The sequence below is a fragment of the Sus scrofa genome, chromosome 16, assembly GCF_054392235.1.
Source record: "Sus scrofa isolate SSC_HxYL_T2T_F1_AM1 chromosome 16, Sscrofa_HxYL_maternal_Yorkshire_Landrace_v2.0, whole genome shotgun sequence".
NCBI lineage: Eukaryota > Metazoa > Chordata > Mammalia > Artiodactyla > Suidae > Sus > Sus scrofa.
Window position 1 is genome coordinate 73791673 of NC_139398.1, and position 115616 is coordinate 73907288.

At 36.5% G+C, this 115616-nt stretch overlaps 1 protein-coding gene across 1 annotated transcript; it reads right to left on the minus strand.

Annotated features, from left to right (window-relative positions):
• Positions 1 to 3096: 3096 nt before the first annotated feature.
• Positions 3097 to 69679, minus strand: GABRA1 (gamma-aminobutyric acid type A receptor subunit alpha1). The gene is made up of 10 exons (XM_003134089.7): positions 69373 to 69679; positions 66910 to 66998; positions 63439 to 63551; positions 50824 to 50891; positions 43316 to 43536; positions 40970 to 41052; positions 33716 to 33859; positions 23904 to 24056; positions 17721 to 17923; positions 3097 to 5977 (listed from the first exon to the last, which is right to left on the minus strand). The coding sequence occupies exons 2-10, from the start codon at positions 66981 to 66983 to the stop codon at positions 5666 to 5668; spliced, it is 1371 nt and encodes a 456-aa protein (XP_003134137.5). The 5' UTR covers positions 66984 to 66998; positions 69373 to 69679; the 3' UTR covers positions 3097 to 5665.
• Between the last annotated feature and the right edge of the window lie 45937 nt (positions 69680 to 115616).

A 115616-nucleotide genomic window follows, 5' to 3' on the forward strand; every position in this document is an offset into this window, starting at 1 on the left:
CCACAGCAATGCCAGATCTGAGCCGCGTCTGCAACCTACACCACAGCTTACGCGGCGACGACGGATCTTTAACCCACTGAGCAAGGCCAGGGACTGAACCTGCAACCTCCTGGTTCCTAGTCGGATTCGTTAACCACTGAGCCACGATGGGAACTCCAACTCTAGCTTTTTTAGGATGACTTTCCCTTTTGGCAAGAGATGACTAATTTTTTCATGTTTTATCTATTACTTTACATGATTATTTTTCAAAATATAGACCATTAGTAAGAAGATTGTGTAGTTTTTTTTAAAGATGAGTTTTGAAAGTATCTTTATAAATAAGGACATTTTTTCTCTTTTTAAACTCTGGCGAAATCACTTCCCCAGTGTTTTAAGCAAATCAACAGACCTATAATGAATTTTTTCTCTTATAACTACTCAATGGTAAGATCAAAGAAGGCAATAGGCATAAATTAAATTTTGATGAACTATTTTTGATTGCAATTAGTGAGGACATCATCTTTTCTATAATACTATATGCTACATTTTATAGAGAAATACAGGTAAATTATCAACCAATACCAAAAAGGAACTTAATATTTTGCAATCCTGTGGAAACTTTGCCCTCTCTTTAGACCATAAATCTTTTGTTGAAAAATAATGTGACTTTTGAAATAGAGTAAATCAGCATTCTTTCAAGTAGAGTTTTGTTGTTTGCTAACTAATACAGAGAAGGATAACCTTCCCTTTCTCTCTGTGAAATAATCTTAACACCAAATGTAGTGTAGCTGCTCAATTAAATGATTACCAAAGAAATTTGTGGATTTGTATAGACATTCTGAAAAACAGAGTGATCACTAATCAGTTGAATTAGCCAAATTCAACTGGCTGATACATTACATGTGACAGACAGTAGTTTCAAAATTGGAATTAAAAAGAAATTCAAAATCAAGTGTTTGGCTTTTTTTTTTTTGGTAACTTTGTAATATGTAAGGATACATGGCACCAAATAGCTGGAGCTGAGGCTAATATTCATGCACTGTTTTCCATATATATATGTATGTGTGTGTGTGTGTGTGTGTGTGTATGTATATATCATATCCCTGGCAGTAGACTTTGTGACTGAGTTTCATGCGTTTTTATTTTTGAATGAAAGATGTGTCCTCTATCACCTGCAGCCTCCCCAACACTATAAAGTGCCTGATAAATGTTGAATCATCTTTCAAAACCTAGCTCAGCTATCGCTTTCATCTGAAGCTCTCTCTCATACTACCTCCCAAGTATAAACTCCCTAACCCTTGTACATTTATTGGTAGTTGTACATCTTTTTTAGTGTTGTACCTCTAGGTTCATTCACTTAGATTCTTTATAAAATTTTGAGGTTTCCAAGAGCATACTGTCATCTTCATCTCTATAATCTCAGTACCTGCCACAGTAGCTGAAGGATTCTAAGACATCCCAACTATTTAGTCAGTGGCTAAATAGCTAAAAATGCACAGATTGGCATTAAGTCCCAAGGTCACTGTCTTGTGGTGCAGGACCTCCTCAATTCCTCTTATGTTTCAAGTTTTATCTTAGACATTATTAGTTCCTACAGATTCAATGATCTAACCTTATGAAAAGTGGCTAGGTACTCCTATTATGTGTTTCATAGCATCCTCTACTTTAATCACACTATTTTAATTACTATTTGTGCTTAATTCTTTGTCCACCACCCCATTATAACTTTGATTTCCTTAAGGAAAAAGGCCATTAAATATTTATTTTTACATCCCTGTCAACTAGCACAGTTACTACCACAGGGTAGAGACTCAGGAAATGATAGTAGAATCAAATTCACATTCAGAGTCAATTTATTTGACTAACTTGTGGCTGTAGTGTAATCAAGTTAGATGACTTGTTCTTGTTGGTCACAAGAACTGGGTAAATGTTAGAAAACTCCAACAAAGGTCTTAATGAACAGGTATAATTAAATTCAAACAGATGGTCAGTCATAATGCCAAGTCCATTCTTCTTTTGCTTCCTTAGATCATTTTTACCTTGAGCCTTGGCATGGGTGTAGTTTGATAGCCCAAATAATTAGCATTCACTACATTCATTTTTATGAGAGCCAAGAAACCAGTGAATGTGATGGTTCAGCCAGCTTACATGGGCACTTTTATTTGGACTGAATAAGTCATTTGTTTGGAGGATTTAAAAAGTATTAATTTTGCCAAGTCCTGAATCATTTTTTAAGAAGATGCTTCTTTTATTTGCAGAAATATAATTTGCTTCATTTTCACCTGGCTGCCGTCTGACACAGAAGGGTTTTGCCTCATATGGTTTTTTCGGTAGGAACTAGGTCTAGTTTGATTTCTATCACTGAAACGATTTTTCCATTGTCTTTCAAGTGATTACACGTATTTCGTACTTTAATCTGACTTTGTGCTTATAGAAACATTAAGGACTATAATAGCTCTGGAGGAGCTTTTAAAGCTGTAATGTGCAGACTCCTCCTGTAAAACAATTAAACCAGCCTCTTAGGGGTGGATCAGAACAGAAAATCAATGTATTGACACTACATATGGACAAACTACTATCATTTCAGGATTTTGATTCTTTTATATTTTTTATAAATTTCAAGTTTAAGTGCTACTGGTAACACCAGCTAACAGGTGATTAACAATTCCTCTTTTTTGAAAGTGGTTCACGCACTGTGGTGGAGTGGGTTAAGACTCTGACTGCAGCATCTTGGGTTGCAGATTTGCTTGGTGGTCCAGCTCAGTGAACTAAAGTATCTGGCACTGCTGAGCTGTGTGATCCATGGTCCAGCATGGTGAACTAAAGGATCTGGCACTGCTGAGCTGGGGTGTAGGTCACAGCTCTGGCTCAGATTCAGTCCCTGGCCTGGGAACTTACATATGCCATGGGTGTGGCCATAAAATAAAAAAAATAATTAAAGTGGTTCATTTAAAACAATATTTTAGGATCATACTATTGGTACATTTTCAAAAATCTTCTGAGTAGCCTAGCTTCCTGTCAGCACTGGGCACTTTGGGGTTCTCTTACTTGAAGGAGTTTTCAAACAGGGCAATGGGAGGTCACAATGATCATGTGAAAAGAGAGTCAACCAGTCCATTTGGTTATTGAATAATATGAGCTTTATTATTATAATAGAATACAGTAGGACATAAAATTAAGAGCTTTTGCTAAACTCTGTAAAGCAAAACATGCATCTGCCATAAACAACCTCAATTCATGTTAGGTTTTATTGCCACTTCACTGCACTAAGGTGCAATAAACATTCAGTGTCATCTTTTAGAAAATTTTCCTGGGAGTTAACAGGAACTTTCCTCTATAAGAGTGTATCTTTATTTTCAAGGAAGACTTAACTAGTATACATGGTTTAGCAAAGCACTGTAGAAAAGCTACATAGAATAAATTGTCTTTGATAAGTTGTGCAATCAATTTATACAGTAGAATACTGTCCACATATACTAACAAACTAAGAAATGATAGAAATGCAGTCATTGCATAGCAGAAAGCAGACTAGTAAGAAATATTCACATCTAATGAGCAAAATACAGACCAAATGTTAGCCATGAGGAATCTGGAGGATAAAATGCTCTTAATAAACACATTAGATTAACGCCAAAAAATAACAAGATAAACAGCAACACAGAAGTTAGAGCCATATTTTACTTTATTTTCTATACATGATATCTACACATGATACCAAAGAGTAGAATATCCTTGGTTCAGCCTTTATTGGCCTAGCTCATTGAATTTGGGCAGGACCAAATCAAACAATAAAGCACATTTAAAAAGAAAACCAGAGTTTGTTTAGGAAAACACAAACTGCGTATTTTCCTGCATCATTGGATAACAGCTTTTTGAGAAAAACATTGCTCAAAACCTGGGTATGGATCCCAACTATCTTATTTGGTAATGATGATGACAGGTTTATGTCATAGTGTTCTAAATGTGTGTAGACGGTGATATGTAGATTCTGGACATAATTTTAAATATCTCTGAAATTCTATCAGCCAAAAGGCGACTTCAAAAATACCTTCTGCATAAATATTTATCTCTAAAACATCTGGGAAGTAATGAAACAGACTAGAATTTTCATGGGGAGTATTAATGGACCTCTTGTCATTAGAGCCCTTACGTAGTATGCCTACAAATATATTGCTACAGTATAAATGAAATGTAATATTACTCAATAAAAGCTATTTCCTGTACATTCTTTCATGTATTTTTATATTTAATGCTACATATGGTACAACACATTGAAATAGTTGGTATCAGCAAAGATAGCGATAATATACAGTTGATGTTATAGCTCCCACTAATGCTTTTCCATTTTCGTTCTATATTACAAGAGCCTAAAATAGGGAAATGTGGCATTACTTGAGCAGATAGCAACTGATTTACTACTGGATGCTGGACAACAGTTTGAAATTATAAGCTTTCTCTACATAAGTAGATTTTATAGCCATATATCTTAAGTTTCTTCGGATTCCATTAGGTTGTTCTGGTTTTCAATGTAGGCTCTAAAAAGTATTTCCATAGCATTTAACAACATTCTAACAGCTAAGCGCGGTGAGTCCTACACAATATTTTAAGAGCACTACTTTAAAAAAAGTAAAAAATGTACAATCTCATGCTATATTTACATATATAATTTATATATTCTATATTTGTTGAATAGCCATAAATTTCAGTCTAAAGCTTTTAATGTACTGTTATATAAAATAATACATTCAACAATTCTAGAGCTTGCAAAATATTTTTGCCCCTCTAAAAACATCTTCATAATGAAAATCAAGTGATTATTGGATACATGTGCTATCTGGATATAGACAGGGTGGAAAATAAATCTTTTCATATTGTTTTATTTAAGTTTATTTATTTATTTTTAGTTTTTATTGCATGTTAAAATGATCCTCATTGAGTCTGGTGGTAAAAGCTCACATGACAGTAAAGTAGCCTATTTAAAGCCTTTGTCTCCATTGAATGAAATGTGCTCTACAGTGAGGAACTGCACCTTTGCCTATGAAATTTCCAAAGATTTTAAAATAGCATTTAACAACAAAATAGTGCATTAGGCATATTTTTAAAAGGAGAAAGAATGGGGATCTTTAGCTTTGGAAACAGAACATTAAAGCTATACATTGATTTAAAAAAAACAAAACAGAAATGTAAGAAGCACATTGTAGTTTGTGCAATAAAGACAGAATTTTTAAAACTGTTCTTCATTAAACATTTATAATTTATGCTTTTAAACACTTTCACATAAAAATATTTTTATGACATATACAGTATCTTTTTTTTCGAGAATATTTGGAAATATATATATCTACAAATGACCCAGAGTTATAGAGTTAAGTTCGATTTTTTCTTTTACGTTTCCTTACATCTTTGGACCTACTTCTTCCTCCTTTCCTCTCTCTTCCCTTCTGTCTCCTCTGTTGCCATTTTGCTCTCTTGCTCCCTCTCTCAGAATCCTGTCTCTCAGTTGTATGCTCTGTTCTGCTCTGGGCTGCCAGACAGGGGATCTGTTGTTCTTAGATGAATTATGGAAATAAGGAAACCTTTAAATTCTTTAAGACAGAGGCAATAAAGCAGATGGGAATTACTGCACTGAGAAGAGAAAGCAATTCCCAGTGCAGAGGACGGAACAACAGAATGTAAATGACAGGGCCTATTGATGCGGGGTGGGGGCCTTTAGCTGAGGCTCCCTGTTTAAATATGTAGCCCAGTAGACCAAGTTAAAGATTCCAAACAGCAATGGGAAGGCTATTCTTGACAGCCGGTCAATTTTGCTGACACTGTTAAAGGTTTTCTTCGGTTCCGGTGGTTTTGTTTCCGGCTTGACTTCTTTGGGTTCTATGGTTGCACTTTTAGCAATGGTGGCTAAGCCGGGGTCGCCCCTGGCCAAATTAGGTGTGTAGCTGGTTGCTGTAGGAGCATAAGTGTTGTTTTTCTTAATGAGAGGATCCTTCACTTTCTTTGGCTGTAGAAAGAAAGAGGAAACGGATTTTGTTTAATCAATTGTGGGAAGCAAGTTTATAAGTAGCTGAACAAAGTGACCTTTACTTTGGAACTCAAACATGAGCTTCATTTAAAATCTAAATAATGTATTTTGCGACTGGATGAATGAGACACACAAATACTATGTCTCATTATAGCATTGACAAGTTTGTTCTAATGTATAGCATGGTGACCTTGCAGGACATTTGGGCTTGTCCAAAATGTCCATAGGACATTTGGTTCATGCCAAAGGTCCTTGAAATTTGGTTCTATCTAAAATGCCCATGAGCATATTTGGTCCATGCCAAATGGTTTTAGACAGGACCCTTAGGACCAAAGTCCTTTGGTATGGACTGAACGTCATATGGATATTTTAGACAGGACCAAATATGACCACGTGTCAAGGACTTTGGGGCATGGACCAAATGTCCTGTGAATATTTTGGACAGGACGTTATGTCTGCTAACCCGTGGTGATGATATATAATAATACTTTATTATATACTTGGATGTTACTGAGGCTAGAATCTCAAGTGTTTTTACCACAAAAAAGAAATGGTAACTGTGTGACCAAATAGAGAGGGTAGCTAATACTATACTCTCCAATTCACAATACAGAGATGTATCAAATCAACCACACCGTACACTTTAAACACACACAATGTTATGTGTCAATTAGCTCTCAATAAGGCTGGGGAAAAATGCAGGCAAATATTTTCTAGGCTTTTCAATCAAGAAATGGAGTCTATTTCCCCATTTGTTCAATCTAGATGTGCGACTTTGGCAGAGTGATGCTGTGACAGCTTAGGACCCTGTCCTCAAGAAGTCTCAGCTTTTGCCCTCTAGAAGCACGTCACTGCCATGGGTAGAAGCCTGGACCAGACTACTGAGGGACCAGAGATCATGCACAGTGAGAGATCCAGACAGCAGGAGGCCCTCGATCTGTGAGAGAGGCCCTTGTGGATCTTCTCACCCTGATGCAGCCTCTAGTTTACTACAACCATGTGAGAAAGGCCAAGTTATTCTAATAGAAATACCACCTGGTTTTTTTCCCAGTCCCAAATGCTTGGTTGTTTTAGGTCACCAACTTTTGGGATGGTTTGTTTTGCAATGATAAATTGCTGACCCAATGATTATTTGTTCCTTCTCCCCATGCTTCCAGTGGAAAATGACAAAGCAAGATTTGTTAGGCTATCTTGAGTTCAAATCTTGTGCAAGATTATCTGCTCATCAATGCTATCTGTGAAATCATGAATGACTGCAGCATTTCTTAGAGTTCTGTCATACAGACAACTCTAAAATGAAGTATATCATTGTTTAGAGATATGTGTCCTGATACAGTTGCCACTAGTAACTTGTGACTACTAAACATTTGAAATGTGGCCAGTCTAAATTGAGAGGTGCTTAAAGTATAAAGTACACATGGATTTTTGAAGCTGGTATGAAAAATTTAAAGAGAGTGCACTGTGTCTCCTAAATCATGTTAGTATTATTTATATGTAAAGATAATATTTTTAATATAGTGGCTAAAGTATATTATTTAACTTAATTTCACTGGTTTGTACCTTTAAAATAGGGTACTAGAAAAAATTTTTTTATATCTATATACCTATATATATCTCACATTTGTGGCTCATTCATATTCCTGCTGGACAGCACTAGTCTCAAAGAGTGGGTCTTGATCTTTTATGTACACTAAATCACCAGTTACAATTTTTGAAGTGCAGATGTTTTGGGTGGAGTCTCATATTTTGAATCAGAATTCCTAAGGAGTGGAGCCTCAGGAGTGGTTTCTCAGGAAATAAAAACCACACACACACACACACAAAACTATACAAAGAATGTTGATGAGCAGCTAAATTTGACCAGACAGACTCAACAGACTTTGGTCAATTTGTATTTTTATTATTGAGTCAGAATAAAATGTTACTTTCTAGAAGGGCTGATGTTTTTCACAAGGTGCAGTAGTCAGGAATTTTAACAGGTTAATTCCTTTATTATCCAGCTCCATAACCCATCTGCTACTCCACCCCTGCCAAAAATTCTTAAGCATACATTGATTGGGACACTCACGTAAAAAAGTCCAGATTTTTTTTCTAGTATTACATCCTTAAAATTAAGGCCACTTATTCCAAATGTACAGCCATTTTGTAATGAAGGCATATTTGCTTAGGGTTTACGAGGAATGACAGAAATTTCTACCCTTATTTGTACAGAACTAAAGTGGGTAAAAGTAGATTCTCTCTTCAGAGGATCCAAGTGACAAATCAGAAATCCATATGACTTATTTAATAGTTAAACAGACTGAACTTATTTTGTCTACTGCTTAGAAAATAAGAGTTGTAATATTAATGGACACATTGAAAAGCATCTTTAGATAAAGTGTATATGCATTCTGATGTTGAAGAGAGGTGACAGATTATAATCTAAACAAAATTAGTTGAGTGACAGATACTTTATTATATAAACTGAAATGAATAATCTGTAATAGGCAGGGAAAAATTCTTGGGGAAGAGTTTGTAGTATCAGTAGATTTTTTCTCTCCCACTTCCAATTTATCATAATGCCCTGATGCTAAACTTTCTCACCTGGAGTCTTTTATTTATTTATTTATTTTTGCAATATCATGTTGAAAGGCATATTTAGAAATATCTGGTTGGTTTCTCAGGATATAATAGATTTTTTTTTTTCATTTTGGAAAATACTGAGCTCCCCCATATTCTTTAAGAAGGTGGTATTTCTTACTGGCATTTTTAGCAACATGGATGGACCTGGAAACTATCATGCTAAGTGAAGTCAGCCATACAATGAGACACCAACATCAAACGCTTTCACTGACACGTGGAATCTGAAAAAGGGATAGACTGAACTTCTTTGCAGAACAGATGCTGACTCACAGACATTGAAAAACTTATGGTCTCTGGAGGAGACAGTTTGGGGGTGGGGGGATATGCTTGGGCTGTAGGATGGAAATCCTGTGAAATCAGATTGTTATGATCATTATACAACTAAAGATGTGATAAATTCATTTGAGTAATAAAAAAAAAGAAGGTGGTATTTCTTTCAGCAATTTACGGTATGATGATGCATCTTAAGAAAGCTATTGCAGTGCTCAGTGGATAATGTGAGACCCTGTGGGAATTTTCTTTTTATTTTCAAGTTATATCCTGTTAGTAAATTTAACTCTCCTGAAAACATTCAGCTTGTTTCAGAAGAGATATTTTATTTATCCTCTCTGAATGTCAGTGAGACATGGACCATGCTGTGATCATGCTGTAAGACAGTCAAACAGGTAAAATTCTAGGGAAGATTTTTTTACAGAGACATAGATAAATTATAGAAAATATTCTCTTTCTAATTAGAATGACAGATATAGGTATAAATGTATTATTTATTTCTCTCTCTCTCTATATATATAGAAATAAGGTTATACCTACATGTATATATGTACACTGAAGAATATGAACTGTAGATTGATAGTGATTAAATAATCTTATTTAAGACATAGTACTTGAAAGACTAATATAGGGTCAGAAAAAAATAAATAAACTAAACTATGAGCTCACCAATTCTCCACCCAAATCCTATGCTCTCCAGACCAAGTTGAACTCATCTCACAAGGCACTAGTCCCTCACACTAATGAGCTACAGTCAGAAAGACATTGGCCTGAGTTCCCTGGTGGCTTAGCAGTGAAAGATTCAGCATGGCCACTTCTGTGGCTCAGGTTTGATCCCTGGCCGGGGAACTTTCGCATGTCACAGGCATGGCCAAAAAAAAAAAAAAAAAAAAAAAAATCCAAACCAAAAAACAAAACAAAACAAATCAAAACATTGGCCTACTGCAGTGTGCAAAGAAAGGATTAAGATAGCAAAGCAACTTTTTCCAATATCTACAGTTCATTTTTCAGTTGCATATTGCTGATGTTTGGATATCATTAATTCTGGAGAAATTTAGTTGAGTTTTTAGTGACTCTAAGATGTGCTTTTTATTTCCTTTTTAGGGATGCACCTGTGGCATATGGAAGTTCCAGGGCTAGGGGTCAAATCAGAGCTATAGCTGCCAGCCTACGCCATAGCCACAGCAATGCCAGATCCGAGCCATCTCTGCGACCTACACCACAGCTCATGGTAACGCCAGATGCTTAACCCACTGAGCGAGGCCAGAGATCAAACCCGAATCCTCATGGATACAGGTGAGGTTCATAACCCACTGAATCACAGAGGGAACTCCCAAGATGTGCATTTTTAACTCCACATCTAACACTTTGGGCTAGGTCTTGTAATGTGTAGTGTCTTATGATCACTCATCCTCAGGCTTGGTATTCTCTCCTTTGGGGCTGCCCTTCTGTTGTAGGATGAATGGAGACCATCAATGGCTACGGTTAAGTACTGGACAAAAACACTGTCTCCATCCTCTCACTCCCCTTTCCAACTGATAAATGCAGTTCCTTTTGTCTTGTCTCCCACCTCCTGAAACTGACCTGAGGTTTTTGGTTTGAAAATTCAGAGTTTTTACATACATACATACATACATATACACTGGGCAAGGATGTTCAAGGCAAAGTAAATTTTGAGTAGGACCTGGTTCTGGTCCATGTTGGCTGCAATAGTGCATCCTAAACAGAATCTTCTTGGTATTTACTTGTGTAGGAGAGCACTGGGATATTCAACTGATTTATCTGTGGCTAAAAGGTAAATCTCAAAGAGCTTTTACTTGGAAGCATATTTTCTTTCTTACCTATACATACATTAATGGTATATCTTATAACCAGGAACAGTTTAGGTTTTATTAAATATGGTAAATGTTTCCACCACAAAAGATCCTCTTTTCCAGTATATATATGGAGCTGCAGGAAAACCATCATTAAATTGATTTCTTTACTGTAGACCCTCTCAGACATTTCAATATACTATAATTCTGTGATATACTGTACATAATTATTCAAGTGTATATGACCATAGAACTGTACTTTTAGGGACTGACTCAAGACACTAGTATTCTGTATTTGCTGAAAAGTGACTCCTCCTAGATGTCTTAGAATCTCTGTCTCTGACTCTGCCCTTTTATCCACCATGCCAAGGCTTCCTTGCATTGTGACATATTTCCCCTCAAACACAAGAAGTAGAAATATCCTTCTCAAATATGCTTTAAAATCCTTTCTGAAATAGTTTCTAATTAAGAAAACTGATGTTCTGGACTTGAAAATTTTTTACAATGAAGAATTTTTCTGTGAATTCTGTGTGTTATGATTCATAATGCAAACCTCTTATTTCATAAACAAGAAAATATGTTTCCTAGACGGGATTAAGATGGCAGAATAGAAGGACTGGAGCTCAACTTCTCTCCTAAAAACAACAAAATTCACAACTAAAGACTGAGCATTCTTCACCCAAATGGACCAGAAACCCTAAAAAAGATATCCTACTCCAGAAGAAAAAGAGGACACGTCAAGAGGTAGGAGGGGGATTTCATGATATAAACAACCCCATACCTCCTGGGTGGGAAGCTCCACAGACTGGAAACTAACGGGTTCACAGAGACTCACCTACAGGAGTGAGAATTCTGATCCCCACATCAAACTCTCATGTGTGGGGATCTGGCACAGTGAGAAAGAGCCTCTGGAGCATCTGGCATTGAAGGCCAGTGTGGCTTGTGTGCAGGAGCTCCACAGGACTGGGGGAAACAGAGACCCCATTCTTAAAAGGCACACACAGACTTTCATGTGCACTGGGTCCCAGGGCAAAGCAAAGTCTCCAGGGGAATCTGGGTCAAACCTGACTGCAGTTCTTGGAGGACATCCTGGGAAAACAGGTGGCTAGTTGTGAGGGAAGGACATTGGAAGAAAAGCTCTCTCGGGAATATTCCAGCAGCCATGCCTTTCTCTGGCCATTTTGGGAAAATCTGGCTCCACCCATCAGTCAGCTGCTGCTGAGAAGCCCCAGGGCAAACAACAACCCAGGTGGGATCACAGCTCCACCCCTCAGTAAACAGGCTACCTAAAGACCCCTAAGACACACAGCTGCCTCTAATCCCATCCAGACACTAAGCCCCACCCTCCAGAGGGATTAGAATTGGCTCCACCTACCAGTGGGCAGGCATCAGCCCCTCCCAGCAGGAAGCCTACAGCAAGCCCACCATACCGAATTCAGCCACAGGGGGGCAGAGATCAGAAGTAGGAGAGGTTACAAATCTATTATCTGTAAAAAGGTCACCACACCAAAAACCTATAAAAATGAAAAGACAGAGAACAATAACTCAGATGAGGGAGAAAGGAAAAACCCCAGAGAATCAGCTAAGCCATTAGGAGATTCTCAGCCTCCAGGAAAAAGACCTTAGACTGTTGATGCTGAAGATGATGCAAGACGTTGGAAATAAACTGGAGGCAAAGATGGATAACTTACAGCACACACTGACCAAAGAGATACAAGATATAAAACTTAAACAAGAAGAGATGCAAAATACAATAACTGAAATAAAAAATTCACTAGAAGCAGCTAACAGCAGAATACAGGAGGCAGAAGAACGAATAAGTGAGGTGGAGGACAGATTAGTGGAAATTATGGATGCAGAACAGGAAAGAGAAAAAAGACTGAAAAGAAATGAAGAGAGTCTCAGAGAACTCTGGGACAACGTTAAACGCACCAACATCCATATTATAGGGGTGCCAGAAAGAGAAGAGAGAGAGAAGGAGATAGAAAAAATATTCTAAGAGATAATAGACAAAAACTTCCCTAATAAGGGGAAGGAAGTACTCACTCAAATCCAGGAAGCACAACGAGTACCATATAAAATAAACCCAAGGAGGAAACCCTGAGACACATATTAATCAAACTGACCAAAATTAAAGACAAAGAGAAAATCTTGAAAGCAGCTAGGGAAAAGAAACAAATAACATACAAGGGAACCCCAATAAGGTTATTGGCAGATTTTTCAGCAGAAACTCTGCAGGCCAGAAGAGAGTGGCATGGTATACTTAACGTGATGAAAGGAAAAAACCTCCAACCAAGATTACTCTACCCAGCAAGGCTCTCATTCAGATTTGAAGGAGAAATCAAAACCTTCACAGATAAGCAAAAGCTGAGAGAATTCAGCAACACTAAACCAGCCTTACAACAAATACTAAAGGAACTTCTATAGGCAGAAAAGAACAAGAGAAGAAGGAAAGAAAAAAGAGCAACAAAAACAAATCCAAAGCAATTAATAAAATGGCTATAAGAACATACATGTCAATAATTACCTTAAATGTTAGTGGACTAAACACCCCAACCAAAATGCATAGACTGGCTGAATGGATACAAAAACAAGACCCATATATGTGCTGTCTTCAAGAGACCCACTTCACTTCTAGGGACACATACAAATTGAAAGTGAGAGGATGGAAGAAAATATTTCACACAAATGGGGATCAAAAGAAAGCTGGAGTAGCAATAGTCATATCAGACAAAATAGACTTTAAAATGAAGAATATTTTAAGGGACAAAGAAGGTCATTACATAATGATCAAAGGATCAATCCAAGAAGAAGATATAACAATTTTACATATCTATGCACCCAACACAGGTTCACCACAATACATAAGGCAACTGCTAACAACCTTAAAAGGACAAATCAACAATAACACAATCATAGTGGGGGACTTTAACACCCACCTACAGCAATGGACAGATCAACCAGACAGAAAATCAATAAGGAAATACAGGCCCTGAATGATGCATTAGACCAGATGGACTTAATAGATATTTATAGGACATTTCATCCAAAAGCAACAGAATACACATGCTTCTCAAGTGCACATGGAACATTCTCTAAGATTGATCACATCCTGGGGTACAAATCCAACCTCAGCAACTTTAAGGAATCTGAAATCATATCAAGCATATTTTCCGACCACAACACTATATGATTGGAAATCAAAAACAAGAAAAAAACTGCAAAAAATACAAACACGTGGAGACCAAACAACATTCTACTAAAAAACCAATGGATCACTGAAGAATTCAAAGAGGAAATTAAAAAATACCTAGCAGCAAATGACAACGAAGATATGACACTCCAAAACCTATGGGATCAAGCAAAAGCCATTCTAAGAGGAAAGTTTATAGCAATACAAGCCCACCTCAGGAAATAAGAAAAAGCTCAAATAAACAAGCTAACTTTACATCTACGGCAGCTCGAGAGAGAAGAACAGACAAGACCTAAAGTTAGTAGAAGGAAAGAAATCATAAAGATCAGAGCAGAAATCAATGAAATAGAAACAAAGAAAACCATAGAAAAGATCAATGAAACGAAAAGCTGGTTCTTTGAAAAGATCAGCAAAATTGATAAACCCCTAGCCAGACTTATCAAGCAAAAAAGAGAGGACTCAAATCAATAAAATTAGAAATGAAAAAGGAGAAGTAACGACAGACATCGTAGAAATACAAAGGATCATAAGAGACTACTATATGCAACTATACACCAATAAAACAGAAAACCTAGAAGAAATGGACAAATTCTTAGAAAAGTACAATCTTCCAAGACCAAACCAAGATGAAATAGAAAAGATGAATGGAACAATCACAAGAACTGAAATTGAAACTGTGATTAAAAAACTTCCAACAAACAAAAGTCCAGGACCAGATGGCTTCACAGGCGAATTCTATCAAACATTTAGAGAAGAAATAACACCTCTCCTTTGAAACTATTGCAAAAAAATTGCAGAGGAAGGGATACTCCCAAACTCATTCTATGAGGCCACCATCACCCTGATACCAAAGCCAGACAAAGCACAAAAAAAGAAAACTACAGGCCAATTTCACTGATGAACATTGATGCAAAAAGCCTCAACAAAATCCTAGCAAACTGCATCCAACAATACATTAAAAGGATTGTACGTCATGATCAAGTGGGATTTATCCCAGGGATGCAAGAGTTCTTCAATATCCGCAAATCCAAGTGTGATACACCACATTAACAAACTGAAGAATAAAAACCATATGATCCTCTCAATAGACGTGGAAAAAGCCTTTGACAAAATCCAATACCCATTTCTGATAAAAACCCTTCAGAAAGTGAGCATAGCAGGAACCTACCTCAACATGATAAAGGCCATATATGACAAACCCACAGTGAACATCATTCTCAATGGTGAAAAGGTGAAAGAATTCCTGCTGACATCAGGAACAAGACAAGGATGTCTGCTCTCGCCACTACTCTTCAACATAGTTCTGGAAGTCCTAGCCACAGCAATCAGAGAAGTAAAAGAAATAAAAGAATCCAAATTGGAAAGGAAGAAGTAGAACTATCCCTATTTGCATATGATATGATACTATACCTAGAAAATCCTAAAGACTCTACCAGAAAACTGTTAGAGCTCATCCACGAATTTGGCAAAGTTGCAGGATGCAAGATTAATACACATAAATCAATGGCATTTCTATACACTAACAATGAAAGATCAGAAAAGGAAATTAGGGAAGCAATCCCGTTTACCATCCCATTAAAAAGAATAAAATACCCAGGAGTAAACCTACCTAAAGAGACAAAAGACCTGTACTCTGAAAACTGTAAGACACTGATGAAAGAAATCAAAGATGACACAAATAGATGGAAAGACATACCATGCTCATGGATTGGAAGAGTTAATATTATCAAAATGACTATACTACCTAAGGCAATCTACAGATTCAATGCAATCCTTATCAAATTACCAAGGACATTTTTCACAGAACTTGAACAAAATATATTAAAGTTTGTTTGGAAGCCCAAAAGACCCAGACTAGCCAAAGCCTTCCTGAAAAAGAAAAATGGAGCTGGAGGAATCAGGCTCCCGGAATTCAGACTATACTACAAGACAACAGTCATCAAAACCGTATGGTGCTGGCACAAAGACAGAAATATCGGAACAGGATAGAAAACCCAGAATTAAACCCATGCACCTACAGCCAACTAATCTATGAAAAAGGAGACAAGAATATACAATGGAGAAAGGACAGCTTGTTCAATAAGTGGTGCTGGGAAAACTGGACAGCCACATGGAAAAGAATGAAATTAGAACACTCCCTAACACCATACACAAAAATAAACTCCAAATGGATTAAAGACCTAGATAGAAGACCAGACACTATAAAACTCTTGGAGGAAAACAAAGGCCAAACACTCTCTGACATAAATGACAGCAACATCTTCTCAGATCCACCTCTTAGAGTATTGACAATAAAAACAAAAATAAAGAAATGGGACCTAATCAAACCTAAAAGTGTCTGCACAGCAAAGGAAACCCTAATCAAAACCAAAAGACAACCCACAGAATGGGAGAAAATCTTTGCAAGTGAATCTACTGACAAGGGATTAATCTCCAAAATTTATAAATACCTTCTGCAGCTCCATACCAAAAAAACAAATAGCCCCTTCAAAAAATGGGCAGAAGATCTGAACACTCAGTTCTCCAAAGAAGACATACAGATGGCAAAAAAAACATGGAAAGATGTTCAGAATCACTCATTATTAGAGAAATGCAAATCAAAACCACTCTGAGGTGCCACCTTACACCAGCCAGAATGGCCATCATCAAAAAGCCTACAAACAATAAGTGCTAGAGAGGGTGTGGAGAAAAAGGAACCCTAGTACACTGTTGGTGGGATTGTAAATTGGTGCAACCACAGTGGAAAACAGTGTAGAGATTCCTCAGAAAACTATAAATAGAACTACCATTTGATCCAGCAGTCCCACTCCTGGGCATCTATCCAGAGAAAACCACGACTCGCAAAGCACATGTCCTCTGATGTTCACTGCAGCACTATTTTCAGTAGCCAAGACATGGAAACAACCTAAATGCCCATCGACAGAGGAGTGGATCAAGAAAATGTGGTACATATGCAGAATGGAGTATCACTCAGCCATTAAAAAAACAAAATACCGGCATTTTTAGCAACATGGATGGGCCTAGTAATTATCATGCTAAATGAAGTCAGTCATACAATGAGACATGAGCATCAAATGCTTTCACTGACATGTAGAATCTGAAAAAAGGACAGACTTCTTTGCAAAACAGATGCTGACTCACGGACATTGAAAAACTTATTGTCTCTGGAGGAGACAGTGTGGGGGGTGGGGGGATGTGCTTGGGCTGTGGGATGGAAATCCTGTGAAATCAGATTGTTATGATCATTAAACAACTACAGATGTGATAAATTCATTTATCACACAGATATTGATTATAGTTCCTTGTGGTATAAAAAATAAATAATTAATTAATAAAAAAGAAAATGTTTCCTGACCTTTACTTTAGTGAAAATTAGAGACAATGCATTTTGTAAGCTCAATTCCTTAGAGCCATTGAAGTAATACCACTTATGACCAGTATTATAAGACTCAGAAAACAAGCAAAAGACTATGACTTTCAAGTTATAAAAATTATAATAGTGTAATTGCTCCTAATGTTAGGTTTGTTAAAACTGTTCTCACATTAATGGAGATCATGGGAAAGCATATCTGAGTAGAAATGTTTACCTGTGCTTTTCTCTTTTATCTCCTTTCCTCTGCTCTGTATATCTATCTACTGAAATAACTTCTCCCCTGAGCAGCAACAAAATTCTCATGCCACTTAGTCATTTATGACATAAGAAAAAAAAATCTTCTTTACCCTCTCTCTGCATTCCTTATCCATTCCCCTAAGTCCAAACATTCCATTGCATAGGTTTAAAAAGACATATTAGTGATAAGTTACAAGAGATTAAAGCATTTACCTTTTCTGGAACCACACTTTTGCCATCCCATGCATAACCTCTCTTGGTGAAATAGTTTACTGTGGCAAACTCGATCAGAGCTGAGAATACAAAGGCATAGCACACTGCGATAAACCAATCCATTGCAGTTGCATAAGCCACCTTAGGGAGGGAATTTCTGGCACTGATACTCAACGTTGTCATGGTGAGCACCGTTGTTACTCCTATAAAGAAAGAAAGTGAATTTGGAGGTTTGAACTACAAAATGTCATCACTGAGGTCAGCCTACTTGTGCAAAGGAAACACAGAGTGTGTTTTGAGTTCATCCCATTTTGGCTTGGGATGGATGAGTTTCAGTTTAACCTCCGGGTGGTTGGCAGTTACAGTATTGGCAGTATTTTGGGGGAGCTCTTGGAAGGATAAACATTCTCTGCTATTAATAAGCTGCTAATAAGATAGTGAATTCCTTTAAATAGGCATCTTGAACATGGTGTCTGGGGTAGGAAAGTAAATAATATTCCTTCACTGTCCCCCAACTCTCTTAAAAAAAGAAAAAAAAAGGCAGAAATCTTCACTGTCCTTGATCTGTAAGTAATCTCTGGATCCTCAGCTCTGTTTAATTTTCATCCTGTGTACCCCAAATGTATAAACCAAGCAACCAATAATTTCTTCATAGCTGATCATTACTAGAAAATTGAATTATCTTAGGATAACATTTTGTCACATTATTAACTCTGACTTTTATACTATTTTTTCCTGTTTCCTGAATAATGACTTTTTTGAAGGAATTCCTGAAATATGTTGGATGTAACTTTCTTGTGGTCATATAGCTCAGAAGGGGCAATACCAAATTGGAACACATTCATCTGATTCAACTGTCCACAGTGTCCTTCTGCTTACCTGCCTCATCTTCCCTAGTCTGTGAATCTATCTCTACTGATGAAAATTACCTATATTCAAAGCAACTTTCAAGTGAGTTGCTCTTAGTTTATTTAGATAACTATATGAGCTGGCATGTGAATGATGATACCCTTTAATGTTCATCTAACAAATTAATATTATCAACCTACTATAGGTAACACAATATACGACTTAGAATGAGTTCTCTTTTAAGCCATTTGAAAATGTATGAAGAAAAAAAAAAATCACAGGAACCCAGAGGGAGTGGCGTAGGCTGCATGGAGTGGAAAAGATATTGACTCCTCCAGTGACTTCTCCCTCGCTACTTATTAGCTCATTAGCTTTGAGAAAGTGAGTTAACTTCTAGGGACTTGAGTCTCCATATTTGTAAAAGTGGTGATTTAAAATTCATTCTTTTGACTGTCTACAGCATTGTTGAAAATCTAAGAGAGGAAAATTTCTGCACATTCACAAGATTACTTGAGGATTAAATATAATAATATGTAAAGGTATTTTAAAGATGTTAAGTAGGAGTTCCCGTTGTGGCGCAGTGGTTAACGAATCCGACTAGGAACCATGAGGTTGCGGGTTCGGTCCCTGCCCTTGCTCAGTGGGTTAACGATCCGGCGTTGCCGTGAGCTGTGGTGTAGGTTGCAGACGAGGCTCGGATCCCGCGTTGCTGTGGCTCTGGCGTAGGCCGGTGGCTACAGCTCCGATTCGACCCCTGGCCTGGGAACCTCCATATGCCGCGGGAGCGGCCCAAGAAATAGCAACAACAACAACAAAAAAGACAAAAAGACAAAAAAAAAAAAAAAATATATATATATATATATATAGATGTTAAGTAAATTATTGCCACAGAAGGTATTGTCATCCCATGTGTCTAAAATTCACACCTCTTGGAGTTCCCATTGTGGCTCAGCAGTAATTAACCCTACTGGTAGCCATGAGGATACAGGTTTGATCTCTGTGCCTGCTCAGTGGGTTAAGGATCCAGCTTTGCTGTGAGTTGTGGTATAGGTCTCAGACATGGTTCAGATCCTGCATTGCTGTGGCTGTGGTGTAGGCCAGCAGCTACAGCTCTGATTGGACCCCTACCCTGGGAACTTTCATATGCTGAAGATGTGGCCTTAAAGAGCAAAAATAAATAAATAAATTAATTAAAAAATAAAATAAAACTCATACCTCTTATTCCCCCCCACCCCTTTTTTTTGGTCTTTTTTGCCATTTCTTGGGCCGCTTTCATGGCATATGGAGGTTCCCAGGCTAGGGGTTGAATGCCAGAGCCACAGCAACGCGGGATCCAAGCCGCGTCTGCAACCTACACCACAGCTCATGGCAACGCCGGATCCTTAACCCACTGAGCAAGGCCAGGGATCAAACCCACAACCTCATGGTTCTTAGCTGGATTCATTAACCACCAAGCCACAACGGGAACTCCTCATTTTCCCTTTTGACTAGTTTTTAGAGAATCAACAGGGTCACACAGCTTGTAGGTGGCTAATTTTTCTAAGCTGCTTTAAACCATCCAATATTCCCTAGTTTTCCATGAATTTCAAGATAGATTATCTTTGTTAACTCTATTACAAAGTGATACAATTAAGAAACTCTCAGACTTATTAAATCATATTTTTGATACATGGTCAAAGCTGTAGGGAACAGACTTACTTTGAAGTCTGGAAGTGTTGCAGGAAGTTCTAGGGTATTATCTATATTATGTAACCAACAAATAGTTTAAGAAATATTGGCTGGAAAATAGCCCCCAAATTTATGTATCAACATTAACTTGAGCAAAGATCAAAGTAATTAAATGTCATTATTTGGGGAACAGAGAAACCCGGTTTCAAACCCCAGATCTATAATTTCTGAGCGAGCTTGGGAAAATTGCCTCACAATTCTGAGCTTTTGGAGTTTTTGTAATTGGTTCCCCATAAATTAATTTTAGTAAGTCTAACTCAGAGGGCTATCATGAGTATTAAATAAAATAATGTAATAAAGTGTTTAGCACTTAGTCTGATACTTGCTAAGGGCAAAGTTAATAACTTACTATCAACAACTTCAGTCCTTTGTGATAAATCCCTGCTAAAGTGAATTACATTTTTCTTTCAAATTTTGGTTTATATAGGTAGCCAGCTGTTAAAAGTAATGTGGGAATGGGTGTTCTAAACCAAATGTATCCATAAATTAAAAACAGTTACAAATAACATAAAGAGAGGCGTGTCTGCATGTGTATGTGTGTGTGCATGTTATCTTACAATTCTTGCTATAAGGAAATGAAAAAAACCAAAAATGTGTTAAGCATCTCAAGTTCCAAGTGGTGAACATAACATTTACAAATTTTATTTTATTTTTCTCACCTAATCTTTTATTTTATTTCATTTTATTTCTTTTGTTTTTTAGGGCCACACCTGTGACATATGGAAGTCCCCAGGCTAGAGGTCAAATAGCAGCTACAGATGCTGGCCTACAGCCCAGCCACAGTAACAGCAAATTCTTTTTTTTTTTTTTTTAATTTAATATATTTTTTTTATTTTCCCACTGTACAGCAAGGGGGTCAGGTTATCCTTCCATATATACATTACAATTACATTTTTCCCCCACCCTTTGTTCTGTTGCAACATGAGTATCTAGACATAGTTCTCAATGCTATTCAGCAGGATCTCCTTGTAAATCTATTCTAAGCTGTGTCTGATAAGCCCAAGCTCCGATCCCTCCCACTCCCTCCCCCTCCCATCAGACAGCCACAAGTCTCTTCTCCAAGTCCATGATTTCTTTTCCGAATTCTTTAACCCACTGAGCAGAGATAGGAATTGAACCAGCATCTTCATGGATCCTAGTTGGGCTTGTTTCTGCTGAGCCACAGTGGGAAAACTCTACCTAATCTCTTTAATGGCACTATTTTAATTGTACTCTCATTTTATAGGCATCTGAAGCTTAGAAAAATGAAGACTGAAGCTAAAACTTGGATCTCTCTGGCAGCAAAAGTATATGACCACTGTCTCTAAATGAGAGAGAGAATGGAAAGTCAAGACGATGATGTTGTAAGACATAAACAGCTTCAGCTTTGCTGGATTTCAGCTACCATTTCATAAACTGTTAGAAGGTACAACTTTTTTTTGTTTCTTTTTTTTTTTTCCATTTGGAATTTTTTTCTTTAAATATCCATGACCCTGTCAGGTATCTACACAGTTCAGAAGAATGTGCTGAGTGCAGAGTGAAAAGAATAGAGACATATGTTCTAAATAAATGTTGAAAGGCTAAAGGTTTTAAAAAATTGTATTTGTGATTTTATTGGACTTAAAACATTAGAAATATATAACTTGATACAAGGAAATACTTGCCACAGTTGAGCTGACAATTATGTAGTTACGTTCACCAAAAGGGCATGGAGTTGGTGAAATACTAGATTGTTGAAAATGTTAAGAACAGGGCTTTTGACTTATAAAACATTCCAACGTGCTTTAGAGAATATCCAAAAAGGAACGATAGGATTTGTATGGGACAAATTGGGGGAAGTGAGCATTTAAAAAAAATAATTTTCACTACAGTGCTGGGCTCCTTTTACAAAGATATACATAAAATGTAAAGTAGATATCTTCTGTGTTCTTTTTTTAAAAAATTTCAAATGAATAAAGGGCTCATACTACATATACATATGATTAGCATCTGACAAGAGTTCAATCTTCAATTCTAATAATTGTTAATATTTACAAATTGTGATAAGGGGAAAAAAGAGTTTGAAATAAACCACTCTTATGCTCTGCAGTTGGAATTATTCTGGGCCTTGATTAAATTATATTCTTAGGCTAATGTCACAGCAAAGATTTGGTGGTTCCCAGCCTGGAAACACCTTCCTAAGTTCAGGGAAAAAAAAAAAAAAAAGACTCTTCTGGGCCCCAGAGGCAGAGCCTTGCTTTCTTCCTGAGTTAACTGATTTGTCATACTTTGCATATTATTGAAGGCTGATGCCATAGGGGTCTCTGCACAAGAATAATCCTCAGTTTAGACTGTAAGTCTGAAGGCTTTTGTAGTAAGGGGTTTTAAACATAGTATGTGCCTGGTTGGTATTTTTGGAATGAACCTTGATAATTGCACCTTTCACCAATAAATTCGTAGTTGTTATTTTCAAATGAGTTACACTGCCCACAAAAACCCATTCCCTGTCTTGTCATTGCAACAGGCAGCACATGGGTAGTGGTACATCATGGTCATTAAGTGCATAGATTCTACAGCTGAAAGACTGGGTCTTATTCCAGATTCCTACACCTCACAGCTTCTGACCTTGGGCAAGTTATTTAGTGTCTTGTTTCTTAGCTTTCTTGTCTACAACACAGGGAAAATATTACAGAGGATTTTACTTTTTTTTAGTTAAGATAATAATTGGATTATTTTGTAGAACAGAGCCTGATATTAAAGCACTCAATAAGTATTCTGCATGATTTTATTGCTACTCAAATTTTAAGTTTCAGAATTTAACATTCATGAGGGGAGTGGTTTATGTTAAGGTGACAGCTATGCTCTGTGCCTAGAATATTGTAGGACCTTATAGTGAATTTCAAAGAAAAAGTCAATGAATGACTTACTGATTGAGTGAATCAGTAAGTGTTTTGTAATGGAATTTTTTGTCTTCATCAGTCTGAAAAATACACTTAAGACAGTCTACTATGAAATATATATATACACAGATGCTTCCAAAATGATAGATTAGCAAGTGAATTTTCCTACCAGTAAAAATTTATTCTTTAAACACTTTTCCATCAGATTCACTTAAAGCATCTAAAGCATTTAAAATATTTTAATAGAAAAAAATATTTGTTAACTCTTCAGAAGTACACACATTGGGTAAAACGAATTATTCTTCTACTGGTGTGATGGTCACTAATGAGTTCTTCCCACATAAGGGACCTCTGTTTTCATATATTCAAGGAAGTAGTTCTGCTGATATTCTCTCATATTCTTACAAAATACACTGACACATGATTACATATTCTAAACATATAAGTATTCATGTTTCTATGTGTGCATTTTAATCTGTCACAATGCATTTTATGCCTGCTTCGTTCCATTTCTCTCCTAACATATCAAGTCAAATGTTCATTAATCCTATCCATTAACATGCAGTAAAACAGGTTGGTATTTAAAGAAAGAATTTTTTACAATCATGTCATAATGAGAATGGTAATTCCTATTGTGCTTACTTTAGATTTTAATGTGTAATTATTTTTTTCATTCTATTTGCAATGTCACAGGTATGACATAACTTGCCCTCCAGTCCCTTGCATGCTTGTCCTGATTGACACTCACCAAAGACAGTCCTTGCTGGTACAGACTCTCTGTTCAGCCAGAATGAGACTTGAGAGAGAATAACCGTCATTATGCAAGGCAGGTATGTTTGAATAACAAAATAGCCAATCTTTCTCTTCAAGTGGAAATGAGTGGTCATAACAACGTATTCTCCTAGAGGGTAAAACAGACAGTGAGGTGAGCGATTTGACCCTGAAAAGAAATTATCTCTGAGTTTTTCCATCAGCAGCCAGAACATGGAGGTTAGACATAGCCTTTCTCTAAGTGACATCCATTTCTCAGAGAGAAAAGCTCTTATCTAGGAAAGAAAAGAAATATTTAAAAGACACCAGAGTGGCTCTGAGGATGAGATTGAGGTGCCAAACATCTCAGCAATATTCTGGCATCCTAATCCTGGTACCTGTTACATTTAAGAGACAATTCTGACTATATATTTCCAGATTGGCTTTAACACACTTGAAGGCAGTGTGTTAGATCCTGATGATTACACAGTGGATTAAAAGAGACCATAAACCCAGCTTGTCCACTGCAGGAAAGATTCAGGCTATCTAATGAGGAGGATTTGGTGTCCAAGTCAGGAGAGCTGAATTCCAGCTCCAGCACTTCCTCTCAGTAGCTGTCTGACCTTGTGTAAGTCATATGGTTTAGCTTAATCTTCAAATGAGGAGCGCGGGATAGAATTCTCAAAATTGGCTTTGAGGAACACCTTCATTAGAATCACCTGGAAAGGTTTCAAGCATGCAATTCTTCAGGTCTCACCTATACACGCAAACCATTTACTAAGGTGGAGGAAGGAAAATTCATATTTGTCACTAGCTTTTGAACTTGTCCCTATTTCTAGACTGGTCTGGGAAACAGTGGACTAACCTGGCACTCCCCATGGTCTTTATATATGTGAAGGTCTGATTTGACCCGGGAGCCCAAAGCAATGAGCTCACAACCCAAATGTAGGAGGTTTTTTTTTTTTTTTTTTTTTTTTTTTAATTGGTGTTATTTTTTCTCGATTTCAAATCTTAGAAATTTTTAGCTTTACTCACTCGAATGTATACTTAGATATCTGTGTGTGAGGAAAAGAGACACTGGCATGTTCTTACTAAGAAAACTTTGGTTTCTGTGGTATTCACATTTCTCTATCTTCCTCCTTCCCTTCAACTCCAAACTTTCCCCCCTTCAACCTATAATTTATGTCTCAGCCCAAGCCATCCAGCCTCAACCCCTATAATGTGGTTAACACTGATCTCTTCATCTCCATAACTGAACACCTCAATCTGAAAGAAGATCTCAAGCCAAATGCTTACCTTCTTCGTAGCATTAAAACTTAAGCAATGATGACTGCCCCTAACATCTTAATAGCACTCTCTTGACTCATAGTCTCCTTATAGCTCTCATTTGTAGTTTCTTTTGCTAACTCACTGGTTATTTTAGTTAGAGAGTATTGAATTTTTTTTATAAGACCCTAATCTTCATCTTTACACAAAGCTAAGTAAGGTATATCTCTTCATCCATACCACAAAGCTTCTGGTATAGTTCTGTCTTTAGCTCTCTTCCCTATTTTTTTCTTGACTCTAATAAGGAATTTTCCTTTTCACCCCTGCTCCTAGTGTCATTTTTACCCAGATGTCTGTGGAATCTACATCCCTAAGTGACATTGCTCTCAAAATAACTGCATTTCCAAACATCTGCTAGATAGCTCATAGATACTGATTTTTTTCATTGATATCACCAACTAAATATGTTCAAAAGTGATATTACTTCAACTTTTCCATAAAACAATGGCTAGCATCAGGTACTGCTTCTTTTCCACTTAGCATCTTTCTCTAAATTAATGGCATTCTTATCTGTCTTTTCACTCGGGCTAAAAACCTGGAATTAATCCTTGATTATTAACTAGGGCTTCTAAAAGAAAGAAAAAGGAATCAGTTGATCATTACAATTTTAATGTCATCTGTGCAATATCTCTCAGGCTCTTATCTCATGGTCACTGCTCCTATCTCTATTTACTTTATAAATCTGTAATAATCTATTAACTGTCTTGTTTGTCTCCAATCATATCCTAACTCCAATTTTCCCTAAATTTTGAGGTTAGAGTGATCATTTTAAAACAAATATGAATACTTTAATATACCTTAATGGATTCCCATTATCTACATCACGATTTCTCAACTTCAGCTCTACTGACACTTCAGAACAGATAACTGCTTGTTGTGGGTGCTGTCTTACATAACATAGGATATTTAAATACATACCTTGCCTCTTACCCACTAGATGCCACTAGCAAATACCCTCTCCCTACCCGCAGTCTGACAATCCGCACTGTCTCCAGGGTTTCATACTAACAAAGCAAAATCCTAACCTGTATTCAAGACTTTCCACATCACAGATCTGACATGCATTTCAGTATCATGTCTCATGTTTGTCCACACATTTTCACATTCCAGTATCTTGGCCAACAAAATTCTCTAACTGACCTCTTCTATAGCTGAATATTTTGTTCATCTATGGGTTGGGCTCAGTCCCTAGCAGAATAGGAAGAAATGTACTATAGAGGAAAGTTTCTAAGCTTTAGAAGAAGTGAGTTTGGGTTCAAAACCCAGATATGCTCTTTTCTTGCTGTGTATCCTTGAGTAACTCAAACTCTCTGATCTTTAGTTTCCTCATCTATAAAATAATGGCAAGTATATTGTGGGGAGAATAAAGAAAAAAGGCTCTAATTAAGATCATGCTACACAGGAGTTTTAAAATAAATTTTAGTTCCTTTCTCCATTTCCTTCTCTCCAATCAGAACTGGTAGAAGTATTGGTAGAAGCAATGCTCTCTATACTCTCTGTAGTAGGAAACCATCCATATATGCCTTTATGCTTCATGATAGTTATTAATAACACCTGATATTTTCTTATCAATATTATGTAAAATTTATCTATAGCCCTATTTACATTTATAAATACATTAAATACTTTAATTTTAGCTATTTATGTACTTATATCCTTCTACCAAATTTAAAGCTAATTAAGAAATACAGTTCTTGGGTTTACATATCCTAAATATTCAACACTTGTGTGTGGTAAAAAGGGATGCATGAGACTTGAGAATATTCATTCCAATTAACACCCACTAGCAAATCTTTTTTAAAAGGTAAATGCTATCTAATTAATTTTTATTTCTGTAGATAACTTGGATAATGTCTCCAAGGTCATCCAAAAGAAATAAGTGATTCAAATTTGAGAAAAATACAAAAATACCCAATTTTTCCCAAGACTGCTAAAATGTAGCCTTGGGTAGACATAGCCAGGTTCCATCTCACCTCCCAGGAGAATGCATTATTATTCCTACCATTGATTCAGTTGTTGCCCACAAAATGTCATCAGCTCAAAGAAAATAATCCCGTCTCTCATATAATGCCAGGATGATGAGTGTCTATATATATTCCACTATCATCTTTTGTTGCTCACAATGTGACATTTCTAGACAATTCTGTTAAGAATATTAGTTTTTAGGAGCTATTATTTGACATTAATATTGTTTTATAAACCATTTCCTCACTAACATGTTAGAGAAAGGAGAGGAAACGTCAAGTCTTTAGAAGTCATCTTCCTAAACTGGGCACAATCTAAGAAGTTTTGGTCCAGTGTTAAAGGAAAAATTTTTCACATACTGAGATATGGGGAAGTCCTTCTGACTTTTACATGCTGTGGCTCATACATGATGTTAACTAGAATAGCCTGTGTTGTGACCTCTCATACATGCATTATATATCTACTTTAATATTAAAGAAAATAATGCATTTAATCTAATTAGAGTAATGGTGGTTCAGCCATCCAAAATGGATCTGGTTGGCCACTGTGGATTTGGTCTCAGATACATTCCTGAATTACTAAGAGCTTAAATTTTCTGAACCTTATCAAACTTAAGGATAATACCAGCTATTCTCAAAACAGTACCTGCTAGCAGTTGGCAGCCGCAAACTTAAGGTTTCCAATTCTCCTCATGTAACTATGCAACCATTTTGGATCCCAACCAATCCTTGCTTAACAAGAACCCTTACTTCTTGCCAGCTGCAATTATAATTTTTGACAAACAATTTATGTACTTTGTGGTTTTTACCTTGATAAGCCTCCTCCATTTTGTAGTCTGGCAGATCACACTTCAAGCACTTCTTGAATCTGTATCTCCTGGGCTATAGTTCACAGTTTGGCTCAAATAAAACTCTCTTCTATTCCTATTATAGTTTATTGATTATTTCCATGATAATATTTAAATAAGGAAAGGAAAAGTGGCAAAATCAGAATCATATTGTAATAGTTTAAAAATAAAAGAAAAATACAGCAAAGAAGTCACCTAAATTGGATTGAAAGGTATCTTTAGACATTAAGTGCTTATGCACTAAGCATGTCAGATAATTTTCCTCTGATTCAACAGTCTAGAAGAATTGTAATTTAAATATCCTTGTCCATCATGTAATCCTGAGGGAAGCTTGTAAATATGATATGGCAATATTTCTTATCCATTACAGTACAAAATTCAAGAGAGAGAAGAACAGAAACAGGAATATAATTTTGTAAAGCTGAATTGAGGGTGTGTTTAGAGCTGGCTTCCATGCTTGGCCTTCTCAAATGTTAGTTACTTTGAGTAAATACCTTGCTTAACTTAACCTGACTTGAGATTTCTCATTTGTGTGATAAAATGACAGTGTTGTACTTAACTGTCTCATGGGGTGCTGTGAGGATAATATGAAACAATAGATTTGAAAGTTCTTTTAAAACTTCTAAGTGACATGCAGATTTACAATGTAAAGATAGAAAGGACAGAGATGTATTCACCCTGTAGCTCGAGAAGTTAAGCATTCATTTCTTCAACAGAATTGCAGTGGGCTTTGATTCCACGTAATGCTATCATTTCCTTGGAAGTATTCTAAACTTTTGGGTTTTCTAAGATACTGTTTTTTGTTTGTTTTTGTTTTCCAAAGAAATGAGGAATCAAAAAGATCATTGAGGAAGGGGCTAGTATTTTAATATCTGTTTCAGAGAACACTGAGATAGAAGTAAGGAAATAATGGTTAGAGTTCTTGGCCACTTAACCTCTCCGGACCTGTCTCCTCATCTGAAATATGATTAGACTGACCAGATGACTATATAAGTCTCGCCTACCCCTTCCCCCCTAAAATCTTTTTTTTCCCATGTTTTATAGCTATAATTATTTCTTGGTGGATCACATTATTTCTTTTCATATTTTATAGCTATAATTATTTCTTGGTGGATTAGTCTACAAAAGTGGGAGCTCTGAGGCTCCTTTGACATATGTTGACCACTGCTGCTCCCTGGTCAGTGAAAACAGTTAGTTTCCTCATTCATTTTGACCCTGCAGATTGACCTTAAAGCACCTCATCCAGAAAAGACTGTCTCTAGGAAAGAAGATCCAACAATTTCTCTTGGTCACCTGTCCTAGGGATAAACAATAGTCATTAAGAAAGAAGAGACATTCTTATTCAGCAAGACCTACCTATATTCCTGCTTTTTTTTTTTTTTTTAAAGGGCTTCACCCATGGCATATGGAAGTTCCCAGGATAGGGGTCAAATCAGAGCTGCAGCTGCCAGCCTCCACCACAGCCACAGCAACGCAAGATCTGAGGCTGCGACTGTGATCTACACCATAGCTCAAGGCAACGCCGGATCCCTGACCCACTGAGTGAGGCCAGGGATTGAACGTGCATCCTCATGGATACTAGTTGGATTCATTCCCACTGCTCCACAATGGGAACTCTCACCCACCTATATTTCTTTTGATCAAACATGTCTTCTGACTAGGTAAATATGATGACTTTCCAGTCATTGTTGTGTATTTCAAAAAAGCACTTTTTATTATGAAATTCTTATTATTTTCTAGCTATGAAATTATTCTTATGCCTAATGACTAAATTTAATAATTTTGATTCTCTGTATAAGTCATATGTAAATGCATTTTAATCACTATTACAATTTTTGCATGGGATTTCCTTAAAGAATGACTTAGAAGCATACTGTGATAGAGTAGAATGAGACGGGGCTATGTCTGAGGTCCAGTTTCAAACTGCCCTTTCTGATAGTTCAAGCAGAAATGACTTCCTTTTAGATGTCATCATGTAGCTCTCTTGCACTAACGTCATCATCATCATTAATAGTAATGTCTAGTATTTATTACAAATTTTACATGTCAGATACTCTGCTAAGCAATTTACATGCATTTTTCTCATTTCAGTCTCGCAGTAGCTCATGAAGTAGATGCACTGCTTACCTTCCAATAGTACAAAAGATGAACAAAGAAAAGTCAAACACTTAATAAACCACTATGTGAAACCTCACAGTATAACTCCAGAATCCACCTCTTAAGCTCCATGCTATACCACACTGTTGCATTTTCACACTTGTCTATCTTGCCTGTTACCAGTATGTCCTGTGGTTGAGAGCAAACTCTCTGTAGCTAGACTACCAAGTTCAAATCCCACTTCTTCCACTGCCTAGCTATGGGGCCTTGGAAAAATTATTAAACATTTATGGGCCTCAATCATCTGTAAAACGGAGAATGTAATAGTAATACCTACATCCTAAGGCTTTTGTGAGGATTAGAACAATGCAATGCATATCAGCAACTTCTATCACCCAACCATGAGCTTCTTGAGGGCAGGAACTATAGGTCTTTTATCTGTCTTCTCCAAGCCCAATGACAGTGTCAAACATAGTAAATAAGCAAGTAGTTGAAAGAGTAAGTGAATAAATCAATGAACAACAGAGAATTTCACTGGATTTGAAAGGTGACTAGCCTCATCCTTCTTGTCACTGTAACAATTTTGCTCTGCAAGGCAACTAAGTGCACTTCAAACTTAGCCTCCAACACATTTTTTTTTCCTAGACTGATGGTAGATTCCAGTGAAGGGACTATCCTCTAATATGTTTGCCCTGAATTAAAGAAACCAAGTATTGTTCTGAGCCTCATATTTTCCTTCCTATGGCACTGAAGTGATCTAGAGGTACTTGACCTAAAAGAGGTCACTAATGGTAGGTGTGAATGTGGGTTCACATGTGTGTTGGCTGCAAGCAAGTGGGGCAGCACCTTCTAACCTTCTAGAAGGTGATTTAAATTGCTTCTCTCCCCATAGAGAATTTTAAGGTAGCAGAAGATGCTTTCTATCTAACCATTCTCAATGTGTCTGCTCTTTCCTGCTACCATTCCTAGTCTTCTGGCAGAAAGAGGAAGGTAATAGCACTCAATGATACTTAATGTTTTCAAAGCTCCATAGGAGATGTGAAATAGGGGCTAGAAGACCTTACAAAAGATCTTTGTTTCTTCCCACAGAAATGTCAAGGTGGATTTCTGATGAGCTAAAGCAGACCCAGGGGAAGTGTAGTTCAGGGTTTTATTGTGGAGTGGAAAACATACATCAACTTGAACTCTCAAGATGAGAGATTTTGCTTATTATTCTCCTCTGCTCCCCGCCCCCCATATGCATTATGGGAATGACAAGGAAAAGCTCTTATTTTGTATAGAGAAACTTGCTGCTCTAGCACAGAATGATGACTTTTAATGGACCCCGCTTAGGAGGGTCCACCAGCTTAGCGGTAATGGTGGATTAGACCACTCTCCCTCACCTATTGCCCTTCTGTGACTGTATATCTTTTCTGAGTAACAAGAATGTAGGTAGGCTGAATCCTTAGGAAACCAAAAGTGAGAAAGGTCTCTAAAGCCATCAGACTAAGCTCCTCGTTTTTTTGCAGACATGGGAACTGGAACATAAAGAGGGATAGGGTAACACATCAAGGTCACTAGTGCTAGACTAGAATAGAAGCACTCCTTCCTCCCAGCAACCTTCATGGCACGTGTACACTTCTGCTATAGCATGCATGCTACTGCACTTGAAAGACTCTTTCCCTGACATCCTCCAACTTCCATTCTAATGACAATAAAGGAAGAATTTCTTGAGGAAAAGCTCTATGACTATTATTCTGAATGTCCTGAGCTTAGAATGGTGATTATTTGGCTCCCAACAAATACAGATTAACAAAATGAAAGTCCACCCCTGCAGCTATCCTTCCTTGATCATCGTAGGCTGGATTCATTTATTTTTTATTTATTCAAAATATTTATTTAGTGCCTCCTCTGTTTCAGCTCTTATATTTAATCACAGGGATACAGAAGGCAGACATAGACATGCTCTCACAAAAATGTTAATCACAGCACTTATCACCCATTTTGATAATTATAGTTTATGTGTTTGTCTTCCCCTAGACTTGAGATTTTATGAGAGCAAGATATGTGTCTTGTCTATCATTGACTCTAGTACTTGTCATACTATCCAGTTGATAATAGCATTCAATTTCTAAAAAGTAAACACTGCTCATTTTAGTATCTTTTCCAATATAACTTGTGAGAAATAAGAATTTTCAGTATTTTCTAGGTTCTAGAATATTTTCAAGACAGTAACAACTACTGCATGCCATTTTGAGCATCTACTATATAACATTCTGTTTAGTGTTTTATGTTTTCTTTAATGCAAAATTATAGACTTCCCATTCTTAGAAAAGAACAGAGTTTCTCGTTGGATAAATGACTTTCCTTGAAGTTACCAGGCTTCAAAGAGGTGGGACTAGGCATTGAGTCCACATCTTTCTCACTGCAAAGCTGGAGAACTTCCTACTATGCCTCATGCATGTCTAAGGTAGGCAAAGCTAAGAAGAATCTGCTCCATTCTTCAAAACAAAAAAGACATAAGCATTTTGACTTCAAAAGTAGCTATGGGTGCTAGAAAGTAAGCAAAAGACAGGCTCTGTTAAGCTGCAATTATTCAATAATTGAAGTCAGATGTATTGACGATTTACTTGAATTTAGAAAGGTCAGGTTATGATGATCATGATCCTAAGATGACAGTTGTAAAATTGTTGACCCTTGCTAAGCTTTTAGTAATTGAACATAATTAAAAGTACCGTGATTTCAAGAGTATGTTTTCCTAGTTGTTAAAATCCAAATTTTATTTATAATTATCTGGCCTTATGATCACATTTTAGTTAGTTACAAAAGGTATATCTGCATAACTGAACTCATCTTATTTCTTAAAATAGCTTCAAAAGTTTAAAATTTTGGATACAGCAGCTTGATAGTATCTGATCTAATTCCGAGTATTTCATTGAGAAAACCAAGAAGAGTGGTGGTCCATATACTTTTAATTTAAAAAGGGAGTGATCAGTATAGGTTTTAGTTGTAGAAGATCCCAGGCTAGAGTTACATATGGATTTGGGGGTTGGGGGGGAGGCAGGTAGAAGGGTTTTTGGCATCTTATGTGCAATGATTACTGCTAGAAACTTAAGATTTATTGAATCATGACAAAAAATAGGGTCCAGATGATATTAATAGCTAATATTTATTAAGAGCTCTTTTTGTGCCAGGAAGTATGATAATTACTCTTCATGGATTTAATTTATTCCTTCTAAAACCACTGTGAGACCACAATTAACTGGCAAGTTGCAAGAGTAAGGATTTCACCCATATATTATTCTCTAAGTGTTCATATATCTAAATACAGTACAACTCTGCCGTACTGGCACCACTTCTTTATTTTGTAAATAAGCAAACCTAAACAAACCCAGAGACCAAAAGGCATGAAATGTGAAATCCAAGGTCACAGATCTACAGTTTACCCTCGTTGACAGCCCAATTATTCCCCATTTTAGTGCAAATTTCACTTTCTCTCCTTAGGTTATTGAAGAACTTAACTGACTTTGCATATTATTACAAAAGCTTTTTTTCTGCTCTTTCTGCCCTACCTAAAATAACTAAATGTCACTTACCTGTACTAGACTGAACAATTCCAGAGTCGACTGTTTGTCCAAGAAGATCATACTGATTTAGGCGTGACCCATCTTCTGCTACAACCACTGAGCGTGCTGGCTCTCTGGTCCACTCATAAACAACTTCTGCTCTTGTATAAGCATCTAAAAGGAAAGAATAGAAGATTATTCATATATTTTGCAACTTTACTTCTCATAATTAGTTGATGTGTTCTATCAACCTCTTATTTTCTGATGAATGGTTCCAGAGGTCAGCTTAGGAAAGGAGAGCAAATATCCCTTAGTTTTGGAAAACTAAGATACATTTTCCTGATTCATTCAGTTCTCTGATCACTTGTAACATGTGGTATTTAAACATCTGCAAAGGACACCATACCTAGCTGAGAATATGGCAGTGAACATAAACACCTGATCTCATAGAACACGAGTTGCCGTAGCGGGAACAAAAGCAGAGAACTAATAAATACATTTAATTCAAGTAGTGTCAAATACTATAAAGCCATGGAGAAATAGGTATGAAGATAGAGAATGAAGCAGGGGGCTATTTTAGGTAAGGGACTCAGGGTCACTGAGGAAATGACATTTATACAAACGCATGAGAGAAATGTGAGAGTGAGCCAACTAAGACTTGGAGAAGAGAAACTAATACATTTCTTCCTTCAGGGCAGGTAAAACTTGACATGTTTGGGGAGGAACAGGAAGAAGAAGGTGCCAGACTGAAGAGTTGAAATGAGCTTAGAGGCAGTAGCCTGGGTCCAGATTCTGTCAGGGCAAGGGAAGGTCATGATAAATGTGATAATCCTGGAAATTTTACCTAGCGTATATTTTTAAAGAATGTGTGATTTCCTCCTTTTAATTATCCTTATAGATATTTCCTATCACAGTGAGGAGGAGGAGGAAGAGGAGTACCATATAACTCTTTACATTATCATTCTCATTTGTCATTTCACTTTTTAATCTAGTCATCCGCCAATGGGAAAGGCTGAATCATAATCCTGATTTCCTTTAATTCAGGAAAGTTAGAAGAAGATATGTACAGAGTGAGAGAAAAAGAAGGGGAAAGAGAAGGAATTCCATAGCTTTTCTGAGTACCCACTTCACTTAGGCTGTTAATGACGGTTCATATTTTCCTCTGTGTAGGTGCAGGGAGATAAATATTTAAGGAATATCACATTAACAGAAAGTGTTTCCACGGTTTTTGAGTGGAAGATATGATAGTGAAATTTCGGCTTTCTGTGAAAGTTCTACCCCTTGGCCAACTTCTCTGTAATGGACAGTAGGTTCAGTGCCTAGGGCCCACATGCTTTTAGGAGGCAAAACATCTTTTAACTTCTTTTAAAATCAGAAGAATATTTATATTAACACAATCATGAGATAGAAACATTTAAAATAGAAAATTAAAAGTAAAATACAGGCTTAATATATAGTTTTGGAGGAGTAGCCCACAAAGGCAAAAGCGCCTAGGGCCCATAAAAGTCATAACATGAACCTAGTTGACCCAACCCCCACCCCATGGTAACCTGGCTTGGATACATTGTCCAAATCTGTATGTGGAAGCTAAAATATGATGAGATGTAATATAATGGTGGCCTTTTCACACAAACAGGAAATTGCCTGCAGCAAGATGTGAGCCATGTCTCTCATTCTCTGAACCAAATTCCTTTTAGGGTGATTGGTTGTGTCTGGGTTAGTGTAGAAAATTGTGCTCAATATTCACCAGATTTTGTATGGGTATACTGTCTGCTGCAGCATTATTTCTGAACCAACTCACAATCAGATATCTTTTTAAACAAATGTTTTCAAAAGTTTGAGAAAATATACTAGGAACTAATTTAGTTGTTAACACTTCTTTCAGAAACATATAAGAGTGATGATCAGTAACTGTTGAGTTTATTTATTTATTTATTTTTTGAATTGTGGTATTCCTAGACTTTTTTTTTTAACTGAGGTAGAATTTTACTTACTAATTTATTTTCAGCTTTATTGAGGTAAATCTAACAAATAAAATTGTCATGTATTTAAGTGTACAACATGAGGATTTATTATGCATATACATTGTGAAAGGAGTCCTCCCATTGAATTAACCCATCTCATTGATTTAAAAAAAGGAGATGTATTCAGCATTGTATATAGTCACATGATTGCATTTGTTAGGAGAGTTTAAAACTTTATGTATTAAAAAATCCTTTTGAAGAGAGCAGAGCACACATTTGAAAAGAAGCACATTGCTTACAATTTGTAGGCATCTATGTACAGTGAAACATTTTTCTGGTCATAATAAACTCTTGTTTGTCAAATGGGAGGGTCTTACCAGAGAAATCAAATTAGGGTTTATGGTGACCTAGAATCATGGAATATTAATGTGGAAGGACTTCGGAGTCACGGAGTTTATCTCATTTTACGAATGGCAGGCTGAGGCACAGAAACATTAAGTGACTTGTTTAAGGGTACATAGTTACTTATTAGGAAAACCAAGATAAGAACACTGAATGCCATTCTTTCTACTCCATTGCTGTTAGTAAGGATTTTCTAGGCAACATGTATATGCTCAAGAGCCAAGCAAGGATAATTAGTGGTCATGAAACTAATGATGAAGCCAATACTAGACCTTGTATCATTTCATAACACATTAGAGTTCTTGCTCTTTTGTTATGCTGTCATTAACAACAGAGCCTGGACTCTGACTTTTTTAAAAACTTGTTAAATTTTTAGTTTATGTTGGAGTAGAGTTGAATTACCATGTTGTGTTAGTTTTAGGTGTACAGAAGAATGAATCGGTTATATATATACACATACCCATTCTTTTTCAGATTCTTTTTCCATATAGCTTGTTACAGAATATTGAGCAGAGTTCCTTGTGATATACAGTAGGTCCTTGTTGGTTATATATTTTATACATAGTAGTGTATATGTGTTAACCCCAAACTGTCACTATATCCCCCACACACCTTTCCCCTTTAATACCTGTAAGTTTGTTTTTAAAGTCTGTGAGTCTGTTTCTGTTTTGTAAATAAGTTCACTTGTATCATTTTTTAAGAATCCATATATAAGTGATATATGTCTTTTTCATCTGATTTCACTTAGTATGATAATCTCTAATGCCCTATCTTTTTATACCTTGCCATGTGTTGCCAGTGGGCAGCTAATATAGTCATAGAGAGAAAAGAAAAGTGTGTTATGATTGACTTCTCATTTTGTATACTTGTTTCTCCTTTCTTGCAATTTCTTAGAAGGTCCATTGTGTGTGAAATCTATTATAAATGTGACATTGTTATGAAAATGGAGATTGCTCATTGTTTACATCTCTCAATAGAAATCTTCCAAAATGCAGAGTAAATTCACATGGTGAAAATTGGTATTTTAAATATAGAAGACGGATACACCTAAAGCCTCAACCTAAAGCTCTACAGTAGGTGATGTCTCTTATTATTTCTTCCTTTCAGTGTCTGGAAAGTAGGTCTGACAAAAGCTTTTTTGACTTGACACTATTCAGCATAAAGAAAAGAAGGTTAAAAAGAGTCTTCAACTGCTGAATCAAAAGATGTTAAGCTCGGATTTCAAATAAATCAATAGATTACCTATTTTTTTAAAAAAGATAACATAGTATCAGAAAAGCATCTGCTAATTAACGCAGTCACTTCATTTTTATGAGCCTTCATTTTTCAATTTGTATAAGGCAGATATACTAAATAATTTCTACAATTACTTATTATTCAGAATTCATTTAAATTTCGACTTACTCCTCTCTTGTTTGTAGGATACAGCTTGATAATCAGTAAGGAAATGATCCCTTATTAAGTTCTGACTAGATCTAGCACTTGCCTAGATTTTATTATCAGAATATAATCTGAATCTTCTAGAATCAGAGCCTTATTTTGGAAATTCCTCAGTAAGCAGCTAAAAGATGTCAGCTGCTTTGTACACATTGTCTTCAAGTCATCTGGCCTTATAAAGAGGGCTTTACCCCTCACAAGCAAGTATAATGCAGCTCTGACAATTGGAATCTAACAGCAAGGGGTAAGAAAAGCATTTGCTTTTCCAGGTTTGGTTCTTATCAACATACAGATGAAGCCACTTCAGATGCTTCACAAGCATTTACTACATAGTGCTTTCCTAAATTAATACAAAATCCTCTTGCTTATCTCTTCCTTTTTTCCCCCTCTGATACCTTGGCAAGGGATTTGCTTTCAACATTGAGTAAGAGCATTTTTAGCTCACTTTTGCCTCAGTTTCTTCATCTCTGAAATGCACTAGTTTAGGCTGGGTTGGAGAAATGGCTGTACAATGCATGAAACACGACAGCTACTTCTCATGACCCTGGAAGGCGGCAGGAATTCACCATGATACTCCTTCCCACTGAGCCCGTGCCTTCTGAGCCTACTCTTCAATGTCAAGTCTTCTCTTGATGAAGTTTAATTCCCCACAGTCCTGACACCCTCTTTTCTGAGGCCATCTTTTCTGAGACTTACACATTGAAGAGACATTTCAACCTGATTATTGTTATCTTTATCCATCCAATAAATATTTATTGAGTGCCTACACTATATTAGGCTCTGTGCTAGGAAATGCAGAACAAAAGAGATGCTGCTCTCATGGACTTTTACAGTCTCCAGACCATAACAATGTTAACAAAAGTAATAATTGTTTCTATGATAAATATTGTAAAATAAATGTGTTCTCTGATTAAGAAGACTGAATGAGACTGTAGGCAAAATTTGATAAGGTCTTCAGGGGAAGTCCTAGGAGATGATATTTATGCTGAAATGTAGGGCATATGTAAAACCAGCCATGCTAAGAACTAAGGGAAGGGTAACCAGGCAGAGAAAAGAGCTTATGCAAATGCTCTGAAGTAGAAAACAGCTTACTTATTTTAAATTTCAGTTATGTTATATGAGACAGTATTTTTTTTTTTCCACTTACCATCCACTTTCTTCAGGACAACAATGTGCTTAGTTAAAACTATTTTTCCCGGTCTCCTTTGCAGTTAGCCTTGGCCAGGGGTGACTCAGTTTGGATTAATGAGAAGTGAGAAGGTGTCTGTTAGGATTTTAGGAAAAGATTGTACTCTTTTTTGACAAAGGCACTACTCCTTTCTTCTTTACCCGCTATTCCCCTTAATCTTGAAAGCAGAGGCAATGGCTGGAGTTGCAGCAACCATTCTGCCATCAGGAAGAGCTTCTAAGGACATCTTAAGACATCATCCCTTGTTAAGATGCTGTACTAACCAGCAATCTACTGAGCACCACTTACCTTTCTATATCTTATGTGAAAATATAAACTCCTCTTTAAAGCTATGCTCATTGTTTAAAAATATTCCTAACATTCTAAACATATGATTAATTATTCAAAGCAAGATATCTTTGAGGGCTAAAGGTGTGCTATTAGTAATTATACCAGGGTTTTAGGCATGAATCAATACTTTTTCAGGCAAACTATGATGCATTATATCCCTAACTAGAAAGTGATTTTGTGCATATCCGAATGTTTAATACATTGCCTGGCATGTGAGTAACATAGGATATATAATATTATTGTTAAAAATGAAACTGGTGATCAGAAGAAACATAACAGTCCATGACCTAGAACATGTATTAAATTGGGAAAAGAATGGAAGTGTCCATCATGGCTCAGTGGAAATGAATCTGACTAATATCCATGAAAATGCAAGTTTGATCCCTGGCCTTGCTCAGTAGGTTAAGGTTCTGGTGTTGCTGTGAGCTGTGGTGTAGGTTGCAGATGTGGCTTAGATATGGCGTTGCTGTGGCCATGGTGTAGGCCAGCGGCAACAGCTCCGATTCCACCCCTAGCCTGAGAACCTCCATATGCCTCAGGTGCACCCTCCCCCACACAAAAAAAAGACAAAAAAAAAAAATTGGGAAAAGAATGGAGAGGAGGGAATCATCACCAAAAGGCCATGTAGCTGACAGTTTTTGAAGTAGTTTATCCTTGCGTGTCAGAATACAATGAGATTTATAAATAGAGAGATTCGTCTCTCTAATGACTAGCGCTGCTGGGAGCCCAAAGGCCCTTTGCTATTTTCTTTGCTTGCTGTCTTCCTACACTACTACTATTTTTCTTCTATGAATCATATCGTCACCAAAATAGTTGCTCAGAGTCCCTGTCTAGTGAGAACAGAAAGCTGGTTAGGTTATTCCAGAAGTTGACTCAGTCCTTATACGTAACTCCCCTGCAGGGAACGAGGAATACACTATTTCTCCTCACTTTATGCATGCATACTAATCAAAAGAAGACAAGTGGAGGAAGACTAGCGAACCTAACTCTGCAGGCCACTGCTGTTCTCTGAGTCCTCTAAGGTATGCCTGCATATTTTCAAATAGCACAAATCCTACATGTTATTATTAAGGGGATTTATTTAAGATACTTTCAAACATATTAATGAATACATGAATTTCATGGGACAGCCAAAGAGAACTAGAACTGTTTGAAGATCATAATTGAGTAAATTCCTTTCTGGAATCATATTTAGGTATAGGTTTCTTTATTAAAACTGAATTATTGTCCTCTGCCACCTACCAGTATTTCCATCTCCATCTGTTAAATGAGTTGAATTATTCTTAAGATCAAACAAATGTCAGTAATGATATGAAATAAACACAATGATCTCAATTTGTTAGAAAGAAGATGCTGTCTATAAGGTATAAGCATCTACATTCCATTTGGTTCTCTATGAATACATCCACAAAAGTAGAATTTTCCCACTAAGTAGTTAAATCCACTCTTTACAGTCCAGAAGACAGGGAATAATCCCTTCCTGAAATAATATTAAAAAGTGAAGTTAGGGATTTCCCACTGTGACACAGTGTGTTAAGAATCTGACTGCAGTGGCTTGGGTTGCTTCAGAGGTATAGGTTCAGTCCCTGGCCAGAGAACTTCCATATGCTGTGAGTATGGTCATAAGAAAAAAAAGCAAAGTCAAAGATTATTACTTGTAAAAGTACTCGCAACAAGTCACTATTTAAATGTTATTGATGTTCTTTATCTATCTAACATTCATAACTAATTGGAGGTTTCCTGTTTAAAAATATATCTCAAGGAGTTCCCATTTTGGCTCAGTGGCTTACAAACCCAACTAATATCTATGAGGATTGTAGGTTCGGTCGCTGGCCCATCAGTGGGTTAAGAAGCAGCTCCTACTAGGCCCCTAGCCTGGAAGTTTCATATGCTGCAGATGCAGCCCTAAAAAGAAAAAAAAAAAAAAACTGTAGTAAAGTTAAAAAAATTAAATTTACTCACAGCTTCCAAATTTTAGTGGGCAGGCATGGGCATCCATAGGGAAATCTTCCAAATGCATCGGACATTCAGCTCTCACTGTCAGCCTTATTGATTAAAGGAAATATGAGATATAAATAAATGCCCTATAGATTAGACACTTTCTGATAAATATGATTGTGATATTATTAACTGTAGCAAATCTATTAACAAAGCAAGAGAGACAGGCACAAATGGCAGTGCTCTACTGAGCCGTTAATAATCAAATTACCTAGAAAGAACCATGTCAATGCCTGGATTCTATCCATATTTTGTTTGTTTTGTGAAAATTGGTGACACCTGATTTTGTATGATGAGTGAACATTACTAATGTTTTCTAAAACAAGCCTCACCAACTCATCCACCTGCCACAGCAAGCCCTTTGAGATAAAATGGGATGTACACAAACAAATACTTGTAAAAATACTAATTCAGATTTGGTTGAAAAGAAGACATGAATAAAAAGGAAGGGAGGAGAACGTCTTACTTCCTACATGCAGCTCTCCTTGCCTTCTTCCCTGAAACAGCACCAGATGCATCAAACAACAAAGGAATAGGCCAAGGGGGAATTGTCCTCAGGCTTTGTGAAACTGAGAGTAAAGGCTCCCTGAGAGCTTCTATGTGATTTCACTCTGTTTCAACCATTTAGTTTTATTTACAAATCCACTGCCTCATTGAAGCCAGGATTCTACTGAGCTTCTTTTTCATCCCTATGTTCTGGGAACATGAATTCTATCTAGGTTTTAAAAAGGGTAGTCAAGACAGGGATTCAGGGAAATATATTTGATCTCGCTTGGTGGAACTATGATGAAATTCATGCCCAAATCTCTCACATAATTTTCAGAAAATATGTTTACCGTATTATTAAGTAATTCAAGAAAAGCGATAAGATGGCTTTATAGCCAGTAAAATCCTGAAGTGATTATACTATTAATGAAAGGAAAGAGGAGGTGTTAAATGAATGATTATACTTGCATCCTTAAGTCAAACTATTAAGGAAAGTGATAACACATTGGCAAAGGTGGTGAGAAATTTAGGAGAGGGGGATATGGGTTAGTTAGATGAAGAATAATATATACCATTAATTGATAAGCTTTTTAGTATATGCAAATTCCTCCCGAAATAATTGCCAACTGGCAGAAAAGGACATTAGATTGAGGCTCAAAAACAAGTATAGGATATTTTTACAAGGGAAGCATATTTCAAATATCAAATATAAATAGATCCTACTTGGCAGATCTGGAAAGTCCTCAGCACATCTGTCCATGAATCATCTATTTTCTTTCTCTCTTTTCTGGATTTTTCATTCTTTCAATCCTACTACGCTTTTACTAGTTGAGTCCAAGATCTATCTAATGTGGCTCTTGAAGCATTTTTCTTTCTTTTTCATGTGGATATTTGGGTATAAAAGGCTAGGAAATCTGGCAGCTTTCTCCACAGGCAAAATATCACTCTATTCCACCTCTAAACAGGAGGTACCAAGTCTAGGGGTGGCCTTCATTACCTTTTCATATGAAAGGAAGAGCTAGATGGTCTGAATTACCAAGTGCTGGCCAGTACTATAAAAACAACAAACCATCTGGATATGAAATAACTGCTTTCCTTCAGAATAAGTCCTGAGTAATTCTTAATTTCTCATAAATTAGGAATATTTTTAAAAATCTTTTTTTTCCTCTAAAAATATTTAAAAGTTTATTTGATTCAGGTTTCTTTCATCCAGCTGTAAATGAATGATTGGTATCCAGATGCCGGGCTTTCCAGTAAGGCCAAAATGAGGGAAATATTCATGGACCAAAAATATATACATAATCTTCAATTTAAGCAAAATTCAGAATATTTATAGTCTCAGTCTAATTAACATTATTGTGAGTTCATTCATATACTTCTTCAAAATGTTTACTTCCACATGAATTTATGTTAAAAGTCTCGACTTTTCTATTTTCTGTTTCTTCCCCCTTTCTTTTAAATATAAACATTTCATATATATATATATATCTTGAGATAGCTTCTAAAAATTTAATCTAGACCTTACAAAAATGTAGGAATCCCTGAGGTTTGTAATTGGGAGAGGAAAGCCCTTGTATTAAAGTAGAGCATATTACATTGCTTAGTATACATAGTAAACATTTTTTCATTTTTGTCTAGTCATTTTACTTATACTCGCATGATATTTCAGCCAGCTTAGTTTTCAGAGTAGAGAAATTGTTAAAGCTTGACAAACAGGGAGAACGGGAAACCAGATGCCCTCTAATGGCCCATCGGTTTGATGATTGCCTACAAAAGGAATAGAAGGTCTAGGAAAAGCCAGGAATGGAAGCAGAGCATCCTTACCTCATGGTGTACAACAAGGTCCCATCCTCGGTGATCCGCAGGAGCTTGTTGGGCATGGTCATGTTGTGTGCCACTGACTTCTTCCCATTGTGGAAAAAGGTATCCGGAGTCCAGATTTTACTTGCCATTAGGTTATTTAACCGGAGTACTGTCATGGGTCCTTTAAATTTTAACCTTTCATCCTTCCAGCTTTGACGGAAAAATACATCTATTGTATATTCCTGGGTAATTTTGGAAAATAGCAGAGAGTTCACAGTGCTGTATTTTACAAGGTAAATGGCTTACTCAGACAATGCAAAATTTTTGCAACTTTTAGAAGAAAAATATAAGCTAGAGGATGTTTCTAGAAGTAAACCTATGTGGCCTGTACCTGGGGGTGTCAGGTGAATTATTTATTGGCATAATCACCTAAAAATTCTATAATACCTGAAATATTTTCTGATCAGAAAAATTCTGCTGAATATCTCCTCAGATATGGGAAAGGAAAACAGTCCCTTATTCCCAGCCCACTTCTACCACATAAGTATTGAAGAGATAGAATATATTGCAAATAGAAACAAGGTAACTCAGGTTACAGGTTATTATATACAGGAACATGTTTAAGTTAGACAATCTAGTTATAAAAATAAAACATAACATTTGGGGGGGGAGGGGCTCATGTGATCTCTCAAAACCCCACATCCAATCCCAAAACATCCAGGGCTCTAATGTGAATATGACAATCCCATCTATTTTTTGGCTGGGTAAACTTTTTTTTGGCTAATTTGTATAGACTTTCAATTCTACACAATGAAGAAGATTATAGAGAACAGATCCATTTCACTGGTAATTTGTATCTTTTACAAAAAAAAAGAAAAAAGAAAAGGACACAGAATATGCAGGTGTGTGAATGTGTATTGGTCAGTGTATGTGTGTATGAGACACATGAGGAATGTGTGAAGCTCATCATCATTCACAGCCAGGGCATCTATTTATTTGAATAAACACAGCATTCCTTATGGCAATACCCAGAGACAAACATCTGCTAATCTGAAAACAAGCAAAGTGACTTACCAGCTTCTACAATTGAAAGGGGTAATAATATCCATCTTCCTTGCAGTACTTGCTACACTGACACTAAAGTTGGAACTTGATGGTTTGAAATAAAGATTACCACATTCTCCATTAATCCTAGAATGCTCCACGCTGGAAAGAAGACTAACTTGAAAACATCATGCTCCATTTTCTTAATCTCCTAAATCTTGATGCTTCACAAAGCTGCTGTTTTAAAAAGTCTTATACATACTGTCTTTAGGACATGCAAAATAAATAATGTCTGTGTTCTGGCTTTTTGTGCATGAATTTTACTACCTATCAGTTTCCCAGCATTTAAGCAAGACTGGGTAAAGAATAAATGGAAGGTTTCCATAGCACAAGTTGGGCATTGCTGAGTGCTACTGATCAAGTAACTCAACAAGTATTATTGTTTAGTCTGTAATGTACCAGGCATAGGAGTAAATGCTGACTGAGATAGAAACAAAAGACTGTAAAGTGGTGCCAGTCTATCTTTGCAGGCAAGAGAAATTACCTTGTTTGTTTCTTCTCTGTCTGGAAGTGTCAGATGAGAGGTACTGGGATACATGACATAGGAATTTACTAACCAAGAAACATTTGTTAAGTATCTGTTAAATTCAACAGGGGAGAACCTGTTTGGACTTGGAAATTATAGAAAAAACTCGGGAGGATTAGGATGGACATAGAATAGTATTTTCTTTGAGGAGAGAAATGAGAAGAGTGCCTGTGGATTAAATCAGGAAGGGGTCCAGGGAAGTGGACAGATGCGCCCTGGGCTGTGTGTGTTCTCTTCTTTGGACAATAGAAAAGATAATAGGGTTATGGTAATGATGATGTTTCTATTACTCAGGAATCAGCTGCATAAGCTCTATGCTCCATCCACCTGAACAACTTTAGCCTGATTAACAGCAGAGGCAACAGTCAGTTATAAATCAAAGTTCCAAGAATGTCTCAGCTGACCATGTTCCCACGACTCTAAAACATTTGTTCCCTTGTTTGCCTGCTCTAAGGAGACTTTTGAATATAAAATAAATGTTAACTATAAAGTAAACAAAAATATTTATTTTCAAGTCTTTGACATGATATATCCTGAAGGCAAAGATTCCAAAAAAAAAAAAAAAAAATCATATCAAAATTTGGCAAGGCCCTAAGGTTTAAACAGTTTTCATGTTTAAAGCTGGCTTTACTTATCTGTGCTAATGGTGGGCAATGAAATCCCAAAATTCAGTTAAAATACTCTTTGAATATTGTTCTGGTCACAGAAGCATGCAGGTGTGCGCATATTCACACACATGCATAAGGAGTAAAGTTAACTAGCTAAGCCTTCATTTTTCATGTTTCTCTCTGTTAGAAGTAGAAATGAAAACTGAAATAAAAGCAGTTGATTCCCTCCTGCCTAATCAAAAGTGTAAATATTTGGTCTCCCATATTCTTTTTTTAAAATATTTGCCAGTACTTTATTATTAATTTTTTAATAGTTATTTCCTCAATACAATTTTTTTTCTACTGTACAGAATGGTGACCCAGTTACACATACAGGTACACATTCTATTTTCAATGCAACTGACAAGGGCTTAATCTCTAGAATACACAAGCAACCTATACAACTCAACAGGAAAAAAGCCAACAACACAATGGTAAAATGGGCAAAAGACCTGAATACCTGAATAGACATTTCTCCAAGGAAGATAGACAGATAGCCAACAAGCACATGAAAAAATGCTCAACATCCCTGATTATTAGAGAAATGCAAATCAAAACTGCCATGAGATACCACCTCACACCAGTCAGAATGGCCATCATTAATACATCCACAAATAACAAATGCTGGAGGGGGTGTGGAGGAAAGGGAATCCTCGTGCACTGTTGGTGGGAATGTAAGCTGGTACAACCACTATGGAGATCAGTATGGAGATGCCTTAGAAATCTATACATAGAACTACCATATGACCCAGCAATCCCACTCTCGGGCATATATCTGGTCTCCCATATTCTGAGATTGGCCCCTGCAGTATTTCCATAGTAGCAGCAGGCAGCTCCCAGCAGCTACTTGTACAGAATGACTTCTCCCTAATGCTTGAAACCCATTAGCCTAAGATGGTCCAGAGCCCCTTCTTCAGGAAGATGTAGCAGGAAAGAGGATAGAGCAGAGCCACAGCATAAGCTTTGCAGATGTAAAGTCTCAATCTTCTTCCTAGGACTGAACCATATCAATCTTCTTACCAGGACTGAACTGTTCCTCTGTGCTATGAATGGTCTTGGGTGATTTTCTTGCCTTCTCTAAAGCCAGTTGATACACTGGAGATAATAGCAATACTTATTTCACTTGCCTATTGTGAGAAGTGAGTCAACACAAGTGAAGAACTTAACAAGAATGTCTGGGACACAGAAGTTCTCAGTGAACTCAGAGTTTTTAGTGAACGCTAAAAGTTGTTACTTGTCTCTCATTTTATTATTTATTTTTTTTACTAACACAAATTTGTATTAGATTTTTAGGTGGCTGGGAATGAAAAACAAATTTCTTTGAAAGGGTGATAGGACAGGAAACCTGAAGAAAGTGAGAAAGTGGTCATAACTAAGCAAAGCAAAAACAGAAGGCAAAAGAGAAGTCTCTTGAGCAAATAAGAAGCTCTGGTGGATACTTCATTCAGGGTTCCGGGCTTCCGCCCCCACCGCTCAAGTGAAAAGTCTCTCCAAATTACTCCATTCAATGGAGTAGGTCCCTGGAGAATATGAGCCTCATTGTGAAGATGAGGACAAAACATCCGTTTTGTCCCCAAATAAATATTGTACTAAAGTGTTCCGCTTGCACCATTTATTACCATCTGCATGTGCACTGATTTCATACATTTTAAGCACTATGGAAAGCAGGGCTCTGTGATTGTGCTGCCGGGATATTTCTGTCAGAACCTAGTGCCCTGGGAATATGTGATCTGATTGCCAATTAATGGTTTTTAAAATAAAGTAAAGGAGTTGTCCTAATTTTGTTTTCTATTCCAGAAGAAGTCAGATGACTTGGGAGCTGTGGAGTCTCTAAGGACAAAAAGTTCAAGTTGCTACCTAGCTGGGTCATTTTTCTCCTCTGGAAAATGTAGGTAATAATATTTAGCTAAAATATTTAGCATGAGGATTAGATGAAATACAATCTATGAAACTCTTAGTACAATGCCTCACTATTATAAGCATTCAATATGTTGGATATTGTTATGGTTATTATTATTAATTAGATATTTTATTACTTCTCAGTTTAAAAACTACATTTCCTATCTTGAAAAATAGCTTTGTCATTCTGCCTTTTAATTTTTATGGCCTCTATAGCATACTGCTCTTTCTTACGGATAATTCTCTTATACTGTAGTTTAAATGATTAATCTTCTCAAAGTGTTCAGGTACAATTTTCACTAGTCACTTAGCAAATCAGTTGCAGACCTATGTCTAATTGGATCTTTTGACAGAACAATTCAAATATCATTTTGTTCAAGAGTTTTAGGCAAAATGGTGTATCACTAGTTTAGTCGCTATCCCTTTTTTCTACCTGATATTTGATCAAAAGCCATGTATGAAAAGTAATTCATGATAATTGTAGGGTTAAAGGTGTATCCAAAATTCTAGTCTGCATCTTTTCTCTAAGACAAAAAACCCCACATCATTGGGTCTTGGGATTCTACTTAATCTGAATCAATAACTCAAAAGCATGACAAATATTTTTCAAGAGAAAAGTGTTTGATTGCACATGGCTTTATTTGGGCACTATCCCTCAACAACTTCTACTGAATATCTACACTTTGTGAGGCATCATGTAGGTGGTGAAGATAGAGAACAGTCATCTTATTATTATTACTAGGATAAGTAATGTCATTATTGGAGTGTGCTGTTTGTAATGCTTCATCCCCTCTTTTGGTGTTTCCATCTCTGAGAAGAGAACTTCACCAGTATAAAACTTCTGAAAGCCCTCCATTCCTTCACACACTTCTATTAGATGAGGGGAGGAAGGAGAAGTAATTTAATTTGACAAGCGAGCTTGGAAGGAGAAAGTCATCTTGCCTACCTGGATCTCTTCCTCTCCTCTTCTCCATTTGGGATGCTGGCTGTACAGAGGATTCCCACATTCTGCTGTGTTGCTCCATGCTAGAAGTTTCACATGGACCATCTCCCCCATAGCAGAGGGAGGCTAACATTGCCTGCTGACTGGGTGGGTTAATATGTCTACTCCTGATGTTTATTGTCTGGAAACCCACTTGTCTACAGATATGAGCCACCTACTGCAATACTATCATTATTAGTAATAAAGATGATATTCTCATTTTCTACATCCCTTACTCTTCAGTCTTATTTCTCAATCAGTTCAGAACTGATGTAGGAAAGAGGGTGTTATTTACTGAGTTCCACAGAACTCAAATTTTAAAAGATAATACAAACTCCTAAACCTTTCATTAAATAGGTAGAAATTCAATGCTTACTATAAAGGTGCAATGCAGTGATACTGTGAAAGATGTGAAACAAAAATTCCTTTACGTTTTTAAGCATCACTTTAGGAAAATAAGATATTTATACTAGATAAATAATTTTATAAAGCAGGGCTATAGATGAGACCAAAAGCTAAATTGTACTTTACAGTCAATAAATGCAATTAGAATGCAGAAAGGGAAAATTAATTTGTTATTGGATAAATTCAATTTTTTTCATAAAGCTCCTGATTTGAATGATTGTGGAAATACAGAATTTATATAGGTGGAAAATAGAGGAAATTTCCATGAAGGGTGTATGGCATGATAAGGCATTCAGAAGCAAAAACAATAATGGCTACTATTTATTAAGCACTATTGGTAGACCCTGATTCCCATATCTCATTTAAAATTCCTAACAGTCTTACAAAGATAGGTAATTATAATATATCCACTTTAGAGATTTACAAGCTTGACTGATTTGCCCAAGGTTATACTGCTGTTAGTGATGAATTTGAATTCAGCCAGCCAGAATCCTAGAACCAACCCTGCTAACCCCCAGTGGTATGCCTCACCAAAAGCAAATCCACAATTATGGCTAGCTTTTATATTTTTGTTTCTTACATAGTAATAATGGCTGAAATTTGTTGAGTGCTTATTATATGCCAATAATTTTAGGTGCTTTTCATGTATTAATTCATTTAGTACTCGTGATTAACCCTATGAGGTATTATTACTCCCATTTTATAGATGAAGACACTTAAGAAACTTCCCCAAGGATACACTCTTTTCAATGGAAAAGCCGTAATTATAAACCCAGGGACTCTGGTTCAGAAATCTGTATTCTTATCTACCATTCTGCTCTCTCTCATATGCCCCACTGATTCTAATTTGAATAGTCAGTGCATTTCATAACCCATTTTTAGGAGTAAAGTATCCGATTATCCAAAGCCAGCATTTCCCAATAGTTGACTCATAGAATGTCAACAAGTGTCACTTGAAGGAAAGGGTTCTGGACAGATATGATTGGCAAACACTAGATTAAATGCAGTTAAACAGTTTGCCTTACTTCAGGACTTGTCAGAGCTTTAACCCTGCACTGTGAATTTCTACACTTTGGGTCTAAGTTGATGTCTTCTCTAATTTGTGTTCTTAATCATCTGAGCTACGATGAAACCAGAATACTTTTGTGTTAAGATAGTGTCAACAAGAAGCTGTTTCAAAATTGGTATTTTTAAAATTGCTATTTAATTAATATCTTCAGAATATCCGTAATGGTATGTCTTCATGGAATCTTTATGAATTTTTGCTTATATAGGAACTTGATTGTTATGAAGTCTGAAATATTATATAATATCTGCAAAGATCTACAGATTTACCACCTCCAGTCAAATAGAAGAGAAAATTTGTGTTAATTCATTTGGTCTAGAAAGTGAGAAAACAGGTACGTATTCATTTTATTCTCACTCTTGTTAATAACTTAACGATTGTCTTTTTCAGTAAAGCTGGACCTTGTTATTTCAATCCCTGTCTAATTGTGATCAGGTATTCACTCAGCTTTTACACACATTTCTCCTTTTCAACCGAAAATAATTTAGAAATCACAATGTTTATGGCTGTTCTATAACCGTGTTGGCTATTCAGAAACCTAGCATTCTTTAATCCATGGGTCCTCCTAACTAAAGTATATGATAATTCACACTATTTGGCTCAAAGAATAGAAACCAGTGCAAAGGAATCATTTCAGGGATGGAACAAAAGAAGACTGTAGTAGTTGATCCCCCCAAATAGGCCTGGTCTGGAATGAAAGTGGGTACTTTCCATTGCATAAATATTACACACACACACACACACACACACACACACACACACACAAAATCGTATTATGCAGACACAAAGATATAGCCAAGCTATTCCAAGTTGCTTACTAAATACCTAGTGTATAATTTTTCTTTCAAAAGGGAAATTTAGAAAATACTCTAGCAAAACCAGAAATGCCAAGTCACTTACCATATCATGGTCTGAAACGGGTCCGAAGCTGGTGACGAAGATATCGGTCTTCACTTCGGTTACACGCTCTGATGAAGCAGGAAATTGGCACAGTGAATGTCTATCAACAGCCCTTATTAGATCTCACCACCACATACTCACACCCAAATGGGAAATTCATTGGCTTTGATTAGCTATTTCTAAAATTGGTCCACTGCGTAGTCCTGATAATTTACTGCTTACACATGAAATTTCACAGTTAATATTTTTCAGTGGAGAACAGAGCCTAAATATGCTACTTTGGGAGACAGATTTTTATGGAGCGGTCAGATAATGCTTAATGAATTCTTCAAGAATGGACACACTTTCTTAAATGATACCAAGACATCTCATATTATAATAAAAATATGTTAGTATATGGGTATGTTTTAAGCTTAAATATTCTTTTGCAGCTCACCAGATCCTCCAGGTTTTAAGCTCCTCTTGGGAAGCATATAGCATACCATAACAAGCTTTATTAACTCTTTAATGACTCAAGGCTGTGTTTTATAAATGATTGCTTTCTGGCACTAAACCATAACTGAATTATCCGAATTACTCCCTAGGGAAAAAATCTGACAACCTATATAAGTATCCTCAATTTGGAGTTCCCATCGTGGCTCAGTGGTTAATGAATCCAACTAGGAACCATGAGGTTTCGGGTTCGATCCCTGGCCTTGCTCAGTGGGTTAAGGATCCGGTGTTGCCATGAGCTGTGGTGTAGGTTGAAGACACAGCTCAAATCCTGCGTTGCTGTGGCTCTGGTGTAGGCCGGCAGCTACAGCTCTGATTGGACCCCTAGCCTGGAAACTTCCATATACTGCAGGAGCGGCCCTAGAAAAGGCAGAAAGACAGGAAAAAAAAAAAGTATCCTCAATTTTGAGGATGAAAAGAACATTATGGAAAAATGAAAGTTCATTTAATAGATACCATTTCAAGCTCACATGATTTTACTTTATTGGTGTCTTAGGCATATACATCAGCCATTAAAAACATATGTATTCTAGTTTAGTGACAACTCCACACAGATATTTTCAAGGAAATGTAATCATAAAGAAAGAAAGAAAAAGAAGAAGGAAGGAAGATGTTGCTTATATAAAAGGAAATACTTTGATGAGAGGAGAAAATGAGAAAGATGACTTTGTAATTTTTAGCTTTGGCTCTGAGAAATAACAGGGCAGTATCTCGAGCATTTCATTTCATTTATCAGGGCCTTTGTATCTTTGGTATAAGACATGAAAAAAGTGATCCAATACATGCCGTAACGAATTCTTTTGAAAGTAAAAAATTTTATTCCTTAGCAATTCACTTGTAAACAGTTAATACTTTCAGCATAAATTTGTCTCAAGGAAGTCATATTATACCCATAATGTACCTCAAATGATATAATTTTGAGGCAGAGACAGTCCCCTCGATAACCAATCCAATATTTTTTTTGGCTTTTTTCCCCCAACCATTTCATTGGCTCCAAAAAGTTTAAATGAGCCCCTGACATAATTGTGTGGAGTTTACAGTTTTAGTGCTTCCAAATAGAGAACATGGTTTGAGAAAAAGAGAATAGAGTCGTGTTTTTAGAACTCATTTTCAACCTCAGCTTTAACGTTCTGCAGCAACTGTATAGCTTGAGAAGGGCAGCTGTCAGCAGTGTCTCAGCTGTATTAACATCTGTCGCTCATACCAGCCTCTCCCCTTCCAGCAGCCATTCCCCAATATATACGCCTCTCTCTCTATTGCACACTCGTTCTATATTTTTTATCAGAATTAGTCTTTTCTTAGTTTAGATATCTGTTATTTCTTAAGATTCCATCCAGAGCTCACACTCTATTGGAATGTCAGGATGGACTTTCATTTAAAAATAATCAAAAGAAAATACGTTTTCTACTCACAAAAGATAGAATTTATCTTCTTAACTGAAAGCATTTTCATCCTCTTTAAAGATTCCCCTTTCTAGGTTAAGCAAAGAGCCTCATTTTGTTTCCATGGTTGAGTTGCACTTCTCCATATCATGAACCCTAAGATTTATGGTGAATATCTTAATGGATTTGCGCGACACTTATGGAATTAAACTTATGTTCTTTCTTTCATTTTTGTTTTTATGGTAGAGATCAATCATTAAATGCATACTCATTTGGGAAATATATATGAATCCCTGTCTGAACACTTGCAAGTGCATGGTGGTGTAGGACGGTTCGCTTAGACTCCTTGGTCACTATTATTTATTTCCTGAGAGTGAAGAGGGCATAATTTCTGCACTTTAAGGTAACTCCCCAAGGTACCTAGCTTTACAAAAACTGGCTTATCAGATGTTTTAGAGGCAACCAATCTATTTATCCAGCACGATAAAATGCTCTGAAGAAGTGAACCATTCACTTATCAAATATATGGGCTATTTTCTGCTGCTGTCTTTAGTTTGTCAGTGGATGCTACCATCTGGAACTTGGGTGGAGGAAGGGAAATAAGAGAATCAGAAAAGTAGAACAATCACTTTCTATACTTTCCCTTCTAATTTATTGCCCTTGCCACATACCCAAACAATTTTCTTTGATTTATCATCAGCTGTTAGTGAATGTCCAGTGAAACAAGAAGTTTCCATTGCTCTAAGACTCTGCTCATTATGTGTGCCACTGAAAGAGTTGTTTTGGACATTAGCATGCTAATGTCACTAAGAAACCATGTTTTAAATAAATGTGGTCAGCCCCGTGTACCCCCACATTTCCCCAACTTACTTGGGAATGCTACTCTAAAACATTTCAAAAGCTTTCGGGTGAATGTGAAGTCAATATAACATATTATATCATTTATAAAAAAATTTAAATTAAAAAATACACCTTCATAGTACATAGAAACTTCAGAAAAACATTTTAAAAATTTAACTCCCTGGAATATTACCATCCGCATAAATCCACTGTTAATATCTTGATATATTCTCTTACATATTTTTCTATTCAAATATAAAATTAATAATTACACTCAACCACATTCTCACTCAGCCGAGTACAATTTCAGTGACAAATAGGATCCTTTATCCAAAAGTAGGTCTCTTACTCCAGCTCACCAGGGGAATCCCTTTTGTCATGGGAAATCATTTGTGCTTTAAGATAGAAAGTTTATAAACTGGTGTACAAAGGTTCAAGACAAAGAATTGTTATGAATGGAGATCCCGTCGTGGCACGGTGGAAATGAATCAGACTAGGAACCATGAGGTTGCGGGTTCGATCCCTGGTCTCACTCAATGGGTTAAGGATCTGGTGTTGCCATAAGCTGTGGTGTAGGTCGAAGATGCTGCTTGGATCTAGCATTGCTGTAGCGTAGGCCGGTGGCTACAGCTCCGATTAGACCCCCAGCCTGGGAACCTCCATATGCTGTGGATGTGGCCCTAACAAGACAAATAAAATAATTGTTGTGAATGAATGTCAGCCAAGTTGTAAATATTGCATAGTTAACTTGCTTTTTTGACAAAAAAAATGGTGACTTAAAATCAAGTTCTCTTTTCTTGGACCAGGCTTAAGTGGAAGATGCATTTGGACCTATGTGCTTTAGCTGAGAGCTCAGGAAATTGTTGAGGAACCTTCTTCTTCACAATTCTAGAAAAATGTTATCTCTTTCCTCTCCCTTCTGACATAAAATCCCCATCGGATGGGGAGATAACATAAGAAAAACTGAAACATTAGCGTTTAAATCATATACTCTAAAGCTAGAGTTTATTGACTTAGCATTAGACTCTAAAGTGTTATTAGAAATACCTATAAAGAACACAAGCCCTTTCTGTGGATCACATGAGGAAAAGCCAGGATATTTTTATGCTTCAAAATATTCTATTTAAGAGCATACAGTGTAAGTCAGGGACTTCTAAAGAAATTCATCTAGGAAGATTACATGCCTAGCTGAAGTTAAACATGAATGAACCTCTTAAGTAATGAGGAAATTATCTGCAAATGGAAATCAATTAAAATAACTCAGATAGAGTTCCCGTCTGGCTCAGTGGAAACGAATCTGACTCGTATCCATGAGGATGCAGGCTCTATCACTGGCCTCACTCAGTGGGTTAAGGATCTGGCATTGCTGTGAGCTATGGTGTAGGCTGCAGATGCGGCTCACATCCAATGTTGCTGTGGCTGTGGCATAGGCTGGTGGCTACAGCTCTGATTCGACCCCTACCCTGGGAACCTCCACATGCCTCAGGTGTGGCCCCAAAAAAGACAAAAAAAAAAAAAAAAAAAAAAACTCAGGTGCAAAAAAAATCTTCAGAGAGCAGATTAATGAGGAAAAATTTTTTTCAATCAAATATTTTCATCACAATAATCCTTCTCTGTCCAGTGTAAAAAAAATCAAGGTTCTTTAAAATTAGGATAACTATACTCATGGTCAAGTTTTCAAGGAATAAAGATGAAACAGAGTTGTGTAAACTGAGATTATGTGATGATGGTTATTATTACAGTCATTAGGGATATCTAAAGATAGTACATCAATGTAACTGAAGTTCTTGATCAATACATCAACTAAAATCAGTCTTTAAACAAGCACACCCTTCAAAGATGTTTTACATACAACATATATATTATTTATATAACATATGAGCACACACACACATACACACACAAACACACATACATATGTATGAACATGTATACACACACCATATTATATCCTCTATGACAGCTAGACAGCAGTAGATCTGTTTTTACTGGGGATTTCCTACAATGTTGATATCCTGCTGATAAGCATTGAAGTAACAGATGTTTTGAAGTGATAATTCAAAAAGATGATTAGCGCTTGAGGCATAAATGAGAAAAGCAGTGCTGTATAGTAAGTAGTAAGCACGTTGGATTAAAAGTCGAAACTCTCTGGATTTTAACTCTGATGTTCCTGAAGAATGAACTGTGTGATTTCAGGTACAATTCTTTAATTTCCCTGAGTCTGTTTTGTCACTTTTTCAATGAAGAAATAATACCTGCACAGTCAACTCCATTGTCTTGGAGTAAGAGTCAAATAAAATATTAATGCCAAAAATAACTGAAATATATTTTCTGGGTACATAAATTTATTCAAAAAATATTTATTATTTTCTATGTGCCAGGGAGGCACTGTTATGGGTAATGCTAATACACTGGTGAATAAAAGAGTAATTGTTCCTGTTCTTCTGTAGCATATCTCATAGTTTAAGGTAACATATATTATGGGCAAAGGCTTCTTATTGCATCAAAATAAAGGTCAACTGCTCCTATCAGAAGCTCTTTAGGTACTGGCCCCTTTACCTCTAGAGTGCCATCTTGTACCATGATAGAAGCATGGTGTTAGAAGCAGAGGTAAATAGGTAGGTAGGTAGACAGAATAACAAACATAATTGTGTACAAATACATATGCACAAATTACGCTAATGAATATCAGATCACTATTTTATCAGTTCTGAAATAGCGTCTTTTGAAGAGATGGTATTTTGAACTGCAAGCTAAAAGATAAGAAAAATTCAGGGATGAGCAGATCCAGGGAAAGTCATTTTAAGGAGAAAAAAGAGCAAGACAAAAGATATGAGGCGAGAAGAAATGTGCTTTAAGAAACAGGAAGCCCAGTGTCTCTGGAGCTTGGTGATTCTGATTATGATTGTGCAAGGCGACACTCTAGAGGTAAAAGGGGCCAGTACCTAAAGAGCTTCTGATAGGAGCAGGTGACCTTTATTCTGATGCAATAAGAAGCGTTTGGGTAACGACGTGAAATAATGTTACCTGTGGTTTAAGGAGACAGCTGATGCTGTGTGAAGCATGGATTGTCAGAATGACCATAATCAAAAAGAAAATGGAAGAGGGAATCAATAGTGAAGAATTTTAGGTGGTATTTTATTAGGAATGTCTATCACAACAATTTATTGCATTTAGTACTGGCCATATTTTCACTGGAAATGCTTTTTACTGAGGGACTCAGAGTAACATGCACTGACTGGGCCCAGTTCTGTGTACTTATAACCGAGGAAGGAGGTTTATTGCCTCCTTTAAGCTACTTTGCTTCTGTCAATTCACAGAGGCAGGTAATTTATGGAGACTAAATGGGCTAACATTAGTCACCATAATAAAGTATTTCTTAAAACCCCACTTCGAAATAGTTCTGTTTGGAAACAAATGATCCTGGGCTCCCTGCATAACCATCCATTTATACTCCTTTCAATTCTCTGCCAGCCTTCCTGGAGTAGCTGCCTTGCTCCTTCACCTTCATTTCCATTCCCTTAATTCTTTAGAATAGTTGGCAATTTCCCCTAGCTGATAATGTAGAACAACTTAATTTTGGCTCTGTTCAGCTACTAAATCTGGATATGGGATAAAGAATCACACTTGAAGGTGTCTAACCAATACCCGCTCCTTTTGTGTTTTTGGATTCCACGAACTCAGATGTTACAAGAATCTCCCAGGAAATAAAAATAAAGTTTCTTGGAGCAGACATTTATCTCATCTCCACTGAGAATTCCCTTCCATCCCTCCTTACATCATGGCAGTTTCTATTGGGAGATGGCAAAGCTTTAGAGAAGATGTGATTGCTGTGTTGGAGGCATGGGTTTCTTTAGGTCTGTATAAGTCTTGAGCAAAATTGGATAACCTGCAGTAGCTTTGAGGCATCGTACCTCTGTTCCCATTATAGTATTTTTAGTTCTATGAGAAAAATAATACAATAATCTTGGAGGGATAAGGCATTAACTTAGGACTTTTTAAAGTTTTTCAAAAATGGCAGAGTCTGTGACTATTAACAATGAGATTCTTACCTCTGAAACACCACATTATTTTTCAAATAAAGAACTCAGAGTCAAGCTGCAAAACAAAAAACAAAAAACAAAAAAAAAAACCATCTACAAAAAAACGAATTAATATGCGATGTTGGTTCTAGAATCAAGATAGGAAATGGAAACTACATAAAAAGGAAATAAGTAACTGCGTAAAATATCAACTACAGTCCTTTACTAATAACTTTGTCTTTGTAACTTGAGCACAGTTTTAGTGGCTGCATTTTATCTTAGGAAATGCTTGGCACTGATCAGGTAGGTGATTCATATACCACAGGAAAAGATGGAAGCAGAAAGTTTCTAAACATGCTAGAACATTCCTCTGGGCATCTCAGTTGGAATCACTAGACAAGCTGGTTTTATGAGCTGACTGGATTTCTCAGGCAGTAAAGGTTAAAAGGTGCTCTCTGTTCATTTCAACAGTTCCTCTTGGGTTTTTGGTAACTGCTTTTTCTCTAAAATTCAGCTGAATTATGGAATGTCTAGATATAGTATTTCAGTGGAAATAGATTGCATTATGCCAAAGTCTGAGCATCTGCTCCACTTCTTGCATTAAAAGCATGAAATAAAAGCTTAGAAAATTCAAAAAAAAAAAAAAAAAAAGAGAGAGAGAGCAAATTGAAAAGAGAATTCCAGAGCAGAATTTCAAAAGTTAATACACAAAACCATTATCTGGTAAAGTAAATATCACCACCACAACAAATACGTGATAAATCTAACCTTTTAAAATGTTTTGGGGTACTGTTGATAATTTAGAATCTTTTTATTTTATGGAAAGTCAATACAATGTGACTCAAATATCTTGTCCTCTACACTTTGGAAATTCTGTCTTTTTAATACAAATACAAAATGTGTGTTTCAGGTTAGGTGAATATGAATAAAATGGTTGCCTCTGATCTCAGCATCACACAGGATACAGAAACATAATAATAAAAGATCATATGAATATCAGGTATCATATCAGGTAGAACAAAGTGTAATCACATAAAATATCAGGTAGAACAAAGTGTAATCACATAAAATTTACAAAGCTGCACAAAATTTCACAAAAGATAATCCAATTTTTGTCCCCACAGCACTCTTAGATTTCTATCTTTATTATTTCGACATAAAGAAACATAACCCAAGAGCCCAAGCTAATTCCCCAAGGAGCCAACACCACTTTGCCAGTAGCAACCAACCCAGTCTCCTTGCTTAGTTGAAGATGCTTATATCTTAAAGCTGAGATGTCTTATAATAATTGGACTAAAGGAAATCTAAAAGATCTTATATAGGCATAAGAATCAAATATTGGGAAAATTAAGAATCTAAGGAGTAAGTCAGCTTTGAGACATATATTGCTTGCTAAATAAAATGTTAGTGCTAAAATAACTTGAGAAAAGATCCCAGCTACATTCCAGTTATAACTACTCATCTAACTGATACCTTCAAGGAAGTTAAATGTAAAACAAAATCCCCCCAATTCTATAACATGTATTGGAAAAAGAAGAAACTCGTAATTAAATATATGTGAAGGGTATGGTAGGAATACGTAAAGCCCATTCTCTACCTACATTCCTACCTGCTTATTCACTATTTACTTCTTCTGTTATCACAGGATGAGTACACATGCATACTCTTTCAAAGGAAAGAGAGATGAATATAGATAATGGGGCAGAAGGGAAGGGAATGATGTCTCTGGAAAGGCATTACTTCTCAAAACTATGAAAACTTGCTTCAGAGTGCAGTTTTAGATCTATGTTTATGGATTGTTTCTCTCCTCCCCTTTTCCTGGAGTTCACGGGCAGCCAATATGATGGTGGCTGAAATTTTACCCAGATAGGTGCAGTTCCCAGGCAGTCTCATTTAATTTTTTAGGAAGCTGGAGGAAATTCAGGCTTCTTTAGTTTATTAGAATCATAGTCAATAAGGAGAAATCCTGAGGAAATGGATTTTCTCAGAAAGTGTTTGGTTTGGTCTTGATGTAAAATGAAAAGAGGAATCTTGATTAATCAAGGAACACCTGTGCCTGCCCATCCCCATAAAACAGATCCCTCTCCTTCAGCATTTTCTCTCTGCTGCTCTCTTTCACATTCTCCAGCCCTCTCACTTTTCTCTATTCTTTCTCCTTATTTTCAATACCTTCTTTTGCTTTCCTTTCATCTCTTTTTCTTATCTGGCTATTATTTTCTGGATTTTACCTTCTCCCTTCTCTTAAGTAATTTATTCTCCTATTCTGACCATGTTTTAAGCAAAAGCCTTTCAAAAATGTTCTTCAGCCCCTGGTTGCAAGGAAAAGGCACACCTTGCCCTCACAGAAAGAGACATTAAACGAGAATGAATTCAACAATCACTGACAATTTTGATTTGTATTTTCTGGCTATTGACTATTTCAATTCAAGTCTACTTACAGGGTTTCTTCATTAATTTTGTGCTTAAAAATAGGAATATGCCAACACACTTTTTTCTTTACATTCCTGAATAGAGTATATATTAGGATTCTACACATTCTATCCTTCTTAGTGCTTTTACATCAGTTAAAACAATGTCCTTTCCGGGATATCTCTCTTGATGTTGCACTTTTTGTTCCAGAATTGCTCTTGATCCTGAAATGGCAGCCTTTTAAAATAGGGTTACAATATCTGCAGACTGATTTCTATCACCTGGATGAACTACGCTATATATTTGTTTCATAGTTATTGAATCCGAGATGTATATCTCCAAAGAGCAGTGTTACACCTTTGGATCCTGTGTGTGTTTCTGAAAAACAGGTCACATACCAGAGTTTCTTACATTGGTCTCAAGTCTCAGCTTATCACATTTCAGTATTTTTGGGGACATTCAGAACAAAATATCCCTGCCTTCTGCACAGTGTTGTTATATTTATAAAGCCATACTTTTATCATAATACAGAAAAGAATGGGCTCTTTTCTCTTGCAAGAGAAAATTATCCCAGCTGTGATCATGAACCTACCAAGAGGAAATTTTTACTCCCTTATCAGCTAATGATAATCTTTCAAGTATTTCCTCTACATAGTTTTTGCTTCTGAAAGAAAATGGATCATGGAAAAAAATCCATTTTTATAATGGTCAAATTATAAAATGGGAATGCATGTCATACTTGGCTTAGCAGAAATCTTTGGTACAAAAATGAAATTAAATAATTCAGCTTTATATGTATATATATATATATATACAATAATTTCAATTTATAGCATCCCAAAATCATGATATTAACATTTTTCTCTAATTCTGTAGTTGCTTAAGTTTTATAAAATATCTAAAAACTGAGCTTAATATTTTAAGGTATAGTTTTCTAAAGGCAGATAAACATCCTCAAAACATACTTAAACATATTATTGACTTCGGATATACATGTAATAAACGCATGCCTTTATATCCCTTAAGACTGAAAAGGCAATCCAAAAAAATGACAAAAATTAAGTTAGTATTAAAGCTTTTTCATTAATTTCAAATCCATCAGATTTAATTGATACATAATATATAAATAGAGGAACATATCTGAGTTACTTTTTAATTTGTTTTTATGTCTATCATAACCTCAGAAATCACTGTTTCTAGTAATCGTAAATACCCAAAAAACATCTTTAGCAAAGGTTAAAGCAGATCCATTCTTTTTATTTTTCCCAAGCCCTTGAATTCTCTATTACTGTATCATATTATATCCATTTCAACCAAAATTAATAGATTTTGTCTATATTTAGCCAATGACTATTTCTGTTCTTTAAATACATGTTTGTTTTTGTTATTTTGAGGAGATTAAGTAGATAATGAAGTAGGTTCCACCAAAATTGCAGCTTGAATTAATGTAGTTGTTTCTGTTAATAAATTTACCCTTATCTTGAATCTTAAAAATTAGCTTTTCAACCCATTCTTAGTCTATATTATACATCTTCAAGGTGTGTGACTCTCCAAGACCTAGGTATGCATATGAGGAGTAGGAGAAATGCTTCCTGCTTACACTGTATTTGATTAAATAATTAATATACACATTTATTAAAGAGTTATTATACATAATTAACCGTACATGAGCAGTCATGGGCTTGTTATTTGTACTCCGAAAAACAATACAGCTACATAGCTGATTATTAGAGAACGGGTGTGTGTATGTGTGTGTGTGCACGAGTATGTGTGAAATTGTTTAGCAAACTGAAAATCATGCATAGAACTTACAGAGGATGCTCATATTCACGTGTTAGAGTATTAAATGGGATTTCTGAACTAGAATGAAGACAATGTTTTCTAGGTGTATTAAAATTTATGCTGATTTTTTAAGGATTGATACCTTGGAGCAGGAAGCAGAAACAGTAAAGAAATCAGATGCATATGCCCACCAGAACTTTAAAAAGTCTTGCTTTTTTAAAGTTATTATCATTACCCTTTCTCCTTTTTGTAACCCCTCCCATTCCGGCAGTCTTTGTAATTTACTTCAAATTTTATGAACCAAGAACAATTTTCCTGAAACTGCTCCAGATGTTTAGATATACACAGACTTTCCATTAATATATCACATACATGTTTATTCACTCCATTTTGTGACCGCTGCATTTTGTTCCGTAAGATTTGTATTCAAACAACTGAGTAAAGGGAAACTAAGTGGAATACAAAGCTGAATGAATGTTTGAGAGGGATAAAAAGGACACCAGGCAAGACCTTTGACATATATCTGAGTTGTCGTCTATGACAAAGGAGTCTCCCTTAAACCTCTGAGACACTAAGGGCATTTGGCAGCCTCAAAACAGACCCACAATCCATATTTGTGTGATTATACCACCCAAAGTATTAAAAGAAATACTAAATCCACGTTATCATTTGGTTTTAAAATAAAAAATTGAACTCAAGTTTCTTATTCTTTTCATCTCTTTGCTGTTGAGGTAAAGAAGAGATGGAATTTTAGTATTGTCATTTAATTGTAATTTAAATGTTGCTATTAAAGAGTTCCAGCAAATATTCTAGAGAAAGTGAAGCATAAGTTATAGGTGGGAGTCAGAGATTCTAACCTTGGTTTCTTATGTGACTTTGAACAATAATTTACTTCCTAATTCACTTGTTTTACGTGAGATCAATATTTTGTTTTGATTTCATTAGTCTTTATCTAACTAAATAAGGTAGGTTGATTAGCTTATTCAAAGGTTATTCAAATAAGTGTGTAATGTCATGCACTATTTACTCCTATTGTTATAAATACTGTACTATTAAGTGCTATCTTCATGAATAGAAATTCATTAGTAAAGCCAATTAATTGGAAAATTATAAAAACCCATTTTTTTTCCTATGGAAAATTAGAGCTTAAATTAAAGGCATAGTCAAAAAAAAAACAAAAAACAAAAAACAAAAACAAAGCCCTACCATCTATCTCATTCACCTTTTATCCCAGAGGTGGGGATAATTAACACAGGACAGTGGATCGATATGTAATATTCCAAAACAAATATTTAGAGCAATAGAGTCAGAGATATTCTATTTGAATTCAATGCAGACTTAGCAATGCCGAATGAAGTAGAGATGGAGACTCTGGACTGGAAGGGAAAATGTTACCCCACTTTTCCTCTTGTAAAAGCAGATCATTCATGGAAAAATTATGATTGTCAAGTAAATGTAAATTTCTTTCATCTTATGAGAAGTCTGAATCTGCCTTTTACTACATATGGGTATGTACATGGAACTGTCATGGAAAATTGAATTAACATTGAGCAATCTCGTAAAAATAGGGTAAGTCCTTCAGCCACATGCTGTCATTCTTATTACTTTACCATGTAGAGGGAAGCAATGTTTTAATAGTAAAGGTTTAATACTGTTCTCTAAAATAAAAACATGTTAAAACTACCCACCTCCTAATCCTGGTCTTAGGCGATTGTCATAACCATCCAGGAGTCGGTCCAAAATCCTGGTGAAGACAGTGGTGTTGTCTTTAAGTTCATCCTGTAATGAGGGTTGTCCATAGCTGAAAATAAACATAAAGGGAGGCAATATCTAAATTATACATTTCTACTAAAATCTTTTTTCAATTAAAGTCTTCCTCCAGTTTTCCTACTTCCTTCCTATTGAATCTTAATTTGAAAATTATTTCTGATAAAGTAAAAAGGCCACCTATTAATCCTTATCATTTTCTCTTATTCTCATAGATGATATGCTCTTTATTCTAATATTTCTAACAACAAAAGGAAAATTACAGGAAATGAGTTGTCTCTACATTTATAATTCTCAACATGTATACAATGTTGTATGTTTTCTTTGGATAAGCAAGAACATTAACACATGCTAGGAAAAAAACCTAAATCCGGAAAGCTTCTTCCCAAATTAAAAAAAAAAAAAAAAAAAGTATTTATGAGCTACCAATAATTGGTAGCTTTGTTTTCCTTTTATTTAATATGCAGCATAAATCCTAAAATTTCACCTACCAACATCCCTTCCTTCAGCCTCTTTGTTTATATCTATGTGTTGTGTTTTTAACTTTCTTTCAGGATATTTAGGTGAGAAAAGTAGATAAAACTTGTTTCTTAGGATAATTATATGTTCACATCAGTGTGAAATTTCCATTCCACTTAAGGATTATGAACCAATTTTCATAATTTGTCTATTCAAACTTCTAATTAATTGAATTTTTGATATTTCTTATCTCGGATATAAGAGATATCTTGAAAAAAGATATGATTCAATATCTTAATTTTTGGTTTACTAAACTGTAATGCAGTATTAGTGTTTGTTTTAAGAAAACCCAGCCATTTGGAAGCAGAGTTTGGAATTAAAACCCAGTTTCCTTTAACTTTTCGTCTAAAACTATTTCCATTTGGAGTAACTGCTCCTATTTAAGTCTTTCTATGTGAAAATCTAGTTTTTAGCCTTTACCATTACTAGTTTTTGAATTTCAACCACATGGTGATCGCAGTTCAAATATTGTGTATTTATTACATCAATCACACTATTATCTATGCTTCTTAAATTATATTTTATGTAATGATGTGGAGGACGTCTCCAAAATCCTTTGAGAGAAGAATTTTCTATCTTAGGATGGATTACACTTATTGATATATTTCAATGACAGCTCTGACCTTGAGCAAAACAAAAACAAAAACAAATGAACATAGAGTGTAAACTAAGAAACTGCCACAAAAACATCACTTTCCTCCTTCTTACTGAATATGCTTTTGGCTTCTCTCTTATGTGTTTATATTACCAATAAATCTAAGACAAATAGTAATATTTGTAACCAGGATTCACCTATTTGACAGGAACAAGAAATAGAATCCAAGTATCAGCTTAAAAACAAACACTTTTATTTAGGTAATTAATTTTATATTAGCAAAATGCATTTTTTTCTGATAAAACTTTAATCTATAAGCTACTATAACTAAAAGCTATTCATGATATGAAATGTATGAAAATGTACCTCTATGAAACAATTTTATATTATCCTAAATTTGACATTAACACCAGATTGAGGGTTTACTTTCCTTTGGCAAAATTAAACATCTCACTAGATTTTGAAATCAAATTTTCAACAAGCTCTTTGTCTTCCAGGATGTCTCATTAGCAGATGACAGCAGTAATGCAAAAATAGTTTTCTGAACGCGATTACTTATAACAACTCATTGTCACTAAACCAACTGCATGCATGCATCTTTCAAGGGTGTTGGAAGGTCATCTTGATAAAGGTGGAAAAGAAATGCTAGCACACCTTCAGTTGTGAAGAGGGCCTGACCAAGTAGTCTAAGGAAGGAAGCAATAAAATAAGAAGGGGGAAAAGATGAAATAGGGTGACATGACAGAGCAAATTATATTGTTAATATGATTCCTAGTATCTGGAATGATCTATTATCTACCTGCATTCCCTTTGTTTTTATAGCTTATGTTGAATTCAGGAAACACTCCCCCCCCACCCCGCCACCCCAGCCCCGGTTTTATTTTATACATGTAGTTTTCAGCAATTATTTGCATTGGGATAAAAATGCCCAAAGAGACTTTTCTCTGCCTCCCAGAAAACCAGTTCTGTTATGCCAATTGGAATGGTAATCTTTCTTTTATGTGTTTTTCTAATCAGGTTATGCTTCATCTTTAATTCTAATTTACTATGGCCAATTGTAATTGTCAGAGAATAACCCTAGGATAAAGATCAAGATTATTTATTTGCTATTAAACATTCACGCCAATGTAATGTTTCCTAAACTGAATATATAATTTGTAGAGAAATGTCTGTTACATTACCTGATTTTGATTCCATATGAACCACTATATAATAAAACACTGTGCACTAACTCCATCTACAGGTCATTACAGTAGTAACACTTCATATAATTTTTCAAAAGCAGTGAAGAACATTTAACTCCTCAGATTAAGAGTATCTGGCAATAATGCATTCCCTGTTCATCTGGCAGTCATTATTTAATCACATACAAGAGCAAACAATAAAAATAGACAGCTTCTTAATTTAAAAAAATCCCCCTAAATCCTTATCTTTCCAGACTATTCCATCTCTCTGCCTTAACTCATGAGAGTTCACTTTTCACTACATTATGAAGAAACTTAGGCTTTTATAATATTTCTAAGACTTTCATTTGAGCCACAGGAGTGGACTACACAAGAAATATAAAAACAGAGAAAAATTGGAAATATTTGATCATTTATGTCTTTGCTACTATAATATGTCTCTATGCTTGATTGGATAATTAACAAATATTTTGATATAGTTAATTATATTATTAAATTTTTCATATAAGTTGTCTCAACAGTAGTTAAATAGAGAAGTTCAGTTTTATCTAATGTTCTTAAATATGCGTCTAGCATGTTCTACTTCTATTGGTTATGTAAATAAGAGTTTCAAAACATAATGCACATGCCTTTATAGAAACTTAAGACTTTCAAATTACAAATATTATTTTAAACATTCCCCTTCCACATAGTCACAAGTTTACTCTATGCTCCTTACAACTGGCTAGAAATTTTCTTGTTGGAAAATCAACTGACATAGTAGGCAGACATTTATTGGGGTAACTTTTTCTATGAATTAGGAAACCTCATGTTTTGTTCAGTTACAACTGAGCAGTGGAGAAAAGTTCAATTTCAGAATTAAATGTTGAATTAACACATTCCTTAATTAAAGCATGTTAAGTGTATTCTAACCAACACAAAAATAAGATGATTATTTTTTTGTACTGTTTTTCTTTATTAGCTGGAATTTTATTGCAGTTAAGTTTTATGAATTCCCTTAGTCATGAATTCATCCAAGGACAATTCTTCCCCCTGAAAGAATAAAGGAAAAGTTACGGAAATTCTCATGCAGATTTAAAATAAAGGGTCCCCACCTTCTTCCATTCAGTGAGCTCAGGAGGAGGGTCCAGGCCCAAAGGTAGTCAGAGAGACCCAGACTTTTCTTCATTGCGGGCTTGTGCAGCTGAAAAGTAGAACAAGTAGAGATCAATGTCTCTTGCAAGAAACATCAGGTTATAACCACTAGGGCTGACTGAGGCAGTTCAGATAAATGCTTTGAAGTCAGGAAATGACCTCACTGGGATATGACACCTCATTGGAAGCAATGGAAACCTGGACCATCCATTCTCAACTTTCCCTTCGATTTCTCCATTCAGAAATGTATCAGTGTCTTAATTTCTCCTGAAAAAGAATACAAGTTGAAATGCTCTCAGGTGACAATACTGCTCAACATAAAAATGGAATTGGTTTTTATTAGGTTTTAAATTTCCCATATAGTTTGAATTAGTCTCTTCTTGTTTATCATCTGAAAAATTTGACCTTTCCGATTTGAGTTCCCACAACTCAACTGTGCACTGAAAATTTTCAGCTGGTGTCTACAACAGGGAGCACATATTTAGAGGCAGTGATGGGGTAGGTTAATAAGCTGTGATGACTGAATTCTTCTTTGGATTCTGGATGCACCTTGATTTCAGAAACAACTGCTATTTATCTTTAAAAAAAAAATAGGAAACACACTGTTGAATGCCGAAATCGTGCTTGTATTCCCTTCCTGTGATTGCCTTGTTAAATATGCTCACTAATGCTTCTGTGAGGCTAAAGGACACACTTTATAGTCAAGCCATGTGCCGATCTTTCTCTCACACACAAACCACACTCACATAAATGCACGCAAACATGCCCACACATATCTTTTAAGCCCTCTAAAATTCTGCTAGGTTGCTGCTAGAAAATGTTTCATCTCAAACAGATGGAAGCTGGAGTGCTTTGCTTTGCATGAATAAGGGACTCTTCCCCCCCCCCCCTTAGGTAAAGTGCAATCAATCACCATCTGATTGTTGAATTTAGACTTGGTAGTGGGATGTTGGAGGAATGGAGGAGTATGGAAAGCTTAGAGAATTTTTAAATTACAATTTATTTGTGCAGACAATCTTAAAAAATCAGTGCACTACCTGGTTAAAGAGCAGATATGGTAACACTTTTTTAATATGCTATAATTCCAGTCACAATATGAGAAAGGTTCAAGCCAAAAATTTGTTAGCACTCACCTGAATCTGTGCTCTTTAGTAGGGTCAGTGATTAATGGATTGCAAGTCTTTTAAAGCATATTTTTCATTAAGCACGCTATAGTTTAATGTAGTATGCCTTTAAATACATCTACACGAGTGCTTTCCATGCTCTCTGGGATCATTTATATCAGTAAAAACCACTCCAAACAGGTATGTAGCAATGAAACATAATTAATGTGTTTAGAGTGAAATGGTCTAGCTCTAGAGATAAGAACAGTGAGCTTCATAGTTTTTCCTTAATTTAGTACTGCTTTTGACATAGATGAATTGAATCCAACAAGAAATATTGGATAAATATCCTTATGTTAAAATATTGCATCTAAATTGCATAATTATAATTCACCTTTTTATCAATCTTCAACATACGTTATAAAGGAAAAATAAGTTCTCATAGCCTATTAATATTTGTTGGTCTTTATAAAAAAGGGGGGGGGGTAATTCATGAAGAGGTAAGTGAAACTAAATAAATCCCCAAGCAAGGTAACATAGCTTTTTGTCCTCTTCTGACATTTTAAAAAGAGAAAAACAAACCTATCATGGCACTTGAGTTGAGTAAGAAAGTTTCTTGCAAATACAAACATAATAGTTTAAAAGAAACGCTAAGCTGTCACCTTATCCTTTCCACCTTCTATCTTCCCTCATCAAACACACACTCCAAACACCCATGTCCCATGCCACCCATATCAAATAACTTGAATTTTTTCATGCTTAGAATGGGAGAGACCCCTACACCAGAGGGCATTTCAGCAGCGTCCACTGAAAAGGAGGAAAGAGGCATTTTGCAGCCAGAAGGAGAGTGCCCTCCCTAGCATGCAACATCGAGACAGGTTTTCTATCCCAGCGTCTTAACTTTAGACGATGCCCCCCAATGCCCCTCCCCACCTCATCCCAGCTCCCTCTAGCAACAACAACAACAACAACAACAACAACAAAAAAAAAAAAAAAAAAAAGGAGGGGGGGATTTGGGAATCAACGTGTCACCACCCACCCCACGGCATACATTGAAATCTGCTGAAGAAAGGAGGAAAGAAAAAGACAGAGTAAATAATCATCACAATAATGCTCCTAGATCGCTGCGGTTTTCACCCTGAAAGAAAAACATTCGTTGTTTCTACCTGCTACGGGATCAGGGTATCAGGCTCTTGCCCTATCCCCTCTTTCTCTCTCTCTCTTTTTTTTTTTTTTTTTTTTTCTATAGCATTCCTTTCTCTCCAGCTACCAAAAGCCTCGTTCAAAAGCTCTAGCGTTGCGGTCCGAAGCCGCACTTACCTCGGGCCCCCTCTGGGCACAGGATCGCTCAAGACCCGGGAAAAGTCTGCGAGAGAAAATCGTGGAGAGCTTGGAGCCAGCGCGAGTTCGCGAGTCCCGGCGCGCCGGGAGCGGAGGGGCGTCCTCGCCCTGCCTCTCACTCACTAGGTCTGAGCGGTCTGAGCCATCATGGACTCTGCGTGCTCCTTTGCCGAAGACTTCACACCCAAATTTGCTTCCAAATATCCAATCTGCAGCTATACAACAAAAGATTTTTCTTTACCAAGACAGTAGTAATACGTCCCAGGGCAAACCGGATGTGGAATAGGCGGTGACTTCATGCCAGAGAGATTTTATTTTAGAAAGGAAGGTGGTACCAGCCTCTGGATCTGGAGACCAATCCGCCCATTTTTTATATGCAGCACAATTTAACTTGCACCGCTCTGGCCCTAATCCCCTTCTCTCTAGCTGCAGAGTCAAATCCTACAATCTGCTGCAAGCTTTCCTTTTTTGGGGGGAGTAGAAATGGGGGAGGGAAGAGTAGAAAAGGTTAGAGACAGGGACTATACTCAAAATCTTTACACACTTTGAATTTATGAACCCTCTGTTTTAAGGTATGTCTATTAAAAATACAACTGATCAGTGTCACTATTCCACCTTTGATCAAATATTTAACCGCTGCATGCATATGAATGAATGCAAGCTATGAAACAGGGAGATGCCGTCTTCCACATGTGGAAAGCGCACTCTCCTCTCTCCTGTCTCCCTCACACACACTCCCACACACGTCTGAGTCCCTGTGTCTTGCAGAGTCACGAATGATGAGGGCTGGTAGGGAAGAGTTCTGCCCGGTAGAGAATCGGCCACCGGGTTCAGAGAGTCTTTGGCACTTTTACAGGTTGTGAGCGTTTTCCACCTACCTCAGTCTGCAGTTTAGAGCAGAAAGCGCTCCGGAATGAGATTTTTAATTTTTGGAGGCAACTGTTTGTTTGTTTATGTCTTGATGGAGAAAACACAGCCTCCTTTAAATATAAATTGGGCTGGTTTCCTAGGATGAGAAGTATTTAACTTTGAATACATCGCCCAGATCATTTCTAGGCTTGGGAATCATATCTCTATTTCCAGAATCATTCCCTTGCCTATAATTCCATCATTCTCAGGATTAGAAAGATGAGAGAGGGGCACGAGACAAGATTAACAAAAAGATTTCTCGAAATCAGTTTAGAACCCGCTTCTACTATTTTTTTTTTTTCTTTTTTCCCCTTCTATTACCCTCCCCTGTGGCTCTCCACCCACGGATAATTACACACTTAGGGAAGGAGGGTGTGTTACAACATCAGTCTAACTAAATTTCCAAGGAATCAGAAACGACTGTAGTTATCTCCTCGGATTTTGTGAATGGGTGCTTGTAGCAGAGAGAAGATAGGAGCTGTCTTCCTGGGAGCGCTTACTGAAATGACCTGAAGCACTGGCAACTGTCCCTTCAGCACTTTTGCCTGGACCTGGTAGTAAGTAGGTGCTGCAAAGAAAAGATGAGGTGCCTCATGCAAAGCTTCTGGTGAACAAGGTCTGAAATTTGGTGAGCTCCCTAGTCATTTTCCCCAAGAGGGTCTCCAGGAGAGGAGACATTTACAGATAAGATGGGATCTCGGTCAAGGAGAGAAAAAAACCTAAATGGCCAGTCCACACCACTCATGTGTTTTTCATTCTATAAGTGTTTCCTTGATTTTGTGCTGCAATGCAATCAGCACACATGATTAAAATGTAAGACAGGTGATTGAAATAAGGAAGATATAATTGAAGACCACATTTAGAGTTGGTTTCTTCTGAGTTTTAAAGGGAAGTATCATTGGGAAGTTATTTTAGAAATAAATCTTCAAGGAAAGGAGATTGGAAGATCATTTTATGAAACCTCTGTTCCTAGGCAGTAGTTGCCTACTTTGTTCAGACACGACAAATGTCAATGTATTCTTAAAGATATCTATTGAAGGACCATCAGAGCTTCACTGTGTGACATTACCCAATTTTTATTTATGTGTTTATCCATTTATCTACTTATTTATTGAGCAGTTCTGAGAATAAAACTCATTTTGTTTTTTTGGTCTTTTTATCTTTTTAGGGACACACCCTTGGCATATGGAGATTCTCAGGCCAGGGCCCCAGTCACAGATGTAGCTGCTGGCTCAAGCCACAGCCACAGCAACTTGGGATCCGAGCTGGATCTGAGCTCTACACAACAGCTCAGGACAATGCCGGATCCCTAACGCACTGATCAAGGCCAGGGATCGAACCCTCGTCCTCATGCATGCTAGGCGGGTTCCTTAACTGCTGAGCCATGACGGGAACTCCCAGTAAAACGCATTTTAATATGAATACCCTGGGGTAACAATTAGAAAACATTATTTTTTAACCTAACAATATCTAATAGAATTCTATAGTTCTGTTTCCATTCAATAATGACTGATAGTCCTGAAAGTGATCTTTTAGACATTTTTCCCTCCTGGTTAAATTGTCACAGCTCCTTTTACTTCCCTTACAAACTGAAAAAGACTTTATATCCTATATCTAATGACATACAACAAATCACTCTACTGATTATGATTTTTTGAGCACAATCACTGAAAATTTATCATATGAACAGTAATCTCTGAAAACAATAGCAATCACATCTTACTTGAGACGGAAAGTGTTATGTGACTATCCAACAGGCTACAATTGCACAGCATGTCCATACATTTTAAAACAAATGGATATTTATAAATAGTTCTTGAATTTAACTTAAAACCATAGTACAAATATGGAGATGGAAATATCCATATTATTATTCTTTATTTAAGATGTAATATTCATAAGATAATTTTTGCTAGATGATGTATATATAGTTTGTCTTGGGACATTGTGTTTTTAATAAATAAATTTAATATGTTGTCACTCTTTAAAATATTGATAATTTAACTATTCCAGAAATAGCAATTGCAATCCTAAATTATGAATATGTTTATTATTTTTCCTCTGAGGTACCTTAACATATGCTCTTAACACCAGGGAATGAACCATAAGAAATTAACTCCAAGGAAATTATTTATTTTATAATGTGTTTTACATTGACTCTTCTAGATAATTGATGACATTCTTATTCTTTCTTTTACCTAGAAGAATAAATCTTTTCAAAATGAGTGTGCATTTGATTGAGTTAAGTTCTCGAAATCACAATAACCATGATGTTTAATATCCTTAAAGGTTTACTTAGTGCCAGGTAATGTGCTAACCAGTTTGCATAAGTCATTCAATTTAATTCTCAAAACAAGTCTGTGAGAGATAGTCCTATAGCCCTGTTTTACAAATCATTTGATAAATTATGGATTAGAGAGAGCAAGAGATTTGCCCAAGGTCACAGAGCTAGTGAACGTTCATGCTAGAATGCAAATTCGGATTTTTGACTTCAAAGCTTATTCTCTTAACCATGTTTCCACCTTAATTTCTTTCCTTACTGTGTGGTTGTAAACTCATATTGATTCTTTATTCTTCTTATTTCGTCGTTTGACCATTTCATTATCAGTCACATAAAACTAATTTCTGAATATTTTAAGAAGTTATTTATTCACAATGAGATTCTCCCTTTTGATGATCTAGTGCATGCGACTGCAACATGATGTCAGGCTTACTTTCATATTTTGGAGTTTTCTGCTCTTTTCTTTCTGTCTCATGAGGCCAGTTCAGAGGCACTTTGAACAGTCACTAGTTCTGGGCAGAAGGGATTTGAGGTCAAACCTAGGACCAGGGATCCTGGGGAGGCCTGATAGCTCTATTTCCAGTGTTGCAGTCTGGTACATTTTGCTTTTTCTGTCAATTTTAAATGGCAGAAAGCCCTGACCTAATTGAAGAAGTGTACTGATTCTTTTCAACAGAAATGTTTTTACTTTTCCAACTAATGTGAACCAAATGAGAAAAAAAATAGCAAGAGTGTTCTCATTAATTCAGTGTGGCTTTTATCATTTACAAAATAATTTGGGGTGAGGGAGAAAAAGAGATAAGTAAAATGATTATAAAACAAACCAGCCAAAATCTAGGATGAAGTGGTCTTTTTAAATGTGTTTGCATGGCTTAGCCATATACATTGAAAGTATTTTAAAGTTAACATTTTAATGGTTATCAGTCTGTAACAATAAATGTACAGGTGGCAGTTAAATATCATTTCACCCACATTTATGTGTATATATTTGGATTCATATATGGAATATTACATTTACTAAACTGGCTCCCCTTTTTCTAATTCCCCTGCATATAATATAGGGAAAATACCATCTTGTTATTGAATTATACTCACATGTTCAGAAGACTATCCCTTCTCTTATAATTGTTATTGAACTAATAGTTCAGTTGGGAAAAAGAAATGAATTGTGATTTATAGGGTAATTTTTGTACCTTAAGTTAAACACTTTTTTCATTCAGGTTACTCACACAATTTTTTTCCCTAGGCTGGAAGGCAAGTTTGACATCGTAGCATAGTGAGAGACATGGTAAGTATAGTAAATAGAAAACCAAAATTTTCTCATACTTACTGTCATAAATATTTGACATTCTGAAGGAGTGTAGAGAATTTTTGCCCCAACCATTTTGATTTGCATCAAAATCAAAAACATTATGTAATATTTCTTGTGATCTTTGTAGAAGTGGAACCCAGATTAGCATGACTCAGTGAATGCTCATACATGAGTACTGATCTGAAATTCCTGACACCTAATAGATGTGTGACTGTTGGTATGGTAGTCAACTTTTCTGAGCCTCACTTTCTGAGGTTTTCAAATGAGGTATAATTTTCTCATGGGCTGGTTGTGGGATAATACAGGAAAACAAATGTGAATTACATATTCCTGTTGCATAACATCTAATGGGTATCTGATGAATGCCAGTTTCCTTCTCTCTCTTTTATCTCAACACAAATTCATTATTTATCAAACACTTTAGTTCATTAACTACAGCATGTTCCTATAACTCACAGTACTGATTATTTTATCCACATTTTGCATAAGGTTTAACAGCAACATAAAATTCTCAGTGATCAGACAATGTACTATGACAAGCTAGCTCCCATGCCCCGTAAATCCTAGGCCTGTATTCTTCTCATACATTTTTTTTGGACTACACTCACAGCGTGTGGAAGTTCCCAGGGCAGGGATTGAAGCCAAGCCACAGCATTAACCTAAGTCGCTGCAGTGACAATGACGGATCCTTAACCCACTGCACCACAAGAGAATTTCCTAGACACATATTCTCATTTCTGTGGTGTCAGGAGAGAAAGAATGCTTCTCACTATACCTGCCTTTGGCATAGAGTATTCTACATGTAATCCAAATGATACATCTCTGGTTGTTCTTTATATTTTCTTTTTTTAAAATTTTATTTATTTTTATTTTCATTTTTTAATGATTTTTATTTTTTCCATTACAGTTGGTTTGCAGTATTCTATCAATTGTGGCTTTTTTTTTTTTTTTTTTACTTCCCCAATACATTATTTTTCTACTTTACAGCTTGGTGACCCAGTTACACATACATGTATACATTCTTTTTTCTCATATTATCATGCTCCATCATGAGTGACTAGACATAATTCCCAGTGCTACATAGCAGAATCTTATTGCTAATCCATTCCAAAGGCAATAGGCTTCATTTATTAACCCCAAGATCCCAATCCATCCCACTCCCTCCCCCTCCGCCTTGGCAATCACAAGTCTGTTCTCCAAGTCCATGATTTTCTTTTCTGTGGAAAGGTTCATTTGTGCCATATATTAGATTCCAGATATAAGTGATATCATATGGTATTTGTCTTTCTCTTTCTGACTTACTTCACTCAGTGTGAGAGTCACTAGTTCCATCCATGTTGCTGCAAATTGACATTACTTCATTCTTTTTATGGCTGAGTAGTATCCCATTGTGTATATATACCACACTTCCTACTTCAACAGTAATCAAGGCAGTGTGATACTGGTACCAAAACAGACCAACAGACCAATAGAACAGAATAGAGAACCCAGAAATAAACCCAGAAAACTATGGTCAATTAATCTTTGACAAAGGAGGCAACAACATAAAATGGGAAAAAGACAGTCTTTTCAGCAAGTATTGCTGGGAAACTTGGACAGCTTCATGCAAATCAATGAAACTATAACACACCCTCACACCATGCACAAAAATAAACTCCAAATGGCTGAAAGACTTAATGTAAGACAAGACACCATCAAAGTTCTAGAAGAGAACATAGGCAAGACATTCTCTGATATCAACCTTACAAATGTTTTCTCAGATCAGTCTCCCAACACAACAGAAATAAAAGCAAAAATAAACCAATGGGACCTAATCAAACTGAAAAGCTTTTGCACAGCAAAGGAAACCAAAAAGAAAACAAAAAGACAACTTATAGAATGGGAGAAAATAGTTTCAAATGATGCAACTGACAAGGTCTTCATCTTTAAAACATACAAACAACTTATAAACTCAACAGCAAAAAAGCTAACAACACCATTGAACAATGGGCAAAAGATCTGAATACACATTTCTCCAAGGAAGATATACAGATGGCCAATAAGCACATGAAAAAACGCTCAACATCACTGATTATTAGAGAAATGCAAATGGAAACTGCTATGAGGTACCACCTCACACTAGTCAGAATGGCCATCATTAATAAGTCCACAAATAACAAATGCTGGAGGGGGTGTGGAGAAAAGGGAACCCTCCTGCACTGTTGGTGGGAGTGTACGCTCGTACAATCACTATGGAGAACAGTATGGAAGTACCTCAGAAAACTATACATAGAAATACCATATGACCCAGCAACCCCATTCTTGGGCATATATCTGGACAAAACTTTCCTTAAGAAAGACACATGCACCCGCATGTTCACTGCAGCACTCTTCACGATAGCCAAGACATGGAAACAGCCCAAATGTTCTTTGCATTTTCTAACTGTTTGGTTAAAACTTCTAACTTCTTGCTCTGTGCATCTATTTTCCTCTTCAGTTCTTTGATCATCTTCACAGTCAATCATGACTCTGAACTCTTTCTCAGGTAAATTGCCTGTGTCCACCTTACTTCTTCTGGTGTTTTATCTTGTTCATTCATCTGGAACATGTTCCTCTGCCACCTCATTTTGTCTAAGTTGCTATTTGTATTTATGTCTGTGGTAGGTTATTTATGTTTCCTGACCTTGGAGAGTGGCACTGTAGGAGGCATCCTATTCATCCCAGCAGCACACTCCACTCACATCATCAAAGCCATATGCCCTGGGGTTTCCTACTAAGAGGGCTGTGTGGTCCTTCTGTTGTCATGACTGACTATGTGGCTGGTCTGGTGGACTTGGCTAGCTACTAGACTAGTTGTTGTCCAGGCCCTTCCTTGTAGGGTTGCTGCTGGCTGCTGCTTAGCAGGGCCTGGTCATAAGGGGGCTGGCTGAGAAGCCCCAAGGGCCTTAGTGGTTAGTGCTGGCTTACTGGTGGGCAGGGGCAGGGTCTGGAAATCTGTGAGGCTGTTGCTAACCCACTGGCAGGTGAAGCCAGATTATGGGGTGAGTGCTGGTCTACTGGCAGGCAGAGCAGGAACCTTGAGTTTGGACGCAAGGCCCAGAGATCCTAGAGCTTGTTTCTGATGATTGCTGGGTGGGGACATGGGAAGGAAGTTCCTGACAGTAAGATAGAGGGGACCTGACATTTGCATTTGCCTGCTAGTGGGCAGGACCAGAGCCCAAGTGATCCTGGGCTGTAACTGTCCTGGGTTCCAAATCATATATTTCTGGTGTCTGCTCCCTGGTGGTTAAGGCTGGGCTGCAGGATTCCTGGTGGAGAGGTTGTTGTGGCTGGGGCTGGGTCTTGACCCTCTGGTGGGCTGAGCCATTACTAGGGGCAGCTGTGGGCTCTTTAATCTTTAGGCAGCCTGTCTACTCATGGGAAGGATCTGTTTTCAATCACTTTATTTGTTGGGCCTGAGGCATCCCAGCACTGGTACCTACAGGCTGTGGATGGGGCCAGGTGTCCTTCACTAATAGCCAGTATGGTAGCTGATGTGGTCAGGAGTTCAGAAGTTCAGGAGTTCATGGGGTTGAATGTCCCCAGGGTGAGCAGCAGCAGCCCTGCCTCTCCAGGAGACTCTCCAACACCCGCCGGTAAGGTCTGGCTCAAGCTCTTCTATGTTTATTGCTTTTATTCTTGGTCACTATGCATTGGATTTTGTGTGAGCCTTTAAGGGTGAAGTCTCTGTTTCCCCCAGTCCTGCGGGGCTCTGGCAATTAAGCTTCACTGCCTTCAAAGCCAAATGCTCTGGGGGCTCATTTTCCCAGTACTGAACCCCTGGTCTGGGGAGCCTAACATGGGGAAAACAACCTTTACTCCTGTGGGAGAACCTCTGCAGTGTAATTATTCTCCAGCCTCCAATTCACCTCCACCTAGGGGGTATGAGATTTAATTATTTCACTAGTTTGCTCCTCCTACCCGTCATGTTGTGGTTCCTTCTTTATGTTGGAGAAGATCTTTTATGGTAGGTTCCAGTCTTTTTCACTGATAGTTGCTCTGCAGATAGTTGTGACTTTGGTCTCATTAGATGGGGGTGAGCTCAGGGTCTTTCTTGGCCACTGTAGCTGCTCTCCCCCAACCAGGAAGACTGGAAGAGAATTAATTCCAACACAGAGCCCACCACATGCATGCTCCGAGCTAGGCTACTATAGGCAGCCATTGTTTTCACCAAAGGGACAGTTTCCAACATGATTTTTCCATTAAGATTTATGAAGGACCCAACCCATTACCAGGAGTAATAAAATACACATATTAGAGCCAAAATCTATTTAATCGTCATATAAGTAGGACGCTATTCAGTTTTCTCCTGTGGCAGTTTTTAGTTATCAGCAACTCGTGTGTAACCTAGATTCACCCATTTTCCTTCAAAGTCTTTTCTTTGCACAGACATCAATCCCATCAACCTAAGCAGAAAACTGAGTTTTATTCAGCGTTAGGAGGAATTATAATATGCTGATGGTTGAAAGAAATTATTTACTTTCAAATTTCAAATAAAATATCAATTGAAAACTTTGAATGCTGTCTATATGACTTGATCGAGGAAACATGTCTTCTCCAGTCTTATGGCAAATTTAAGGCATTTAGGATGTATATATTTTTTCTTTGGTAAGTGTTGAGTTGTGTGCATGGGTACACATGGACTCTGTGTAGTCATTTAAACCATTTATTATGTTTATTTACCCCTAATTTTCTTTTGCAAGGTAAATATAATGCATAGATATATAATCAGTGTCATTTATTAAGTGACTGTCATGCAGAATAGAAAAATGAAGATCTAAATCAGGGAATTTATTTACAGAGTTTAGTTATTAGAAATAAACATTTAGCATCTTGGTACCAGGAAACTGCTTTTAGTTTATGCAGAATCCTCTGGCATGATTAGGATATGCCTAGTTCAGTATAGCCCAAGATTTTAATGTGGCCTCATTATCCTGTCTGGGCACCTGCGTTTACACATTTGTTTGAAATTGTAAAACACAAAAAAGTGACATGGACATTAAAGCAGCATTTAAAAAATCATTCATCATGCCCTGAATGGCCATAGGATTTGTGGAAGGGTATGAAATGGAAGGATTTACTAGAACAAAGATCAAGAATTAAGACACTAATACCCCATCTGTTCAATAGCTCTAAATTCTTGATGTTTACAATAAATGTATTCTGTGCAATGGAATGAAAACAAGTTTGTGGATATGGATGCATTTTTATTAGGTTGTTCATAGATATATGCAAATGTAACTAATGTCCTTGTATTAAGTGTAGAAAATAAAACTAATTAGATTTTTTTTTTACTATCATTTACAACTAAAGAATCTCAAATTAACCCATTTTCATTTTGCTTATAATAACATTCACCACGTTTTTTTTCAGGGAGTATTTCAAACCCTCCATTTAATTATGTATATTTATAATATCTTCAGTTATATTATACACATACATGTATATATATGAGCTTGGACAGGTGTAGGGAGGAACTAAAGAGTTTTAAAAGTAAATGACAATCAGTATTGAGTAATTTTATTTATGAAACAAACCCATGCAAATCTTATAAATGTAGACTCTTCACCATGAGAACTGGAGATTTGGCCCAAAAAGCATTGCTCTGGATGAGTAAAATGATACACCAGAAACCATATAGTCCAATAACAACATAAAGAATCAAGATGACAAATAAAGATAAATTTATTTGTCCTACACTTCAACTACTTTTAAAGATGACAGCTCATAATTGCCTTCGAAAGATGTAAAGTGAGATTGTGAAAGCGGTTGAGTGGGCTTATTGTTTGTCACTGCTCATTCAGTGTTAGAATTTCAACATAAAGTAGTAGACCATTCATAAATTTCACTTACAGAGATGAGAGAATGAACTCCAAGATACTATTCCCTCTCTTCATAAAAGAGATTATATTCTATGCAATAGCTATAATATACTGGGTACTGTCTGAGTTTTCCCCACCCCAACATAATTTTGCAATTGCATTTTCACAATAATGCTGTTGACAGGAGTTACCGTTGTGGCTCAGTTGTAATGAATCTGACTAGGATCCATGAAGATGTAAGTTCCATTCCTGGCCCCGCTCAGTGGGTTAAGTGCCGGTACCAGCTCAGGTGAGGGCTGAAGAATGGGTGCTGTGAAACTTAAGGAAAAGTTAACATAAAACAAGATAGAGAGACATTTATTTAATTAAATGTGGGAACCGGGGGACTCAAGGTCTCAGGGACCAAGAGCGCCACCTCAAGAAACCACACTGCTTTTATTGTGCTCTTTAGGATTACGTTAAGTGAGGAGGGGCTATAGGTGCAGGATATAGTTTTTTTATTATTATTATTTTAAAAGTTCTTTTATTATTTTAAAAGTCACATAGCTGGTAGATGGTTAAGATTTTACTCTGATCTTTGGGCATTTAACAGTTATTAGCATTTGAGGAAGCTTGCCATTAACTATCTATGCATAGCATCTAGAGAGTTATTGTACTTCTGCAAAGGGCATGCCTATCTTAAGCAACCTTGAGTGCCTAGGTTTCCCCCTTGGTTATCTTTGCTGATGCATATTCTGCTAACGACTGCTCATAAAGCACTTGGGGCCATGAGGTTCCTCCTTCTCTTATTTTAACAGGAGATATCACGCTGTGCAAATGGCATGCCAATCTGCACAGATCCGGAGTGCCTAGACCAATGCATTATGTCCTCATTCAGCTGACCATATGAATAACGTATGCCTTTAGGTCTTTATTCTTAAGCTTAAAGTCATTTACCAGCACTGCGACTATTTTTCAAGCAGGATATGGGGTAAAGTAAAGCAGGACAAGACAGAGTTTTCAGCATAGAAAATAGAAGCAAAGAGGCTAAGAAAATATTGTAGAAACATGTCTCCTGACAGTTAAGGATCCAGTGTTGCCGTGAGCTGTGTCGTAGGTTGCATATGTGGGCTGGATCCCGTGTTGCTGTAGCTGTGGCATAGGCCTGCAGCAGTAGCTCTGATTAGACCCCTAGCCTGGGAACTCCCCCACGCCACGGATGCGGTCTGAAAAAAAAAACAAAACAATACTTTTGACAGAGAATATGGGTTCAAAAAGAATAAGAGATTTTCCTAGAGACACATGGGGTGTAAATCAGAGTTCAGATTTGAACCCAGGCTTAGAATTTTTGACTTCCAAAAACTCATGATTGTAAGGTAGAGAAGGTAGGTCCTTTCCACGTAGTCTGGAAATGGAACTGTCATGAGAGACTAATAATAATATTTCTGACCACAAATATTTGTAATAATGAAGTGTAGTTCTTACAGAGTAAAATTTTTTAAATGTTTGGTATGGGTAAACAGAATAACGTATTTAAGAAATTAGAATTTGAAGTCAGCTATTTTCTTTTTTTGTTAATGCCGTATCGTTTGGTCACCTAACTTCTCTAAACTTCATTTTCTTTATTGGTGTCGTATGATTAATAACTTTATTAATTAACTTTATTTTACATGTAATAACTTTATTAATAATAACTTTATTTTACATGTAATATTCATGATATAGTACCTACAAAATATTTTCAACAATTGTTACTTATAGTTAAACACAATCTTCACAATGCAATAATCTATGATAAAATATGACCTTTCCGATAACATTTCTTAGCTTTTTAAATATTGAAATTAAAGTTTTGCACGTGGCAACCAATTATGTGGAAGCTTTGCCGTGAAACCAATACTGTCAAAGTTTATCAAATATCAGATTGACCATTTGGGCTTTTTCATCATATAATTATAGCCTGCGGCAAGAAAACATTGCCCTTCGCAAGGAAAGTGAATTCATTATTTCAGAGAATTTTCACTCAGCAGGTGGCAGAACATAAGATACAAATACTTAGGGCTCAGGTATCTGTAAGATGAAACCATAACCCCACAAAAGAGATGGAAAAAATTCTTCTCCATCCAACTTCTGCTCTACTATTTTGCCTATAAAACAATGTATTTTTTTTGTTTGTTTGTTTGGTCTTTTTGCTATTACTTGGGCTGCTCCCTTGGCATATGGAGGGTCCCAGGCTAGGGGTCCAATCGAAGCTGTAGCCACTGGCCTATGCCAGAGCCACAGAAACATGGGATCTGAGCCGCGTCTGCGACCTACACCACAGCTCATAGCAACACTGGATCCTTAACCCACTGAGCAAGGCCAGGGATTGAACCCACAACCTCATGGTTCCTAGTTGGATTCATTAACCACTGAGCCATGAAGGGAACTCCCAAGACAATGTATGTTTAGTGAGACTATAAAATGGTTTAATATTGAAATTAAATAAAATGGAATATAAAATAAACAGGATGAAAATTAATGAATCAATAAGAATTTGAGGAAAATTATGTACTATTATTCACTTTTCTCTAATAACTGGAGTATATATCACTAACCTAGGAAGACATTTAGAAATCCTAAAAGGGAATATTGAAAGGCAAGCCATTAATTATGGATTCAGCAAATTCTGAAATTGAAAAGCAACCTTTAATAGACAAATGAGGAATCAGGGAAAACTCTTACAGAGATCCATTTGTATATCATGCTTTTTCATTTATTTATGTGTGTGGGAATTCTTCTTTTATTTATCTTTCAGTAGGGAAGTGAATCATATTGATGTTCAGAAATTCAAATTAAACAATAATATTAACTTAATTATTGAGTTGAAAATCATGCAAAATACTTTGTTTTTAAATTTTTAGTAGATGAATCTAAATTGAAAGGTGCTTGTAGTTCTTCTCTCAAAGTGGAATAAAGCCAGAACTTTGAAAAATCATCTTCTCTAGACTGATGTTCTGTTCTTATCCTTCATTATCAGATTCGTGAACCATGTTAAAATACTGTAGTTACTCTTTAGGTGACCTTGAGAGACTCCATACCTCTAGGAAAACTAGCTATTTCAGGGATTGAACTGTCCTAAGTTAGTCTGACAGCCATATGTTTAAATCATGATTTCAACGCCTGGAGAAATTTTTGTCAGGCTCCCAAGCAAGTCAGCGAATTCAGGAGAAGTGCCCTGTGGCTCTGGAAGAACATGGTTGGGGAAGGTCAGTCAAGGTTCAGAAAGCCTTTGTCAAAGGCTTAAGCAAGATGCAAATAGAAGCCCTGTTGTTGGACAGAGCAGCATTCACCTCTCATATACATGCTCATGGGAAGCCCTATCAATTATGAAAAAAAAATCCATTACAAAATGTTGCCTCCTCTCCTCACATTTCTCCCAAATAATGTGTAATTTGGCCCTTAGCAATATATAAGAACAAAGGATAGTAAAAAATGAAAATAGGAGATAGGCTAATACCTTCTTTGAGAAGAGCTTGTGAGGCACCAGGAAAACCTAAACATCTTAGGACTAAATTCTTTAAACCTTACAGTAGCTCCTCTACTATAATGTGGGGATACAGGTAGAGACAGTGTTTATAAAACTGGAAAATGTAGCCCAAATTTTCTTCTCATTTTTTTCCTTTTGAAATATAATTCTTAATGTAAAGTTGTTAAAATACCTTCTCTTTTGAGATATGGATTTGAGAAACTAAAGGATCTGCAGGATACAAAATTAATACACAGAAATCGATGGCATTTCTATATACTAACAAGGAAAGATCAGAAAAAGAAATTAGGGAAGCAATCCTGTTTACCATTGCATCCAAAAGAATAAAATACCTAGGAGTAAACCTACCTAAAGAGACAAAAGACCTGTACTTGGAAAGCTATAAGACACTGATGAAAGAAATCAAAGATGACACAAATAGATGGAAAGACATACCATGTTTGTGGATTGGAAGAGTCGATATTATCAAAATGACTATACTACCTAAGGCAATCTACAGAGTCAATGCAATTCCTATCAAATTACCAAGGACATTTTTCACAGAACTCGATCAACATATTTTATAGTTTGTTTGGAAGCACAAAAGACCCAGACTAGCCAAAGCCTTCCTGAAAAAGAAAAATGGAGCTGGAGGAACCAGGCTCCTGGACTTCAGACTATACTACAAGACAACAGTCATCAAAACCGTATGGTACTGGCACAAAGACAGACATATAGATCAGTGAAACAGGATAGAAAGCCCAGAATTAAACCCATGCACCTACAGCCAACTAATCTATGACAAAGGAGGCAAGCATATACAATGGAGAAAAGACAGCCCCTTCAATAAGTGGTGCTGGGAAAACTGGACAGCCACATGGAAAAGAATGAAATTAGAACACTCCCTAACACCATACACAAAAATAAACTCCAAATGGATTAAAGACCTAGATAGAAGACCAGACACTATAAAACTCTTAGAGGAAAACATAGGCCAAACACTCTCTGACATAAATGACAGCAACATCTTCTCAGATCCACCTCTTAGAGTATTGACAATAAAAACAAAAATAAACAAATGGGACCTAATCAAACTTAAAAGTCTCTGCACAGCAAAGGAAACCCTAAACAAAACCAAAAGACAACCCACAGAATGGGAGAAAATCTTTACAAGTGAATCAACTGACAAGGGACTAATCTCCAAAATTTACAAATACCTTCTTCAGCTCCATACCAAAAAAACAAATAACCCCATCAAAAAATGGGCAGAAGATCTAAAGAGACAGTTCTCCAAAGAAGAGATACAGATGGCCAAAAAACACATGAAAAGATGTTCAACGTCACTCATTATTAGAGAAATGCAAATCAAAACCACTATGAGGTACCACATTACACCAGCCAGAATGGCCATCATCAAAAAGTCTACAAACAAGAAGTGCTAGAGAGGGTGTGGAGAAAAAGGAACCCTAGTATACTGTTGATGGGATTGTAAATTGGTACAACCACAGTGGAAAACAGTATGGAGATTCCTCAGAAAACTGAAAATAGAACTACCATTTGATCCAGCAATCCCATTCCTGGGCATCTATCCAGAGAAAACCATGGAGTGCAAGTGTCTTTTTGACATTCAGCACTATTTTGTTCATTGCAGCACTATTTTCAGTAGCCAAGACATGGAAACAACCTAAATGCCCATCAACAGAGGAGTGGATCAAGAAGAGGTGGTACATATACACAATGGAATATTACTCAGCCATTAAAAGGAACGAAATACCCACATTTGCAGCAACACGGATGGACCTAGAAATTATCATGCTAAGCAAAGTCAGTCCTACAATGAGACACGAGCATCAAATGCTTTCACTGACAGGTGGGATCTGAAAAAAGGACAGAATGAACTTTGCAGAATAGATACTGACTAACGGACTTTGAAAAACTTATGGTTTCCAAAGGAAACAGTTCAGGTGGTGGGGGGATATGCTGGGATTGTTGATGGAAATCCTATAAAATTGGATTGTGATGATCATTGTACAACTATAAATGTTACAAATTCATTGAGTAATTAAAAAAAGGAACTAAAGTGTCATTTTCAGAGTGCAACACAACAAATGCATGGATAAATAAAATTTTATATTAAATCTAAAACACGATGACAACAATATTAAGCAGTTATTTGTTCATGCTATTTTTATTTGAAGAGGCCTCAGTGACCATAATTTGTGTAGGTCATAATTTCTATTTAGTTTCCAAATCCCAATTCAAATTTGAGAATTCTATAATAGCATATTCTACTTAAGACATACCTACTTAGGACTACTATTTTTGTTTTCTCATGCCCACTTGCAGAATTCATATCTATACATGTATGTTACTGCCTTGGAGTTTCCAGAATTTATTTCATATAAAATCTTTACATAGGCAGTGAATAATTTAGTCAGATTATTTTTAGAACCGGTAAAATCAGTTCATAAGTTCTTCTGCAAGAGTAAATGCAAGCAAAATCATTAAGAATTTTTTGGGGGAAGAAAAAGTCCAGGCATAGAGATTGGAGATTGTTCTACTAGATATAAAATTATATATGAAAAAAAAGCAATAGTAAATAGCTCAAACTTTTTGACCCAGACTTACATAGCTTAAAAAATTTAAGAGCCCAGAAACAGATTCATATATATATATATATATATATACATATATATATATATATATATATACACACATGCATATATGGGAAATTACAAATGAAAAAATAGTACTCTAAATCAGTGAAGTAATTTATTACTTAATACATGGAATAGGAATATGAATCATGATATTCATGAATCATTAAAATAAAACAAAAACAAATAAAAACATTTAAACCTCCAATTGTAAATAAAAATGGATTCTTAGTGAAGGAAAGAATACAAAAAAATCCTATAAATCAATAATAAAAGACAACTCATGGTAAATGAATACAGAGGTGAAATGATACACCAATAAGAAAATTCTGCTAATAGAAACATGAGAGCACATATTTAACTGAAATTGTGATCAAGAAAATAAAACTAAAACAAGATAATATCATGGTTATCAGATTAATAAAAATGTTTTAATGGATTAATGTTCCTATTTAATATTAATCTGAAAAATTGATGGTAATAGGAGTTCCCATTGCAGCTCAGCAGTAACAAACCTGACTAGTATCCACGAGGATGTGGGTTCAATCCTTGGCCTCACTCAGTGAGTTAAGGATCCGGTGTTGCAGTGAGCCATTTATAGTGTAGGTCATAGACGTGGCTTGGATCTGACGTTGCTATGGCAGTGGTGTAGGCTGGCAGATACAGCTCCAAGTTGACTCCTAGTCTGGAAGTTTCTATATGCAGCAGGTGCGGCCCAAAAAAGACAAAAAAAAAAAAAAAAAAAATTCTGGTAATAAAATTTGAAGCATTCTGTTAGTATATATAAAATGATAAATACACATATACAAAATTTAAATCTGTAATCCTATTTCAGGAATCCATTTTTGAGATATTTTAGTGCAAGTGGGAAAGGGTATACATAGATGGAGGTTTAATGTAGAATTATCTGTAAATACCTCTGAAATTAGAAGCATCTTAAAATTTCAAAAAATAGGAGAATGGTTGAATAAATTTTGGTATATTCACATCATGAAGTTACATGCAGTGTCGAAAAAAAACTTAAGTAAATCTTTACCCATTTGACATAAAAATATGTTTGCATTGCATGCTGAATAAAAAAGCAAACATCTAAATACACATGATTTTTGTTTTGCATAATACATATGACAACACACTAAAATTATTTCAGATACATAAAACCATGAACAAAGACCAGGCCCTTTTATATTGACTTTTCCATATAGCACAATTTTTAAATTAAGTGTATATATTTTTGTAAATTTTTTAATAAAATAACTAAAAGAAAAAAGATAAGACTCTGATATAAGTTCCTTGATACAAAAGAAATAAATCAATGACATTTGAGTTCATGTAAAACCACAGAAGTCTGACTCTTAGGTTTACAGAGACAGGTTTGCTATTATAATTATCACCCAGAAAGAGTTGGAATCTCAGAATTGCTGAGATTTCATTCACTTCTCTTAGAAGCTGAGGAGGAAGTGGCAGCCTGGTGCTAGAAGCTCATTCTCACTTTCTCCATTTTCTTAGTTACATAGTCATCCAGGAGTAACGCTTCTCTTCAAAAATAAGATAACTTACTTCAGAATCTTAGGCACAGCTCCAAATAATGTGCTTATAGGTTTACTGTAAACTCATTACCAAATGATTGATTGATAAATAGAGGCTGTCAATCAACTAAACAAATATGGTTGAGTAGGAAAGACATTGGGATGCAAGCTATCCTATAAATACCAAGTCACTTTACAGTATCACCAGCATGAAGACTTAGAGCTAGCTTACCCTTTTGTTTGTTTGTTTCAGGCATAATTTATTTTGTGCCTACTACCTATGCTAGGGAGCATGTGTTTAAACAAACTTAGGTATGTTAGCATCATGTTAATGGGAACAAAATCTCTTCACCTAATTCTCTGTCTTCAGACTTAGGAATTCTCATAGTCCTATTGTTAAATGAATTCCCTTGCTCATATCCCTTACTTTGAAAGGTGTATAAATTTGGCCCTGTGGATTTTCACAGCAGGTATGTAAGTAAACAGCTCCATATCCTTATCAAGCATGGCCCTTTCTGACATACAGAAGATTTTCTTTTATTTTCTTTCCTTTCCTTCTCTTTTCTTTCCCTTCTTAATTTTCACATAGCCTCAGCAAAGAGACTGAATTTTAAAACAGAGAGTAAATTTAAGTATCTCAAATTTCTTTCTTTTTTCTACCCCTAAATTTGTGCCATCATAAGTTCATTATTTATGGAGATTTAAATAAAATTAAACTCATGGTCAGAAGAAAAGTATAACTCTGCATCTTTGTGCAAAGAAAGAAAACAGCATTTCCGTAGAAGAATATGTGTTACATCTTTGGCATCTGTTTTCTGTGGGGTTGAAAGCAAAGTTTTCTGTCTAAAGGATGAAAAGATCAGGCTCAATCATTGATAAATATGTCTGCAGGATTCTATGGAAATACTTCCAAGTAGCTCTGATTATTATATTTTACTATTGCATTGTGGTAGATGAGGGTAGCATTTCTTATTTCCCACTTGGCTTAAATAGGTTTTCGTTTCAGGAGGGTATGTGAGCAAAGATGAGCTTGATAGTCAATGTAGCCTGGTCTAGGCAGGTGAGGAATGTATCCTTCTGCAAATTGGTTATAAAAAGAAGGACTTACCTTCTGCTCTTGAGATCAAATGGGAGTAGAGGTTGGAGGTAGTGTTGAGATGTCCAATCTTGGATGGGCATAAAGGTGGCAGAGAGGTTTTGTTCAAAACAAACTCCATGACATAAATATCCAAGTGGAGGTAGAGCAGAGCCAATGGGGTCATTTCCTAGCCCAGCTAATTACTGAGCCGAGACAAGTTACTTAACCTTTCCTGGTCTCTAATTATTAGCCTGATAATTAGGAATAAGAGCCACTTCACATTTTTTTCCTATGAGGCCTAAATTATATAAATAAAGTGCTTAGCACATTGCCTAGCATGTGATAAATGCTCAATAAGAATTGTTGAAAAGTAACTGATATTACTTTTATCCTTATTAATAATATTATTATCACTAGTATAATAAACATTTCTGAGTCTCAGTTTCTATTATCACTAGTATAATAAACCTTTTTGAGACTCAGTTTCAGATTGATCTTAATATTTGTTCCTCCCAGTGAAATTAGGAATCAATAATCCAAGGGAAATTTCACCATAGGTACCATTCCTGGAGACACTGACCCTGTAAGATTTTCATTTAAGGAGTAAAGTTGTGTCACTATCACTTGAAAATTTACAGAAGAGGCACAGCAGTACTACACATCAAGGAACAAGTGTCTCTTTGAATGCACTGCACAATTTAGGGTTTAACGGATGAATTCAGTATTCCCAGAAGACGGGATGGCAATGTGTGTCAGCATGGGCAGTCATTGTAGACTTCAGATAATCCTATTTTAAAGACTACACTCTAGAGTTGTTTATGTTTAGAAAATCAGTCATAGGAACACTGATGTTAGATCCTTCAGAATGTACATTCATTTCTTCTCCTTGGCTCCATGAATCTATGCATGGGGAAAAATATGTTAATGTTGCAGTTTGCAAATTGTCTATGGCCCATCCCCTTCTCTCCTTCTTTTGGAATTCTAGAGACTATGTCTCTTATTGCAGTTATTAAGCAAGAGAATAATTTTCCTATATATCAGCCTGTATAGCTCTTACGCATAAGGCACAAGACCTTACTGAGCATTTTCCAAAACTGGACAGCTCAGATGTTGGTGCCTAAGGTTCTACTGGACTAAAAACTTCCCTCCCCTAATCTTGTCCTTACAAATATAGACTAATTACATTCCAAACTATGACAGGTACATCTCCAGCTTCAAAGTATTGGAGTCATGCTGATTAGGGATATTCTGATTATTACAAATAGCAACAATAGTGATTCACATGAGAGGGTTTTTCTCAGTGCAATCATTCTTAAACTTCTACTGAGTTTAATAGTTCGAAGTGCTTTGGAAGATACTCAGCCTTCTATTTTCACTGGAAAAACATTGCCTGATTATTTCCTACCTGGTATATGTAGGGAGATAGCTCTGAGAAACATTAGCCACTACCTCAACTATTTACGGGGCTGAACTCAAGAGGTGGGTTAGGCAATATTGGTTTTGGAGCTGGAAAATCTGGGTTGCCTTACTCGCTAAAATAGACTATAAGCTCCCTGGAGCCAGGACTGTTCAGAGAAGACAAATGCATTGATTAAGTTATATATAAGATAAAAGCTAGAAGAGCACACTAGCCATTGGAGTGAAGTGTCAGAGTTAGAGGGACTTATTGGGAGACAATTCTATGATGTTTTCCAGCATTTCTGCACATCATATGAGCAGAAGACAATGGTTTCTTTATTCCAGATAATTTTTTCATGAATATTTCTTTAGTAAACACCCTTGTAAGATAAAGTGTCTCTTTTCAGAGGGGAAATTTTTTTTTCTTATAGACTTGGAAGATAGAGATAGTGTTTCAATCTGAAACAAAGTGCAAGCATGCTCACTTCTCATAGTAAGAGATGTGGGTTCCCTAAGTTGTGAGTTCCTTTCTTATTATGCACCCCATTCAATTTGTAGATGTCACCTGGCCCTTTCATGTCATCCTGTGGAAACTGGGTCATGGGGCACTAATGCAAACATAATGCTCATTATGTTTGCTTCACTTGGATTTAGAAAGTCCTTTGTCTTTGACCCAGGAGTCTTGTGTCTTCTGCCAGCAGAATAAAGTGTTAGCATACAAGTAGGATACAGTGTTAAATACTTAATATTTCTTGGCAGAACATAAAAAAATAAAGAAACACAGCATATAAGCTAACTGTAGAGGGAATAAGAAAGTAAACAATAGCCTGTTGTTCCCTCCCTTCGTGTTTAATAAATGTTTACCTGGCACTAATTTATTGATTCATAGATCAAGTGCCTTGCAGGTGGCACGTATTATTCTAGACACCATGAATAGAGTACTAATCATGATGGGCCATTTCCCTCCTCTCTTTCTGCATGCCTACTAATGAGCATGTACAAATATGAACAGATGAATAAATATGGTTATAAATGTTATAATGTTAAATGAAAAGGATTATGTCATTAGGATGGCTTCTTTAATTAGGTGGTCAGGGAAGGCCTTTCTAAAGTGATAACATTTAGTGCAAGGTCTGCCATGTAGAGTTTTGGGGAGAGAACATTCCAGAAGCTCAGGGAGAAGGAGATGGAGAGAAAGAAAGTGAGGAGGGCCGCAGGAGAGATAGAGGGAAAGAGAGAGAAGCAGCATGAGTAGAGACACTGAAGCTTGGAAAAGAGAGACAAAAGTGGTGTGGTTGGAACATGAGTGAGAGGAAAAGTGATACTGGATGAGTTCAGCCATATGTGCAGGAGCCAGATCATATTGGAAAGCATAGGCTTCAATAGACAATCAAATGGGTTAGATGCTGTCTCTCTTTCTTTGTGAAGTCAAATTGGCTCATGTTTCTTCTTACTTTTAAGAAGATACAAAGTCTATTGATGCCCATGAGTATTCTGAAAATAAGGAATACATTTGCACAATGGAATGGATATGCATGGATTGTGAGAAAAAATGAGAAGAAAAAAATGCTTTTATCTGGAACTATTTTGGAGAACAGAATAAAATATATTTACAACTATTGCTGTTACTACTAAAACATGAATACTTCTGCTACAGCTACTGAAAATAACCATCTAAAGATGAGGAAAAGGATGCGGAGGGGTGGAGAAGGAATAAGACTGGAAGGAAACAACAAATTATGGAGATACAATGCGCCAAGCGCTATGTTCAGTGCTTTCGGTGCATTTTTCTAAACCTCCAGATTCCTCTGCAGAATGCTGCTCTGCTCCTACCAGAGGTGGAAATCCAGGTTCTTTACCTCAGAGAGGTAAAGTTCCTTGCCTAAGATTCTCCATCTAGACAATGATGGAGCCAGGATTTGAACCTTGGAACTATCTTGCTCCAGAGCCAGGATCTTTGCAGAATATGCAGCCTGTATTTCAATGCATCATCTTTACGCTGCAGATGTTCCTCCCCACATAAAACAGGCAGCTTTGTCGTCAGTTGATAGAGAATTGTAGTATTCCAAAGATTGCTGGATTCAGTCATGGGACAAAATGATTGGTGGTTTTTATCTGCATTGTTTGAAAAGCCTGGCTCTATACAGCAGCTGAAATATGGCACATAACATTTTTTTCTTCCAGGGGAAGACATAGCAGACAACAGATTGTCTACACAATAAGATGGGCAGAAGTGCCTAAATTGATCATCTAGCCTGAGAATAGAGCTGACCCATGTTTTATTCCAGGTGCTTCTAGACTTTGGTCCTTTGGAAGAAAAGTGATGAGTTTCTGGAAAATATCTCTAAAAAGAAAGGATAATTATGATTCTAAAGAAAATGCTTTATAAATGCGCAGAGTAAAAGGGAAGGGAACACAGAATTTATCTTAACTAAAATGTTAAGGCAGATTTTGAACTAATAAAATAATAGAATATCAAATCTAAAGAGATCTATAGTTCACTCCTAGAGTAGCTAGTAATTAATGTGATTTTTTTTACACTGGGAAAAATGTTTAAAAGAAATTGTCTACACCAGGTTTTCCAAAATTTGTTGTAAGGACTGCATGTTTCTAGAACTGGTAAAGTTTTATGAAATTAGGATTTCACAGTATGAAAATCCTCTAACAGAATTTATTTATCCATATCTCTTTTTTTCTTAGTAACCAAGCATAGTTTTCTGTTTTTTATTTGGGGAAGGAGTAGAACCAGTGTTTTATATATGTATATATTATATATGATTTATATTATATTGTATTATATATTATAACTAGGCAAATGTATTTCCCAGCCTATATTTCTTTGAGGAAGAAAATCAGTCTAAGTCTATCTTTGGATTGCGTTAGGAGAAAGGTTTTTTACAGAGGACTGTAAGTACGTTTGGAGGGGACTCATTTTGCCCCTTCCCTGGTTTGCTTTTCTGCTTGGTAGTTGTATGTAATGGCTGGAGTTCCAGTAGTTCACAATCTTGTGACATTGGATTGTATTTAGGACAGAATCCATAACGTTAGTATAATAGCCCTGTTTTGTGCCAGTCTCAGCCTATCAATAACAATATTTGTGGTTGGACTAGGCCTGATGGCTATTATTATGATTGCAACCCCTTCTGGATTCTTCTAACTGGTCGAAGAATTAAACTGACACCAGGAAGATTAACAGGAGAAAAATAAACAAAAGTTTAATAACATGAACACATGGAGGAGACCCAGGAAAACTGAGTCACTGAAATGGCTGAGCCCTCACCTTAAATACCATCCCTAGCTAAAGACAAAAGAGGATTTGGGGGGCCTTGGATTGGGACTTCAAAGAGGAGGATGCAATTCACATGGAGATGAAAAACAAATGTTTGCTGGTGGACTTGGAGAACAGACTGGTGGTTGCCATGGGGAGAGGAAGGGAGTGGGGCGGACTAGGAATCTGGCATTAATAGGTGTCAACTATTACCTTTGGAATGGATAAGCAATGAGATCATGCTGAATAGCACAGGGAACTATATCTAGTCCCTTGTGATGAAGCACGATGGAGGATAATGTGAGAAAAAGAATATATATGTGTATGTGTGTGTGTGTGTGTGTGTGTGACTGGGTCACTTTGCTGTACAGTAGAAAATTGACAGAATGCTGTCAACCAACTATGATGGAAAAAATAAAAATCATTAAAAAAAGTAAAAATGTTTGCTGGGTCACACAGAGACACTGGGACACAGATAGGACTTTAATCTCTAGGCCCTGCCAAATCCCTTCTCCCACACCTACCCTAGACTTTGGGAAATATCGCTGGTGATGTTATGACTCCTTTTATGGGCCCTTTTATCCAGTTCTTTAGGCTTCTAAGGGAGAAGTAAAAAGAAAGACTTTATGAGTCTTCTGTTTCTTAAAAAAGTCAGCCTAAAATAATCATGTCAAAGAGACACACTTTGCGGTGCAAATTTACCTTCCCTACACAAGACAGCCTTGGCAATGGCAATCATCATCAGAAAACATTGGAGGGGGGAGTTTGTTACTTACCAGTCCTGGCAAGTGTGTGGCACATCTAGGGCTGTACAGCAGATTTTGAAGAGAGAGAAAGAAAGAGAGAAATCAACTGGCTTAGAGTTCTGCTTTATTGGGGCCTCGGGTGATGGTCTATGGTTTGAAAGGTGGATTCTTTTTTTAAATTGAAGCCTAGTTGATTTACAATATTGTGTTAATTTCTGCTGCACAACAAAATGCTTCAGTTATACTTTCTAATGTTTATTTTTTTATTTTTTTTGCCATGCTCAGGGCCTGTATAAGTTCCCGGGCCAGGGATTGAATCCATGCCACAATGGCACCCCAAGCCACTGCAGTGACAATACCAGATTCTTACTCACTATACCAAAAGGGAACTCCAGATTCAGTTATACATTTATATACATTCTATTTTAAAATATTTTTCCATTATGGTTTATCATATGATACTAACTATACCGCCCTATGCTAGAGTGTAAGACAATTGTTGTTTATCTATCCTATATATAATAGCTAACATTTGCTAACCCCAATCTCCTAGTCCATCCCTCCCCAAATCCTCTCCCCCTTGGCAACCACAAGTAAGTCTGTTCTCTATGTCTGTGACTCTGTTTCTATTCCATAGATAAGTTCATTTGTGTAATATTTTAGGTTCCACATATAAGTGATATCATATGGTATTTGACTTTCTCTTTCTGACTTACTTAACTTAGTATGAGAATCTCTAGTCCAAGCCATGTTGCTGCAAATGGCATTGTTTTGCTTTTTTATGGCTGAGTAGTATTCCATTGTATATGTGTACCACCTCTTAATCCATTCATCTGTTGATGGACATTTGGGTTGTTTCCATGTCTTGGCTATTGTGAATAGTGCTGCTATGAACATAGGGATGCATGTATCTTTTTGAATTATAGTTTTGTCTGGATATTTGCACAGAAGTGGGATTGATGGATCATATGGTAACTCTATTTTTGGTTTTCTGAGGTCTCCTTACTATTTTCCATGGAGGTTTCCACCAACAGTGTAGGAGAGTTCCCTTTTCTCCACACCCTCTCCAGCATTTGGTATTTGTAGACTTATTAATGATGGCCATTCTAAGCGGTGTGAGGTGGTACCCCATTGTAGTTTTGATTTGCATTTCTTTGATACTTAGTGATATTGAGCATCTCTTCAGGTGCATATTGGCCATCATATTTCTTCTTTGGAGAAATACCTGTTTAAGTCTTCTTCCCATTTTACAGTCGGGTTGTATGGGTTTTTGTTGTTGTTGTTGTTATTGTTGAGTTCTGTGAGCTCTTTCTACATTTTGGAGATTAAGCCCTTGTCCATCACATCATTTGCAATATTTTCTCCCATTCTCTATATTGTCTTTTTGCTTTGTTTATGGTTTCCTTTGCAATGCAAAAACATATAAGTTTGATTAGGTCCCACTTGTTTGTTTTTGCTTTTATTTCTTTTGCCTTGGAAGACTGACCTAAGAAAACATTGGTACAATCTATGTCAGAGAATGTATTGTCTATGATCTCATCTAGGAGTTTTAGAGTGTCATGTCTTATGTTTAAGTCTTTAAGTCAGACTCCTTATTAGTGAATTGAAAATGGAAGTGTAGCAGTTAAAATACATGAAAATAAATACATTGTCCCAAATAGTGAGTTACTGAAATTAACTGAGATATCTAAAACAAAGGAGGTGGAGGGCGTGGCCTAACTCTTTTTCTGCCCAGTGGTTGGCATTGTGTTTATTGCAGTTAACTATTATTGAGTGGATGCCTAGAAATTTTAGGCACTTGAATTACAGAAAGAAAAACCAGCTGTCAGGGCTTATAGTATAAAAACCTATAGATGAAATTTCAGTTTACTTTGTGGCACTACCACATTAGCCCTGGTGTGTCTACTTCTTGCCTCAATTTCAGTGAGAATATTAAACCCCACTTCTAAGCCATTAGAAAGGCTAGAATTAGCCATTCTAATCAGAATTCTGTTACCAGCAATTGGAAGCAATTCTTAATACATGCTGTACATTCACCATTCCTCTCAAAAGCTTTCAGGTACACTTGTTCATTAAAGATCCTGAAAATTACTATCATAAATATTACACATATAAAATAAAAAATTATTAAGAAATTACCATGTTCCAGATACTGTGCAAATGTTGAGGATGTGGGAAAATAAGAGAGAGGATGATTATGTCGTAGAAATTTTTCCAAAAGATCACTTAAATTGTGAGGGATGAATAGGAGTTTTGCAAATAGGGAAGATAGGGGAATACAAGATAGGTAGAAAATGTAATAAATATAAAGAGACAGCAATATGATGTTTTCCAAGAACTTTTGCATTTTAGTTATAGTTGGAGAATAAAAGTGAGTTAGTCTTTAAGTGGATATGTGATCCTGGGACAGAATTACACATTTAGAGAGGTAGATAAAGGCAAAATTATGAAAGTCTTTTGGTGCAAGTCTAAGGAACTTAGGTGCTATATTCTAGGCAATTTGGCAATGTACTAAACTGATTAATTTTAGTCAAAGACAAACATGATCAAATTTGTGTTCTTGAAAGACATCTCTGACATCAGTGTGGAGAATGGATAAGAGGAACTGACTGTGGGAAGTGGACAAGGTAAGTTATGAAAATAGATATATGATAACTAGGTATAAGAAAGCCAAACTGGAATCCATTGGAATGGTCCAGAGTAGATATCAAGAGGGGGCAATCCACAGTAGCACTAGCTTCTGCAACTGGCTGATAAAAGGCCACTACTATATATTCATAAAGCAATGCCAATTCCATGAACCTAACCAACAGTCATAGGAAAAAATGGAATGCTGACTCTTATACTAATAGGAAGCATATGTTTGAGGAGATTAATTCCATGATTAAATTTCTTTTAAAGTCCAATCTCTCTCCAATATTTAAAAGAACCACTTCTTTTTAAGAACCTCAAATGCAGATACTAATTTGATCTGATCTGATTCTTCCACTAACACTCAGTTTGTGCCATACTGAGGATGGTTTTGATTCCTCTGCCCCTTGGCAGACATCCCGTGATCAGGCTAAGAGCATAGGGTCTCATCTCTTCATGTATTTAGTTGAGGAGACTTCCATTTCCTCAGGGCTTTATATTCCTGGCATTGAAAAGATGCAGAGAAATGGTCCACTGTGGCATTTAGGACTATGCTGACTTTGCATTGTGACTGAAGCCACAGTCTTTTTCACTGAAGTAGTACCACGTAAGTTAAAGAGCCAATGACCACAGGATAAACGAAAATCTGCAATGACCCAATTTCAGAGGAAATGATCATTTCTTTGGGAGACAGAGAAATCTTTAGGACCCTTAGCCTTTCTAAAATTAAAAAACAGCAACAACAGTGCATATCCAGCCTCACGGATACTTGTACCAACCTCCTACTGCACCAAATTCTAAGCTTCTTGAGCCTTTGAAAAATCCCACCTCTGAAGTACAGTGTTTACTTTACAACCTTTTTGGAAGACTTGCAAAATATTTATGAATAAAATTCTTAGCTTTGTTACATTTTTATCGGGGTCTTCCTCTTGAGGTGGTTGGATGTAAATTATCTTCAATATTTTAGTGGTATTTATTATAAATAAATACCATTTACATCCTAGCCATAATTCTCATTACCTCTACCCTACCAACTATATTTCTGGCAGAAATCAGTTAATGTATGAAGAACTAGTACTCAAATTCATATATGCTGCTTTTGCCTACCATCCATATATCTTTATGAAGACTTCTGCTTCTGATTTTATTTCCTTAGGATTTTTTTTTTCCTTTTAGGTTCATTAAATATATCATCTCATTCAAGAGAATGTGTCCAAGAGCGACTACTCACAAAGCTTTTGGCAGAAAGCATCACTGCATCCATAAGATTATGTAGAGGCTGAGTAGGCGGAAACTTACATGACGGTGTTGAATACCCAGTGAACTTATAAATAAATAAATAATAAATAACTAGTTTAATTAGAAAATAATGATTAGCTAGCTTATACATATATTACACGGAAGTAACCTACTTATAGAACATATAAGAACATAGCCTACTTAAAGTTTTATTTATTTTTATTTGGACTCCACCTAGTCCTTAAATAGAATATGGAATGGCTTGCATTGTTCACTATCTCTGTTTTGTTATCACTATTCTGTTAACAGTTTTACTGATATCCTAGAGCAGAAATTCAGAAGAAAAGAAAGTTATTGCACATGGTAGAACTTTCTCTTTTATTCCAATTAAATTCTACTTTTTTTAAATTTCCATAACAGCAATATATTCAATGAGATAAAAAGGCAATAATAGATAGTTTGGGAATGAGGAAGATAAAGAGCTAGGAAGCTTCGTCTTTGTTTTTCACAAATGGACAAGAAAAAAGTGAGTTAAAAATCATGCAATTGAACCTTTAAAACATTTTAAAAAATAAAAATTTTCAAGGATTTATATGCATTTTTTCATGTCTGGGAATCATCCTAACTCCAGTCCAATGAAATTGACAAGACTGATGAAATTGCACAGATCTTGGGATAAATCAGTTTATGTAATATTGATTCTTAGAGAACATTATATCCAATGCCTGAACTTCACAATAAGGAAACAAAAGGTCCAGAGTAGTTAAGCAACTTTTCCAATGTCACACAGCCATAGAGGACAACTGGGGGATTCCTGAACTTCACTTCAAAATTACTACTTTGCAAAGTGCTCCCAGGCCACTTTTTCTAGGGAGAAAGCCCTGGCTCAGGACTCTAGTTTTGCTCCTTCCACCATGAAAACAAGTGTATGTATGAACTAAGATACATTTATTATTTTTCTGAATTTTCATAGAAGATGCAATTCTGATATTAAAAAAAATCTAAATAACAAAAAAATAGATAAAGGAACAACATTTGAATTTGAACCAGTATCAGAGACAAAAGACTGAAGGGTCATCTGTTTAGAAACTACATGCAACATATTTTGAATCAGATTTTAAAAACCAAGTAGAACACTTTATGTAACTACATCTCTTAAAGAAGGGAAATATGAAAACACATTCTTTTATACAATAAAAAAGCCTTTATTATATTCAATTAAGACTCCACCTGTTAAGATTAAAGAATCCTCCCTTGGTTTCTAGAAATATTTAGTAATCCAGTTTCATAAAATGCTATTACATAACAGCAGGGAGCATGTTTGTGAGCTCTTAGATGTAAAAGTTTAGCCTAGGGGAAAAAGGAAGCCAATCTAGTAGAAGGAAAGTATTCTCTCTTTTTGAATTTCACCTTTGGTAATTAAATTAATCAAATAGATATTTTTCACTTTCCTTCCATAAAATACATATTTAGAGGCCATTCAAATATAAATTGCTCTCATAATCATGCTAATTGGCTCTCTGGTAATTCAAGAGCTGGCTTCTTGATGAAGATGATAATGATAAGCTCTCAAGGGAATTTAAGAAAATTCAACTTTTAAGTGAAATCCTACTCATGCTTTCTTTTTTTATGTTTATCAATGTGAAGAAACATCTTAGAAGGGAAGATTGAGAAGGGTTCCTTAAAGGGATAGTAATGTTGATATTCACTGTCTCTAATCCTCAGGATAAAAAGAAAGAAACCTCTGACTTACAAACAAAACAAAAACCCAATCAAAAAATGGGCAGAAGGCCTAAAGAAGCATTTCTCCAAAGAAGACATATGAATGGCCACCAGACACATTAAAAAAAATGCTCAACATCACTAATTATTAGAGAAATTCAAATCAAAACTACCATGAGGTAGCACAGTAAGAATGGCCATCATTAATAAACCTACAAACAACAAATGCTGGAGAGAGTGTGGAGAAAAGGGAATCTTCCTACACTGTTGGTGGGAATGAATGTAAATTGATACAACCACTATGGAAAACAGTATGGAGGTACCTCAGAAAAGTAAATATAGAACTACCATATGACCCAGAAATCCCACTTCTGGGCATATATCCAGAGAAAACTATAATTCAAAAAGATAAGTGCATCCCTATGGTCACTGCAGCATTATGAGCAATAGCCATGATATGGAGCAACACAAATGTCCATCAATTAAGAAGCATTAAGTAAATATGGTACATATACACAATGAAATACCACTCAGCCATAAAAAGAAAAAAATAATGCCATTTGCAGCAACATGGATGGAACTAGATATTCTCATGCTAAGTGAAGTAAGTCAGAAAGAGAAAGAAAAATACCATATGATATCATGTACATGTGGAATCTAAAATACGGCACAAATGAACCTATCTACAGAACAGAATAATCTCATGGACATAGAGAACAGACTTGTGGTTGCCAAGGGCGAGGGAGAAAGAGTGAGATGGACTGAGAGTTTGGAGTTAGTAGATGCAAACTATTGCATTTGGAGTGGATAACTAATGAGGTCCTGCTGTATAGCACAGGGAACTGTATCTATCACTTGTGATGGAACATGATGGAAGATAATATGAGATAAAAGATTATATACATATGTATAACTGGGTCACTTTGCCGTAAGCAGAAATTGTAAGAACATTGTAAATCAACTATAATTAAAAAAAAAAAAAAAAAAGGAGTTCCTGTCATGGCTCAGTGGTTAACGAATCGGACTAGGTACCATGAGGTTGCAGGTTCGATCCCTGGCCTTGCTCAGTGGGTTAAGGATCCGGTGTTGCTGTGAGCTGTGGTGAAGGCTGCAGACTCGGCTTGGATCCCGCGTTGCTGTGGCTCTGGCGTAGGCTGGCAGCCACAGCTCCGATTCAACCCCTAGCCTGGGAACCTCCACATGCCATGGGAGAGGCCCAAGAAATGGCAAACAGACAAAAAAGAAAAAAGAAAAGAAAACAGAGGAGGGAAATCATGATAGATTTACTCACCCTTGGCAGTCAGTCATTAATTAGTCATGAATGAGTGACCCAATCCTGACCAAAAGGACAGGCAGGTAAATCTGTCAATGTGGCTTCACTAATAAAAGAGAAGCAAGAATAGAAACATCCTTTTTTTTTTTTTCCTACTAGATAAGGCCATACATCAATGTGATGCTGAGAGACTAATGTAAATGACTTAAAACCATGAGTAAAAACGTCTCCAGCTTTCTAAGGCTAACAGAGGACCAAAATATTGAGCCCTTGGGTCCATGATGCTATGGTTGACTTGTTAAAACCATCCTGAAATCAGCCTGTGGCTGGACTTGAGAGAATTTTCCGTCAGTCTCCTGTGTTTTTGCATATCTTGCAAGCAGCAGTACTGACAGCCTTTGTTTCTTACTATCTTTTGGGAAGAAGTTTATACAATGAATTGCCTTGGAAAGTAGAGATTGAGTCTCTCTGCAACCAAGAGCTGGTTTCTCTACTTTTTAGTATGATAAAGATAATGTTTACCTCCAAGAGAAGGCTTAGGCAAGCTTACAGCCTGTTTAAAAAAGATTCTGGGAGTTCCCGTCATGACACAGCAGAAATGAATCTGACTAGGAACCATGAGGTTGCAGGTTCAATCCCTGGCCTCGCTCAGTGGGTTAAGGATCTGGTGTTGCTGTGAGCTGTGGTGCAGGTTGCAGATGCAGCTCAGATCTGGCATTGCTGTAGCCATGGTGTAAGCCAGCAGCTGTAACTCTGATTGGACTCCTAGCCTGGAAACCTCCATATGCCTTGGGTGCGGTCTTCAAAAGACAAAAACAAACAAACAAACAAACAAACAAAAAGATTCTGGTTTCCTAAGCTTAAACTTCCTCTCCTGCAATGCAACTAACTTTATGGATAGGCATCACTGGGCCCTTTGATTTTCCCTGTGGAAATGGGACTCAGAGGAGTCATGCAAAAGCTGATACTCTTGCCCTTGTTATTGCTGTGATTAAAAAGCCTTCTGTTTCTGACCCAAGGTCTTATGTTCCGAGCCACTCATGAAACTGTTTCAGGCCAGTTTTTTTTTTTTTTTTTTTTTTTTTATAGGTAGAGTAAAATCTCAGACCCTTCGCAGTTATTGACACTAAACTTCCTGTTGTGTGAGGTAGTAAAATGACTACCCCGATGATGACCACTTTTTAATGGGATTTTTACTGTTTATGGCTAAAGTCATCCATTGAAATATTATCATAATACTGTATAATTTTGGAGTAGAAAAGCAAAATGCTCTCTGTGTAATTTTACATTATCTTAAAGTCACTTTCATGGTGTAGTGAAAATTGAAAGAATTAGATTCTTCTGAGGACTTATAAAACTATTTGATCCCTTAGCCTAAGAATTATATTTTGTTGAATAGTGAGAGTAAATATGACCTTTCTACATATGTTCTTATGTAATTTGTAATTTCCCTATAATATAATTTTTTTAGATTTTTATCTTTTCTAATATAGTTGATTTACTATGTTCTGTCAATTTATTGAAATAAAAATCACAAAATTTTACATAAGCATTCTCTAGAAAGGAACTTAGAACTGTTTGTATAATTAGCATTGCACCAAAAACTTTTTCATTCTAATTCCAGGATTTACAAATGGTAGATTTCTTGAATTCTAAAATAAATACCATTTTATTTAATTTAATTTCCTCCCCTGAGGATAGAACTGCACAGAGACAAAGTCTTAGGTACCATTACAGAATTATTTTTTTAGTTGACTTAAATTTAAATATATAAGCCAGAGTTCCTGCTGGGACACAGTGGGTCCAGAGTCCATCTTCAGCAGCTTGGGCCACTGCAGAGGTGTGGGTTTGAACCATGGCAAGGCTCAGTAGGTTAAAAGATCTGATATTGCTACAGCTGTGGCATAGGTCACAGCTGTAGCTCGGATTCAATCCCTGGCCCAGGGTGTGGGTACAGCCATTAAAAATATATTCCCCTAAAAGCAAACAGTTATATTTTTTCCCTCTTGTTTTCCTTTCTCTGTTGGTAATCTAAGAATGTGTAATGTGAAGTATAATGAATCTTTTGTGTAGCACTCATCAGTGGACAAAAATGCTGTTAAAAATTCATGTGCAGTTTTTCTTCCCCTTCTCTTCCCCATGTAAAAGAGGACACATGGAACCTAGCACTGGGGTGGTGAGGAGAGAGAGAACCAGAAAACTGCATGGAGCTGTGGGATGCAGTAGGCTTGCTGGTGGCCAGGGAAGCAGGACACTGGGGAACAGTTAGAGATACACATTGCTGAGTAGACTGGAGGACTTGATGACCAGGGATGGGAGAGGTAGGAGAAGGTTAGAGATGGCAGAAGAGAAGGCCTGAATGTCTAGAAACTGGTTAGTTGAGCAAATAAATAAATTTATTGAGAATAATATGAAGCCTCTGGAAGCAAAAAAAAAAAAAATCATGCAAAGGAACATGGAGAGTTGAACTAAAATTGGAAATTTCAATATGGACTTATGTTTTTGACATATACACACAATATACATAAATAGCTGTAGTTGTGTATGGAGTTATATATATATATTTCCAAGCTCAACACATTCAGAGGGCAATGACAGTCTTGTAAGAGTGATGACAGTGAGTGCTAAGACATCTAAATGACATCTTCACCACAAGGAACCAGGAATTTTTGGAGAACTAACTGTTCTTGGAAGTAGGCAGAGAAAGTAAGAGGTAAGCTTTGAACACCATATGTACTTGAAATTAACATAATATTCAATGAATGTTGGGGCTATGTATAAAGCACATAGGAGCCACTTTGAACGGAATGATTTTGGCATCAAAATAAATAACAATAATAATGAGTTGCAGCCCCATTGAATAAGATAGTAACAGATGATATTATACTGATTTAAGAAATGAATAGAATTATGAGTTCTACTATAGATTGATTATATATATTCTATTATAGCTATATAAATACATATATGCAGAGATAAAATCATTGCTTATAACGAAATGCCAACAAATTTTATAGGAGTCATGGAAGTAGAGAATTGATGTTTGGCAACCATCAGAGATCACTGTTAATTCAATAGATGCTGTCAGTGGATACTAAAATTATTCAGTGGTAGTTTGATGAAGAATGGGAATCATTTTGAAATATTTCCCTACAACATACTAATCACTTAAACTTGGGTAAAGATGACTATAAAGAGGAGGAACTGGACAGAGCCCAGTGCTAGCAGGTGGTTAAAGTGACCAGAGGAAGGACTATTCCACATCAAGTGTCTCCTGAAGTGATGCACCAAGAAATGTGTAACATCATTTCTGTGGAATTCCTACCAAAAGTGCATGACCTGAGTTAGGACATAAAAAATCATGGTGGACTCAGGTTGAGGGCCATGCTATAGAGCTGAAGACCTGTTGCCTTTAAACCTATAAAAGGCACAAAAGAGAAAAATACTGAGGAACTGATTAACAATGGAGGAATCAGAAGAAAACTGACAATTATATGCACCATGGTTTCTTGGATAAGAGTGAGAACCAGAATGAGAAAAGTGTCATTACTGTGGCAGCTGAGAAAATTTGAATGGGAATGTGGGCTTGAACAGGGATATTGTACCAATTTAAGTTCCTGATTGAGGAGCTTAAATTGAAGGAAGGTTATATGATTTGTATTCAAGAAAGTATCCTTGTTTGGGGGAACATAAGTACTGTGTTGTTTGCAATGAGGGAATATTATGCCTTAAAAATTTAGGAAAAGATGAAAGATAATAGCTGTATATTTTTATATAAATTGGGTGATGGAACAAATGTGCAATATTTAATGATTGGAGGACTGGATAAGAGAAATATCAGAGCTCCTTTCAATAAATTATTTAAAACTATATATATATATATATATATATATATATACATCTCTATCTATCTATCTATCTATCTATCTATCTATCTATCTATCTATCTATCTATATTCACATGACCATTGGATTATTTCCATTTAAATTTAAGTTGGGTTTTCATTCATTAGCCCAACAAATATTGAAATTCTACTGCATTTGTGCCACTATTTTAGGTACAAATCAGCAGATCTATAGAGGAATCAAGATAAACATCCATCATGCCCACAAATATCTAGATTCTAGTGGAATTCACATAATCATGTGGGGTCTGTGATTCTTTTTCTGAAGTAATTAATTCATTAGAATATTATTTTTATTTGCATTGTTTTTTGACCCCCCCACTGGCCTTATGAAAGGAGGTGAGGAAAACTGAGAAGGAAATGACATTCAACAGAAAACTAGATCCACTGAATCCTCTTCTATATTGTAAAGGTCTTAATTTTTGAAATCTTGAGCCTACAAAGTATGTTATGTTCTAATATTATTACCAGGCTTATAACTGGATGGGGTTTTTTGTTTGTTTTTTTTTTTTTGTTTGTTCGCTTTTTAATGGTTCGCCTACCTTCTTAAGCTCTGATCTTGCTTGCCAGAGCTGCAAGTGGCCTGGTAGTACACGGCCACCTCAAATAATAAATACTGACTCCTTTCCCTCCACCTTCCACTTCATCACACTTCAAAGGTCAGCAGCATTCTGAACAAAAGAATAAAGACCAAAAACCTTTATAAATTTTGGCAGAGGCCTTCAGTGGAAACATCATTTTTAAAGGGCTTTAAGTCAAAACAATAAAAAGGTGGTATCCACAGTATATTGATATTATTTCTTCCAAGTTCAGTATTTTTAAAAAATAAAATGTACTGTGGATTTTAAATTTATCTTTATTCTGTATTAGACATTTCATAAATATAGACTTCCAAAACCACAAAGAAAAAAAAATTGAAGTTTCTAAGAATGTTTACGATCTCACTAAGAATTTATGGTGCGTTTCCTTTTGTTAAATTGCAATACTTTTTGCAGCAGGGGCTGGACAAATGGAAATTAGTAATTATCCTGATTTCCACTCCAACTTCATAATATGAATTTATTTTATGTCCACATGCATAGTAGTTATTCCAAATACCTGTATAGATGAAGAGTAGAATTCAACCTACAACATATTCCTTGTATGGCCAAACTATCTCAAGCTCCATGCTGCAAGAAGCACAAAACAAATGAAAAGTAATCCCTTAAGAGGTAACTCATTTTGATAATGACTAAATACCAATGTGTTAATAAACACATTCAATTAATATATCTATAAATAAGGTATAGAGACTATTTAGAGAAAACTATGACTGCCTCCAATTAAAGGAGAATGGCTTTCTGGGGAAAATGTCACCAACTGTCAAATTTCACAAGTTTTAGGATTGAATATGAATTTGTCAGATCAAAAGGCAAACATCCTAAAAGATATGAAAGCAAGGGAAAATCATAGAATGTGATAAGTGTATTCATTGCTGCATCAGCACAAAGTCTGTGTGTGATGAATGAGCAGGAATTATTTATGAAGGTGAGAATAGGGAGAAATGGAGGGACCAGATCACAAAGAACTTTAAATGACTGAATTTTATGTTATAAAATAAAAGAAAACAGCTGATACAAAAAAAAATTAGGCTGAAGAATCACATGGCTGTGGGGAAAAAAAATTAAAGAAAACCATAAAAAAAAGAAGAAAACCATAGTTAGCAGTTGGATAGCACTCAGGAATAAAATGTACCATAACAGTAAAAAAAAAACATATAAGCTGTGACACACTGAATATTTTGCATATGAAATTATATCTAGTTCAGTGTTCCATTTGTATCAGAGTTGCCATCTGTAGGGTAGGGTCCTGTTCCATGTAAGCCTGCTCAGACAGCTGCAGAGGGCAGGCAGCTTGGACAGGGGAAGAGGGAGACATATGTATATCTGGTGTTCAGAGGTGTAGGATGCTCTCACGAGATGCCTAATGCTATGAAAAATGCTCTCTTCCCCATCCTTTACCCTCATCTGCAGGTGGCATGTTGGGTGTGAAGTGTAGTGCATGTGTGTCTGTTTTGCTGTTCCTAGTTCATTCTTCACAAAATAGCCAGAGTGACTGTTCACAAACTCAGACCATGTCACTCTTCTCACTGAAAACCTTTAGTGGCTTCGCATCTTAGAATCAAAATCTGAATTCCTTTACATAAACTACAGGGTCATGTCAGATCTAGACCTTGCCTATTTTCCAATCTCATTTCAAACATCTTCCTTATCAGTCACTCACTAAATTCCAACTATCTTGGTCTTTTGTCATTTTCTGGAATAATCCATGCTCTACCCTGACATTTGAGCCCTTGAACTTACTGAGTCTCCTGCATAGGCTCTTTCTTATTAGTGGAGTGGCTCCTTTATAACATGCTATAGATTAAATGCCACTCAACTCAAAAAGGAAAATCCATATGGCTCGAACTACTGTTACATTATGCTGCTCTCCACGGCCACGGTGACATTAACTGTTGGAAGCAAGATGGAAACAGTTGGCATAATGGGATGCCCGCAGGGTTTGGACTCAAATCTCTAGTTAAACTTCCAGTTGTACAAGTTGTGAGTGTTTGGAAGAATTCTTTAAAATTAAATTTCTCTTGGATTTCTCCATGCGGCACAATGGGATCAGTGGCATCTTGGGAATGCTGGGATACAGGTTCAATCCCTGGCCCAGCACAGCAAGTTAAGGACAGGATGTTGCCATAGCTGCGGCTTGGGTTGCAGCTGTGGCTCAGATCTGATCTCTGGCCCGGGAACTCCATATGTCATGAGGAAGTCAAAAAAGAGAAAAAGAAAAAGAAAACGAAAAAAAAAAAGTAAGTTTCTTTTAGCCTCATTTATTTTATTTTGCATTCATAGATTTAGTCATTCATTCAAGGCATTTTTTTTTTTAACACTGGGGTTTAAGCAATGACCAAGAAAGATAATAGCTCTCATTATTGATGAGAGAGATAATAAATATGTATTACACTCTCAGGGAGTGATGAGTGAGATGACGTGGGTGGAGCCTCTTTTTCACAGTTTGATCAAGAAAATTCTTTCTTAAGAAGTGACATTTTTGCAAAGTGACAATGGCATTTTTCACTTTACACTACAGTGTAAAGTGAAATCGGTGACACAGAGAATATCAGCAAGCACCAATCCGGAAACAATACTGGAGTGCTCCAGGATTAAAATTTATAGATACTGAGACCATTTTACAAGATTGCTCTTCTAGGAATTAAGAGAAGTCTATCAATTAGCTGGGCTATTCATTCCTTCCAGTGAGTTTTTTTATTTCAGCTATTGAATTCTTCAGCTCTGAATGGGCCTTTTTTTTTTTTTTTCCTAGTTTCTTGTTAAAGTTGACATCACTTATTTTCCCTAATTCAGCTAACATTTTACTTCCCAATGCTTTGAATTACTTATTTGGTAAATTATTTATTTCTATTTCATGATTTATTTTTCTAGGGGTTTTCTCTTGCTCTTTCAACTGAGAGTAGTTCCTCTGCCTTTTCATTTTGCTTAACTTTCTGTGCATCTATGAATTTGAGTGAAACAGTTACTCACTGTGGTATTGAAGAGATATTTTTATGTGGGAGTGTCCCTGTACCGACTGTGTATAGCCAGTGCTTTTGATGGCAGAGCTGGGTTTGACGTTATTTGAGTGACACCTTTCTTCAGGGTCTGCAGGAGCTTTCACCTTGGTAGGGGGTGGGACTGGAGGTGGAGGAGATAGAGCTGGAGCCCAGTGTGAGGCAGGACTTCCTCTCTGCTCATTGACCATCACTGCCCTATCAGGCTAAGATCTGGTCCCCAGGTTACTGAAGCAGAAGCCCCTGAAATTTAGGCCCAAGATGGTGCTGTTCCCTTAAAGAGTGTGTTTTAACCTCTCCCAGCACTGGAACTTTGCCCCAGAGGTGAGAGTGCTGAAGTAAGGGGACCCCTACAGGTTCTCATCTCCTGTAAGTCACACACGGAGGTCCAATGTGTTGCCCATGCAAGCAATGGTCCCTCTTCTCAGACGTATTTTCGGGGTGCAAGTCCCCTTTGTCCATCACAGCTCATCGCTGCCCCCAGCCTCTGCTGCCTCCATCCCACTGTGGAGCCACTTGCAGGGTGGACAGGGCCCACATGGACTCTTGGCATGTATGTGGTTGTTTGGCTGCTATCAGAGATCCAGGCACCTTCTGAATCACTGAGTGAATAAACTCCAACCATGGCCACTGTCCCACCCAGTTTCTGTTCTAGGACTGGGACACTTCTGCATTGCATCGTCCAGTCTTCTCACTCAGAGCCACCCCAAATCCAGTACCTCTTTGTGACATGGAGTGAGCGGGGCCAAAGTGTTTGCTCAACTTGGACTGGGATGCGCAATGAAGTGGTTGCTGGAAATGCAGCGGCCTTTGGAATAGACCTCTCTACCCTTGCACGGGGGCCAGCCAACTTTGGTGCTCCTTAGAAGTGGAGTCCAGGCTTCCTGCATCCTTTCTGTTAGTCTCCATGGTCCTCCAACCAGCCAAGGGTGCTTGTCTTCCTCTCATGCCACCCCAGGACCAGGGTGCCCAACCTGTGTCCTTGACTGCTCACTACCCAGAACAGGTGTCTGCTGGTGTAATTTTATTCCTCTGAGTCCCCTCCCAGGGGCACAGGTCCTGACCAGATCGCTCTTCTTCTCTTCCTACCTGATTAGGTGTGTACCTTTCTTGGTTGTGCAAGAGTCCTTCTGACAGTTTCCAATTAGAGTTCAGTGAGAATTGTTCTACCTGTAGATGCATTTTTGATATGTCCATGGGGGAAGTGAGCACCATGCTCCTTTACTCTAAGTTTCCGGTAAGGTTTGAGTTCAGGTAGCATCAGTCCTTCTACTTGGTCCTTCTCCTTCAGTATTGTGTTGATTATTCTGGTTCTTTGGCCTCTCCATATCAAGTTTGGAACCAGTTTGTTGATATCTGTAACATAACTTGCTGAGTTTTTGGTGGGGATTGCATTGATCCATGGCAGTATTATGATAAATAGTTTTTACAGGTTTCTAAGTGCTATTTCTGTACTGAAGTGTAAAACAAACATCTGTAGATTTGGTTTTAGTCCAGACCTAAGAACAGGAGTGTCATCTGCTGCATTAATGCTTATGGTTCTTATCTGTCCAGGATTAAAATGCAGAGACAATGAACCCTGGAATAAGATCACATGGTACATCAGCATGCCATAAAACTCAAAGGCATGGTAGATCATTGGCATTTTTTTTTTTAGTGTACAATTAAGCCTCTACATTAGTCATCTTCAACAAATGTTTTAGAAATTATGGATTTTTAGTTATTTTGTAGTATTTTTCTTTTATAAGTTAAACTCTTTCTATCTGGCTCTATGTGTCCTAGAGATAAAAGAATAAACCAAGGACTCTTATGAGAAATCACTTGCTTTAGTTCTGCTGTTGTTTCACCAGTTTTTAAGCCATGGTTGTTTCTCCAAAGCATAGATACTCTACATACTAAGCCTAAAATAGTGAAAAATTTAGAAAATTAAAACATGGAAAAACAATGATAATCTCATAGTTTAAGTATGTCTACCATTAATATTTTTCATTCTTTTCAACTTTTTTTGCCCATGGAAAAATAATACCCATATATAGAAATCATTCTCTTTTCCTCTTCATAAGTGCTATGAAATAATGAACACTTTTGGAAACCCAGATTCAAGTTGGTAAACAGTATTAATCTCGCAGAGAAGTTAATCTAATATTCCATAAACTGCATGGATCTATATTCGGGCTGGCAGCAATTTAAAGACTTTAATTAATGTTTTCATAGTGCCTCTGGATTTTAAACACGTTTTACCAGAAGTAGAGTTTTTCAAAAATTTAGTTACATCATTCATATTCCAAATTCATAACTTTTTTCAAACATGTAAATTTGTTTGGTCAACCTTTCCATCTAATATTTTTCAAATGACATTTCAATTCAGCTTAATCAATAATTTTCAACTACTTGCCAAAGAAGATACAAATCATTGAGTATAGAGCATTGATTTTTAATATTTCTGTATGCCTATCACATGGTAGTTATGATATATGTATATATATTCATTACCCTTAAATTCATGATCCTATAAAATATAAGCGCACTCAATTTTTACAAATAAAAGTACATGTAAATTCAAGATTCAATGGCTATTTATATGAAGGCTTTAGAACATTTTTTTAAATATAAAAAATAATTTAAATTGTTTAATTTTACAAGTTTTTGTTTGTTTGTTTGTTTTTTGTCTTTTTAGTGCCTCTGCATCTGTAGAGCATATGGAGGTTCCCAGGCTAGGGGTCCAATCCAAGCTACAGCTGCAAGCCTACGCCAGAGCCACAGCAATGCCAGATCTGAGCCACGTCTACAACCTACACCACAGCTCAGGACAACAAGCGATCCTTAACCCACCCAGCCAGGCCAGGAATTGAACCCGCATCCTCATGGATACTAGCCAGATTTGTTAACCACTAAGCCACGATGGGAACTCCCAAAGCAGATTTTTTTTTTTTTTTTTTTTTTGGCTTTTTTCTTTTGAGGGCCTCACCCATGGCATATGGATGTTCCCAGGCTAAGGGTCTAATCGGAGCTACAGCTGCCGGCCTATGCCAGAGCCACAGCAATGCCAGATCTGAGCCACATCTGCGACCTCCAGCACAGCTCTCGGCAATGCCGGATCCTTAACCCACTGAGCAAGGCCAGGGATCAAACCCACAACCTCATGGTTCCTGGTCAGATTCGTTTCAGCTGCGCCACGACAGCAACTCCCCAAAGCAGATTTTTAACACATGATTTCATCTAAAAAGTATTCCATCTGATATTAAGTTACAATTCCCTTAATTGTTGATCTAAGACCACTTCAATAATCAAGAGATAGAGAGAAAGATGAGTTTCATTGAAAAAAAGTAAAGGAAAATTTTAGATTGAAAATAGTTTCTAATAGTAATAATTAAATTTCCACACTGTGTTTAACAAGCTCTGTACCTTTGCGCATGTTACTTCCTCTCTGAGCTTTAGTTTTCTGATCAATAGAGCAAAGATATTGAACTAGAAGTGATCTGTAAAATATTTTCTCTTTTTGATGTCCACTTATTCTAGCCAAAGAGCCTTCCTCAGTTTGGAAGAAATCACATTACCCCACTTGCAGTTCCTGCCACCCCTTTCCCACCTTCCAGCCTTTGAGCATAATTAATTAACCCCACAACACATTGATTAAACCTCCTGAATAGCACTCATGCTCTCCTGCCTTATTTGACAGATTGTCTCCATCACAGCCTATATTTTCAGACCTTACGGCACGGCACGTGTGTACTTCCTAGCTCTAGGGATCCCCACAGAGGGAGCATTACTATGAAGGCCCCAGGGAGTTGTCAGACTATCACCAAGTACAGCTTGGAAGATCAAGTTCCCATCTCTCATAGCATGAAAGCTGCTTGAAGATCAAGACTTTTGTTCTTCTTGTAGACAGCACAAAGCCTAGCTTCACATTTTGTACAGAGTGGGCTTTTGCTAAATACATACATACACACCTACATATTGAATGAATAAATAAATGATGAATTAATATGTAATCCGTTATTTGGCAGTTAATTTTCAGTCAAAGCTAAGATGGGAAACCAACCCGTAGATCAGGTTTGATTGCTAATGTGTCTTTGAAAACAGGTCTTATGAAGATAGGTCCACTGCCAGTAAATGCAGGCAAATAAACGCAGGAGGGAGAGATGGTACTAAAGGAAAAAAAAAAAATCTGTAAAATCTGAGATGGCAGTTTTCAGGATATAATTTTGTTATGTTTTGGATTTTGTCTCCTCTCGTTTAGGAATTTTCAGTTTAATGTCTGAAATTAGGTAAAACTCTATTATAATTTCTTTTGGACTCTTTCAAAATGTAAGTGAAAAATATCTCCTTTGTTATTAGGAAAATACTTTGAAAACAATAATATCCTTTAAATAAATTTTGAAAGATTTCAGGAACTGATGTCTAAATCAATGATAAATTATTCAGTTTAAAATTAATTGTCTAAGTATGGAATTATAATACGATAAGTACTTAGAAAGTATCCTTGGTTATGGCTTCCTTGATTATGTGTAGTTTACTAAAATGAATCTAAGATATATGCAGTTGTAATTATCCATTGTTAAAACTGTCTTGTATAATAGCTTTCCCTCAATGCTTCTTTTTATATATTCCTAATATGTGTAAGACAATGTTCTAGATTATGGTTAATATTAATAGAGAAGCATAAAAAAATCTGCCCTCATGGAATTTTCTTCCTAGCAGATGGAGATCCATAAACAATCTAAAATTGTATATTTTGTTATCAGGTATTAAGCACTAGAGAGAAAAATAAAGAAGGGAAGTAGGAAGTACAGATACGGAGGTGACATTTGAAATAGATTGGCCAGAGGAGACCTCCCTGAGCAGGTGATATCTGAGCAACATTGTAAAGTGAAGGAGAACGACCTTTGCTATGAGGGTGGACAAAAGGAACAGCAGGGGCCAACTTGTTACACATGGTGCCTCATATGTTGAAGATGCCAGACTGGCTTGTGTGGATAAGTGACTTTAAAAATAATTTTAATGATTATTTTCACATTAAGAAAAAAAAACTTTGTCTTCAAATGCTTATACATTGCACACATATAATATCAATAAAGCATGTCTCTTCCAAAATTTTATATCAGAATATCATAGAAATGGAGAACAGTTACTTTCTGACTACAAATGGAGCAGAGATAAAGCCCACAGAACCTATTTGAGACAAAGGCTTATAAATCAAGGAACAATTATTTGCTTCAACTTTCCTCTCCCTCCATCTATACTGCATAAAACAATGTGTCTCTGTATTAACCTACATAGAAATCAGCCACAGAAGTCCATTTGATCCCATATTCTTTTTCTTGAAATTGCCCCAAAGGCAATATCCTTGCATGAAGAATAAAGCAGACCATTGTGATGTGATGGAGTTCAGGGCAGGCTGCCTCAGAAGATTCCACTTTGGCATGTGAATTATTTCAAGCTGAGGACATTTGGGGCACAACCGACTCAAGAAGAGGCTAGATTTTACGGTTAGTGCTCTTATCACAAAAGGGAAAAACATATAAACAAAAAAAATTAAAAAAAAAACCCAAGGAAGGGCAAGAGGAAACTTTTGTAAGTGATGAACAAGTTTATGGCATTAATGGTAAAGACAATTTTAAGAGTATATACCTATTTCCAAACATCAAATGGTATAAATGAAATATTTAGAGTTTTTGTTAGTCATCTCAGTAAGGCAGTTAAAATTGAAATTGTTTGCAATTCAAATTTTAAAATTAGGGAAAGTGATATTTTATTTTATTTTATTTTTATTTTTATTTTTAGGGCCACACCCAAGGCATATGGAAGTTCCCACACTAGGGGTCAAATCAGAGCTACAGCTGCGGGCCTTTGCCACAGCCACAGCAATGCCAGGTCCAAACCGAGTCTATGATCTACACAGCAGCTCACTGATCCTTAATCCACTGAGTGAGGCCAGAGATGGGCCCCTCATTCTCATGGATGCTAGTCAGGTTTGTTACCACTGAGCCACAGTGTGAACTTCAGAAAATTATATTTTGAATGATATGTTGTGCCATCCACATACATCATTAAAACAAACAAACAATATTACTTGTGCCCTCAACAGAGAGCAAAATGTGTGAATTAAAAAAGAACATCTCTTAAAGGTATAAATCCCTAAAATGGGAGAAAAAATGTTACCATCAAATAGTTTCTTGCCAGCTTCTCTCACCCCAATTAGAGAGATGCAGAAGTTACTAAGGTCAAGAAGCATGTGAGTGCTATTGTGTGGACTTGCCCCCAGAGGTTTTGCAGAGGACACTGTCTGGTGAACACGGCACACATATGTCCTATTTTCTTAGACTGTTGCAACACTTAAATATATTTGGCAGTCTAAGCACATCATTTCTTTCTGAAGGAGGTTTTCTGCTGAAGGTTATGCCATGCTTTCCACTAAAACATAAATCCGCTGACTTTCGTTAAGCCTCCTGTTCAATGAAATCAAAGCAATCGTCAATGAATATGGTTCACTGGAAAATGTACACTGGCTTCTCTACCCAAGAGAAATGGATTAAGCAATGCAGCAGGTTTTGCACATGCTTTCTATATACAACATCTCTCTTTGTAGATGAAATTTTTACTGCAATGCTTCTGGTTGCACCTGCCAACTCCCTCTCCTCCTGAAAATGCAAATTCCCATTCCACATCGAAGAATGAGTAATGCCTCTTAGTGCCCAGAATATGTTTGTAATAATTGATATTTCATCCTTTGGTGCCAGGGTTAAATGAATGTATTGCTTTATGTAAAGGCTCGGCAATGTGCTTTTGTCCCTTTAGTGTTCTGTCTGGATTAAGTGTGCCCACAATCCATGCAGGACTAATGCAATGAAGCACATAAGAGACAGCCTCTCACAAAAACAGGAGCACTGGAAGCTCGCATTACATGCCAGAGATATTGAAGTTTTCTTTGGGAAGATAAAAATATACTGCTGAAAAATGTAATACAGAGAAATAAGCATGTGCTTTCTCTAGGGAAGTCAGATCTGTATTTATAGGGAAAAGAAAGCAAGAAATTTAGACTCCAGAGCTTATTACACTTCAACTTTGCTTAAAGCAAGTATTACTATTTATTGTTATAAACTGTCTCTGGTCTTTACCTAAGCTTTCTCCACCACTATATTTTACATTAGGATCGTGTTTGATTACCAATATTTCAATAAGACGTTTTGTATAGTTTTTCCATATATCTTTTAAAAACTGTTTAATTATAAAATAGATACCTCTTTATTTAAGTAGTTTTACCATAATTAAAATTATCTACCTCAATGACAAAGAGGAGGTGAGAAAGTAAAAATAAGTTTATAATAATACGAAGGCTGGTATACCAAA

Coding starts and splice junctions, on each gene's coding strand:
- GABRA1 (XM_003134089.7), bottom strand. CDS start 66,983: ATGAAGAAAAGTCTGGGTCTCTCTGACTACCTTTGGGCCTGGACCCTC. Junction 43,537..50,823: donor CCGTTTCAGACCATGATATG/GTAAGTGACTTG, acceptor AAAATTACCCAG/GAATATACAATAGATGTATT. Junction 41,053..43,315: donor ACCTTGTTGTACACCATGAG/GTAAGGATGCTC, acceptor TTAATCAATAAG/GCTGACAGTGAGAGCTGAAT.